The 104902-nt window shown below is 38.8% G+C and overlaps 2 protein-coding genes across 5 annotated transcripts; one reads left to right on the forward strand and one right to left on the reverse strand.

The window, feature by feature from the left end:
• The first annotated feature begins 6848 nt into the window (after positions 1-6848).
• Positions 6849-14871, forward strand: GAL (galanin and GMAP prepropeptide). Its single transcript, XM_015630476.2, has 6 exons — positions 6849-6927; positions 7061-7141; positions 7821-7875; positions 9286-9372; positions 12407-12484; positions 14560-14871. The coding sequence occupies exons 2-6, from the start codon at positions 7061-7063 to the stop codon at positions 14610-14612; spliced, it is 354 nt and encodes a 117-aa protein (XP_015485962.1). The 5' UTR covers positions 6849-6927; the 3' UTR covers positions 14613-14871.
• A 25755-nt stretch (positions 14872-40626) lies between these two features.
• CPT1A (carnitine palmitoyltransferase 1A) lies at positions 40627-104557 on the reverse strand. 4 transcript variants are annotated; one of them, XM_033515405.1, is made up of 21 exons: positions 104456-104557; positions 92275-92527; positions 66075-66154; positions 65779-65933; positions 64635-64774; positions 64060-64231; positions 60879-60980; positions 60037-60174; positions 59079-59156; positions 58304-58411; positions 57376-57463; positions 54892-55087; positions 54175-54363; positions 53067-53172; positions 51576-51692; positions 50541-50705; positions 49689-49823; positions 48464-48616; positions 47294-47398; positions 45289-45381; positions 40627-43796 (listed from the first exon to the last, which is right to left on the reverse strand). In XM_033515405.1, the coding sequence occupies exons 4-21, from the start codon at positions 65917-65919 to the stop codon at positions 43710-43712; spliced, it is 2313 nt and encodes a 770-aa protein (XP_033371296.1). In that variant the 5' UTR covers positions 65920-65933; positions 66075-66154; positions 92275-92527; positions 104456-104557; the 3' UTR covers positions 40627-43709. The 4 variants fall into 4 exon arrangements, with proteins under 4 accessions (XP_033371296.1, XP_033371297.1, XP_015485999.1 ...); XM_033515406.1 differs by lacking the exons at positions 92275-92527; positions 104456-104557 and adding an exon at positions 90456-90608; XM_015630513.2 differs by lacking the exons at positions 92275-92527; positions 104456-104557 and adding an exon at positions 79501-79598.
• Positions 104558-104902: the final 345 nt, after the last annotated feature.

Below are 104902 nucleotides of genomic sequence, written 5' to 3' on the forward strand. Positions count from 1 at the left end.
GATCTCTGATGGAAAAACAACTCATGAGGGCACACAGGAGCCCAGGAGGTTCCTGCAGAGTACTGGTGGTAACATTTTGACACAGGTGGTGGAGGAGCCATGGAGGAGAGGTGTTCTGATGGACCTTGTACTGACAAACAAGGAAGGACTGGCTGGGGAATCATAAGAATCAAAAAATCAAAGAATCACTAGAGTTGGAAATGACCTCCAGGTTCACCAAGTCCGGTCATTAACCATGTGAATGCTGGGGTCAGCCTTGGCTGCAGTGTCATGGAGTACAGGATCCACATGGAGGAAGCCAGCAATGAATAGGATCACAGCCCTTGACTTCAGGAGAGATGCCTTTGGCCTCCTCAAGGATTTACCTGGAGGAATCCCGTGGGTTAGGGATCTAGAAGGTAAGGGCATCTAAGGGAGCTGGTTAATACTCAATTATTCCCGCCTCCATTCTCAAGGCTGGTGTGTCCCTATGAATAAGAAATCACACAAAGCAGAGCAGGAGACCTGCATGGATAAGCAAAGAGCTTCTGGCAAACCCAAAAGGAAGAAGAAAGTTTACAACATGCTGAAAAAGGGACAGGCTGTTTGGGAGGAATATAGGAATATTGTCAGAGTATGAAGAGATGTGATGAGGAATGCTCAGGTCCACTTGGAATTAAACATGGTAAGGGATGTCAAGGATAATAAGGAAGGTATTCCACCCAATTTTCTCTAACCTGTTTTCAAATTACACAGTGAACCTGTAAGATGGAATGGGTTATTTCTTATCATAGGAGAAAAAGACTTACCAGGTGCACTTATAGTAGGATAATGAAGGCTGCATATTATCATCCTGCTAACTCTATTTTGTGCTTTAACAAAATAAAAACCAGTAGTAAACAAGATACAAAAGTGTATTTTGCAGCTGAATATCTATCTTCTAAAATTCTGCCTATTTTTTTTTTTTTTTACACTTCAATGAACTTAATATAAAAATACTTTTGGAAAATATTTGATGTAAGTATTATTCTGTAGTTTCTTTTTGAATTACTGTGAGTGTATTTCATGTCTGAAGTGCCTACTTGTGAGGCTTTTTGTATTATAAGGTTGCAACATACTTGCTAATGAAGCAGCTGCCACTGTGTCCTGTTAAAAAATAAGAGCCATGAAAGCACTGACCTTTTTTTCCTGTGGCTTCTCATTTCAGTACACATAATTTGGTAAAGCACTTATTGTAATTTAGCTCAGGTTGGAACGGACCTCGAAAAATCATCTCTTCTTTAGCACCCTGATCACTTGACTTTAAAATCTCCATGATGGGGACTCCACTAAGGCCCTGGGACATTGGTTGTTTTCACTGTAAAAAATTCCTCTCATACATCAAAATGAAATCTCTCTGAGTACAGCTTGTGCCCTTTGCTTGTTGTCCTCTCCATGTGTGTCCTTGTGAAGAGAGAGCATTCATACTTTTTGTGGCTACCTTTTGGGAACTGGAAAACTATGATGAGATTCCCTTGAGCCTCCTTTTCTACAAAGTGAAAAGACCTAACTCCTCAAGTTTTTCACCACAGAGCAGATTCTCCAGCTCTTTGATCACTTTGTAGCCCTCCTTTGAGCCCTCTCCAGTGTCTTTTTTGAAGGGTGCATACCAGGACTGGGCACAGTACTGCAGGTGTGGCCTGACAGGAGCTGACTAGGCTGGGATGATCTGGACTCCACCTCTGCTATGCTCCATGGATGCAGCCTAGGATCCAGTTTGCCTTCCTTGCTGCAGCAGCACACTGTGGGCTCATCTTGTCCACCAGGATTTCCAGGTCCCGTTTGCCAAAGCTCCTCCTCAGACAGGTGGATCCTGTGCCATCCCAGGGACATAGCCATGCGCTTGTCTTTGTTAAACTTCATACTGTTCTTTCTGTCCCACTCTTCCAGCCTGCCCAGCTCTCTTGTAAGACATCCCTTGTGACATCTTCAATGCACCACCATGTTTGGTGCCACCACCAGATTTGGTGAAGATGATTTCAATCCCATCATCATTTCAATCATCCAGACCCTCGAGGAGGATGTTAAACAGCATGCAGCCCTATAAGGATTGGGTAGGCAGGAATTGCTCCTGAGATCTTGCAGGACCAGAAACTCCCTGCTGTTTGGTAGGTGTGAGCTTCCTCTGAGGCTGATCAAAGGAGGAGGAAGACATTGGTGAGCGAGTAATTTAATGGAAAACTAAGCCAAGAACCAACCTCCTTCAGGTAAGCGTCAGAATTCAGAGTTTAGTAAAGAAGCCTCTGCAACTGTAAGTCCTGAATCAGCCCTTTGAGTCAGAGGTTCCCACGTGGACTCCAAGAGAGTCAGAGAAGCTGAGCTCTAAATGAGCAGGAGCTGAGTGCCAAACTCAGCCCCTTGCAGGACTGAGATATATACAGCTGTGTTTGCTTCTGAGAGAGGCAGTGCCTCTGACCCAACCTTCTCCTTGGCCTACAGAAGAAATAGCTGAAGCACTGGCTCTCCTGGAATTTCAGTGAGCCTTCTGCATATATCCTCTTTGCCCAAATGGAAGTGTTCTGGGAATGCACAGACTAGGAATGACAGTAGGGCATGCAAACTGCATTGATCCACTGCTGTTTGTACCAGAAACACTTGAAAATGGTATTTCTTAGAATATTTCAAATTCTCAGTGCTCTTCTCAGAAACACTGTCATCAGGAGAGCCTCTGGTTCTGACTTCTTTTGGAAATGAAGCTTGTGTCTTTGTGCTGGAAAGAAATCTGTCCATGATAGGTTTGAACCTGGCTTATCTGACCCAAGTTGATACATTATTTGTCTGTAAGGAAGCAGGAATTAAGACAAAGTGTTTTTGTATCATTTCTCAGAATATTATTGATGTCTGTAGTAACTAACTTTCAGATTTTTTCTCTGAAGTGTTTATTCTGTGGTTTCTTTTTTATATATACACAATTAGTCTAAAGATCACAGTGCTTCTTCAACCAAAAATCATTTTAAAAGTACAGGAGATGATCTAACATGGCAATCACAGTTTTGATTCAATGGTATATGTTTGTGAATAATAGCTCTGGTAGCACACTCAATGATGGAATAAGAGGAAATTGTCGGTTGATATCTGTGTAATTCAGAACAGAAAAGCCTTTAATTCAGAAGATATCTATAATATTTAATTCTATTTGATGCTGAGGTGGTAAAATGTGCAACAGATTCACTCAGTGAAAATGGCCTACATTTCAGAGAAATTACGAAATGAGAAGAAAACAATAGCAAAGGGTTTGGAAGGATGAAGGAAATTGCCTTCCCTTATTAATATTTTTTAAAAAAAACAACTAAACAAAACAACCTGTTCTCTGTTCTACCTCCATTAAAGAAGGAAATCATTCTATACAGGGTGAGGGAAAGAATAATCATGAGGATTCTTTAAGACTTAATAGCAAACTACTTAGAAAATGACAGTTGCATATTGAACTTCTGTCATCTTCAGATAAATGCGGACAGCATCATCTTCAACTTATCTCTGCTGAGGTTAACAATGAGCACCTGAGATGCAAATGTTGAGGGCTGGGATAATAGTTTGAGCTGAAAGAGAAGCTTTAAATAACTTTTGGCAGAACCACCAGACTCATTTACCTTAAGAACAGCAATAAGTATTTAGATCAGTGAAGCAATTCTCGGCCTTGATGGCAGCTGGAATGCTTCTTTGCTTCTGGATACTCAGATGTCTCAGTGTCCATACTCTGTTAGGAAGAGATTTGTGCCTTTCCCACTCTGATTTAGCCATAGAAAGTCTTGCATTTGTGTTTTCCACACTCAGTTATAATAAATCTCTCTATTCAGGGTGGAAACATTGATCTCAAAAGTTTAAAATTGTTTCCAATGCAGAAAAGACAGCAACTTAAGTTACTGGTGCCACTGCATTTTAGTGATCACCTGGTAAGTATTGAATAGAATTCAAAATAGACATCTTGACACTTCTGCAACCAATCTTTTCTGGTTAGCTGGACGATGACACTCCTCCAGTAATGATTTACTTTCTGTAATGTCATTGTTTCACCCTCATATATTGGGGACATTTTTTTCTGGCAATTTATTTCCCAAGCCTAGAATTTATTACAATTGCTCATATAATATTAGAGGTTTTGTGTACATATCTGAGAAAAGTCTTAAACAATATGTTTACAGTTGATGTTGTCTGGGAAGCAGGAAAAAACCTCACTCATTTTTTGTGCAGATGGACATCACTGTGACTGCAGGGGTTTCTAATATTTGATTTCAATATTCATTGGTGGGTTGGTGAAAACAACCCTATTAGACAGCTTCAACACAGAAATAGCAGACATGCCTTTTCCTGCTTTATTCATTATCTCTCAGTAATTTCAGCTGTGAAGGGAGCCAACTGCAGACTCCAGGACATTTGAAAATATAACGCAAAATCCACTTTTATTCAGAGTTTTTCCTTCTATACCATATATCCATTCTGTATGGTTTATTCTTTTGCTAATTAAAATTTAAATGATCCATCCTACCTCATCAATTCTATAAAAGAGACATTTTTATAATTAAAGATCTGGTAGAATCTTTAGGATTTACTGTTTGTTCACAAAATTTAATCTCCAATGACAAAAATGCAATAATTTTATTTCCCAGGTCCAATATTTCTATACTGTTATTTATTTAATCCATATTATCATTTCCTTAAAAATTCAAAGCTTTTTGCTCTGACTGCAAACAGTATTCTTCCCTGTTTTTCTTTTAATTATTTTTGAAATGCAGTTACAACCACATCTATAAAATTGCATATACATGCTGCAGTGTGAGACAGCCAATCCTGTCTCTCATGTATCAGTTTAGAGACATCAGAGACAGTTTTGTTATCAATGCTTATTGTTCCACTGACTTGAGTGGATTTTAGATGAGCTTCATTGTGAGTTTATCTGATGATGGACCTCTGGTGCGGATTAGGCATAACCTAACAGCTACTGCAAATTGCATTTAGCCTTTACAATTAACCAGACAATAAATAAATCAATGGAGGAATTAGTACAGTGAAGGGTCTCCTCAATGAAAACAATCTGTGCAGGCACAGAGATGGCCATTAGTCAAGCTAAGCTAGGAAAGGCAAGCTTCAGACTAAAGCTCATTTTTTTTTTCTCTGAGTAGCGAGATTTAAAATTTCTATGGAATAAATGCAAGACTAATGGCATTCTTGAGAAAGAAAACTGTGGGAATGAGAACATCAATTGTAGGGATGACTGATAAAATGATTTAATTGACACTAACATAAAGATAGATTTAGACAAAAAAGTATGATGGGAAAGTGATGGATTTAGCTTTTCAGCATACAAAGCTTTCTTTTGCATCTGGCTCCAGTAGAGATGAAGAGATCATTTCACTCTAATTTGACAGAAAAGTGCAAGTACTGCGGATGAAAAATCAGAATAAAAGCTGCTGGTTCAAAAACGTTTCAAATGCATTTTACAGGAACATCAAAAATAAAATTAGTCAAAGCTCACAGGATTAACACATTTTTGTAATATTTCTTGAATGCAAAATTGGACATATCTTGATATATTCTCTCAGGATTTTTTCAAATAACATAAAAAGAAAACATTTTGTGGTACAATGAAGCTTCATGTTTCAAAATTACTTAGTGGAAGTTAACAGCTGAAAGCTAGGGAATTTCAGTCAAAAGTGCACTTTTGACAAGGTAAAGGAAAACAGCACTTTGCAAAAATTATATTACTATTTTCCATTTCTATCTAATCTGAATTGTGAGGATCATGCAATAGCTGAAAGAACACCTTCAGCAAATGATAAAAAGTATCAAATAAAATCTGCAAAGCTGAGTTTCCCATGTATGTACATCAGCATTTAAGAACTGCATAAAATAAACTTTATCCCAGCAGTTTTTGCTCAGAGACCCAAAGACAAGGTTAGACTATTGGCAAAAGAGAGGAGGAAATAGAAATACAAGACACAGCTCCTGCTTCTAGCTTGGGTTACAAGCATTATGCTACATTAAAGTAAGAAAAAGTTTGCTTTTAAAGTAGTGCATGATTAATGTGTTGTTCAAAAGCTTGCAGAGACCTTTTGGCAGTTTCTGGAAAAAGAGCTGTAAGTATAATTTATGCTGTGCAACCTCTGTGATGTTTTCTCATTGAAAAAGAAATGGATTTGAGGGACTTGCAGTGGACAAACTAATTTGTTGTAGAGAAAGTACAGTTTGGCAGGGGGGAAAATGGAACTAATACTGGAATCTCTGCTCTGTAATTCGGTTTTTCCCATCCCGGTGCCAGCTGTAAGCACAACTAAGATAAGCAAACCGGTGAAACTCCACCGGTTGTAAATGCACGGGCCAGGGCTAGCCTAGTCACTGGAAAGAGCTAAATCCCCGGCTTTTATACATAACCCTGAAAGAAGTGCTGCCTCGATACAGAGCGGCACAAAGTACAGGCTTGTAGCAGCTGCTCTCACTGATGCTGGAGCACGAGTCAAAGGGATTTCAAGGACCGCGAGTGATCCACGGGGAGCTGCAGGGCTCGGAAGCAGAGCAGAGCTGTGTGAAGTCCTCTCTGTCCCCAGAGGCCGTGTCCCCACACGCAGACACGAGTGTAGGGCGCTGCTGAGGGGCGATGTTCATCCCCTTTCCTCGCCCTTGTCCCCCTCGTCCCCCGATCCCGCGGGCACAGGGCAGGGCTGGCAGCTCCCGGCTGCCCGCGCCGTGCTCCCAAGTACCTCTAATTGGATTGCCGCGATTCCTGCCTTTCCCGGAGCGGCGGTGCCGAGGGGGAGATGGCCGGGGGAGGCGGGGGGAGGCGCTGGGCGGCTCTCGGCTCCGCCGCTCCGCAGCCCATAAAGCCGCGGCCGCGCAGGGCGAGCCCGCCGTGGGACCGGCCACGCTGCGGGAGCGCTGCCAGGGACGGACCCGACCGGACCGCCCCAGCTCAAGGTACCCGGCCCCCGGCCCTTCTCCAGCGGGAACTGGGCTGCCCAGCCCCGGCACAGGGGAGCGGCTTCGCCCCCGCTTCCCTCCCCGTGCCCCGGGGCAGGCGATGCGTTCACCCCGGTGCGGTTTCTTCCAGATGCAGAGGTGCACCGGTTTCCTGTTTCTGTCTTTAATCCTTTGTGCCACCCTCTCGGAAACACTCGGGCTGGTTTTCTCAGTAAGTATTCGTGCTTCAGCTAGCGAGGAACCGTGACCCTCCCCACGGATACACGCTGCTCTTAGATATAGGGATTGCAAAGGACACAGCACTCACACCATTTCGGGCTATAAACAGTTTGTTGGGGTTTTTTTTCCTTTTTTATTTTTTTTTTTATTTTTTTTTAAGCTAAGAATTTGGAGATTTTAAATACTAGCTCCATTGTAAAAAAATAATAATAATAATAAAAAAATACTATGACTAAGGATGTCTTGTTGCTAGACCAAAATTGAATGGGTGTCCCACCTGCCTCAGAAAAGATGATGTACATATGGACTTCCTTTATGAAGAGACTGTCATGTAAATCCAAGCAATAAAAAGCAGCATTGCTGTTTGCTAAGGTGACTATCAGGTGGTAATATAAACTTCTAGTACGAAGTGGAAATTTCTGCCTTCCCGGTGTGATGTGCAGTCATCGTTTATGTGGTGTGAAACTGTCAAACCACATGGATGTCAATAGTAACACTATAGACTTAGGGAGGGAGGGGGCAAGAGCTCACCATGAATAATTACTTCAGTATGATTGGAGTAATTTTTAAAATATTTTTCTTGATTTTGAGCCTCCAGAAGACTTTCTGCTAAGAGAATGTCCTTCTGAGTGTAGGTCGTGCAATAACATCCTTGTGTTTTTTTCTTTAAGGCGAAAGACAAAAGGGGTTGGACTTTGAATAGTGCTGGTTATCTACTTGGGCCACGTAAGTGAGGCACTTTTTTTGTTTCATTATTTCAAAATGCAAAAATTGTGTTATTCATTTCTCTGAATATAGCAATTTTTCTAAACCTGCAAGACTGAAGAAGCTCTTTTGGGAAAACACTTGTTCAGATGTTTGTTACATGCCTATCATAGACCTGAGCTGTCTTAGACAACAGCTGCTCTTTTCTAAAGAGGTGTGATGGGAGGCCTTATGTCCAGAAACACATCTGCTCACATTTTGTGCTTCTGAACTGTAATTTTCATATGACAAATACATCACCACCAGAAGTGTTAAAAAAATCTTACAGCATCTTAGATGTCAAGGGCAGAATGACAAAATGTGGCATTTGGCACTTTTCCATGTATTTCAGATTTCACCTTTAAATCTTTTTACAAACTTTCACTACTGGAGTTAATGATACGATTATTTTTTTTTTTTTAATTAAAGCAAAATAAATTGAAACAGTAACTTACAAACTCAAGACTGCTAACAGTTCACTATGTGAAAAATAAATATACAAGATGATCAAAATACAGGAGTACTGGTTTACAGGTGGAGATAACAAATGCAATTTGTAAGTAAAGTAATGCAGAACTAAGCTCAAATATTTGTTCTTTTACCATTAATTCTTGTGAATGTGGTAAAATCCATCACCAATGTTTCTATATTTTCAATGTCTCAGTAACACATAGACAAATACTACACATACTCTGACACTCTTCATTCTTTTTAGCTAACAACAAGGATACAAAAAAAGAAAAAGAAAACAAGTTTAATGCATCTTAAGTGTATTAACTGATTCTGTAAATATCTGGAAGTATAGAAAGCAGATCTAAGCAAATCGGAAAAAATATTGTGGAGAAATGTGCTTGCCAAAGACTCATATTTTGTTTCTAAGACTGGATAATAGGAATCATCCTTTGTGGCAGGTCATATTGGTCAGCTTTTACTGATAAAGGAAATGCCCATTGCAAGGGGGGAGAAGAGGCACCAGGGGCATGTAAGAGAGTTTCTGAAGGTTATTCCTGTAAACTATCTGCAGCTTTCTTTTAAGCACACTCACCAGCAATACTCCCTTAAAGACAGAGGAAAGAGCAGTAAGAACAGCTTCCCAGTCTACATGCAGGTATACCCTTACGTTTTTTCTCTACAACATCTGAATGCAGTAATAGCTTCAGCAAGCATGTAGCACAAGACTGGCTCTGGAATTTTAAAAAATCATAAACACAAATTTAGAGGAAAGGTTATTGTATTTAATAACACATTTACTTCTTGTGATATGTCAAAACTGCCCAGCATGGTATTTTCATTGAAATCCATGCAGAGCAAGGATATAGCATTATAGGAAAGCATATAGGAAAGGTTTTTGCTAAGTCAATTAACTCCTCTGATTTTTAATTTATTTATCAGATGCAGTAGATAACCACAGATCTTTTAATGACAAGCATGGTTTCACTGGTAAACGTGAAATACCGCCTGGTGAGGATATTACAGCAGGTAATGAAAATCTGGAAACCAGCATTTTTTATTTGTTTCTTATGTTAAGTAATTTATTTACTATTGAACTGACTACTTGGATACAAAACTATTTTTGCATTTTAACAGAAATCCTAATAAACATATGAAAGGAAGAAAAATTACATTTGTCCATTCAGTGTGATCTTTGTATGGTCATAGATTACAACATCTAAGTGATTAGGAAAATGTATCATAATTTTGTTGCTTTAAATGTGTAATAGATCATATTTCTTTGAAAAAAAACTTCATTTTTTTTTTCTCTTTTCATATGTTCAAGTGAGTATTTCAGCCACTCCAGAGTTAAATTGTTTTTTTGGCAAAGAAGAGCATCCATAAAGGCATCTTTCAGTAATGCAGGATATGGAAAATACAAAGTTTCAGTATTTCCTATCACTAAGCAAGGTGTATTATCTTCATTAAGAGATTGAGAACCTGGTCACAACTGAAGTCAAAATGCTTAGATGTTGCATGTGTCAGAATTTAATAAATGGGAATGAAAAGGGTGCAGCTTTGTTCTGGATTTGTCATCCAGAAGTGAACCTCTAAAATGTATGTCTAGACTCCTTTTATGTAGAGAATCTGACAATTTTCAGGCTTCATGTTGAACACCTATTTCAGGATAAGGTGCAGAAACTTCTAGAAAAACCTGTTTTATCTCCTGAGGAGAAACTAAACCTGCTGTAGACATCTGAAGTGAGCTGGGATGAATTCATCCTTAGGCTGATGAAAGTGACCACAGTACTTACCCAGTACATTTATCTCTGCACTGATGGGGGCAACACAAAGGTTCTGGAGCCTATTTTAAATTCACCCAGAACAGTGCAAATGTCATTAGCACTAAATAAGTTCATAAATAAAGGACATATGCTTGGTTATAATCTCATACATACAAACTTCATAAAGAGAAGAGAAACAATACATTTCTTATTTGTTTGCACTCTCTGAAGGACTGTCAGTCCAGTTCTGGTACACAGTTAGAGAGTGGTGGTTTCTGTGTGGTATTTTGTTTGGTGCTGTGCTTTGGTTTTGTTTGTTGGTTTTTAAGGGAAAAAAACCCCAACCCTGCTGTCTCAAATACCCTTGTTAATATCTGGCCAGTCAAAAACAATGTAAAATAAGGGATTTGTAATCCAGCAGGAGAGATCACACTGCAGCACGTTGCCATTTGTCCCTATACCAGGTTCCTGATGGGAATATGAACTTAGGGATTTGTGAAACTCTCTTGCTGGGTACTGTTGAGGCTCCACAATTGTAGATAAATCCAACCAAACTTGTTAGAATGAGACTTCAAAATTATACAGCTGCCTCTGCTATGAACTTCATTTTCTTCTGTCACCAAGTGGTTCATGGAAGCTGAAGTTTATTACAGAGTTCCTACCCAAAGGAGATTTAAAAATATATATATATATATATATATATATATATAAAATGCATACAAAATGCATAAGGCAATCAGTATATTATTTTAATTGAAAACAAAGTATTTCCCCTGATTATTTGCAAAAGTCCCTTAAAGATGGCAATATATGCACATATTATTTATTAATGTAAAATAGTTCATGAAAAGGACTGTGCTCTCCTTGGAGGAATGCTGCAAAATGCATAAGCTCTCCAGATAACCCCAAAAAAATTGCAAGCTCTATTAGGGGCTAAACACTAGATCCAGGGAAAAAACCCACAACAAAACTACAAGCATCTATGACCATAATTAGTGAAATCATCAAGTTACAAGATCCTAATGGTTTGTTTACTGAAATCTGTGTTATCCACTATGCAGAATTAAGGTCAATAGCAGAGCAATACATTATTTTCAAGTGACTGAGGAAAAATATTTATCCAATAAATATCACATGGATAACAAATTCTGGGTAAAAATGATAATATCCATAAATAACATCCATATTAATGAAAATATTAATGAAATAATAGCCGTAATAATAACAACAAAAATCCATAACAGGTTAGGTGGGAATAAAAGCTAAGGAAAAATTCAAATAAAAGAGTATTATTAATGCAAATAATAATAATAACATCTTTGTGTGAGTTCAAAGACTGGAAGACAAGATTTTTAGGTGCAAGCCTATTAAATGCATTCTTAAATGCTTATTCCTCTTGTACCAGAAAACTTTGTGTCCCTTGCAACCCTCACCAATGTTTTTAATTTGTGCTCAGTCTGCCTTCTGACCCATCTGATAATGTTTTCAGCAATGAAATAATGTACTGTTGGTTCTGGCACCCACATCTCTGTGCAGAGAATTAAAAATCTTGGAGAAATTACTTACCATTTGTTCTTAATAGAGGGAAGTTCTCTATCCTCCTAAAAACAGCAAGGTGTCCTCCTGAAACCCCCTGCTGATTTTATTTTTTCCTCTCTTTAACAAATGCAGAAAGCATCCTTCCCAAAAGTGCAATAACAAGCACCCATTAGGCCATTGAAATAACATCAAGATTTTCACAGGCTCGAAGATAAGCGTGTTGGATTAGATACCTATGTAAAAAACAGCTTTCTGGACTTAGAAAAACACCCAGGCCTATGTTTTGGGCTACAAACCACTTCTATATCATTTGAAAGCTTATTTGGAATGAAGTCAGACTACATGAATGGACTTTCAACTGTTCTGTAAAGCTGATGAATTTGGTTGCTAAATTTGAAAATTAACCTTTCCCTGCAGGCTCAGGTGGACACAAGGGATAGAGTTGGAAGAGAGGATAACTCTCTAGTACAACAGATCTCATAAAGCCTAGAGAACACAACCATTGAGGTGTCACAGCAGCTGCTATGTAGCAGTGACATACAAAGCTGGTTGATTTTGATTCTGAGAATTGCAGTTACCTACCTCATAGGGGCTTTGCCCTTCCATGAAATGGTTTTCCACCAAGAATTTTAAGGAAAATGGAATTTCATATAGTTTTGGGGTTTTTTTCCCCTCCCCAGGTACTCATAAACTTAGCTGCAGTATCTCCTATGATGTATCTTTGAACCACACTGAGTAACAACCAGCTTGTTTTACAGGGAACCTTGGAAAACCTGTGGCTGATGAAAACATTGTGCGCACAGTAATTGAATTTTTGACTTACTTGCATCTGAAAGGTGAGTGAACACCTTTCAATCTTTCACAATTTCTGGTAGGAAATTCACTGAGGAGATAGGACTATCCCTAAATGTATGTATCTGCTGCAGATCTGAGTTGCAAGACTTGTAACAGCACCTCTGGGATCTCTCACACACACAGGGAGCAGGTGATCCTGAAATATTGCAGCTCAGCAGAGATCTGATGCAGCACAGTTCTGATACCATCCCACCACATGCTGGTGACAAAAGAAACACATCTCCCTCTTTTTGCACGTATTCTACAATAAAGTTGCATGACAAAATTGCAACAACAAGCAGCTGAATGTTGGCCAACAGCTCAGAGTGCACTGAAGCAAAAGCTCTGTGCAGCCTCAGAGTTGTGACAGGATTTGTAATGCTGAGCTTACAGCTGATCCTGCAAGAATTCCAACTTTACTGTGGAATTCAGTGAAGAGGAAATTCATCTGCTTTTGAGTTTTCATCAGTTTTACTTTAAAAAAAATCCCAAACAAACACAATGTTCAGCTTTTAAAAACCTCTTCAGCTATTCCAAAACTGTCTATAAAGTGTATCAATAATACATAGTTACAAAGAAACCAACAGGTAGAAAAAAGTTATTCTACTGCAAATGTTTGAGGATTTTTTTTCTGTCTCAAAAAGTAGGCAATTCAATAAATCAGTAATTTCTATATTCTTACTTTTGTACACAACAAATTCTAAGCAACTTTGTGGCTAGTATATGCTGCAGACCTGAGTGTACATTTGTGTTTGAATTTAATTTCATTTTCTGCATACCTGGGGTGTTTTTACTCATTGTTTTCTGAATTATTTGTATACACCCAAGGAAAACAATTCTCATTACTGAAAATGTGAACCCAGTGTTTAGTGAATGGAATTTGCATTTGATAACAAAACCTCTTTATAGCTCTTTTATAGCCTGAAATAATTCAAATACATATTTAAAGTAGATTATTAGCATATATATTTACTGTGGACAAAGTAGTAGTTTGTTTGTTGTACCGCTGTGAAGAAAGAGCCCAGAACACTCCTCTACTCTGCTAGGAAGTAAAATCAATATTTGGACACAGCAAAAAGGGTGTAAAACAAGGTAAGCTCAAGCACACACCCTCTGCGTAGCCTAAAAGCTGCTAAATCAGACAAGAAAATAAAAAGCATCTCACAGATCTACAAAGTACTTCTTCCCTGGAACAAATGATCTAAAAAGGCTCCCTTCTTAGGATGGCCATGACAAACAATTGTTTTTATTCAGAAAAGGTGGTGGTATTACCATGTCCTCATGAAAAACAAAAAATGAATCTCCAGATCTGGCTTTTCCAGACACAGTTCTTGTATTCTCAGCTTGCAACAGACACAGAATGTTATCACATTATCTCTTAACAATATTTATTGGAAAGGCTAAGTACAAACTCTCACACAAACCCAGAACTGTAAATTAAGCAGGTGAAAACCATATTTTTTAATGATAGAAATCCTTTAACACATTTGCTTGTATGAAACTTTACTACATTAAATACATGGGTTTAGATGTGCTCCTTGGTGGAGGAAGGGGGAAAAACCCCACTCATGTGGCTCAGGTTCAGATAATAGTTATTCAGATTAGATACACATTTTAATCTGCAAGAAAAAGGCAGTATTTTTACTGCTAAGAAGTACCTTGGTAATAACTAGAAGTGGTCTTCATCTCTTTCTCTTGGAAATTATTCCCTCCAGCTTTAAGTGCTTCTCATAACGAGCAACATGTAGGATGGCAGCTGTAATTAGATAATATTAAGTCTTCTGAGATCCTGGGATCCAGCAATATCAATTGACATAATAAAATTAATATAATTGTTGTTCTGTCACTGCTGTTTCTAAAATGTTGAAATTGTATCAGGAAGATATTATTGACATTCAAAAGAAAAAACCCCAGTATTTTATAAATTAAAATATGAAAAGTTCAAAGATATGTTTCTTATCATTGAGAAAAGTATTAAAAAATTACATTACTGAAACTGGATTTCATTACTTAGTTGCTAAGATAAATATGCATACTTATATATGTGTTAATAATCTCTTTTTTTTCCTGTTTGCAGAGATGGGAGCACTTGACAAGCTACCTACACCAGAGGAAATGAACCAGTCTTGAAGAATGCATTTTTATTTTGTTGCAGTGTAGATTTAGACTGAATTCTAAACAAAAGACCAAAATGACCTGAAGTTAAGAAGTATGGTTTGCATTTATCTGATAAATGGTAAACAGCCTTCTGCCCTCTGGTTGGTTTGTTGGATTGTTTTTTGCTTTTTCTTTTCCTTCCCTCCCTCTCCTGCAATGTTACAGTGTATAATTTTGCTTTGGTAAAATTTTTCTGTAGGTAAATGAGAAAATAAAAATAAAGAGCAACTAAGTTGTTTCATTTTAAGATTATGTACATACCAGCACACAGTGCATGCATCATCTACAAAGCCTGAGGTAAATTGTAAGATTATACTGCATCTATACTCTTCATATTACAGCAAAAGAAAACACACATATATATATATATAACATATATATTGGGTAATTTAAATAACAGAAAAATAACAGTGCCTTCTGCCATGCAGAATCATTTTAAGTCACAGATCTGTCTATACTTCTGTGCTTCAAGGAAACATTACTCCCTGTGCATATCTTCACAGACATGAGATAAACTCCTGTTGATAATAAATTTCGTGTTATTTACCTGTGCTACACTGGCCCATTGGCTGGAGCACACCTTGAGGCAATGCAAATTTAAGTGTCCTGTGCAGGTTTACACAAATCTTACGTGTAGGACTCCCATGGCATTGAGAGCACTGGGGCTGCACTCCTAAAGGAAGAAAAGCTCCTGGCTGATGCAAGATCAAAAATATACTTCATGATATGCTTTATTCTGAGTCTAGCAAAGCACTTGGATCCATGTTTAATCCATGCAGAGCAGCTTTGAGGCACTGGACCAGGATGTGAGGTCTGCACACAATAAATGTCAGATCAAGACTGAGGAAAGGTCTGAGAGGACACAGAACCTTAGAAAGGTTTTCATATTCAGATGACTTTCAGCCTCTGCACAGTGCAATGAAATATCATCCTTTCAAAATGCTGATGTGCACTGGAGTGCACAGACTGACAGAAATTTTGCAGACCTTTATTATCTCATCTGTTTTTCACTCTTAGCATAGCAGAATTCTAAAAGCCAAGCCACTGATGTGTGCTTTGCACCCACCCAGCCAACCCACCTTGTCATTCAGGCTGTGCTCTTCCTGTGATAATCACTCAGCCTCTGATCTAATGCCTGATATTTTCACTTTCCAAAGTGTGAAAATACACTTTACATCAGATCCAGTGAGCTTCTGAGCAAACCTTTCACATTATGTTTTACTGGGGTTTTTTTTGGCTTTGAAGAGTAAGGAAAAAAGTATACACTGCTAATACACATGCTGCTAGTTCAACATTATTTGGCAGATGGATGGGCTTCCCAAAGTGTGAAAAAAAGAATAGTGTGAAATTTAACCTCTGTACATTAGTACAGCTCAATAAGCCCAAACTCTCCACTAGTAATGTCCACACTTCTCACATAGCCCTGTAGTAGAGCTCACTAAAATCAAGAGGTTTTCTTTTCATTGACTTCCGTGGACTTTGGTTCATTGACTGTTAAAATCCAGGATCTGTTTGGAGACCTCAGTAGCAAACCATCTCTGGCAATCAACCACCAGCAGAATCTATGGTCAAATAAAAGGAACTTCATTTTAGCATTGAATTTCTTTCATTTTCAAAAAGGATAAGAAATTAGAAATAATTGGACAAAATTAGAAAACAGCAATAACTTTGATCAAATTAGCATACCTTCAGCTCCTTAGAGTTGGAATCTTCCTGTTAGGATTATTAGAATAGTTATTCAGAATTCTGAAATTTGAGATTATTTGAAATAGTGGAAAACTCACAGGAAGATTTACAGCACTGTCTGAACAGGGAGGCTCACAAGGTTTTACATTGTGCTGCACTATTATATGAATATATTATAGAAACCAGATTGTTATAGACTAATTACCAAAAAGCAATCCACATACTTTCATTTAATAATTTCTGCATTCAAACACATATCGATAATATTTTGAGATAGAGACAGGTAAAATTTTCAGCTTGTTTCTTCACCCTTGTAACACCTCTAAGCTTTGCAAATATGGAGGGGGAAAACCACAGTAAGGGACCATTCTTCTGGATCAATTTTGCAATTTCAGGAGCATTATTATTTTAATAATGTTCATTTTATTTAAAGTCTGTCTTAAATCACTTCATCTCAAACATAAGTTCTGCAAATATTCGGAATAACCTCTCCATAAACAACCTCTTGGACAAACACCTGATAAAAATGTCCAATATCCTTTAATTCACAATTTGAAAACATTATGTTTCAATGGGGCAAATGGACAATGAAAGAATGTGGCATTTCAGTAGAAAATAATAATAAAAAAAACCCTTTTCCATCACATTGTATCATCTATTGCTTGTTTGCATATATTCTATTCCACTGTTGTGTAGGATTAGCTCAAACTTATATTTATACTACAGACAAAAGCCAAATTGAAAACCAAAAAACACAAAAGCAGATAAAAAAGGGAAACCTTTCTTGTAATGTTTCCCAGTGATATGAAATTACCCTTCATGCAAATTTAGCTCTGACAATGAACAGAAGGCTTGCATGATGCTGGATGACTGGACAATAAAATGGAAGATGAAATTAAATGCTGATGCAAGCAAATCATGTGCGCAGAGAAAAACAGCTCTAATTTTACATAGGCATACTCATGCTCCAAATTATGCCTGGAAATTTAACTCAGACTCATTGTACACAGTCCTCTAAAAATGTTTTTTTAAACCTCAACAGTGGATAGAAAGACAAGGGCAATTCTAGGAATTCCAATGAAAATATACCATTCCCAATTTCGATACTAACAGCAGTTCTTGGTAGTTCACTGAAGAGAAAAAAAAAAATCACTGTTGGGCCAGAAAACCATAGAGAAAAGTGACAAATATTTTTACAGTTATTTTCATACACAGAGAAACTAAATAGGTGGGAGAGGAAAATCCTAAATGTTGTGCTAAAAGTGCTTTTTCTTGTAACCCAAGATATAATGATGATAAAATTATCAAGTAACACTTTTAAACTCCCTGCCCAGGAAGACCCAGAAGGCTTTTTCTATACATCTCCTGAAGAAATTGTGGCACAGGGCTTTGTGGAAGGCACAGGTTCTGAAACAGTTATATTCATGGAAGAAAGTCTTTCAAGGTCCTAATGTTTAATTAAATTGTTTTCAGACCAAAGTGGGGACGTGAGAGCACAGAGCTATAGAACAACCCTTAGAAGCTGATCCAGGGATTAATTAAACAGGACTCCCTCAGCTGCACAGCGTTTGATGCCAGTTTACAACAGAAACTTGAAAATCACATATATTTGGCTAAAAATTCTGGAGAAATACTGAATTCTGAGCACTACCTATAACAAAAAAACCCTATCATTTTATAGAGTGTTCCACCTACCTTCCAGGTAGTTTCATTAAAACGTGTTTAAATGCAAATCAGCTCAGCATAAAAGGGGGAATTTCTGGTGGCACAGCTGGCACAGAAGAGTCTATTCCAACCAGGATGCCATTAGGGATCTGACAGGATACATGGATTTTCCCACCTGTCTACTCACGTGAAGGTCAGACTGCAACACTACCATAGAAAAATTAGATAGGACTCAGAGTACTGAGGATGTTTGAGGGGGCTTGGTATTGGGGTTGACAGAATCCTCCTGCCAGGTTTAATGTTACCACGGTTCAAAGTACAGCTCTTTTTGCCTGAGGTGATAGGGGAGCTTGGTGTGAGTCTGTTTACAAAAGATTCTGATACATCCCTAAGTGCTCTTTTGTATTTCCAAAGAGATGAGGAGATATGATACGAGACAGCATTTGAAGAAACACATTAATAACTCCCAAAAAAGTATGGCAAAAGTATTTTAAAATTATTTCAGGGTATGTGACACAAAATGGTAGCAAGTTGGAGAAGTATTTTGTAGTTTGTTCAGAATGCAGATTACCTCAGGAGTTTTCTAAGTTTAAAAGGGTTAAAAGAAAGTTTAGACTCTGGCATTATTAGGAGAAAAAATTTTCACCAATTCACAGAGTACATTAATGGTGCAGTACTTCTGTCACTATTTTGTGTTCTATCACTTATTTTTGAATAAATGCAAATAATAATTCTGGTATCTAGTTGTATGAGGACTGAGTGTGACCCAGGCATAGAAAACCTCACTGATCCCTTTAGTACTCAGATCCAGTAGCTGGGTATACAAATACCAAGTTGTTAACATTTTTAGTACCTCAGAGCACTGGACATTTGTCAATGCATGTGCCACACTCAGAACTTCCCAGAGATGAGCTGTGAAAAGCCAGAATTGAACCAAATTTTATCTCCTTGCTTGTAAAGGAGCAAAAACTTTATCAAAAAACTTATTCCTTACAACATTATCAAATTCCCTTGTGATTGTACTTATTCATTTCGATTTTAATTGATCTCCACAGAATTTTTTAAAATTCAGTACATATAAATCATAGAACCTTTCTGGGTGCTAGGAGACATGAGTCTCATACAGAATGTCTGCCTGAGGAGAAATTCTAAAATACCTGCTGCCATTCAGATTGGATTTTTTACAGTTTCTAAAATAAATGTTGCCTATTTATCACTTACCAACACATATATAATTAAAGCAATATGGCATGCTTCTATAATTTCCCCTTCAAAATGTTCACAAGATCATGCATTTCCTTGAAATTATTCCATTCTATTAAAAATAATTTTATTGGAAAATAACTGACCAGATTTATAAATGTTATGGCTATTATTTACATTTATCAATATTAAAGGTAGCATTTCTTGACAAAAACTAAAACTGATGCTCCAATTATTTACATCAATGTAAGTTTCTATGTCATATCTTTAGGAGTACTTTCCTTACTATTTATTCTGATAAGAGTGTAGGGGAATCACACTCTGCTTCCCTAAGATCTTTCTGAAATTTGATAATGTTACCTGATTCTGCTTCAACTTCTGATCTAAAAGGTAGCAGATTTGGGAATCATTAGCTCTCTGATGGTTTTGATATTTATTGCTCTCTGCAGCAATTAAAATCCAACTTAAAGTATTCCCCAAAGGTTTCTGTGAGGATTTGATTTATCTCCTCCGCAAATCAGAGTTTGAGGACACTTGTAGTGAGTATCTGCCTCTAGGGCTCTCCAGGGGCACTCTGGGCTCTGGAACTGAATAGGGCAGTTCTGAAAAATGAAGATTTTAATCTGCTCCCTGCTAGCAGAGCACAGGTGCTGGCTCTGAATCCAGAGAGACCTTTGAAATGAGACATTTGGATTTCCTTCTTCAAATCAAGCAGAATGAACCCAGGCCCTAAGGCTCAGAGAACCAGTAAAAGCAGACAGGAGAAATAACCACGTTTTTACAGCTAAATGTTACATTTTTCTACCACTTTTCAAAACATGGTTTTGCAAATTGTGCCTGCTTGGCTTTCCTGCTGATTACCCACTTAGCCACTGTTTAAAAATAAAGCTCATCAAATACAACATATAAGGGCTAAATCCTGACCTATGAAACAAACTGCAGTGGTACTGTTGACCTTGAAAGTGCATTTACTTATATCAGCTAAGGTTCGACTTTATCCAGTCCAGTGATGTTATTAATTAATTAATTAATTAAAAAATTCATTTTAACAAATCTCAGACCTTACATAGAAAATACAATTTCAGAAATAAAGCCATGGTCACCCTTGTTCCATCAACAATACTCCTCCTTTCCACCTGCTGCAAAGCATGTTGTTCATTAATTCCTACTGTCACTTTGTGCCATCAAGAACATCTACTGATTCTAATTAAAGAATAATTAAAGAAATTATACTCTGTGTATTATTTAGAAGGATCCCTACAGCTGTGAAATTTTATTTATGTAGTTCAAACTATGTAACACTTTTCTCCCCAAAATATTTACATTTTTCTTTGCCATCTAGTCCATTTTTGTTTGCATTCCTTTTGCAGTGCACATTATAGACAGTATTTTATTGTTCACCAGAGCCCTCAAACATCTGTTTAATTAGACATAATAGTTTTGTAATGTTAATCATCATTTTGATATTCTTCTCCTCAATCTAGCTATGTTTTAGCATAAAAAATAGTAATTACCAAAAATTAATATTTGTGATAGTGTTGATAAGCCAGATATTGTTGACTAGATAAAGGGAAGAAGATGTAACTTGGTTTTCCTTCTATCATCTGTAGCAGTTATTAAGCATAAGCATTATTCTTCACCTCAGCCAGACAGAAAGGAGGCTTTCCTTTGTGGGGAAAAGCCCCAGTATTTTTTACCACACTACCTTTTGTGAATTCATTGTGGACTCACATCTGTTAACAGACTTGGGATACATTCTTCAGAAGAATTAAAGCAATAAAGGATTTTAATCCTTTGTTTTCAAGAATGATTTGAGAACTTTGTTTTTGGAGCTGTTATTTTGAGATGCATAAACACACTTGATTGAATCTAGATTCAATCACATTGCAAGGAAGTCAAGTATTAAATTACCAACCAGATTTGAAATTTTAATTATTTATATGTAAAATGAACCATTATTAAAGCAAGAACTTATGTGCTATTAGAAATCCAACTTTACACACATCTTAATCCTAGGATGCCAAAATAAATCCTCTCTTTAGGTGGAAGCATGGAGAACGCTATTAACTCGTGCCACCAAAGTTTTTTCTGTGTTACTATTGGTTTACCTATTTCTCAGAAAAAATGTGATGTTATCCTGCAAACAAAATGAACTCACCAACATCTCAAGGCCAAAAACCTGTCAGGAAGGTGTCCAGGCAGGTCCACAGCAGTGTGGTTGCAGGTTCTGGACCAGCACAGGCCACCCTGTGCTGGCAGCAGCCGCCAGTCAGGTGTGGGCGTGCTGGATGAGGCAGGCATCACCTCAATCTCCTCTGAAATATTATAAGACTTTGGCACCACGATGCTTAAAACTGTGTTAGAAAATTGTGCTAGGGACTTGCAGCACCTTCTGAAAACCTTATCCTTATGCTACCCAGCCTGGGAAAAATTTTCGCAGGACTTTCAGTTCGTGTTTAGGATTAATAATCCCAAAATTACGTAAGAAAGCTGAAGCTATAGCTTGCAGCAAGAAGGTCCTTCCTTTAGAAGATGGAAGGTATGAATTAAAAAATGAACACTGAATATACATACATGTTCTGAAAAGAGCCAGGAAACCCTCTGTGCACAATCTTTCTTCATTACCCAGTATTATGGCACTTCCCTTCTGAGCTCCCTGGTGCCATTTTCCAGCAAAATCACAACCAGAGGGGACAGGTACACTGTATTCCTGGGCTCATTTTCTGTTCTACCAAGCACTTGTTTTGCTGACCATGAACATGGGAATAATTTTTCCTTTTGCTCTTACTAAACCAGTATGTTTCAGGGGAGTTACTATGCCCTGTCTTTGAAACCTTTTGAACTTTTTTTCCTAAAGGTAAAAAAACCACAACTTGCTAAACTTTGGAGAAAACATGGTAAGAGTTTCCAGAAGAAAAGTTTCAGCTATTTGGAAGATCAAGGTTTACAGCTTTCTTTGGTTGTTTTTTTCCTTTGATTTAAAATATTACGTACAAGATGTTAGGGCTGTTTGTTCTTAATGCTTTAGTTCTCCAGTTTTTGTGCATGCAGGTGAAAGCAAAGATGAAGCAGAGAAGGCTGACAATTTAGAAGGCTGCAATATACTCCAGCACTGTTCTTCTGAGTGAAACAGATGGCTTAAATAGCCACAAGGTGGTAATAGTGCTCTTCATGGAAAAGCTCGGGTGAGTTTAGCAGAGCAGGGTTAGCTCTGCAGAGATGTCTGATTTGCTAAGAATGATAATTACAAAGAGCAGAAGTGCTTTTGGAAATGAGGAAGTGAAAACTTGTAGCAGAACACTGCGTGCTGGCTGAGAGAGAAATGCCCTGGCTCAGGGAAATGAGAGAAATGTCCTGTCACACTGACAGTAAACTGTGATTTAAAAAATGTTCCTGCAGAAGCATGACAAACATTAAGAGCATCATGGGAATAAGGGCAGGTGATAAAACCCACAAGAGTATTTCAGTGGCTGTCTGGGTAAATTGCCAAGGTTTTAGTGAGAAATAAAGGGGAAAATACCACTCATAAGTTTTGCATTAGAAATAAGTAAGCTTATAGCTCTTCTGGTTTGAGCTGAGGTGCAGTTGGTTTTGTTCACAGTGGCTAATATGAGGCTGTGTTTTGGATTTCTGCTGAACGAAACAGAATGTAGAGCTGTTTTTGTTATTGCTGAGCAGGACTTACACATTTCAGTACTTAAAAGCACAAGAAAAAATCCTATATATATAAAATACATATTTATATATATATACATTTGTTTTATGTAAGGCAAACCTATTGATTTAGAGAGTAATAAGTTTGGATACTTGGGCTCGTAGACAGTGTATCAGTCCCAGGCATAAACTAATTGTCTGATCATTCACATAAACCAACAGAAACATTGCTGATTTAGAACTGTTCTAAAACATAGCATATATCTGTGGATTCCAAGGAACACCCTAGTGTTAAAGTTACATTAAAAAAAATAAAAAATCCAGACAATGGATGAGTGCTATATTCATGCAGAATAAAGACTATGACACATGCAAAGTGACACTTCAATTTCTGATCACACAGCTCAGCAATTACTATGTGGGCAAGCAATTTCATTACAAGGTTTTACTTACTCTAAGATGATACTTGAAGAACATTATTGCAATGCAATTTAAAATTTATTTCACATCGTTTCACAAAGGAACTGTAATTCTTCTTGTGTCCCACTTAAACTGTGCTAGCTATGGCAGACTTTACAGCACGGTGTTCTACACAGGCTGGAACAAAAGGAAAATTATGAATTTAAATTTTACCATCACTTCTGAGTCCAGACTTTTAAATCATCTTGTGTAAAGTCAAGGCACTATTTCCACAACTAGATACTACCTCCACTAAAAGTTTTAGAATAAGGCTTTTTATCCTTGGCCAAATAAAGGAGAAGGGTTGCATAAATTGCCTATGATGTTTAGATCATTGAATCATGTGAGTGATAGTTCACTCATCTTCTGCTGTCTAATCCATTGTTAGTGAATGCTCCTCATGCTCCCCTCATCAAAAGGACTCAAATTGCTGCCCATTCGTGAGGGAGTTCATTTAGTCTGAAGAAACAGACTTTGCAATGATGTTACTTTTATGCTTGTCATCTCTGCAGAAGGCAGAAAGTCAGTGGGAAAAAAAGTAAATCACACTGCCTTGACCCACAGCAATTTTCTTCTGTATTGGTACAAAGAGATTCTCACTTAAGCAAATAATAGGAGACAGTATTTAGTCTGCTTCATCATAAGGCTTTCCTTTTTTCTCCTCACCTCCTTAAAAAGACCTCACAGATGCTGTTTCTTCTCAATCATATTTTTAAAAAAGTTTTAATTATAATTTTGTAACCTTTTCTTTCTCTTGTGACTTCATTGACCCATTTAAGGATCTCGGTTTTAAGCACTCTAAGGTTTATAATGCCTCTTTCTGTAAAAGAGGTAATGGTGCAGTGGCCTTCAAGTCTGAAAAAAGGGAGAAACCACACAAACAGTGGGGTGTCCAACACTTTATTTGAACTCCTTGACTCCTTCTCAGAACAAGGACCTCCCATTCTCAGGAGGGCCAGCTGCAGCAAGAATAAACAACTTGTAGCTAGGCCAAGGCAGAGTCAGATATTAGGACTGGGAAATGGGCATGCAGAACTGCACAGCATGGATTTACCATAAGGGATGGAACAAAACAAAAATTTCTTAGCCCACCAACTTCAGTCCTTTGCTTTTAGTAACAGTGAGCTCATATAATCCCTTTACTTGTTAATAAGACAGAACTGTCCACATGTTAAGAAATAAAATAATGTTTAGCATAAGTAAGTTTTGAGTAGAACAAGTTACATGGATCTATAATACTGTGTGATTTAGTACATTCTTTGCTTAGCTTTACCTGTTCAGCAGGAGTAGCGTGATTTACTGAAACCTTAGGCTGCTAACTGTGAGATCACACTTAGGTATGTTTTCATATAGGATTAGAGTTAATTTTCTCACTAATTTCCCCACTATCTGGTACAGTGCTGTGTTTTGTCTTTAGTATGAGAAGGAAATTGCCAACACACTCACATTTTGGTTGTTGCTAAGTAATGTTTATCTTGAGTGCAGGTTTTTCTAGTTTCCCATGCTCTACCAGCGAGCAGCTGCACCAAGAAGCACAAACAAGATTAGGAAGCTATAACCATCAGCAGGAGCTGCAACCTGGCAAAACAAGGACAAGGTATGACCTGCCTACATGAACACAGAAAAAAAAATCCAATAAGGTGTTAGAAGACCCCACACCAAAAACTACCAAGAGGTACACACAAAGTGCTTGAAGAGTAGAGGAGAGGTGAACACATGAGTTATAAGGGTAAAATTGCCTTAATTATTTCTTTGTTCTGGGTCCCTCTGCAGAGGCACCCGACTCAAGCAGACCTGCTGCCATACCATGCTATTTATTGAATTATTTATTTTTATAAATCCAGTGCCTGAGATTCTGCTCCTGGGGACCCAGGGCCAAGTCTACAGAAGGAGGAAATGCAAAGGGACTCGGGTCACAGCAGGTAAAGTCTGTGGTGGTCTATGTGAAACTGCACAGGTAGAGGCTTCTCCTTTTACACCAATGTTATTCCTCACTGTGTCTATGCATACTCAAATTAGGCTACCTGGAAAAGGCTAAATCAAACAACAGCTCTGTGGAGTTCATTCAGGATTCAACATTTCTGACAGAGATTAAAGGGGATGTGGGTGCCCTCGGCTCTTTCCTTATAAAAGCATATTCTGTATAGGTAAATGCCACATCTTTCTTCTGTGCAGTGAATACATTGGTATTGTGCCACATTATGTTATTAGAGTTCTTATTGTTCTGAATTGGTCATCCCAATAGAGATGCTGTGAAATAGCTAGTTCACAGAAACCAATTTAAAAAGTTGTGTCTTCCTTTGTCATAACTCATCTGATGTTCCTTCTCTGTTCATCACAGTAACATAATCAACCCCCTTTCAATCCAGCATTAAGAGTATCAAAAGAGAATTAACCTAAAGAAGAATTTATGAGTGGATACTGAGGAAAGAGCCAATTCCATGTATTAATTAGGTTATCATTAGTGTGTGGGATGGATTTAAATGGATTTAAATGAGATTAAAATTTTAATAAATTATCAAAGCTGTGACTGAAATGACCTATGGGAGCTTATTTGGACAAGTTGTTACAGATCACTACAGTTTGCTTAAGAAAAGACAAGAAAGAAAAGAAAAGTTCTTCATTTTCAGCACTTCAGCTAGACAACACTTCTGTGGGAAATTTGGGAGGAAGATATTCCTGTATTTCCCTCACCTTTGATATTTTCTCTGTAGCCAGGCCTGCCAACAGTGAATAAAAATGTAAGCTGCGCTGAGCTTCACTTGTTGCAGTTAAGACGCAGAATGTGATCTCATTCCCACTATTTACAAGTGTTCTATCACTGCACAGAGTGTCACCTTGTACATCAGCACACATCCTTAAAACACATGGGGAATGCCTGACACTTAGTCAACTTCTGTGTTGTGATGTTTTTTTCTTTCAGGTACAGATTATTTCCAGATCTCCGAGGGTCAACTATCGTTAACTACCCTGATACAATGGAGCCTGGCAGATAACCAGGAAAGTAGATTAGGACCTTACACCTAATTTTCAAAAGTAATCTGCACACAAACACTGTTAGACAGGAGTCTGGGAAAGAAAAAGACCACCTGAACTGACATTTATATATTTTATGATCTCCAGCTATTTTACAGGTTAAATATTTGGGCAGTATTTGAATGACAGGAGGGAGAGCCAGCAGATGTGATAGAATGGTAAGAGTACCATTAGCACACAGCTAAACCCTACCTTTTATCCTACATTCCTGCTTGTAGTCAAGCTTTAAAAACACACAAACATTATTAATTACCTGTTCTTTTACCAGGAAACAGAACTATGCACCTTATTGCAGGGTTTAAAACACCAGTTCTGAGGACTTTTAAGGCTACAAAAAAGTAGCAGCCTATTTTTTACTGATACTTAAAGGAATCTCCATGGTTTGCAATCTTCTATTGAGAAGATTCTTATAGTATTATATTCACTGAAAAAAGGCAAGTGCTTGTGAGTAATGATTGAGTGGAATGTGAATTTTGCTGCTGCTTGACAACAGAATGTCACTGAGTAGGCAGCCCCTCTACAAATATCTTTGAAACCAAGACATTTGAATTAATAAGTCACTGGGAGAACAGAGAATGCTACACCTATTTCAGATATTATTCAGGTGGCATTTGCTCTAGAGCCTGTGGACTATATCTGACCTACTGTTGACTTTTAAGATTTATGTACAATATCTCAGGAAAAATGACAAGGAGTGAGTGGTGATCCAGGAGTCACCCCTGTAACACTATATATCCTCTGTTTTTTCAAAAGTTAGCCTCGCCTAAGAAGTTTTATTCTAGATTGGGACATTACTTCAATGATCTTGGAGCAGTTCATCAACTTGAAATTAAAATACTTTGAAGATGTATATATGTTAATCCTGAGGTGAATTTAACCGGCCATGGGATGGTTTCATCAAAGTAGGGTCATCTTTGGAATGGAGGTGTTAATAATGCCATATTCCAGTTGCTTCTTTCTCATTGGAACAGTGAATGCCAGGATAAGGAGTAAATTATTCTTCCACAGCTGTCCCAGGTGTCAGAAAAACTTTATGGAATTGCAGCAAGTTATAATCTTCTCCACACTTTTGAATCATCTGTGCTGGCAGAAAACCAGTGCAGGCCAACAGCAGGTAGCCTAATACCTGTTGCCTTGAACTGGGTGCTGTGTTGGTGGAATAGGAATAGCTTTCCTGAATTGTTTGCTTCTTGCTCTCATTATTACTAGATGGCAGAAGATATGCCTCTGATAATGATGGACAATATTACAAGCTTATTCTGGAGGATTTTTGCTTTTCAAAAGCAATTTCAAAAGAAAAACTCTACGTAATTTCTCAGTATACCAGCTGCATATACACTGCTTTTTATTACATGAAAAGTAAAATACTTTTCTGATGGCATAAGTAGTTCTAACTACATGGGATTATTCACAGTAAAGAGAATCCACTCCTTGGTTTGGTATGCTGACTGAAATCTACAGGATAACAGAGAGAGGTCAGGATTTTTCAAAGTGGTCTGAATTATTCTGTTGCTGCTGCCAGTGCCAATCTGAATTCTCTAAGAACATAATTCACTAAGCACATGTGCTGTTCTCTCTCCAAAATCAGTGGTTCTAAGTAATTCTAAGATTTCGGTTATTTGTTGGAAAAAAACAACCCCCACCAAGTTAGAAGTTTTGCTATTTTTCTGTGTATCTGAAGTAGAGAAGAGGCTGACAATAGTTTAATGCATTTCCCACACCCAAAAGAATAGCAGCGGGATGATGGCAGAAAGAAATCATCAAAATAAGATTTACAGTACAGTATACATACATAAGCTACTTTTAATAAAACAAGGCTTTCCTGATGTTTGCTGCAAACCTCTCCTCACACTGAAAATCAATAATTAAAAAAGTCAACTGAATGTAAATATGTAAAGTGTAAGTTTTTTTAAAGACCAGGAAGTGTTAAATCAATTTGTTCCAGGATGAAACTTCATTTTATCTCATTAAGGTTACATCTGAGAGTTATGAAAGCTCAAGGCTTACTAATATGGCTCATCTTTTCTTCTCTTTACATTATGCATGAGAAGGTATTAAGTAAATTAAAAGCGTATAGCTCTCCACATCCTTTCCAAAATTGTCTGTGGGAAGCACCAGTATTCAAAATATCAGACAAATATGTCTTTGCCATCCTCAGAGAGCTTCCTTCCAAAACCTGTCATATGATGCAACAATATTCATTCAAATCCATGATGATATTTAGCTTCTCTCTGTTCCTGGGCCTATCAGGAGCTAAACTGCTGAAAGGAGTGAGATGTCTCCATGCAAACACTGTCTTTGTGATCACCTGGCACAGCAGATGAAAATTAACTTTTACAACAGTGATCACATGATCTTTAAAAAAAATGCAGCTTTGGATAGCTTCCTGCTGTAGTTGCTGTCCATTGCCCCAGTGCTGGTGGTATGTAACAGAAAAATACAATATTATCTTCCATAGTTTCTCTTCCTGCAAAAAATGGATTTGAAGTTGTTACTCTGATCCCATAAGATTTGTAATTTGTAAGCATTTTAAAAGAGCCCCTCCTTCACACTATTACAAATACAACAGTTGCTAAGATACTTGCATAAAAGGAATTTAGTTTAACCTGACATATTCTCATATTCAGCCCCCAGCCAAACACAAACTGCCCCTCTCTCATGACCTAGGGGTACCCTCTGTCTATGAATTTTGACACTGTGTAATACCTCTGAAGAGATGAATTTTTCAATATTCCTCCTAGAATATTTAGGTTTTAATTACTTATTTACATTTACAGGGGATGGCCTGTCTGTTCTCCCTCTGCTGTCCTATTGAACATTGTATTAAAGAAAATGTGAAATGTCGAGTTTCCCTCAAAGACATAAAGAAAGGTGAAAATCAAAATACAAATCAAATTCTATAGCACACAGTCTAGTTAGAATCTGACCCTAGCATTCAGGAGGTTTGCCATTAAATTAAAAAATTAATACCCATTTATCTTCTGTAAAAATAGAACTGTATGAGTTTCTCTAGAACCACTGGAACCAAGAAAATTGCACTTTGGGATGAAAAAATCTACTTCAAAGACAGACATCTAATACTTTCAAAGTACAGAACACAAACTCATTAATGTATTTCAAATACATTTCTTCCATACTTGTTAAGGCATCTAAATGCAAAAGATCTTTCCCCCTCCCCTTTCCAGACTAAGATTTTATAGCTTCAAACTCTTATTTTGTTTCCATGCTCCTTCCAAATATGAAAACTTCTCCTACGCTGCATCAATAATGTAATTATACCTTAATGTTTCTCTTGTTACAAAGAATTGAAGCATTACACTGCCTTTTACCAGCTTCCTTGCTAGGACACAATACAGAGGGATGTGTTTTTAGCTACAGTAATTACCTTAATTTTGTAGGAACATAAGATTGCTGTGTAATCGGCTATTACTAATGCAATTACTCTGAAGAAATGGCTCACAAAGAGATGTGTCAGGGGTGCTTCTACATCAGCACAGATTGAAGTAATTTAATAATGAGTCACATTTGGTCTCTGAAGTGGGTAATACTGAATGGCAAATATCCACTCTGTAATGGAGATTTATGAAAGCATTATTTTGGCATGTAGTTACAGGACAGCTACTGGGTTTTGCAAATTAACTGTAGACCTCTTCTCTTTCCAAACATATAATTTATGTTCTGCTTGAGACCCCAGCTGGGTTCAGGGTGCCTTTCTGCGAGGTACCCGGTCAGGACCTGGTATTTCTTATTCTTTTAAAAGTCACAGCTTGCCAAAGTAAATGAGGAGACTTTGGGTGAGTTATGGACTCATAAATGACAGACTACAGGAAAACAAGGTGGAGGTAGGGGCCTGTCATCCCTCTTCCAAGAGTCCTCACTTAAGAAGGCTCTTGACAACACGACTGACTTTACTATTCAGCATTCACTCAAATATTTTCCCAAGTCAAAGCCATGGAAATTCTGTGAGTAGCTCAAGAGCAGCCCAGAAGCATGTGACAGTGCAAAAGTGAAAGATCTTTAAAGTCCCTCTTTAGCTGCTTAGCCACACACCATGTAATTTCTGTCTGTAGTGTGCAAATAATTAGTAAATTTTTAAACTTATTAGCACGTCTCAAAAGGCCTGACATGGCTTAAGTAGTTATTGACTGTGATTAAAAAAAAATCATCATAGTGAATAAACAGTATAAAGTATGCCAAAGCAGGCTGCCACACTGCAACAGATGGAATGAAAACCATTTGGGTAAAGATCAATTAGTCACAAGTAGCTCTACAGAATGAGCTAATTTACTATGGCTTTACTGCAGAAGCAGAAACACAGACACACCCAGAGTACCAAACACACAGAACTGTCACTATAACAGGTATAGTAAGCCTTTTCCCCAACTTTTTTTTGCTATTCCTGAAACTGGAGAACATTAACTGAAATCACCTAATCATAGGTTTATGTTTAAAACACAGGTTTATGTTTACTGATGACAGTAGAGTTTTGCCATTCAACAAGAAACAACTGCTCCCCCTAATCGTGCAGCATAATAGAATTAAAGAATATAGTAATTTTATATCAGTACAAAATCCATCACTTTCAGCAATATTAATTAAAAAGGTATTTATACATAAGGCCTGACCTGGCCAGGGTTAACACAACAGGTTGTGAGAAAGAATCAGATTCTGCAGATAACAGAAGCTGGCCAATGTGGGGCTATATTAATATGACAGTAAAAGGAGAAAATGTCTAGATTAAAAATACTGAAAGGGAGTGTCCTGAACTCCCTTTGAGTGAGGAATGAAAAGATTTACTGAGGTCACTAAAAAGAGGCTAAAACCACCAAGGTAGGATGCAACCCCTGGCCCCCACCTCTTCAAACATCAAAAAGAAAAACAAATCCGAAACTAAATACAAAGCCTAATAAAACAGGGAGTATTAAAAGTATAAAATGGGGATGAGCTGTTTATTAGGGAGGGAGAAAAAAGGGCACCTGCTTTACAGGTTTCTGCCTCATCAGAGCGACCTGGAGAGCACAACAAACGTGTGGTTCTGACCATACTCTCAGGGCTCCAAGGCACCAACAGACCCCACAGCCTCCTTCCCCTGTCCTGGGCTTGGCTGCCTGTGCCAGAGGCCAGCTCTGATGGGCATCCCTGCAGCCCCAGGTCAGACCTGTGTAAGAAAGAGCCTGAGGAAGCTTTCTTGGTGGCCTCCTCCCTTCACTCCAGAGCCACACTGAGCTCAGACCTTGCTCCTTCCCAAGCTGCTTCACAGACAGATCTGTGCCTGGTTCCATCCCCTGCTGATCCTCGTTCACTGATTGGAATTCCTGCTTTGGCATCACATTTCCCTCATCCCTGTGGATTCATATGGCAACAAGCAGAGTGTAGACTGATCTTATTACAATAACCAGAGCTCCTCTGCTCTGCTTGCTCCGGTACCCTGCAGTTCATTGGTGTGGAATTCAGGCACACAGGGCTGCAGCCTCAAACCCTTACTCAAAACCTTACTGACCATAAACAACATCTCTGTCCAACTTGAAACAAACCACAGAACACTACCTTCACATTCCTCAAACACTCCCCAGCACTTTCCTATTTCACATATGAATCAAGAGATTAAAACCAGTACCATGCCACAGAAAGCATCAGAATGTTAGAGCATCAACATCAAGTAAGCCTTTAAATTGGCAGAACATTCATGTTGATCTCAATTCTCTCAAAGAGAATAATTAAAAAAAAGAAATCCCTATTTTTATAGTTGAAAATCCCTTCATGATCCAGAAGAGTGACCCATTCAAGTTTAGCATTTAAACAGGTCTATTCAGTCCATCTCCAGGAAGGTGAATACACACTGCCTGCATTTTCCCTCAGCATCTGTTAGTGTTCAGTACCCAGTGGTTCTCAAATGACAATCAGTGAGGTCAAGTATTTTTTTGGGTGCCATGGGTGGTTAGTAAAAGTCCTGAAGTATGAGATTCAGGCAAGGAGGAATGGTATCATCTGCTGTCTTTTGTTTCACAATCCCTTGAATATGCCAATATATATAGACACCCAAACTTTGTACCATGGATTTATTGTCTCCAGGAAATCTGTTTTAATTGCACAATTTTTCAAGTTCCATTTTAAAAAAGTTTAGGCTCCTAGCTCACACTGTCCTCTCTGGAAGAACATTTCAGAACCTTACTCTTTGAACAGTTAAGAAAACTTCCTTCCTTTATATTCTAAATTTAAATGATATGTATCCTTTAACGACTTCTAGTCCTCTTCAACATCGATTCCCTGAATTTAGTTATGAAGAGGAAGCATATATCTTCTCAGACTTAATCTGCCTAGACTAAATCAAACTCCTCTATTCCCTCCATTAAAGACACATATTCCATTCTCTCATTTGTCCCAGGAGACTTTGAGGACTGTGTCTGTTCCAAATCAAGTTTCTTTCTCATGAGCACAGATGACCAGAACTGTACACAGTAAACCAGATGGAGATGTCCCAGCATTTTATAAAACACTACAAACATCTTCCTTCCTCTACTAAAAATATACTTTCCAGTATTTCCTGTCAGAATGTGCTACAATTTTTAATAATTTCTGCATTGAATGGTAAATATTTAATCCCTAATAATATTAAGTATAGTTGACTAAATTTGATGTCACCTGGTCTAATCAAGCAGAGACTAACTTCAAACCTAACTAACAGGGAGGGCAGCCAATAGCAGCTTTCAACTTTAATATAAATATCTCACTGAGTTGTTTTGGTTTTAATTCTTTGTATTATTTATTTTAATTTTTTCCTGTGATTTTCCCCTCTTTATTATTTTCCTACTTCTTTACTAGTCAAAATTCCTACTTTTCTTCCCATCATCATTTGAGCTCATCTGTCTTTTGAACTTAATAGCTTGACACCTTATATTATGGCATTGTTCCCTGCTGTGTGTTCTCAAATAAATGCATATGATGATGAGAGCGTATTACACAAAATTCAGTTTTTCAAGAATTCTAAGTTCATCTTGTAATGTATTTATCTTTTTATATTTCTCCCAGTAATTTAAAATTTTATTTTAAATTTATACTCCTCATTTCTACATTTGATCCATGTTTATGTCACTGGTCCTAACCCTAATTTCTTCTTTACTGATAATGATCCTACTGAAACAGTAAAGGAATTTTAGGAAGTGGATTTCTGTTCTACACTGGGTACCTGCTGCTTCTAACAGATTGCTTCTGAGTTTTTCCTACTTTATCACATGTAAAACTGTGCTCTCACTACATAATTAAACTTCATCAATTCTGCTGAATGGGTGCAGAGAGGGAAAGGTTAAACAAAAAGCCTCTGACTCCATCTGCATGCAACAGTCAGATCCTGCCTCACGTCCTTTAATTACTCTCTGACTTTGGGATACTGTATCTTTTCATTCAACTAAAAAACTTTCTGAAATTAAATTTGGGGTAGAATCCTTCCTTGAAAGAATAAAAATGATAATTCAGTTAATGTATGACTAGTTTTAATCCAATATTCTATAAAGGGAATGAATTACATCCTCACATTTCTTTATGTAAAAATAACACAGAGGCAATGCTCAGCTTTGCTAAAAATAATGTACTTCAAATACTGTAACTAATGGAAAAAACTTTTTTTTTTTTTTAATATACATGAAGCTGATACCAGTGTGTACTGCACATTTTTCTTTTTTCATTTTTTTACCTTACTGGCTTTTAATCACTCCATTTCATGAACTTAGTTGCTGTAACAATTACTTGCAGTAATTACTAACAATTGCAGTTGCAGTTGTTGCAAAAATCTCCATTGGGAAAGCAATCACGGTATTTATGATTAATCATGCAAAATAACAAAAATATTTTAACTGGTTTAAGTTTTGAAATTTAAGTTCTGCTTTTAGGCAGCTTGTTCAGTTTCTACTAAAGAAAAAGGTTTGTTTCTGCGTAATTTAATCACATCCAAATCTAGACACAGAGCTTCTCTCTATCAAATGTACATTTTGTAAAATATACCCAGCCTCTCAAAGAATCAAATCTAATGATTGTGCATATTATTCATGTACAAAAGTATCAGCAAATTTCATTTTAGTATACAGCATTTGCATTCTGCATAGGATTTTCCAAACATGGTTCCAGATTCACTTCTTATTTTTCATGCTATGGATTATATGCAGTCATCTTCAACCCTGTAAGAAATTCTGAGCTTCTGTGACAAAAATCTACATCAGCTGTGGATTTTTCTATCTCAATATCAGATGAATAACTTTAAATGCAAACATACTGTTCTTCTTAGAGCACATGTCTTGTATGTTTGTCTTTTCATCTACACACTGCAATTAGTAACCCTTAAATGTTGATAATTTTTTACTTACAGTTTAAGGCACTGAGATGTTGTGCAGTTAAGTGGTTTCTTGGACTTTGTAGCCCCTAAAACAAAAGATAAGCTATACAGGTTGAAAAAAAAAAAGAGAAGAGACATATATAGAAATACAAGGAAATTAGTCTTGATACAGTAAGTACTGTTTTTATCTTTTTTTTTTTAATTGCTGCTACCTAGCAAGTCTGCCTCTTATTTAAAAATTAAAGGAAATCACTAGTGTTAAAAATAAAGGCTAAACACATGCTAATTAGATTTAGAAACATCTCAATTAAGTAAGATAATGAAATGTTTTTGGGGCAAATGAACTGTGCTATTGCATTGATACTAAGAAACCTGAATTAAAAGAAAAATGTGTAAAATATCCTAACAGAAGAAAATATTCTCCTTTTTTTGGTAAAAATCAATGTGCTTTTGTTCACCCCAACAGAGTCTTAAAAGGGTTCTCAGAAACAGCATAATCTATATAATACCAAATTTAAAGGTTTGCAAGAGAATAAATGTATTTTTCTTACCAAAACCTGTATTTTTAATTCTGGTGTTACTTCTAGCAAATGTTGAAACTAGAAGCCATTATATGCAGAAAGAATACTGAGTGGCAGTTAAACTACTTAAAAAATACACACAATTGTTACTTTCCAATAACACAGCCTTAACAACCCATTTTAAAAAGAGGTAAAGGAATGTATGTTGTACTTAACACAGTGAGATTACAAGATGAATCTTGAACTTGTATTTAATTCCTTCCCATCTAAGGAAAGAAGAAAAAAAAAAAAAAAAAAGAAACCAAAGGACAACTCAAAACCTGAAGAGAATAATCCTGATAAGCTTTCAGTTCCTTATCTTAATTCTTGTACTTGCTGTGAAGATGAGTAGAACAGGAAAAAGCTCAAGCAAATGAAAACTGAAGAACATATTCCAGCCTGCTCTCCCTCAGGTTTTTCTTCCCTAGCATTACAGCAAATAAATGACAATTTGAATTTTAAAGAGGAACATGACCTTTTAACTTGCATGAGTCTGTTTTACCCTTCTGATGGCTTCTGACAAATAAAAGGAAAGAGACTCCACACCTGGAGCATTTGCTGAGAGATGTCCACACTCAGCACCTGCTGCTCTTCAGAGCAACATCTGTGCTTGTATGGTGCTTAATATGAAAAGGCTCTGGGTTTCAGCTTCTATCAAAATAAAAGACCATATAAAATTATAACAGTAAATAATTAAATAAAGCATACAGAAATATTTTGAGGAAGTTCTATTTAGGTATTGCAATACTTATGCACATTAAAACTGAAACTCAAATATTTTGTTGCTGCTTAAATGAAAATGAGCTACTCCATTTAAATAGCAGTAACTCTAGGACCTCAAAACCCAGGGTTTTTTTTTAACAACTTCATGGCGTTTCAAGTTCACTTTATTATCTAAATATTACTGAGACATTCTGAATCTCAAGACTAAGGAAAATCCCATAGCCTGCAAGGCTTCTCCTCATTTATAGAGAAACAGTGTCCCTTGGTGGCAAACGGGGGTAAATGCAAAAGTATTCAGGGGCTTCTGCTAAATGTCATTTATATGGAAACTAATCTATATTAAAACTTCCAATAAGTTTCACATATCCATCACTCTTATGTTCCTGGAGTGCCTAGAAATTTTTAGTTAAAAAATAAAATAATAAGTGGTGGTGTCTCCATTACCTTTGTCTCCTCTGCCCCATTATTGCTTGAGAACACAAACACAAGCAGTTGCAAATTAACAATCTGATATACTACCTGACAGTATATTATCTGGCAAATATATAAATCTGAATCTATATATTTTCAAATTACCTGGAGACAATTTTTGTTTTTATTGAAGATAAAAATGTACCTGATGGGAGATAATTATTTTAGTCTTGATAGTTAGGAATTAGATGAATTAATTTTAGCTTCTGTGTGCCACAACTATTTATATTAACATTTGGGTATTTGGGTACCTACATACAATTGACAGATAACCTGGAATGAATAACTAATTATTAGTTTTAATGTAAAAAACTATAATTCCAAGCATATTAAGATTTTCCTAACAGTACCACCTATCCTATAAAGCTTCATAATCACAGAGTGGAATCTCTCAAACAAACAGATAATTGTGCACTAAGATATTTGCTTTTCACCCTTAATTTTTGGAAGGGCTTATTGAGATCTAAAACTGCAGCTCCTTAACATGCCATTGTAACAGTTCATTTACTCAGTTGTGATTGATAAATCTAGAGTTTTCCTTTGGATAAAGCAATCTTCACATAGCTTTTTGTTGTTGTTGGTTGTTTCCAGCTATTAAATAGAAAGTAACATGTTTTATATATATAAAATAGCAGTATATATATATATATATATATATATGTAGCTGCATAGCTAGATAAAATTTAGATTGTGAGTTCAAGGAATTCTTATTATTCTTCTTATTATTGATATGGCACTTACTAGGTGTGACCTTCCATGCTTAGCATGGTACGAATTAGTCAATTTTCTCTAGCATATAAATTTGCTATCAATTACAGCATATAATTGCCACAGCGTTGGAATGATTTCTATGTGAACATCTGGATTCCTCTGTTCCTCTGCCACACTAGGCAATACTAATAACTCCTAGTCAGACTTGTAAACATTTGTGCTCTGAAGAATTGCTGTCTCAGTAACAATATTGACTGCCACTCTTACCTCAGCCTGGAATATAAAGTTGTAAATCTTAACAGGCGTGCTTTAAAACCTACTTTAAATCCCAAACGAACACAATTGATGTTATAATTTTTCTGCGTAAATCATGTTTTTTAAAGCAAGGATTGTATTCAAGTGTAACACTGTAAATGGTTAATTTAACTGGCAATGGCAGAATGATTTTTGCTTGCATTTCAAGTAAAAATATTCCTAAAGAATGACAGTGAACAGTAACATACTCCACAGTAACAATGGCATTCGGTGTTTTCAACACCAGGAAGCTTCCTCTTATTTCTAAATGGCCCTGAAGAAGTTGGGCAACAGTCACAATCAAGTATGTGAAAAAAAAAAGACTTAATCTTTAATTATATAAATTGGCTGAGGATATTTGGGATTTAGTCTAAGTCAGAAGTAGTCATCTGAAACAGGACTACAAATTCAGCTGTACCATAAATCAGATTGCTCCAAAATGAACAACTGTGTGCTGTGGCATCCCATCACAGATGTGGTGTGACTTGCTGGAAACCAATCTTTCACCTACTTTGCCAATCCAGCAACTCATTAACAGAAATGAAATCTGAGCCAGCAGTGCCAACCCTGTCCTGGGGGGCACCAGGCCCAGCATCACCAGCCAGGCAAGGGAGGGGATTGTCCCACTCTGCTCTGAGCTGGGGCAGCCTCACCTCCAGTGCTGGGGGCAGTTTTGGGTGCCAGAATATAAAAATGACATAAATCTATTAGAGAGTGTCCAAAGGAGGGCCATGAGGATGGTGAAGGATCTGGTGGGAAAGCCCTGTGAGGAGCAGCTGAGGTCACTTGGCCTGTTCAGCCTGGAGAAGAGAGGACTGAGGGGGAGACCTCACTGCAGTCTCCAATTTTCTCCTGAAGTGAAAAGGAGAGCCAAGTACCGATATCTTCTCTCTCGTGACCAGTGTCAGGACCCAAGGGAGTTGAAGTTGTGTCAGTGAGGTTTAAGCTGAGTATTAGAAAAAGCTTTTTCACCTAGAGGTGTTTGGGCATTGGAACAGGCTCCCCAGGGAAGTGGTCACAGCACCAAGCCTGACAAAGCTCAGGAAGTGTTTGGACACTGCTCTCTAGACACAGGGTGGGATTCTTGGGGTGTCTTGTGCAGGGGCAGGAGTTGAACTTGACGATCCTGATGGGTCCCTTCCAACTCAGCATGTTCTAAGACTCTGTGATTAGAGTGTCATCTTCCCAAAAGTCACACTTCTAAGCCTTGCCACTCAATACACACTTTGAACCCTGAAAAGACAACCTGAAAAATCCTGTTGACAAAAATACAATACCTTTCAGAAACACCTTTCATGAAAAGCCCAAATTTCTGTAACTAGTCTTGCACATACATTGGAATTTATATTTGAAAAACTCAAGAATTTTAAGAGAATCATTAAGTTGTAAAGAACATTTCTGCATAGGTAGGGAATGCTGATGTTAGAAGCAGATTTGATTCCCCAGCCCTGTTCCCTTGCATACACTGCACGTGGCAAAAAAGCTCCAGTACTAATTAATCAGCTGCCCAGGGTTATTTGGTGCAGTCCCACTTGGCAGTTCAGGTGGCCTTAGGAGGAGACCCCTTCTTAACTGTGCTGAACTGGAATCAGAATGTGCAAGGGAAAGACAGGAGCCAATTAGACTTGAGCCTTGAGGACCAGAAACAGGCAGGAATTCCAGATGTTATTTTGCCTTGCTCCACAATGTAGGAAATCTGCAGGGAACACTTTTCTTTGCCTCTCTTTTGTGAACAGATCAGATTAGGACAGTGTTTGAAAGCACCTCTTAGCCTCTGGCACTTAGAATTAAAGCCCATTTTAGACAGTTGTATAGATTTTTCCAATTAGCATAAAACTTAGCCTGCATACTTACTGTTTAATCATATACAGCAGCACAAGTCTGAGGTAACACATATCACTGAGGGAATTCTAGTACATAAACTAATGCATGTCTTGTTTATAAAAAAGACGAGTGGTTTAACCAATAACTCCCTTGCAGCATCAATAAAAGATTCTGATGTCACTACAGCATTACATTCTTGTGAAAGAAACATTCTTTTCTAAAAGACTTGCTGGGAGAAACAGTTTGGGTGTTTGGCATCTTCAAAATAAAATCACTCATTCTTAACTCCACCTGGAGATAGGAATGATATGAACACCTGAAGAAAAGCAATTTTTAATTCTAACTATTTTATGTATTTAATGATTCATTCTTAAAAAGCCAAATGACCAAACAAAAAACCTGACTTAGTGATGTTAAAATGGGAAGCTACATGCATTTTCATGACATAACAAGGCATGTAAATGCTGTGGCCCATTCAGCATTACCAGATACTGTCACATATTTTGAATATTATTTCTGTTTTTTCTGTTCAGTATACAGTTCTGGTTCAGATGCATTTGCAACTAAAATAGCATCACACTTAATACCTACATTTGTGTTTTCAAAAATAAACAGAAAATAGAACAAAGACAGAAACCAACTACATCTGGGTTTTCTAGTTTCAAATCAGAATTTATATTGTTTGAACTTGAGAATTTGCCCTCCACCTGTGTGTGCTGTGCTTCCTCCTTATACAGAGAACGGTTTAGGAAGGTAAGCAAGCAACGTAGAAACAACCAATCAGTTTTATTTAATACAATTATTTTTAACCTGATCAGAATTTCGCTCTAATACCTTCAAGAAAAAGGGCAAAGGAAGCAAACATTCATAAATAGTGTGATAAACTGTAAGGATATGAGGAAGTGACCTGGTCAGAAAGATTTTTCTAGATCTCATTTTTAGCTCCTGGTCAGAGACTAACAAACTTTCATTATCTTCAACTTCCAAGGAAGCAACTGTTCCACCTGATCACATTCTCATTATCTGTATGACTGTTCCTTCTGGAGAGAGAATGCCTGAAGTCAGAAACTGAAATGTTTGTGTGACATCACTACAGAAAAAAGGAAAGTGAACACAGTTTGATGGCAGACAAGGGTGAATACATACCTTCAGCTTCTTTTGGGAGATTTAATTCCTTTTAGTTTTAATTGTTCATTAACACATTCCCTATTAACTAGAAGACATGTTGAAATCACTGCTAAAACAAACTGAATTGTTCACTGCTACTGTTCCTAAGTGGATTTAACAGCAATGGTTTCACAGGTCCTGAATTTCAAGAGACTTACAGCAAGGGAGCTGGGAAGAAGATACAAAAGATATTAAACATTCTTCTAAGTAGTGGTAATTGTGAAATTTTATTTCACTTTTTCAAGTCACAGAAGGAAGTAGAAAATAGAGACAAAGTGTTGGATGTAAATAACTGACAACAGATGTAAAGCAACTAAACAAGATTAAAAAAAATCTGCTACCTTAAATTAATACATTTTACATGAGAAAACAATTGGTACAAAGGCTGAATTAGAACCACAATTTTCAAGGTCAGGCACAGACACTTCCCTAGTCCCTCAAAAGTCTCAAGCCTCAAAAGAATATTCAGGTGGAAACGGTATTAATCCTGAACAATGGTACCCTGTAAATGGACTTCATGCTTTCCTAACTTCTGCCATGAAATAGCTGAAAAAATCAATTTGAAAAATGCTGATTCGAGGTATATTCCACCCATTCCACACTGCTATTTAATAAAAAGAAAAAAAATTATTATCATCCAACCTGACTTTTAGCCACCTCCTCATCCCTAAAAGTTTGGTCTCCTGAATCACTAATTGAGAATCAATGATTCAAGGTTTTAGTATCAAATTAGTAGTTTTACTGGAATATGAACATTTAACTTTACAATAAAATACACTGTACTAGAAGGTTCATTCAAATCTAGGTAATTTCAGTTACATTCCTATGGCTTTGAGCAAAAAAAAAGAAAAACCCAAGCAGTTTTACTGTATGTACACAATATTGAACATCGAGATTTAAATTATTTATTAATAACCTACATTCACTGTGGATTTCTAAGATTTACATCCAAAAAGCATATCTTATTTACATGCTGCTGACATCTTAAAGAAAAAGAAATAAAATATCATCTGTTTAGGAACTACATCTATTCCAAAATTTAAAAAGATACATTTAACACCACAAAACATTTTAAACATTTACAATAAAAAACAGCTTTCTGTGCCAATCATACTTACTCTCCAAGAATGCAAAATTGCACTAACTAAAATCAGACTAGAAACACTTAAGACCTGAGAGTCAAATCTAAACCTTTTTTTTTAAAGAAAATCCTGCAAGTTAATATGCCCTTATGTTAATTTACACACAGACTGGTCAGTGGTCAATTAAAAAAAACCAAAACAAAACCAACACCAAAAACAACCTCCAGAAACCCCAGTGCATTATTTCTGCATCTCCAAAAATAGATCACTACAAATTTGTTGCAGTAGCTTGATAAGTGCCAGGCCTGCCAGATGCAGTAAGGCTTATTTCAAAGTGTCCTTTCCCACACACTGTACCCTAATCAAATAATGAGTGTCTTTAATCAGTTCCTGTGAGGACTCCCACATTTATGTAAGCATGCAGTCGCTTAAGTATGCATCTTGGATTTTTCAGGGTTCCCACTCCAAGCATACATACACAGGTGTTTTAATAGCTAAAAAATCAGAGTAAAAATAAAGACAAAGAGAAAGTTAGAAATACTGGCCAGAAACTTTTGAAGTCTAATGAGAAGCTTTATATCCACCCCAAGGGTCTTTCAAACTCAGCAGAGCTTGGGAGCATCATGCACTGTATCAGTAACCATCATGTACCTTATATAAAATAATAATAACAAAAAAAATGTTGGTTGTGCTAACAAGTACACTTTACTGCACTGCAGGATGTAAAAAAGGTACCACACCTATAAAGCCCAGGGCAGAGAAGCATCATGCAAAAATTACTCCATTTGGTAGCAGCCATTTTATTTCTGCACTTGGAAACATCATGTTCCTTTTTGAGTGCAAAAGCTTTCCCCTCCCTACCGGTATCCTCTAGAAACTGCCTGACCAAGAGCATCTCCCAGGAGGGGGCTGAGAAGGCCATGATTTTCTCACTCTGGAGCTATTTCCCATGGCTTTAGCAATTTGCCCTTCTCATGCAGATGGCTGGCACTGCAGTAGTGGTCCTTCCAGGCTGAAAGCAGGCCAACTGCAATCCATCAGCCTACACAGGCAGCCTTGCTTTGCAGACTTTCCACCACGTTGTATCCAACTCAATGAACATTTCCCAGCACCCAGAAACCCGAGTGATACCAATTCCATTCACCAAAGCAAACATGAATATCTGTTAATTCCAAACAAAGTTAGTCCTGCCCTTCCCAAGGACAGACCTTTGCTATTTAAACAATTCATTAGAACTTTAGAGCATTTCATTAGAGCTTCAAACCTGACTGCACTATTGGCAACATATTCACATCTGCTTATGCTGCTTCATCCTATTTTGTAATTTGAAAACCAGGTCTGCATTACTACAGCTTTACCTCTCTTACCACTGAAACAACTGCCAGCATGTGCCTTTTTCCTGGGCTAAGGATCTTTGTTTTTCTAAGGCACTTGCATGAACAAGCACACAGGTCCATTTATTTATACAGAAATAAAATCAACGTCATGAACAGTCTTATAAGCAGTAAGAAAAATGTGATACTTTCCAATGAGGGGACACTTTGTACTATCCAGTGGTTGGGTTTCTTTTTTTTTTTTTTTCCTTCTTTGCAAAAACCATAAAATTTCTACAACTTAGTGTGTTAAGGTAGGTTACAGCAGGGATTTTTTGGTATGTTTTACACAATTTACCTCTAAGAAGAAACCAAGGAAGGCAAATGGCCACAAGTTTGTCACTCATTTACATAAAGCAGCAGATACATTGAAGAATATTCTGCTATTAATACATAGCAAATCTAACTTTTTCTAGTATTTAAGTTGGTGTGTTTTATCCCTTTGATTCTGGAAACAAGTAAATTAATTTAAAGTAAAAAAAAAAAAAAAAGAGAGAGAGAGAAAGTGTATGCAAATTAAGAGAAAACTGCAGAAGTTAGAATATACATGACTTCATGCAATGATACTATGCTTCCTCCCTAGAAACATAGAAAATTTTAAAAGTCATCCTTTGTAGAAATAAGCTCTTCCATACTACTGACAAAAAAAAAAACCCCAAAAACAAACCACAACAAAAAAGACACATTTAATATACTGCTAAGGCTTTAATAGGTGATCAAGAAGGTGATGACTCAGTTTCTTCTCCAGCTACTCTTCGACAAACCTTGCTCTTGTTCCCTGTGCAGAAGAGTTCTCATCCCACCACGAGGACTTTGCTTGGCACCAAGAAAGCAGATCACTTTGTACAGTTTTTACTAAGGTTAAATAAACCCATGATGTCAACCATTGCTTTCTGGATGTTCTTTCCAAAACGATGAGAATCCTTTAAAAACAAACAAACAAAAACCAAATACTTGTACTGTCCATCAACAGTTGTTTTTCAGGCAAAAGGAAAAACTTTCTAATATTTTGTAGTTTTGGAGCTTATGGAATTCAAGCATGTATTTTACCATAGAATGGGAATTTTTATAACAGAAATTTTAACACTATACAGATTAATCCAGGTTCATGCTGTCACTGACCAATGAGTTCTTCATTATGCATTTACTTTCCTACAGTCACAGATGAGATCATATCCTTTTAAAATCAGATGCATGCATAGCTTTCTGCTGCTCTAAAATTGCTGAGTTTTGATACTGCTTTTCCAACAAAATTTTGCAAAAGCTCATTTTCATAAAACAAGGGAATGTTCAGTGAGTGTATGAGTAATGACCAAGAAGTACTGAAAGAGCAGAAAAATTATTTTTGAGTTCCTATCAGAAATGCTGAATCATTTGCCATTGAAAAAAATATTGAAAATGAAAATAATAACTTTCCAAGTGTAAACAAAACAGACACTTGTTCTGTTTATTCTAAGTGCTAGGTGAATGGTACAAGAAAGAAATTCAGATTACAAATGTAAATTATTAGCTGCATTACAGGGATCTACTACAATGACCCTTTTAATATCAAGGCCACACACATAAAATACTGTCTTTTCTGTATGGACTTTTGACTTGATTAATAAATAAAAAGAACAGAGCGAAATTTAAAGTACAAGCTAACAGGTATCTTAAGAACAATTTCAACTATTAAAAAAACAAAGTTGTATTTCCTAATCTTTAAAGATTAACTAGAAGCACCATGATCTCCTGGACAAGGTCAAAAGAGGAAAACTAGGTCAGCTATGTAATCCTGAATGAACTCAGTATATTTAGGAAGGCCATAACAATATAAAGGGCAAGGATTAATTGAACTCAAAGCAGACCTCCACAACAGCAGGATATTCAACATATGACATCTACTATACTCTAATAATGGGTGTTATTTTAATAAATTTTTGATTAGTTATGTTTCTTAAGCACGGATTGTAATTTATGGGTCAGCTTAGTTCAGTATTATTTAAACCAGGAAGGCTTAAATAGATAGCATACATTTTATTTTGTCTTTACAGGTGTAGCCTGAGACAAACCAATAAAAACTGTAATAAGAAAAACCAAGATATGCCCATCTTTCTGTTTAGGGGACACATGTGGTCATTTCACATGAGTTGCAGGGAACTACACATGTGTAAAGATGATCCTGGGCCAAATGTTTTCTTTATGCTTGAAAGCGTAAGTGAAATGGAATATGGTACCCTTGGTTCATGAAACAATTAAATTTATACAACTGGAGTCAAAAAAACTCCAGCAAAACACCATATATTGAGAAAGAAAAATACACCTTGTAACAATAGGTTGGAAGTTCTACTATATATTTTAGACAATGAGTAGAACAACTCTATAAGCACCCAGCAAAAGGGATTTATTAAACTATAGGAAAGGACTGACTCTTACCGTCTCAGAACAAGATATTTTGCTGGAGACATGGAAATGAATGAAATTTTCATCCAAGATCATGTAAGAAACACCATAACCATCATCAGCCACCTAGGGGAAGAAGGAAGAGAAAAACATTTTAAACTTCTTCTTTCTCCTTCATTCTCAGTCAACTTATCCACAATTTAGAAGTTACTACAGGTTTTAAAATCAGTTGCAATTTCCTCAAGTAAAACTTCAGCTTCTACATTTAATACATAATTTCTGAATATTGGCTCCACTTAAGGAATAGTTCATCTGAAGTGCATGGAATAACCATTTGCTGAATATTTTTAATATTTCCCAGCTTTAATAGTTTAAAATAAAATACTTATTCAAACAGCTTCCCTTATCAAGGCCTGGTTCTAAGCAGCTACACAGCTTTGGTGCTTAAGCAGCAAGGAATAAAACAGTTCATTTGTATACCTAAACAATCAGTCTCCTGGGACCATTCTGCAGATGTAAACAAGCACAGTGTAAAAGCCTTGTATTTGCTCCTGCCTCTACAGCAAACATGTGATTCTGAACACCTGTACCATGAGCAGAGGTCTGGTCCAATTTCAACATTAGTAGCAATGACTGTCCCAAATTTCAGTCTGATGTTATATTCAAACTAAGCCTGGTAAACACAGATTATCCTGATGTCACCCCTCTCCATGTCTTTCCTAACTCAAAGGACCACAGCCTTCCATCTCTTTTTCACCACTGCTGTTAAGTGGTCTAACAGTCTTCTCAACTCTTCCCACTGCTACAGAGATAAACTCTAATAAATGCTTAAAAACCCTTCAAAACCAACAAAAAACACATGCATGGAAAGATGATGCTCTGAATCTCTGGGCTAATTAAGCAAACCAAAGCACAGTTTTTGTAAACAAAAAAAAACAAAACAAAACAAAAAAAAACCCCACACAAAACAAAACAAAAAAAAAAAGGAAAAGAGTGCTATAAATTCTTGCAGCTAAAACCCTTTTCTATTGCCTTTTGGGCATTTGGAATGCTGACTTGATAATCTGCTTGAGGAAGCCAGTTTCTCAAGAATGAGCAGTATGGCCATAGCTAGGCCTCCTTGATATTGCAAGTCAAATTCATTTCAACTTCAAAAACTACTGAAAGCTGTATCAGAAACATGAGTAAATAAACAACAACAATTTAATGCACCCCACCTTCCACCCCCCATCTTCCAGCCTGACAAACCAGCTAAAATACACTGGACTTGTCACCCTAACTTCTGGGGGGCAAAGAGCAGTCCTGTGATGCCTCTCATTGTTCCTTCAATAGAAACACTTTCTGAAAACAGATTAATCTAGTATAAGAGCCCCATAAAGGCTGCTTAAGAGGTCTTGTTGACACCAATATTCTTATCAGTGGCCAAGCTTAAATATCAATTAAAAATGGCAGCAAGTAAGCAGCTTGTCAAACCTCTAACAATACACTGGTTTCCTGGAAGTCTACAGAAGTCATAGAACATGACTGTATTTTTGACCTGGCCATTTTTCACACTTAGGAGGGGCAAGCAGAACAATGTGAGCAACTTAATCTGGAGGAATGTATGAACACATTTATCAATCAAGCAGGAAATATAAAGAACAAGTCAAGTGTAAATACTTTTACAAATCCCAACCTTAAAATCTAGTTTAAGTAATAAGGGGACTATTACTGTAATATCAGCCTGATGTACAAAAGATCTGGGCACAGGAAATGTGATAAGAACCCAAATTTCATCAGATTTCTTTGCCATGTAGCCCTGTACCACATTTCATAACTGTATATTTCCTTAATAATAATAATCTATTCTTGTAGTGGGATGATCTTATAGATTTTTCAGAGCACAGCCACATCACAGGAAAGTATTAAACACATGCAATTAAAAGCATGAACTGCACCTTTGATATGCAACAATGAGGGATGGCAGATCTGAAATTTTTTGACAGGTGTCTTGAAAATAAAACTCTTTTTAGTGGGTACTTGTTTTTAGGAAACATACCGGCCCAAACCCTCCACCAGAGGCCAACATTTCCGGGTTCTTCTTCAGATCAATGTGCTGCTGTGGTGTCTGACTTGTTGACAGCCTCCAAGGTTCTGACAAAACCTTTATTAGATATGAAAGAGATGCAAACAAATAGAAAACATTGTTCAAGAACATGCAACTTTCTCAAAAACTAGTCAAGATAACAAGTGCTCTAACAAGTGTAATATTGCTTTATGAATTGTTAGAAAACACTTTATAAAGCAATATTAAGGATAACTCCCATTTCAATGGAATGAAAAATTAAGACGCTTAAATGAAACAGTTACACTTGTCCTGATATGGATACCATTAACATATTAGGAAGTGATGTTAATTCCTCAAAGAGAATAAAATAGAATTTCAATAGAAATGCTACTTCAAACAATATTCTCTGGTCTACAGCCATGTAACTTATACACAAGAGGTCTTGTTTTAACAAGACCATTATTAGCCATATTCAAATCCCAGGAAGATCCTACATGAAGTTAGAAACTTGCACAATCTCTAACAGTACATGTTGAAAATTTGTGGAGACTGTAGAAAGTTGTTTCATTCTTGACTTAGCCACATTTAGGTAAGGAAGCAGAAAAATGTGAGTAGCTTAATTTTGAGGCAAGGTGGAACACATTTTTTTTATTAATCTGAAAAAATGAACAGGTGCAGCATAATTATTTTTATAAAACCCAGCTTTAAAATCTAGTTTAATTAGTAATTTGTCAAAGTAAGAAACAATGATATTAATGTCATAGCCAGCTCCTTTAACTCTTAGTAACTTAAAAGTAATTGAATTGGCCAGTTTCACAAGAAAATTCAAAGAGAAATCACACAGCTTCTGTTGTACTTCCTTGAAAATATGCAAAATGCACAAGCAAAAGTTTTGTTTTCAATACTGACTATATATTTCTTGGAATTCTAAGTAACAAGTATTTTGCTAACAAGTCCACTGAAAGCATTCTTCTAGGTCTATCAATAAATGCATACATAAAGGAAAATGAAACTAACTTAACAATTTATCAGCAGATCTTAACCAGCTGAAATTTTACCTTTTTTCTTAGGAAAATCAGAGTCGTACAAGAGCAGATACCACAAAACACTAAGCCAAGGACTACTTATGGTAATGAAGAGTTATCAATAAAAGCCACCTACTTCCTTGAGGAAAGGAGAATCTACAGCGAGGTACTTGGACACGACATAAAGGCAGAAGAGGTGGCGGTCAATGCCAGCCCCAGTCATGGCAAGGCGATACAAGTGCTGATGTTTGTCAGCTGCCTGCCGAAAGAACTTCAGCGTATTTTCAGTCTAACAAATAAAAAAAGATAAAGAAAACTCAGTTAAGTGAACTGCATTAAGGATGAGGTGCAAAAACTAAGTTACAGCAATGACTCTCAAGCCTTGAGCACTTAAAGGTCAAGTACAAGACAACTGACCTCAAATAATATCCTCCAGCTTTTCAACCTCAGGTATTTAACTTTAGGTATTAGCAAGTGTCAGCTATTACCTGCTGTAAACTGTATAATGAAAACTAATTTGTATTTTAAATGTTATCTAACCCTACAATCAAACACAATTACAACTCAGGTTTACTACAGTATTTATAGTTTCTATTGATACCGGTCTTGAAGAGTTATAGGGAGCAAACCTCAACATGATTTAAAAAAAGCTCTAACCGCCAGAGCTATTTTAGAAGACAAACTGCCAACACTAAATGTACAGAGATCCATTAATGCTGGTCATCAAAATCAACATATAAGACCAACTAATTCCTTCCTGTGAATTACTCTTGTTTCCCTGTCAGAAAGGAAAGCTTAACTGGTATGAAATTAGTTGTTCTATAAATCTACGCTCAAGTTTTACAAATCACAAAAATTTCACAAATAATCAGTTTCCTGAAGTTCAGAAACAGGCAAATAAGAGTATATTTAGTTAAGTTCTGCCTTTCTTTTTTGGTATGGCCCAGAATTTCTGCTTTATTGACAGAAAATGTGGGTAATTACCTTAGGCAGCTCTTCCTTCCTTAAAAAAAAAAGCATCACTCGAAATACTTAAAAACTATTTGGGGATTTACATGGTTGTCTAGTGGTAACTCATGTGCCTTATGAATTATGAGTGAATCATAGGCTGGCTGGGTTGGAAGGGACCTTCTAGATCATCTCATTCCAACCCCCCTGCCATGGGCAAGGACATCTACTGGAACAGGTTGCTCAGAGCTCCATTTGGCCTGGCTTTGAACACTGCCAGCAATGGGGCATCCACAACTTCTCTGGGAAACCTGTTCCAGTGCATCACCACCCACACAGAGAAGAATTTCTTCCTAATACCCAATCCAAACCTACTTTCCCAATTGTGTAAGGCACTAACTCCATGAACTTACACTTTCTGTTGGGTCTTCCATGGCTTGAACAAAACGACAAGATTCAACAGTGCACGAACGAACCGTTTCGGTCCTGCCTTCTCGGAACAAGCGTGTCATGGACGCTTCGTATGTTAAAGAAAACTTTCCCATATCCTTGAAAAAGGGAAAAATATGAACTTTAAGGTTTAGACAGACTTGGCCCCTCTTTGTTAATCAACAGTCCAAGCTAAGCACACAGGCTATGAATCACTCCACAAATTAAGATTTAAGTTTTCAGTAGCCCACCATTAGCCCACTTACCTGAAGATAATAAAGGCAAAAATAAGATTAGCAGCAGGATTTGATAAACACTAATAGAACAACCAGACTAGCAAGGACTACTCCCTGCATTTCATATTCAGTCTTCTTCATTTTATAAGAGAAGCTGAATGTTGCTACACTGATCTTTTCTGACAGCACATTAGAGGAAAGGTGAGCTAACAGAAGAAAATACAAATCGACATTTCTGTTAATCCTCTTAGGTACATCCATGACTACTGCATCATGTGTGACTCTAATCTAAAAGGTAAGTTTAACACTGTTTAGATTATAAACACAGCTACTAGAAGCTTCCTATCTTATTTCTAGTACAAAATGCTTAGGGACAGACCAACTAAGCAGAAGAGAAAAAATTTAGAAATGTATCAATGTGAACCATTGTAGAATTGATTTCCAGCTAGTGATCTGCTTAGGGTTTGCTATCAATTTGCATCGAATGTCTTTAACAACCTTGTACAAGCAATGCAAGATTACACAGTCACATGTTTCAACCACAAACCCATTACACCCAGCTTACTGAGGTTCTGTAAGCCAGCAGCAGTCTGTTCTTACCCGATAGTGAGCAAGCTGCAGTGCGAGCTGCACAAAGGCGTCAGGGCTGGTCTTCACTTTCTTTATTAGTCCTTTCCCAAAAGTATCAAAATAAAATGAATGAAAGTCCACATCATCTGCTAGAGCTACAGCAGTGCTCAGAGACTTCTCAATCACTTCTTGGCACTTAAAAAAACATAAAACCAAACAAACACCTGTATTATACAAACATGCATTCATGGCATTTGAGAAAACTATTGAAAAACTGCAAGTATTTTTAACTGATAAACAGGAAATGCCTTTATGCATGCCAGAAACATCATTACCTAAATAATTTCTCATTAGAGAAAGAAGATATCTTTGCTCAAAAGTTAAAATTCAAAAAGCTAATAATAACATTTTAAGCCAGTTCACATCAGAAAAAAAACCTTTTAAAAAACCCACCAGCATTAAAACTGTTCAGATCAGGTGAATATAAAAGAATGGCCTACAGTTACAGAATGGCAATAATATTGTGGCTTCCATGCTCCCATACATGTTTAATTAAACACATCACCAACCATTAGCTTTTTATTCAAAATTAAAATCTAAAAAGGTGGTGCCAGTTTTTCTAGAAACTGAGGAAAAAAAAAACCTTAGAAAATCAAATTGTTTTAGGCATGTATACAGAGCTATGAACACAAAAAAAAGCTATTCTAAAGGAACTATTAGACAAGAGTATTTGTTTTGACAACAATAATGAAACCTCAGCAAGTAAAAGTTTATTTTAATACAGACACTATTCAAAAGAGGTGGCCACTTATTTTTGACATACTGCCAACCAAGAAAGCTTGTAGTAAAATATTGTCATTTCCCAGTCAGAATTTTTACAGATTGATTTTAAAACCCCCTGACTTTCTAAGTAAACTGAGTAATGGCTACACATGACGTACACAACCTAGAGGATGCACAGGAATTTAAAGCTGATTTATAGGGTTATCAATAATTATATTAATTATTTGACCACTGGAGAAAAGAGAAGTTTCTGCCTCATACCACTAAATCTTATGTACTTACTTCTTCTGGAATTTCCCATTGAAGTTTGGTAGGAATAGGAATATTTGGGTTGGTATCTCCTTTGCAATGTCCATCTACTGAATAGCCCAGTTCAAGATACTCAGTTGCCATCACATTCTGCAAAGAATGATACTTATTCAGAATTGCAACACATGACTTATTGCCACGGAATTAGGATTCATTGTGAAAGAAATATAACCTATTTTCACTACACAGCCAAATAAAATGTACAATCCATTTCCAAAACACAGCTGCAAGTGAAGCCCCCAGTTTTACAAGAAGAATGTGCACCAAACACTTATTCAATCACACTGGTGCATTTTGTTAGATCCTACTTACTTAATAAAAAACCCACCTCAAACTAAGTACAAGTAAGAAACTAAGCTTATGTTTAACTTAGACTTCACAATCTTTGTTCAATTTAGATTCTAGAGAATTTCTTCAAGTTTGTTACTTGTCAAAACTTATTTATCAAGGAATAATTTATTTCAGAGTAAAAATCTTGCAAATCCTTGCTAACAACAGATAACTTTCTAAAAGATTATGTCTTGTTTCAGTCATCTTAACTCTGAGCAGAAAATGTACCAACTAATATTAAGTACAGATATATGAATTAAGCATATAATATAATTCATTAAAGCAAAAAAAAGCATCCCTCTTTCATTGAGATAGTCTACACTGCATTGTCATGTCACTTTCAAATCAGTTTGGCCTTCTTTCTTCCCTGGAATGCAATGAGGCTTTTTTTTTTATTTTTTTCTCATACACATGGAAACACTTCCATAATAAAACTTAGAAATTCCTCGGGGGGACCAGTTAGACTCAATACTATTTGCACAAATACATACAAAATCAAAATTAACTAATGCTTTTGAAATAGTTTTAATTGATTTGAGTCATGTAACTGTTTGTAGGTTTAAGCTTCAAAACAAAAAAGGAAAAAAAATCAAATAAGATTTCAAGAAGTAAACTAAGCACATGATGAACAGACATGGCAAAGTGAATTTACTGCATTCATTGCAAATAAATACAAGCTATAACATCAACAGCATGTCAGTCTGCATCTTAGCAAACAATGCTTAGAAAAGTTAAGCTGTGTACAATTTTTCAAATTTTGAAAGTAAGCATGGGGTTTTACAGCATAAGAAAGCTTAAGAGCTTTAGGAATATGTACATGCAAAAAATACAATGCCATATCCAAGAGGCAAGAATCTGAGGATTTAAAACATTAAAATAGTGTTAGATGGGGAGCTGTATGACTTCTCTGTGAAGACATCTAACCTCACAAAAATGCTGTGTTTCAAAAAACAGCAGCTTCTTAAGCAAGGGTTTGGGATCTTTTTCAAATTCCACAGCTGCTGTAGAGACAGGCCCCTACTCACTCATCAGCAATGTGACTGCAAGGGATTGAAAGTAGCTGCTGGCCTTCAGGGCTGCTTCAAGATTGTATCACATTATCTCCTGCATTAGCTCTTTGTACCAAACACCTACCTCCCACAGGTGTCCAACAATAGGAGCATCTGCCCAGGAGTGCTCTGCATTCAGACCCATTTTGCCATTTCTGAATATTATAAGAGTGAATGTCTTATCAAACCACCTACAAAAGAAATCGAGATTTCTTTATGGTTTTGTACATTTCAAAAGCATTTTTGTATTGTAACTTCCTCTCTCTCTAAAACTGACATTCAAATGCACTAGAACTTTTTCATTTAAGAACATTTAAATTAACAGACAAAAACTTGAACTTCATGAAGTTCAACAAGGCTAACTACAAGGCCCTGCACCTGGGTCAAGACAATGCCCAGTATCAACAGACTGATGGATTAATGGATTCATCTTCTTTGCAGAGAAGGACTTGGGGATGAAAAATTCATCATGAGCTGGCAAGGTGCACTTGCAGCCCAGAAATCCAGTCATGTCCTGGGCTGCTTAAGAGGCAGCCTGGCTAGAAGGGTGAGGGAGGGGATTCCTCCTCCTTACTCCACTCTGGTAAGATCCCACCTAGAGAGCTGTGTCCAGCTCTGGGGTTCTCAGCACAAGAAGAACATGGAACTGTTAGACTGGGTCAGTGGAGAGTCATAAAAATAGCAAGAGTGTTGGAATACTTCCCCTGTGAAGAAAGGGTGAGAGCTGGGCTTGCTGTTCAGTCTGGAGAAGGCTCTGGGAACACCTTCTTGCAGCCTTTCAATATATAAAGAGGGCTTATAAGAAAAGCTGAGAAAGGCTTTTTGTCATGGCTCATAGTGACAGGACACAAGGCAACAGACATAAACTGAAAGGGGGTAAATTTAGATGTGTTATAATGAAGAAATATTTATTACAGTGGGCTGGTGGGACACTGGAACAGATTGTCCAGAGAAGTTGTGGATGCCTTGTCATTGCAAATGTTCAAGGTCAGGTTGGACTGGGCTTTGAGCAATCTGATGTAGTGTAAGTTGTCACTTTCTGTTGCAAAGGGGGTTGGAGATGGAGGTCTGTTCTAACCCAAACCCTTCTGTGATTCTGTGGAATTTATAAACTTAAAAATCATCATTAATTCATATGTATTAGCCAAATTCTAAAAAAAAGGAAGTCATTTTCCACAGTGTCAATACTGCACCTGTCATAACATCTGCCATGTATCAATGATTTTGCATATGCATCCAGTGACCTCACTGGGTCTTCTTTCTTGTACCCCTGCTCGACATCATCCAATGTCACAAAAAATGCTGCTTTTTCAACAGCATCTAGGGACTGTTTGTTCTTTCCATGGCTAAAATAAGCCTGACGAGCCTTAGCCCATGGTACTCTGTAAAAAAGAAAATTTGGTTTATAGCCGGATTACATAAATCTGACAAGGTTTGATTACCTTTAAAATCACTGTGAGACATTCTTCCTACATTTGTGGAATTTGACACAACTACTTTCCTTGCATTTAAACTGTGAGAGCTGTGAAAAGCTCGGAGAATACTTGTACAGTGGAATCCTAAGAACCAATTCAACTCATCTACACACATGTGCAAAACTTCATCCTCAGAAATTCAACATTTCTGTACGTGCAATACCTACAGCATAGATCATCTACATTTAAAATAAAAGTAAGTATCTATTATAAGGAAGAAGACAACAGTAAAAATAATAATCCACATAAAGGACTGCCACTGCAAAATTTTTTAAACTCCACACAATTACAAGCAACTGAAGCACTGTTACACATCATCCATATACAAAATCAGTGACCAAGGTATAAACAACTGCAGATTATTTTAAAATTCAAAAGCAAATCTTCAATGATTTCTAAATACTAAGCTTATTTAAAAAGTAATAACCACCATACCTGTCTCCTGCAGTAAGAGCTGCAAGCTTCTCTTCACCAGGCTGAGGTTCTGAATCATCATCAAGAATTCTCTGTATTTGCTGTTCAATTTCTCGGGGTCTCAACAATCTGCCATCATGGTACAGCCACACTTTGAAGTAACGGCCCTTGTGATACACAACAATGTGTTTGCTGTCTTTCACATGCTGGAGGGTATCTAGAATTGTAATCACTTACGTGAACACAAAGCTGAAGTCTCAAAACACTAATGCACTAAATAATATCAGATGCCTGTTGCATGCACTACGAGTTATTTCAGTACCCCATGTTATTTCATCATAAAGATGCCCACATGAAACAGTCAAATACCCAGATCTGATAATCATTTGCATATATAGCACCACCAGTTTCACTGGTGGCACTGGAGGCCACTATTAAGCAACGAAATCTGTATTTCTGTGTCTGAAAAATGAGCACTAGTTGTGTAGTCTGGTGAAGCAGTTAGCAAAGAACATGCTAGATGAGTATCAGGGTGGTACTTTTAAATCACTTGCATTCAGGTGCTAGACAACTCATGGAGAGTCTAAAGAAACTCAGACTTATACCATCAGCTTTTGTTTACATTTGTCCTGGCAGACGCAGAGTGAATATTCCATATATGGCCAAAATGTATAATGTTATGTGAAGCAGAAAACTAAGTCACATTTTTTTCCTCATTTTGCTATCTATATGGCTTAACTGGGATAAGCCTAAATTTAGTCATGAAAGCACTGTATCAAACCACAGGCGAAGTTGTTCACCCCATAGCATGTCTTCTCAACAATCATGGCTATTTAACAACTGCTCAAGTGACAGGATAACAATGCTCATCAAGATTTTACCACCAATTAATATGAAGACAATTTTTTTCCTTTTTTTCTTTAGGAACTGTAATATACATAAAGTAATTGAAATCAGGGGACAAGGAGTCAAGCTGCTCATAAGAATGTGTGAAAAATGTTTTTGGAACTAACTTAGACATATACAGAGTGATACCATTGCTTTTCATTCAGAAAAACAGCAACAAAGAAAAATGTAAAAAGCCTAATAGGAAATGTGAAGAGCTTAGGAGGAAAATACAGTAACTATTATATTGACTGTAGTTTAGTTTGAAAGACTTTAAACAGGAGAAACTGAGGAGAACCACTAAGATATACAGGATGTATACAGGTGCTAGTTAGAATGAGTCACTTCTACACTTCTGGGCAAAACTCATTTTAGACTGAAAGAAAACCAAATCTGAAGCTAACTGAAAACTGTTTATATCTTTTATTTTATTGACAATAATGGAAGAGGCAAGGGTTGGACTCTCAGTACCTGAAGTATTGCAGTATTCTAAGTAATAGTAGCTCACAGACTAAAGTTGTCCAATAGAGATTCAAAAACCTGCTTGTCTATTTAAGCTTCTGGTTATGACACAAAGTAATGACACCAGGGATGTCCCTTCCTTCACTTCACAGATAAAGCCATCTGAGGCACAGCTGGAAAAAAATTCCTCAACAATCTAGCAAAGGCCAGCAGCAGAACTGAGAGCAAAGTCTTTATCTAACATGTGCACTTACTACTTTATCCACTACATAATGCCACTTCTCCCCCTTATCCATCTCCTTACAGCAAATACCAGCCCTCCAGCAGGGAAGAATGGGCAAGATCCTTGTGTCTGTTCACAAACTCCGTGTTTTGAACTCTGTAGTTCAGTGGGAGTAACAAGTTTGAAGGCAGTTTGAAACATTAGAGTGAGTTACAGGCCTCGTAGAAAGTAAAAAAAACCATCGTGTCTTCAAGTGGCAGCCCATACGTGCATTCCCAATGGAGGTGCCTAAACAATAACTCCTGCTTGTATTTCACTGTGATGCTGCCACAATGTTGGGTAAACATGTAAATCAGTTCTAGGAGGCTTGACATCAGCATATGACATGATCAGAGAAGCCTAGATACACCTTAAGCTTTTGTAGAAAAACACAACAGCACAAATCTCCACTAAAACCTGCTGTGAAGTTCTCAAAAAGTAAGGAAATGAATAGCAATGTTTTCTTCCACCTGCTGATTACAAAGAGTAAGTTCTTCCAGATGCAATCTGACTCTGTTTACAGTGACAAAGCTTAGGAAAAATAAAAAAGGCAATAAAAAAATACCACTTTTAATATTAAGACCTAAAAAATAATTCTGAGCTTGGTAAAATAAAGGTTATTTATAAATTAAAAAACAGGGCAGATATTAACTTGTTTTTTTAAAATAAGGAGGAAAACCACTAAAAAAAGCTTCAAAATCTCCCTAAAATGAAAAGTGTCTAGGCACTCTACATTACATTACATTACAATCCATTACATCCTGAGTCTTGGAACACAGTATTGATGTACACTTGTGCCAGTCAGATCTTTATCTGGAAAATCAGATTTTTAGTAGAAAAGACACCGAGCCCTGAATCCCATCAAGGTGTTTATTCTCCTTGGCTGCCTTGCTTACCTGATTCCTCTCCTGGGATACGGGAAGTATTAAACATCCTTTCCCACTGAGCTGAGCAGAGTGGAACAGTGGATCCCATCAGAAGAATCTGTGAAGCAAATGTACATTAAAATCTAATTTTGTGTATACAACTAGAAAATTAAAAGGTAAAGAAAAAACCCCAAGATCTAGTTAAACAAAGGCTTCAAAATAGTAAGATTTATAACACATTAATGCAGTGTTGATTTTTTTTCCTCCCTGTTCATGGTCTTTCCTTGAATTACATATGGAATACCTCATGCACATTCCAGAAATACCGTTTTTTCCCCTTCTACCAAAAGCTCACCATTCAAGAGGGAAGACTGAAGCTAGCTAGCACCTGAAATCCAAAGAGTACTCCATGGATGGTCTAGATGCAAAACGTGCACATGCAGCATGCATTACCCCTTAATTCATTCTTTTAAGCTATTTATGGCTGTGTAGGAACAAAAGTTCACATTTCTCAGACTTGTAGTTCCATACTATTAATCACATCCCTTCAGTGATCTCAAAATAATCCTACTTAATTGTTTCCACAGTATTTGTTTACTACAATACACAGCCATTGCATAGTACAGAAACTCAAATGGGATTTGCCTATCTTTGCTACCTAGAAATTAGTGCAACACTGAATTCATATCATCATTATAATCTCCCACTGGCTCACTCTTGGTGTCAAGTGGCCTCCAGACCTTTATCCCAACCATCCTGTATTGTATCCATACCATTTTGTATTTTTGACAGTTTGTAGTTTCTGCCCATATACAATTCAAGTGATAGTCAAGATGACTTGGACCACAAAAATTTAGAACAATAAGACATTCCTCTTCTCTCCCATTCTGAAAACTGGCAAGCTTCTCACAGATTGTGCTGGAAAAGGATCAAAAGCCATTTAAACTGATATACATACTGGCTTGATTTCTTGTCTGTCCAGTTTTTTCCGATAGAGCAGGATGGCATGGATAACATTACCAGCTCTAGCTGCCTGCAGGGTTGTGGGACATAAAGAAAGGAAGTCCTGTAATGCAAATAAGAATCATAAGTTAATGATTACTAGGCTACATTAAAAGAAAGATAAACCTGATAGAACTTCTCATCCACGTTCTTTAAAGTTTATTCTGGACAATGTAGAAAAGGCTTTGAAATTTAGTAAGTGTACAAGTGCAGTGAGCTGATAAAACTTTTCTTCAGCAGTCACGATCTCCTTAAACATTTTTAGTCATTTGAGTAGAAAAGACAGTGCTACATAAAACTTGACCCAAGACCATCATATTCCTTTATTTTTTCCTTTTTATTTTTTCAGCCTTTTACAATTTTACTTCCTGTACGTACATTTGCTAATATGAGCACACGCCTCCTTCAGCTGTGCTACCCATGAAGTTTTACATGGAGCTTTGGAAGATTGCTTTTTACAGTAGGGACAAAACTGTTTAGGTCATTGCTGCATGAGTTTGCCAAAGTGGCAGCTGTGCTAGGGTTGTTAAGACAGGTGCACCTGAAGTACTTCAAGCATGTGGCATACTTGAAGGCTCCTGGAGACACCTGCTGCAGGTTATACAAGAAGAAAAACAAAGGTTACATGCTCAGTGACAATGGATTTCTAAGCAGAAAGACACCATGAAGTAAGATGCCTGCCATAAACATTACAGTGCTTGGCATATAAGGTGTTTATAGGATTTACCTACCATTGCAAAATAGTTACTGTTAACCATGATTGGTCCACGTCCTCTAAGGTAGATATATTCTTCCCACCAATCACTGACCTGCAGCAGGAAGGAAAAACAAGAGCAGTAAAATCTCATCATTTCCACAGTTTATGTCTTCTGTGTTAATGGCTCCACAAGACAACATTCCATACAGAAGTGGGAAGGAAACTGCAGGTTTGCCTCCCTACTTAAAAAAGACAATAACCCACACCCCGCTAATTTCTATCAGACTTCAGGGAAAATGGGAAAAAAGGGTGAGAGAACCAAATTAAATTCAGCTGTATCTCTCTGATAAGGTTTCAAAGAAATCATGATCTCCACAAAATATTTAAAATGCATCAGGTCTCCTGAATGCTTTACAGCCTTTATCAGGACAGATGAGGCTACCGGGGTACAGGTATGTTATGTTAAATAACATACCAAGAAGGAATTAACATTATAGTTCTCACTATGACATTGAGGATTGGATTTTTTTTTGTAAGAAAAAAGAAAAAAAGAAAAAAAAGAAAAGATAGACCAACAACTCAATTGATACAGTTCTTTGTTTTTCTTATACATGCCTTAGCTGCTCTATATTAAAAGATTGTTCTAAATCACTCTTCTAAACTACCTGGGTAGCCAAGCCTATTATTGAGTTATAAAGCTAACAAGCAAACAAACTAACCCCAAAAGCAATTTTAAGAGCAAAATTCTCCAGAATAACAAAATGCAAAATAAGGATTCATTTTTTTCAAGTTTAATTCACCTTTGCTCACCACACTGTTTACCAAATCACACAAATTATTTACACAGAAATTCTCATGTAGTTTAAAAAAATATTAATCAGTTTCAATTTCCTTCTTTTACATTTAAGAAATAATGGAATTTAAGCAAAAAAAAAGCACCAGAGAACAAATAACGTAATTTGAACAACTGAGCCTCCTATTTATCTACTCACATAATTAGTGGCCCACCAGGATTTTAGCTTCAAATACCACTGAAGCCTTGGCCCCAAATTAAATGCAAAATCTTTGGCAAGACCCTCCATTCTTTTGAACTGTTCATCATCCATAAGTGGTCGAACTGACTCCAGATACTAGAACACAAGAAAAGAATCAGCATCAGTACAGGAACTAATACATAGCTTCTCACCAGTCCTACATAAAGCACTTTAACAGTAAACAAATATTATCCACTATCAATCCAAAAGGCTGTAAATACCATGTTTTTAAAATAAAGAGTATATGCTCTTCTAAACTTCTGCTGCAAACTTCAAAAGATAAAATATTATTTTAAGACATTTGTCAGCAAAGCACAAGTGGAAGAGGTAACTTCTCTGAAGATTTTACACTCCAAAGAGTAAGACATGCTGCTTCTTTAGTAGCAGACTGATTTTTTTTTCTCCTCTAAAAATCAAACCTTCAGTTTCTGTGACATACTGCCATATTTACACACTTCAATACAAGGTTTTGTGTTATAACACACACATTTAGTAATGCTGTACAACTGGAGAGGATAACAAAAGTAGTGTGCTTCAAAAACCCTGGAAATCACACTTTGTGGCACAGCCTTACGATAGGCATCATGTCATCCTATGTGAATCGCACTGGCTTCAAATTGTCACCAGTTTCACTGGTTTGTCACAGCCTTTATTTTGATTTCCATGAAGAAGTTTGAATCTGTTACACCATATTAATATCACTATGCAGTTTTTCATGAGGCATGGCAAAAAACACCCCAAAAGGCATCTAGATATGGATTCTACAATACTGAAGAAAATAAATTGGTGAATGTACATACCCTGTTAACTGTGTCTTTAACAGCTGGAACTGGCAATCGTGGTAAAGATGTCTGGAAACTGTATAACATGGGCTTACGCCCTGAGAAAAGTTTTACAAGGGCCTGAAGAAGAGCAAAAACAGAATATACACACCAAATGATTAGGTTCAACGAAAGAAAAATGACAGTCTAAATGTGTAATGTACCTCACAGTCCTTCTCACTGGTAAATTATACTGTACTACATTTAGGAAGCTACCATATTTATCACTGTTCCACCAGTAAAAAAAGGCCTTGGGAGAAACTAACTTCCTAAAGGTTAAACAACATGTCAGGGGAAGAGCAAGATAGGCATGGTCATTCCTGACTTCCCAGTCATCAACCTGTCACAGACAATATTGCTGCTTATGTAGGGCACACCTCAATCTCAATATAAATACAGTTACTTACACTTCTTTTCTTCATATATTCCCCTGTGGAAAGATTAAAAAGACCACATCTACTGCCTGACCTTTTACTATATTACATAGTAGATATGAGAAACGTATCTAAATTGTACTTCAAAACACAATCATTATCAAGCCTGTGACTCGGGTACCGTTTCTAGATAACCATAGTAATCTTTCAAAATAATAATTACGCTTTTGTATCATGGTTTAATGTTTTCCAAAGTTACAGCTCAACATCAATAACAGAACTGATGTTATAGGGAGTTAATTCAAGCATGAATCAATCTCAGGTAGTCTACTGCATGATTGGAACATACCAAATTGTGCAAGCATGCCAGTGTTATACTCAGTGCTTGTGTTACAAAAAAACCCCAGCAACGAAACAAAACAGCCAGAGAGAACTTAGCTTCAGATATTACAGAATCTCCTGTTTCCACAGGAGAGCGAAAACAAAAGCAGCTTTTCTGTCCACTATTACTTTTCAATTGCAGCACACACTAAGCTGAAATTCTAGACCATGCAACTTCTAGGCTAGTCATGAAAGGATTTTGACATTGCCACCCTATTTCAGCATGAAAGTCAAGTGAAGTGTTATACCAACAATCCAGTGAAACTTTTACTGTCACAGTGTAATTTCGGTCCAATACACAGGACAGTATATATAAGCCAACAGACAAGATAGAATAAAACAGAGAACGTCATTTCACCACTAAATTCTGAAAACTTCTCCTAACAAAACTGTCAGAATGTAGAGCTTTTGCTGCCTCTCAGCTTCCTGGCTCAGCACAGCTAGAGAAGATAATTTTAGGCAGCACAAAACAGCTAAGAATTGAAAACTATTACTAACAATAAAGATCTCCCTGCAAATGGATGTGTATCAGAGCCATCAGGTGTACATGGGATGCACCACAGTGATCTGCCAAATGAAATCCAGCTGTGCTTCAGGACAAGAAAATTTTGGAAACAAGTGGGAAAGAAAAAGCTCAGCTTTTCATCTGGAAATCTAATTTCATACTTGGAGACAATTTTATTCCAAAACTCTTAAGCCGGAAAAGGCTAAAAGTATTTTAAGAGAGTGACTGCTCAACTGACAAAAACCAGTAAACACATTTCACAGCATTTATCTCTTAAGAAAACTTGTAATAGAGAATTTATAATACCTTGAGACCAACAAAGTGCTCTGACAGAAACACACATTTCATTACAGTTCTCATTTCATATGCAGACACAGCAAATAATGTCATTCTAACATATGTTGCATCTGTTCACACACGATTACCACTTTTTAAATTAATTTTTTAAAACGGTAACTAATATTTGGATTTCTCCCCTAACACTGATACAGGAAATTTGACTTTAGAAGGTGAAATATGCTGATTAAAAGTGTCACTAGACTTCCAACCAGGCTGAAAAATCACTTTGTACTGTGACTGAAATTAGAGTTCAGGTTTTTGATCTGCATGATCATTTGATGAGAAAACAGTATTATAAAAATCTAGAAAGCTAAAGCAGTTGGAGCTGCTTCACTAGTGAAGCCAGACTTCTCTTTTGCTGGGTCTAGTTAAATAGACCTTCATAGTAAGTATAGATGAGACATTGCTGGACATACATACATCTTCAGTATTCTGCATTTTAAAAACATATACAATGCACAACAAAATACATATGCAACATATATGATGGACAAAAATTGATAAATACAATATGCAACAAAGCATGGTAAGTAGCATTACAGTTCATACTGTTTTAAGGTTGGTAAGGCAATATTAAGAGCTTTGAAGTATCTATCTGGTAGGACATGCTGAAAACCAAGGCAGCTACAGCTCCAAGCAATTGACAGAAAGCCTTACCATTCAGAGCCTCTGGACTGTACCAATTTGAGCCATGAGGCTGATACCGCTTCCAGGAGAAACCATCAATTAGAAATTTCATTTGTAACAGACAAACATTAAACTCTATTTAAAAGTGTACACCACTCTGGATACTTGTCCTTGAATATCTCCTACAGTAAATCATGACCTGTGCTTAGTTTAACACACTAATTTTTGAGGCCACAGAGACTAATTTTATCATGGTACAGAAAATAAGCTATTTCTACCACAATACAGGCAGAAGTGAGATGAAACAACCAAGTTCAAGTAGCAAAACCCCACTTCATCTCTTGCACCACTGACACCTACATTTCCTCACTTTATACCTATCATATCCTTTAAGAATCCTTTTCCAAAGCACCATAATCTCACTTTACCCTTATCTGAAAATTGCATAACATGCTACCTACACCTTATACTTCTTCCCCAACTCATTTTGGAGGCATACCAATGAATCAGTTCAAAAGACATTCAACAATATTTTCTTCAAGCAGAAGAATAATTTCATAATGGATGATTAGAAATCCTAATATTACAGCAAAGAATTAGGGGAACACTTTCTCTGAGGATAATATTCTTTGGTGCTGCAGCCAAAGTTCTTTAAGCTGTACTTGCACATAGAGAAAAGGCAGGTATTGAGTCACACAGGACCAAGGCATTGGCAAATCTCAAGTTATTCTTGGAGTGCTTACTTTTCCTTCTAGAAGGCCATGATGAATAATTTCATTACAGCATTAGAAGGATGACAGTAGAAATAGCTACCTAACAGCTTCCTGTCCCATGACACAAAAAAACACAAGAAAAGAATAAAACTACAACATTTTCTTTTAAGGCTTTGAATACTGATCAGTCAGAAGATGAAATGAAACCAACATATCCTTACCATCCAAAACTTGGTGCCAGCAGAAAGTTTGCCATGTTCAGAGAACATCCAACCATGGTAGGAGAGCAGCATTTTCAGGGAGTAGCGCATTGTGACGATAAGGGCAACCCAAAGCCCTGTGCCAAAAAGTACTCCACTCACAATATTCTGTGTTTGGTTTGACATATAGCCACTATTTAAAACAAAAGCCAGCATATGCCAGTTAGTGTCCATTTAAATTCCAAAGAGAAGCTGGTATTGCAAACCTAAGTCTAATAGTAGCAGAGACAGGACTTAGACAAGCCTTATGCCTGCTTATCCTGCTTTCATAAATTCCTTTCCAAAAACCTTTTCATGCAGCAACATCAAAGGCCATAAAAGTTCCCAAATGTGCTTCCCAAATACCCAGAAAACTATGTAGCAATACTGAGACAACAACCTCCCTATTTAATATCCTCATACATCTGTTTATGTGGCTTATCATGTCACAAACGTAGCGTTCCAAAACTGATATATTTCAACAGGAATAGTTTTAAGAGTACCTGCAATAAAACTGATTTCCTTTCAGAGTAACAGTCACCTTTCAGTCTACTTACGTTGTATCAAGTGTTCGGTTGATCCTGGCTATTATTCCTAAGGAAGGATCAATTTTGGCATACATGGTTGACATCACACCCACAACTACAATAAGCCAGCTAGATGGGCTAGCAGGATAAACGCCGGTGATTATTCCGTTCTGGAAAGAAAAGCCTCGACATAATTTTTTCATACCAAAGTGATTGACTTCATATTACCATGGAAAGAAACAAAAATCAACACATTTAAGTCATTTAGTTATATAGAAGTAGTTAAGATTATCCAATATTTTCTTACATGTGATTATCTCAGGACTAGGGAACAGATTTACTTAAGCTACTACAGAAAATTGTAACAAATACATCAACAATGAAAGGAACTTTTACATTCTCTTGTAGACATCATTGATCCTGTGATCTCCAAGTCTTACTAAAAATACTGAAACTAACCAACAACCCTAGAACAAATGACACTTCAATAATTTCAATTTACACTGAGTTAGACCCTCCTACATGAATATATGGCAAAAATATCTTACTGAACAAGACACTGAAAACCAGAATTAACAATTTTATATAATTTAAACAGTTCTTCTCATGGCTTTTTAAGAAAATTTTAGTAAGATTTCTGTTAATATGTTTATGTTTTTGAAACAGATGTTGAAGATATCCTGTAGCTTATGTAGTTTGCTATTCACGAAACAGATATTTAAAATTATAATCCCATGAACAGAACCGTAAATTCATGGCAATCTATTGGCCATCAGAAACAATATTACTTAGCTATAATAAAGAGTGCAACCTTCTACCTCTAAAACATATGACACTAAAGATCACAACTGGTCATATTTTTGACTTCTGCTAAAAGATTACATAATTACATGGTACATTATGAAGAGAAGGAAGTCAGTAAATTTCTACATCTGCTTCATCTTCCTTCCATAGAATAATATATACCCTTTCAGACTTTACAATATCACCCTGTGCCAACTTCCTCAGTACCCCTTGTCTTAAATAAAACCCCCATAAATCTTTCATAATGAGGAACTTTATTTACCATAAAGAAAGAAAAAAAAAAAAATCAGTTGTCCCTGAAGACACTTCAGTAAATTCATAAAACATTAAATAACCCTGAAGTTTGGTAGACTGGACCAGTTTAGCATACCTTGAACCTGATGAACTTCTTCTTCCATGAATAGACACCAGATAGGTAAATCTGTTTGAGTGCCTCATGGCTCATACGCAGGTCAATCCCATCTGGAGTTACGGTAAATTGAAAAGCTACTGCCTGATGAGCTTCCGCCATTTTCAGAGAGAGTTCTGCCAAAAAACAAAGTTTAAAAAGAGTATTTCCTTATTGTCCAAAGGAACTAGGAGCTAGTCCATTTCTAGCAAGATATTTTCTACACCATAATTTTGTCAAAGACGTTTAAGTATAAAAACCTTACATATAGTACTTGCCTTTTCCTTACAGGCTGTGCTCGCACTTTAGGCTGAGTGTCCTGGCAGTTAATTTAAGGCACTTCTTTTAACCAAAACAGCTGCAATGGAAACAAAACACTTATGTAACTTGGGCATTTTGGCAGCATCACAGCTGCATATCACCTGTACATTCAATACATAAAAAAATCAGAGCAGAACAGAAAGAGAAAGCCAAAGCATTTAGAAAAAGCATATTACAGGTACAGAGAATCTTACATTTCAAAGAAGATTCAGAAAATGCTTTATTTGAAACAAAAGGTATCTAAAGTTTTCACCTCAGCTAGAAAAACAATGTGGCTTCTGACCATATCTTCTCCCAAATTTTTTTTCATATTCTAATTTCAGGATGATTACTCAATGCAATAAGAAACTATAGTCCCTGTGGCTCTGTGCTGTGACTGGCAAATAACTGCAAAAATCAAAACTATGCAGAGCTGAGGAAACCAAATCACAACTGTCAGAAAAACTGCCTTCCCAAAGAAATCGGAAATTATGATGAAATTTCACGGAATTGCAGCTCAGTTTAACTGCCCAAACAAATATCAACAACCATGCCAATATGGACAGAAGACAATTATACCAGGCAGCCATAAAAGACTCAAGCAAAAACCACTGGAAGTTAAAACAGAAATGTAAACCCAATGCAGCCCCAAGAATCCCACCATGTGCCTGAGAGCGTTGTGCAAACACCTCTCCAACTCTGTCAGGCCTGGGGCTGCAACCACATCCTTTGGGACCCACTTCCAGTGCTCAACCATCCTCTGAGTGAAGAACCTTTTCCAAATATCCAACCAAAACTTCCTCAACAGAGCTTCAGGCCATTCCCTGGGGTCCTGTCACTGTTCCAGAGAGATGAGATCCGTGCCTGCCCCTCCTCTTCCCCTCATGAGGAAGTTGTAGCTGCAATGAGGTCTCTCCTCAGTCTCTTCTCCAGGCTCAGCAGAGTGAGTGACCTCAGCTGCTCCTTGTATCGTCTCTCCCCCCAGACCCTTCACCACCCTCACAGCTCTCCTCTGGACTCTGTCTAAGAGTTTTATGTTTTATCATATTCTGGCACCCAAAACTGCCCCCAGCACTGGAGGTGAGGCTGCCCCAGCTCAGAGCAGAGTGGGACAATCCCCTCCCTTGCCTGGCTGGTGATGCTGGGCCTGGGGCCCCCCAGGACAGGGTTGGCCCTCCTGGCTGTCAGGGCACTGCTGGCTCAGATCCAACTTCCCATAGTCCAGGACCCCCAGGGCCCCTTGTGTGGCTCTGCTTTCCAGCATCTCCTTCCCCAGCCTGTACACACATCCAGGGCATCACAAATGCAGGATCTGGCACCTATCCTTGTTAAACTTGTTGGTAATTCCATAGCTTTTCTTAGTTTCTGTAACCAGCATTTATACATAAACACCCTGGAAGTTACTCCTATTAAATATTGATTCAGACTAATGCTTTTTGAGCACTTATAGTTAGAAAGTAGATTTTTGCAGACAGACTCTACGTATAACATTGAAATGGTCAAAACTATGTATTCCTGAGGAGACCATCATGATTCCAGTCGGTCACTTGCCCAACTTTATTTATTAGCTTACCAAAACTTTCATGCATAGCCTTAAAAACAATATCCTCCTAGAAGTATGACTAAATGCCAGTGGAATTTATTAGCCCATCTGCAGGTCAGGATTCAAGGGCAAGCTTTAGATTGAAATTTTCACTGGTACAAAACACATCATCAATACCAAGTGTTTTAAGGTTGTACTGGCATTTCTGTGTAAGTAAAATTAAAAAAGAAATACAACTACTTTACTCTTTTTAAGTCCTAAAAGCTAAAATTTACATTTTGTTTGCAAACCTAAAGTTAGTAATTCAATTCTGGTAGACTGCCATCCCCTGTGGAACACCTTGGAAGGACTAACCAGTACAATTTAGGTGGGCACTTCAAAAGCAGTTTATTATGACCAGACTGCTGCTCCTCTAGTCTGTAAATACTCAATCAAAGTCATCCGAAACACAAAGAATGGGTGCCAAGGTCTATGAGTAGACAACCAGGCACTTGGAAATCAGCTCAGGAAATAAATACACAATATAGAAAGAGAAGGAATACTCGACAGAGATGAATGAGGTAAGTGCTGCTGTACATCATCTGTTAAGGTTGCTGACCAACAGGCATGGATTCTTTGCAGTATTTAATGCGCCTGCTCCTGGACCAGCCTACAGTGATCCACCTCTGCAATACAACTACTACTAGTTCCTAATGGTAATTCATGGATCTCGTAAATCCATCAGCCACTGCTCAGGTTTCACTGGGTGAATCAAGGCACCTAAAGACCACAGTATCCTACAGATAGTATGCAATTGATTTATGTGTGTGTAGTGTCTGATTAGAATAACAAAGAAGAACAAATGAGAAGAACACAAACCAGCTTGAAAACCAGTTTCAAAAGCTTTAGCACAAGCCCTGTGTGGCTGAGTAACAACTGCAATTTGTAGTACTAAATGACTCTTGTCACTAACAACTACTTATATGGGCTCTGCTGCAGGCAAGCATGAGGAAGTCAAAGTCAGCTGTCCATTCATTCATTTAAGTCGTTCATCACCAGCTGACAAGACAGCAATAAAACAGGCAGAGGCAGCAGTAACACAGGGTATAACCTGAACTCAACAGGGTTTGCAAAAGAGTTCAAAGTTAAGAATTTATCATATGTTTAGTGGCACTATTAAGACTGGGATGATATAACCCCAAAAAACACCTATCAAGAACTCAACCGTATTAGCATACAGAGAATCAGGCACCTGGTTTTGTCTCAAGGAGGGCAAACAGGTTCTGCTCAGTTACTCACGGAATTTTGTATTCTGCAATGCCAGTGTCTTAAGCACAAGATCAGCTAGTTTCCATTACCCTTCAACTCCCCTGAGACTTCTCAGCCTGGAAATTTGTAATTAACCTCCTCTTTGTCTCTGAATGGAAAGAATTTCAGGAACCCTTTAATTTTTAAGGACATGCTTTTTTTTACTGTACAAGGCACAAAAATATTATAAATAGCATCAAGCATTAACAGTCAACCTGACATTTTAATGAATTAAAATTTAGCATTCTCATAAAAATAAATAAGCTTCATTAAGAAAAATATTCCTTATTCCCAAACGAAAAAAAAAATAAAAAAATTAATCCAGCAAGAATTAATCTTGAATCAAGCAAGCGAGCCCTGAAAACAAATACAGTCCAGTTCTAGGGCTGTGCTGCTAAGACGTGAAACAATAAAACGGCTTGTTTCTTTTCATATTCTTTTCCTTTACTCAAGAAAACCATAAGCCTTTAAAACCGCCCTGAATTATGATGGCGGAATACCAAAGGCTTCCCGAAGTCCGCTTCTTTGAACACTTGTTTTCCTCCTTAAAGGCCAATTTAATCATAAGCCGCGGTGCACTTCCCCTCGCTGCATTCCTGCGCTGCCACGTGCTCGCCAGCAAAGTAGGGGAAAGGGCACAGGCGGAGCCTTGGACTTTTAAACTTGACTTGCCACCGTTCCTGAGGCAGCACCCACATCAATCACTTCAGCAGCACTGCAACAATAGCGTCTTCTAACTGCAGAATTAGGGCTGCAGCATATTTCTGCACAGCATATACTAATTAACCTCGTTCCCAACACAGAGCCATAAACAACAGCTTTTGACTTTCCTAGCAGCTTGGCAGAGACTTACTCAAAGAGGGGAAAAAACAAAACCTCAGCACAATCATTTCTACAACTAATCTGAAATGGCTATTTTCATTCCTTTCAGTGTTCTCTTCTGTTAATGTATCTTGAAGAAAACACACAGTTGTCCCATAAAATTTGGTTTATTGATTGTTTGTGAGTTTTTTTCCTTTTATTTAAACAAGAAAGCCGCCTGTTCCTTGCTCCTATCTGGTTTTATTTAAATTCAAACATGCTGTAACAGTTGCAGATGTTTCTCCTCTTCCTTTTTCATACCTCTGCTTGAGCCAAACTAAACTAAGCACATTTTTTTCCTCATTGTTATAAACAAGCACTGCTAGGCTGGATGTCAGTTTCAAGTCAAGAAAACACATTACACACTAGAAAGCCTATGTGCTGATGGTCTGCAAAACTATGCTGCTACATCTACAATGCAAAAAAGCATCCTCACACTTATTTTTGCAGTTTCAGGCCATTTACACCACAAAGACTGAGGTTTAACTCACAGATCTTATGATTTCAGGTTGCAGACACCAAACAGTCAGTGTTAGGGCATACATGTTCCTACAATCACAGAAGGAGAGAAGGTCTTCAGCTCTTGAAAATCTGGGGCTAAGAGAGGTCCTATGTGCAGGATGCTTCCATTTAAGTCAGGCATGCAAGAAGTTACCAGTGGTTGGCAATGGCTCTCTGAAGCACAGTGAAAGAACTGCCCATGTGCATTTTAAAAAGCAGCAAGCCATGATACAAAAGCTAATTGCATTACAGTACACTGCACAAAACAAGGTATTAACTCTTACTCTTGAAGCAGTTACTCCTGGAAATGCTACTGACTATTAATATTTTTATTTTTCTGTAGATTTTGTACACTTCACATGGATATAGTGATAGTGCTAAAAAGAATAAAGTCACCACCTATACCTCAAAACAAATGCAAATCCTAGGCTTGAAGAGGATGTCACTTGTTTCCTATACATTGCTTGGCTTATGCAACTCACCTCTTTCCCCATTTCCTCTTCCTCTTGAATAGAAAACCCCCTGCCATATCTCCTTGTCAGGGTTCTAAACATCTAACGAAAAGAGGCACACTACTTAAACACAGTTTTCACATTGATAGCTCCTTTTCCTGCAAAGAAAGTTAACAAAGAGGGACACCGAAGAGGTCTCATTAACTTGATTCCCAAACAGTTAAAATCTTGATGAAAGACTTCATTCTATGACTCTCAAGGTACATTGATAGTTTAGTTTGAGCTTCTTCTCACAGGTTTCTGACACCTATTTATAGGTTAGCTTTAATATGCAGGGCATATGACTGTCAGTAACCAAACCAAGCTCACAAAACAATTCTCTCCAATTATTCTACTTGGATAACCAAAATTTGACAGATTCCTACAAAAAGCAATGGCTGGTACCCATAGTTTATCTGAGAACACGCACAGGTACCACCACACACAGCTTTGATTCTCTCAGAGCTCTCAAACAGACATCCTTGGCACCCAAGCCAGAGTGTTGATAGATGGTGGGAAAGCTTGCAGCATTACAGGTATGATGGCAGTTCTGGAATCAGAATTATCTGTATCATGGCATTTCTGAACTCAAAAGTACCAGGAAGCTCTCCTAACTTCTGGCAGCTCCAAGGCAGCACCAATAAAGCAATGAGAAGGACCTTATGACAAAGGCTTTGTCTTCTGTCTCCTGCCAAGTTCCTACCAGGCAAGCTTAGAAGTAAAAAAAAAAAAGCACAACCCAAAACAAAACAAAAACCCCAACGAACCACAGCAAAAACCTGACCCTGAAGAAGTCTTCATTAGTTTCTTAAAATAAACTTACAACTTCAAATTTTAGCATGGCACTCTGATTTCAAATAGCGACTGGTGAGGAGAAAAGTGTGATACTAAACTGTTTAAAATGACATTGTTTAAGGAAGCTTTCAAGACGGGAAGTGGAGAAAAGTATCAGATGAAAGTACATTAAACCAAATTTTAATTAGTAAACATACTTAAAACTATATTCGAATTTCCATTTAAAGACAGACACCTTGAATGAAGAATGGTTTTGTAAAACCAAGCAAGTACCCCAAAGTCTTGGTCTGACCCCAAACCAGTTTATTTAAAAGAGAAAAGCGAGGCGGAGGGAATCTATTTCTATTAACATGCAAATCAGTAAGAGTTACTGTGTGAATGTTAAAAGCAGCTGCAAAGAATTAGAAAATAATTCTGGAGTTCCCAGAAGTTCTCCTGAAGGACTTTAAGTCTGAAGCCTTCTGCAATATTGAAAATATTGCAGAAGTTTTATCCAGTATTTTGCTGTCCACACATCAGCTCTCCCTTCATGAGGTGAGCTTGCTACAGCTTTTAAAAAGAAAACAAGACACCCAAAAGATTTATTTTGTATGTTTAGTGATAACATATTTTGATGCTTTAGGGTAGGTCACTGAATTTTAAGAGTCTAAAGGTAGACTTAATGAAATTAACGTCAGTATTTGAACACTTGAACAGCAGTGTTGTGTTTGTGCTGAGGCAATGACCAAGTATCTTCTCCCATCTGTATAAGCCATTACTATGGAAATTTGCATTTTCTATCTCCCAGAAAGCCAAAACTATAAATGTATTTTGTTTTATACAGGTCACTAAAGAACTTTGTATGCTCAAATCTGTTCATATCAGGTACTAGATCAAAAGAAAGAGAATTCCAAACACTGAGATGTCTAACCAATCTCTTCACACATTATTACATGTTTCACTTGGATTTCTGTTATTGATGGTCCTGCTGGTCCAAGCCTTCAGTACCACCTACACAAAGTATTCACATGAGACTGGCAGCTGACTTTGCCTACAGTGTGCTTGCAATGAAATGATAAACAGTGAAGCACAACAAAGCCAGTGCCAACATCCTCAAATAACTTCCTAGCCTGTTAGCTTATTTCCACAGTTTGCCACCTGCTACAGTTTAATTGACCTATACAGTCATCCCAGAAGTGGATACAAAAAAATAAAACCAATAAAAACACCTACCCACCAGAGAGGGAAAAAAACCCCAAACTGAAACTGCCAATGGACTCACAAGTACAGGGACTGAAACTGGGATACATTAAAGGTTTTCACTGCCATCCAGATGGACCTTGACAGGCTGGAGCAACAGGCAGGCTGAAACCTTGTGAAGTTCAACAAGAAGAGCAAAGTCCAGCACATGGGTAGGACTAACCCCTCACACCTACACACACCAGAGACTGGCTGGCTGGAAAGCAAAGCTCAGCAAGTGGCACACGAGCCAAGGGAGTGCCCTGGCAGCGAAGGCTGCAGAGGATGCTAGCAGAATCCTGGGGGGCACTGGAGGACTGTTGCCACCAGGTTGAGGCAAGTGACTCGGCCTTTCTGGTCAGTGCTGGTGAGGTCCCTTCTCAAAAACTGCCCAGTTCTGGGCTACCCAATGAGAGAAATTAAACTACTGGAGAGAGTCCGGTGAAGAGCTCGTAGGAGGATTAAGAGCTTGAACACTCAAACCTGCAGAGATGCTTTAAGAACTTTAATGTAGGAGTTTTCATAAGACATCTGATGCAAAAAAATAAACTTACAGATCACTAAGGCCTGAACAAGAAATCTTCTGCTTCAATTGCTTTAAATTAACAACATACCTTGAAATTCAAATTGGTATTAGCAGACAAACATTGAAAAGAGCAAGTTTTCTACAACTGACAAAAATATGCTAGTAGTTTGGAGGATAAAAGAAGCTGGACTTTGAAGAATGAACCCTTTAGAAAATGATTCATCTCAGTTTTTCAACATTACTCCAGTAACTTGCCTTAGCTGAAAAGCACCAAAGTGCAAGGTTTTCAAATGCATATTGGTATTTTAAACACCACTGCCTTGCCCAATGAAAGTCTGCCAGTCTTAAGGCAGCAGGTAGCTGACTTTGAGTGCCCTCCCTATACTTTTGCGATGGTGGGAAACCGTAGAAACACCTAATAAAAAAAAATTAGCTTGAAATTCAAGGTTACATGTATGTAAACCTATCTAAAGAAAACATTGATTGCTCCTAACAAATTAAAAATTACTGTATTATCAATAATAAAACAGATGTCCCTTCAGTAAAGTTTATGGAGGTTTCTCATGGGGTTTGCTACAAACACAATAATTTCAGGCACTGAAGTATACACTGTACAGCAGCATCCAGCACTGTCTCAGTAACTCAAAGTCCCCTCCACTCTGGGGTTAGATAGCTGTGGGGAGGCAGTCACTCATACAAATGCCAAAATTCTGCCCTAGTGCAAGAGGATCGGTAAGGCAAGGCAGCTAACCAGGGAATGCCAGAAGGATGCCAAAAATGCTTTCACATGTGTGCATCTGGTGCTCCTTTGATACTTAGCCAAACAAAATTAAAAATAAAGCTACAGAAAAAGCATTCAGTTTCAGAGAAATCTAAACAAACAGCAAATTTGTCTAGAGTTCTAAGCCTTTTAAAGGAAATTCAGGTCTTGTTCTATAGAATGTTCAGTAAACAGTATAAAATATGCAGCTGAAACATTTAAACATATGAACAAAAAGACTGCCCGTTTTCTCATATCTGTTTCTTGGATATTCTCTTAGGTAATGGCACCTTCCCATATACTGCACTTATGCAAAAAGGCATCAAGACACCAAAGCCTCAAAAAGAGCAGCTCATTGAGTTTATACTTAGCTCATGTGACATTCCACAAGGTGTTGACTTCTGAACTTACTATAAAGATTAACCAGACAGTTATTCGCTTGAGAATTTCTATTTCTAAATTGCTTCTTTGCCTACTAACCTTTAATAATGTCTAATCATGCTTCAGCATATAGGATGACACAGATACTCCCTGCTTTCAAGTCTTACCACCAACTCAGCTATCTTACAATGACTAATCATGTTTTACCGACATAAAATCTTTACAAGAAATATGAAGGGAGTGAAGCCAAATCATACCTGTGCAAAAATTAGCTACAAGGATTAAGTTCACCCAAGGCTTTTCAGGTGAACCTAATGACTATGGCATACAAATAAAGCAGAAACCAAGGAGTCACTGTCCTTTAGAAGTTGAATTAACGTAGTACTGATGAAAACAAAATTAACCTGACAGGTGTTCTCATGACATTTTAGTTGGGACAAGTTCTTATATCTGGTTATTGCCAATCATTGGCTCCAGTCCTTCCCACCCTCACCTACACCTGACAGGTGTGGTCTCTTGGAATTGCAAATGTCTTTAAGAATTTCTCACAACGAAGAGATGAACAAATGCTATGGCTCAAGCCAAGGTGGAGAACTGAATACATGTACCTGCCTAGCTACAGCAACACTAGGACCCACAGCCAAACCTCATCCACAGGAGAGAGTTTGAAATCAGAACAGCTAAGAACTCTTCAGTAACTTGCTGTACCGTGGACAGCTTATGTCCTGACCCCAGCACTTTCCCAAGATCACCTGTGGGTGAGTTACATTCACTATCCTCTGCAGATATTTTGTTTGGAATCTTGGGCAAATTTTCTTATTCCCTTCCTAGGTGGTAAACTGGAGCAACAGGTCTATATGGATGGAAAGAGATAATGACAAAGAGGCCAATGAATGTAACATAAACACACCTGAAGAGCTGTCTTCCTTAAAAGCAGGCTCGAGATTTACTTGGCACACACAAACCTTCTATCCCAGAAACTCACTGCCGCTGAGACCCTGAATAAATGAGGACACACCAAGAGGCAGACTCATTCCAATGCTCCTAGCTCCTAACAGACACTACACTACAGCAATGGCAATCACTCAGCTGTGGTTCTCAAACAGAAAGTCAAGAAAAACAGTGTGAGCTTTGATTCACACACAGCTTTCAACTGCTCAGAGGGGCTGGATCAGATTGGAACCATTTCAGAAAAACTGATGCCAATGGAGAAATAGCCACAGACAGCAGTTCTGAAACACTATTTTCCATTACACTGAATGACACTGTTTACACTAAACATGTCCAAGATGGTGAGGAACTATGGAGTGACAGAAAGTTCATGTGCTCCCCACTCAGTTACTTCTGAGAGTTCCAGCAGTGACTGCCAGCTCCTGTGACATGCAAGTTAATTTCAGGGGCAAATTCTGGCTATTCTCCAATGTTAAGCTAAGTATTCAGTTTAAGACATCCAACCAAGTGTTCGTCTGCAGGCTTCAAACTCCCATTGGACTCAACACAGATGCCATCAAGAGTTCTCGGAGAGGTGTTCAGAGAATAGACTGTTTCCACCAGCACTTCAAGGAGAAAAGCCACAGTTAGTAAATTGTCTTCTCACCTGATCTGGAAACAGGCAAAACAGAGACTTGCAAACAATCTGTTAATTAATTACTAGGCTAACCCTAAGGAATATTAATCCCTACAGTTTCTGGATCATATGATCTCTCTCCTCTTCTCATTAGCATGCTCCTGTAGAATGTGATTCCAAAATGTACACTTCAACAAATAAACAACACCCCCCAAAAACCCCAATGAACACAAACCATCAACACTCTCCAAAATCAAAACAGAAACTTTTACAACTGTTGAATTATTTCTCGGGATTTCTTTCTCCTTATACAGGACATATTATATTGTTCCTAGGCCTCTTAGATCATTCTAGGCTCCACTGCAATACATGTTATATTGTCCACATCCCTGCAAGCTACATCCTCTGACCTTCTAGAAATCCAGAATAATCTAAGAGAGAAGCACAGTCTGCTAAAACACTACACAGTTATCATACCATGCAGAAACCTCCCCCACCTCATAAAAACTAGGCTCTAGACCTGGGTATTTCTTTTTAACTGCTATAAAAGACATACCCAGGCATTTAGATTATACAAGTTGAACCCTTCTCTCTCCCTTTGAACTTAATGAGCTTCTGTGCCCTTGCAGTAAACAAGAATTACTATCTTCCCTATGACAACAAATGTTTTTGGAGTGGCAGAACTTTTATGAGACATAAAAGATGTCACATTTTAGGACTTAGGAGATGCTGGAAGATGGACAACAATGTGTGGTGATGACAAATCAAACTGAGTTAACTGCTTTATCAGTATTAAATGACCATTTACTGCACAAGGTTGAAAGACCTCAATGAGGTTCAGGCTCTAAGACTGAAGAACCGGTTCCAAAGATTTGCAAAGATACTTAAATTGACATTCACATTAAAGTAAACCCAGACTTGGAGAAAGAGGGTTCAGCCATTCAGATCGTGGTTTTCCAAACGTGGAGTTCAGGACTATGATACAAGCATGCTGCAAGGCTAAGGCAATAGTTTTGGAATGTTAAAAAAAAATAATACATAGTTTTGGAGTTTTGTTGACTGGCTGGGGCTTTATTTGTGGATTTTTTTCGGGGGTTGGGGGGCTGTTACTCGTTTGTCTTTTTAGTACGGACATTTGCTTAAGTCGCCTTTCTTTTGAGATTTTGGGATTCACCACCGTGCCCACCGCTGCCCGGGGGACAGAGGGGAGGGACACAGGGCCACTCTCGCTGCCCGGGGAGGGACACACGGCCACTCTCGCTGCCCGGGGAGGGACACACGGCCACCCTCGCTGCCCGAGGAGGGACACAGGGCCACTCTCGCTGCCCGGGGAGGGACACAGGGCCACTCTCGCTGCCCGCGGAGGGACACAGGGCCACCCTCGCTGCCCGGGGAGGGACACAGGGCCACCCTCGCTGCCCGGGGAGGGACACAGGGCCACCCTCGCTGCCCGGGGGTGGGCACAGGGCCATGCTCACTGCCCGGGGGATGGACAGAGGGGACTCTCGCTGCTCACGGCCGCCCCGGCCCCAGCCTCCCCCCGCTTCCCAGCGCGGACCGCGGGCAGCCGGGGCCGTCCCCGAGCTGCGGGCGCGCCCCCGCCCCCGGCGCGCCCCCGCCCCCGGCCGGGCGCGCTCACGTGACCGCTCCCGAGAAGTGGGTGAAAGGTCGCGCCGCCGCGGCCCCGCCCCGCGCCGCCCGCGCGTCCCCGGCCGCTCCAGGCCTTTCCACGCGCGCCGGGAAGGCGCTGCCAAACAAAAGTTCCCAGAGAAAAGGACCGCAAGCAATGAAAGAAGCCAAGCGCGTCTCTCAGCGAGCAGGGGGAAGAGGGTGTGCTCGGCTCGGGCAGCTGAGCGATTTCTAGTCCGGTTCTCAGCGCTCAGTTGTTCAAGGTTATGCTTTTCTTGAATAAGGAATAGTGATTTCTTCCTGGAAGAGGCTCTTCAACGAGGGCTGGAACACCGTAAAATTTTAAAAAGCACTCAGATCAACTTAACTTTCAAACTAAATCACGGCTGTGCCAGAGCCCGATACCTATGTAACCACGTGAAGTTAGATTTCCTAGGCTAACAAAGATGGGCACAACACCGCCTGGGCTATTGTAAACTGGCGATCACTAGTTTATATCCATATGCTTACGAGAGGAAAAGAACCTGCTAGTTACTACGGAAGCCCACAACACTCGTTTTAAGTAGAACCCAGTCCTGATGGTCAGAAATCGCATAAAGGACTTAGCAGATCTGGAAACAGAACACGTCAGACACTCGGGAAAACATAATGACACCAGAACGAAGGCATTCGATCTCCATTTTCAGTACAAGCAAGCTACTGCCCTACACACACGTGAAAAGGAAACGAGCAGTTTTCTGTACTGTAATTTCCCTTTAGACTGCAGATTGTCCTCTAAATGCTGACAAACTGCCAGGTTAAGAGGAAGAATGAGACGTTTGTCTTGGTCCTACTTTGCACTTTTCTCTTTCCAAAAAAGGTGCTTCCTGTTACAGTTTCATCAGCACTAGTACACATCCATTACAACTGGAGCACAGCCCAAGTAATATTTTAGGTTCAGTTTTCTGTTTTAAACCAGAGGACATAGCGCAGAGACCAAAACTGTGGGATTATGAGGCGAGAAAATGTAATTCCGCGATGCTGAAAGAATTTTGATCTACCTTTTTACAAGAAGTCTAATTAGCACTGTCATGCAGTAAACCTGTCACACCTCGAACAAGATATTACATTTCCCGTGCTTGTAGTTACAGCAGTTTGTAGTGACTGCGGTTTTTATAGGCTTTGCACACACGCACATATAGATTAGTCTCTCTCTGCCTCTCTCACACACACAATAAATTCATTTCCGCATTTGAAAACCCACCACCGATGCCACGCCGCGTACACACTTCCACAGATGTGAAACTCCTCCCGGTTACGCGACAAGCCCACGAAGCTGCGGGTCACCAGTGTCACCTTTGTTTCGGCGGCGGCACAGATTCAGCGAATCTCCCGGTGTACCTGTGTCACACCGCTCCCCTGCCCCCATCCCCGCCCTTATCTGCAGCGCTAAGGCGCTAGCCCTCAAATCGGGCAAATCGCGAGCACGATGCCAAGGACACCGCGCCTTTCCAGGACTCGCCAGCACCGCGCCCACCACCCTTCCCTGCGATGCCACCCTTTTCTCCGGCAAGGACGAGCCCCGCTCAGGAAACAGCGCCCGGCGCGCTCGCACAAGCACCGCGGAACTTCGCGCTCGACCTAATGGAAACAATAATTAGGCTAAAACCGGACCAAGCGAGCCCGTCCGCCCGTCCCCGATGCTGCCCTTCCTCAGCCCCAAGGAAGGCGGACGGCGGCGCGCTGCGGGAGCGTCCCGGCCGCAGGGGGAGGGGAGCGGCAGCCCGCGGTGAATCAGCCGGACACGGCGGGCACACGGCCGCCGCCCCCTGCCCGAGCCCGGAGCCCGGGCCCCGAGCCGCTCACCTGCAGAGACCGGCGGTGAGCGGGCCCCGTGCCGCGGCGGCCGCTCGGGAAGCAGCGATGGGACAGCGGCCGCTCCCCTGCACGCCCCGCGGAGGCGGAGCGGAGATGGGCGGGGAGGTGCCGGGCAGGGGTGGGGTGGCCTGGGCTGGGCGGTCGGCGGGGAGCCAGGATGCAGGGAGCCAGGATGCAGGGAGCCGGACCCGCGGGGAAGCGTGACCGTGGGGGTGGCGGTCCTGGGGTCGCGACGGGAACCGGCAAATACGGTCCCTGTGGCCTCGCAGCCGTCCGCGGGAAAGAAGCTTCGGGGACTGCGAGGAGAGGATCCGGGGCTGTAAACGAGGCGGGGACAAACGTGCTCCTTGGAGGAGGATTGTTCGTGGGGCACCTGTTTGGTGGCGAAGGGACTGCCAAAGAACGCTGAGATTCGAACCCCCCGGCCCCTCTGTGAGCCCAAGGCAATGGCTCTGCTGGGAGCTTTTCTTCTGGCGAGAATGGGGTCAGATCTTAGAGCAAGTGCAGTTGGGAGTGTGAAGGAGCTTCCAAGCGAAGGCGCAGGACAGCTACAGCTCTCCCTCCCGCTTCGTTTTGCTCGGGAGCCCTGGCTGGAGGGTCTTTCATTTGAGTTTTCTCTTTTGAGCCTGGGTTCTGACTGGCGCGAGGCATTAGATGAGCGATATCCTTACAAGGGAGCGCAAGGGCAGAGCCCCGGTCAGCGTCAGCAAGAGCTTTCAGTCCTGGCCCCTTCCGTGTGGGAGCCCCAGCACGGAGCCAAGTTAGCCCCAACCCCCCCCGGGAAGGACCAGACAACCCACTCTGCTCCAGCAAATACTGGGATTTGAGGGAAGTAAGTACATTCAGTACATCTCAGTAAAAGTGACTACATTCTTCTAAAAGTGCAAGATCTTGAAAGTCATTAGAATGCAACGGTGCCAATCTCAGGGCAGAATGGCAGTCAGTTTGAAAATCACTGGTTTTTGAATTTGTAATGAACTTACCACTTTCAAGAGCTTTGATTTTAGCGTGGTAACAGCTGGAAGAGTTCTCTGCCCCAAAAGGCCTGTCTGCCTACAGTGGTGTCAGTATGGAGCCTCTCTTTCGAACTTCTAAGAGTTGGGATTCCTACGTTTTTCCTTTGTGGGCACACCCACCCAGCCATGCAGTCCTTCCTGCTACAATTTTCAGGATGTGTCTGAAAGCTTCCCAATACACAAACGGGATTAAATCCAGAAACATGGACACTACAGACTAAATCTTTCCCTTACACTGAAGATCATGTGGCTTCAATGAAAAGAAAACCCCACTTCTGGTCAGAATTTTCCCTTCTAGTGTTGTATGTTGTATGCCTAATGATGCAATTATAATGTGTTATTCTTTCAGAAGGAAACCTAAAGCCTAGTAAAAAAGCAAGATGAGGAGAAGGAAAAGCAGAGGCATTTCTATCTAGTAATATCAGCAGGGGGAGAAAGAAAACGAAAGAATAAACCATCAGCTACAGCCATCAGCAGCACACATATCTACATATGTCTGACTAGGATAGGAATAGTGGATAGCAAGGTAAGGCTGACAGTTGCAAGAAGGTAATTGGGTGGGAAAAACAATCTATGTGGTTTTCATTAGGCACAACCTAAAATATCTTCTTAGGCATTTATTTATTATATCTTGCAGATGCATTTACTATCAAGATATTTATATAGAAAGGAAAGAACAAAAAAGAACAAATCTGCCTTCATTCATTCTTTCAGTACCTGTATACATCTCTGGTCCTTGTTTTCATCTACACATGAAATCAGGAAAATATCAGTCAGCTGAGAACATATGTTGATGTTAGTTATTTTGTCCTCCAAATAATTGTGTAAGCTGTCCTGAATTAGGAAGCATCAAGACAGGGTGCTTGCTAAAACATGATTAAGCCCCTTGCAGATAGCCCTAGTAAAGACATGAAAACTATTGCTTTATGTAAAGCTGTGCAACTTAGCTAAACCTGACTTGGCTCTGTTTTGCTGGCAAGTGTAAACATCACAGATAATCCTGCCAGTAATTGCCACTGGTCCTGACACTGACATTTAGGTCAGGCTCTATTCACCCATTAACCCACAGAAGGCAGTTTGGTACTTCTGTAAGAAAAACCTAATCAGAACATTTTGTACCTGTTATTGTGGCAGTATGCACTGCTGAAATGCTCTGTCTCCTCTGGTAACTGTGTTTCTTCAGCTAAGAAGGTGATAAGATACAAGGTGATTCTGACACCCATGGCTGCAACTGCAATTTTCGGCATGCCTGCAGCATGGCCTGTGTTTCTGTAGCAACCTTGCACTGCTCAGCAAAGTTAACTCAATTTTTTTCCCTTTAATTGGCCTATTTTTAATTTCTAAAAAAAATATGACTATGATCAGCACAGACCCCATGTGCTCGGTTCTTTTCGGTAAGACTTCTTTTAATTAATTCTGATCCATGTAATCCAAAGAAATCAAATTAATCAACGACAGGTCATGACAATTTGTGTCTTGTCTGACTGAAATAATATCAGTTTACCACAATGGTTATGTAGTTCTTTACCTAAATATTCAAGATTTTCTGGTTTCTGTGCACGCAGCATGACTTCTTTGTAGCAGCTTTTTCTTACTCAGTGGTACCTACCTTTCATTAATTTTACTTTTGCCTATTTTTAAGACATAGCAAACTATTATACTCTAAGCCTGGATCTAGTCTGGAAGCGTGGCTATCTCCAGTGCAATTTTGTGTTTCTCTGTTTCGGTGTATTTTTTAAAAAGTGCTTCATTTACTCAACTTGCTTATGTCAAGCAGTTTAATATAGATAACAGAATCAGTCTGCTCATTGGAACTGAATTATTCAACACCCTCAGAGCACAAATTTATTGTGTACAGTATCAGTTTCTTGAGCAGATATTTTTCCAATTTGCTTGCTAGTGAAAATACCACTGCAGTTTCATTTTAACAGGGCCAAGACCACTTTGGTTGTTTTTCTTTTCCTTTCATGTTTTCTGCCGTGGCATCTAAAAATGAGGATGTCCATAGCTGAACGTAAACACAGGTAAGTCAATGTTCCATAGTCACTTGATAGCCTGAGTGGCAACAAAGGTGGTAGAAAATGAAATGAAAAACAGCTCAAAAATGTAACTTTGTAACTTTGCATAGAAAGACACGTGTATGCATGTTGGTATGCCAGGAGCCAAGGGTGAGGGCAAAGCAGACAGGACAAGGGCATTTTCCCATGGCATTGAACAAGATGAGCAGGACAGGTCCTCTGGCAGCAAACTGGGTCGAACAGATCATTAGACGAGTCTTCAGCAATGGGGCAAGTCCAAGGCTGTCAAGGTGGAAAACTGCCAGGTGCAAGTCAACTGCAGGAAGGCACTGAGCATGAGTCTGTGCCCTTAAAAACTGCTCCCAAGCTAAGCAGGGAGCCCCACTGGGACCCTGCAGAGCAGATTCTCCCAACAGCTCATTTAAAAACCAGACACCTGCACCCTTTTCTAAGGAGGCCCAGAGGTCTGGCAGCCAAAAGCCTGGGAGAGGTGAAGGAAGAATGTCCTCAGGGCCCTGACAATGTACACATATACATGAGTGCAGTCTCACTAAATGGCCACATTTACCTTTTGTGAGATGATGCAGGAAAAGTATTAATTTATTTGTTCTCCAAATAATTGTGCAAATTGGAAGAACTGCTGACTCCCTGGAGGGCAGAGAGGTTGACAAATTGGACATCGACAAATTAGAGAGATGGTCAATCAATCTCCAGCTGTATGAAGTTTAACAGCATGGATTCTGCACCTGGGACAGGGCAACCCTGGTTATGTGTTTACATTAGGAAATGAGAGGCTGTAGAAAGGGCTCTGAGGGTCCTGGACTATGGGAAGCTGAATCTGAGCCAGCAGTGCTCTGACAGCCAGGAGGGCCAACCCTGTCCTGGGGGGCACCAGGCCCAGCATCACCAGCCAGGCAAGGGAGGGGATTGTCCCACTCTGCTCTGAGCTGGGGCAGCCTCACCTCCAGTGCTGGGGGCAGTTTTGGGTGCCAGAATATAAAAATGACATAAATCTATTAGAGAGTGTCCAAAGGAGGGCCATGAGGATGGTGAAGGATCTGGTGGGAAAGCCTGTGAGGAGCAGCTGAGGTCACTTGGCCTGTTCAGCTGGAGAAGAGAGGACTGAGGGTAGACCTCACTGCAGTCTCCAATTTCCTTGTGAGGGGAAGAGGAGGGGCAGGCAGTGATATCTTCACTCTCTTGACTGGTAACAGGACTCGAGGAAACGGCGTTAAGCTGCAGTGGGGTAAGTTTATGTTAGGAATTTGGAAAAGATTTTTCACCCAGAGGTGTTTGGGCACTAGAACAGGCTCCCCAGGGAAGTGGACAGCACCAAGCCTGACAGAATTCAAGATATGTTTGGACAATGCTCTCAGGTACCTGGTGGGATTCTTGGAGTCTCCTGTACAGGGCCAGGAGTTGGATTTGGTGATCCTAATGGGTCTCTTTCAACTCATCATATATGGTGCTTCTATACAAAATCCAGTGGTTTTGGTCTTTACAAAATCCAGTATCCAGAAGGAACAAGATGTTTTGTCAGGATCAAAATGTTGCAAAACTGTGTAGTGCACATTACTGACCAGTGAAAATAATTTAGTGATTTCATATACCACAAATATTGCCCATGCTTTGCCATATCCTCCTTCTCTTACATGTTCCAGACCAATCCTGTCTCCCAAGCCCTCACTGGTATGAATCAACCATCTCATCCACTGTTGTTCTACGGAGTAACACCAAGCTCTGCCAGCACAGTAATGTCTCAGACTTTGAGCTGGCTTAGTCTCCATTCTTAAATACTTTGTCATAAAGATGCAGTAACAATTCAACAGATCTTTAAGCAGAAGAGAGTGTCTTGCTGTGTCTTGCACTGCTTTTTTTAACCAGAACTAACCACACTGTACTAAGTTGTCAACAGGGTTATCAGACTACCCTGTGATAGTCAGATCTGGCATAGAACATATGGTGTGCATCTGTGACTGCAACAGAAAGATGTTTTGGGAAAATAAATATGCCCTTCTTCTCCTAACCAGGACCCTTTTTAGAACACTTTTAATTTATTCATTTTCTTAAGTGAGACAGGCATTTTGTTTCTAAGGAATGGCAAAATGATCACTCAAAACATGTCACAACTTTTGATGGGAGTTTAAATCCACATAAAAAAAGTGTACAGTGGTCTGTCAAACTAAACAGACTTTGCAATCTGTCTGCAAAGTTCAAGTGCCTTTTAACCACTGAGCAACACATTATTGCTTTAAAAGTTAAATCCTCTCTAATAATTCTCCATGGCCATGGTTATGTCCCCAGTCTCTGGTATTACTATGTTGAACCGCTGAGATAATCTCACCTATTGTAACAATACCTCCAAGGAGATGACTGGGGGAATCATGTGAACACAAGTGCTAACCAATCATTGGGAAGTGGGCAAGTATAGGTCTAATACACTATTGACCAAAATATCCATAAGCAAAGCAGGTACCTAAGTTTTTTAAGGAAAGTTTAAATTTTTAATTAGCTCACCATGAGTAGACCCCAGTAGGATTTCCTAAAAGTGCCTGAGCATCTTTGTCAGAAGAGTGCAAAAGAAATTAAGTGACATCTGCATACTCAATGTTCCAAGCAATTCACTGTCTCTCCATGTTGTATTTAATACATATTGGCCAATAAGACCAGAATGAAAGAACTGCTGTAGCACGCAGAAGAGAGAGTCCTGCTGGCAAAGTCCATAGAGGATCTTCCACTCAGGAAAAGGGGTCAAGAGGCCATTTGGTGGGAACACCCACAGCAAGTGACAGATCTGTATCACATGCAGATTTTTAGATCTCATGGTTTTCATTTCTCTCCTTCTGATATTTCAGTTCTTATCTGTTTCTTTGTGTATTTATGGCTTCAGACTTTGTCCTTCACAGTCACATTAAGTGAGGAATACAGATCTTCTGACACCATCCTGGATGGGAGAAGATGGATGACATGCCAGGTCTAAAGGGTATTACATACATGCCTCATACCATGTGCCTAAGGTTATGTTAATAGTAGCAAAATGGAGCCTGGCCAAGGCTTGAAAAGAAAGTATGTACTTGGAAGTTTTCTATGGTAAGGGAACAAGTCAAAAATACAATACTAAAGGTTACTGTATATTAGAAAAGCCACAGTGAATGTTGCAACCTAATGTTGGTTGTGTTTGTGGCACTCCCTGAACTCTGCAAACCTTTGAGAAAGAAAACTCTGTGGCCTGAAAATACGCATCATCACTTCTAGCAGAGACTAGAGGTGTATTTAGAGATTATTTTGAGCAGTTTGGTTTTCAGATTGGTGGATCTGGGATCTGACAGATACTTTTGGAAAGACACTATGTCTATGTCTATGTTATGTCCAGTCATAAAATATTATTTAAAATAATCTACTGTCAATAGAAAATTTGTAGTGCAGACTAATAGTCACTCTGAAAATGATGGCATAGTTTTCCTTATCAGTTTCAAATGCCAGCCAAAGCTGAAAGCATTTGCATTGCATAACTTTTGTGCTCATGGGGCCACAGATACTTTATGTACTATTTTCTTCTCTTGGATGTAAGCAGAACTGTTCGTTACCCACCTAGATCTGCAAGGACAATAATATTAATTATTTTTGACTATTTGTTTGGTATCTGGTCTACCAATTACAGTAGTTCTCAGATTGGTTTCAGAGGTTGAAGTAGATTGAACTCCAGTTTAGAGATGAAACTTTAAATGAAGGAAGTGAGTTCAATCCCTTGCTACTCTAATTTACAGTCAGAGTATCAGCTGACTTCCTCCTTTAGTTCAAGTTAAGCAGTGGACATGGGACATGGGACATGGGAAGGCTGCACAAAACCTCATCTTGCAGGTGGGGAATAAGGAGGAGAAATGCACAGGATAATACTACATGCTGAGCGGATTAAAGGATTTGAAGTGGACTAAAAGATTTTTTCCTCTTTCCTCATAGTTTTGATGAAATAAAGCCTCCAAGCCTTGCAACACTCACTAGGACTACTGTTGGTTACGTAGTGTTGCTGTGTCACTGTAGCCCAGTGTTTCCCTTCAAACCTCATCATTCATCTCTGCCTGCCTGACTGAAGCACATCCACACATCTTCCTTACTAAGTTTCCTTCTCTCTCAGATATCCCTTCTTTAGTGTGGAGTGCAGCAGCGTGAGGACATACTCTTCCATCCTGCTTAGAGTTTTCTGATTTTTTGTCTCTATATTTCAGAATACCTCCCAGAAAACACAGGAAATTTGAATCACACCAATTCTAACCCTATCCAGCTTCTCTTGGCATCTAGTATCAGAGCTATTTCCAGACTAATCCAGATAAAATATCTGGTATTGAACACCATGGTTACAGCAATCAAACTAAGATCCACAGTACTACTGTTTAAAAACACTGTTCCTCAACCACTCTTTCAGGAAAGGTAAAAGTGTTCTAACTTTAGTCCTGAAAGAGGGCTCATTTTCATTATAATGCCAATCCTAATGTAAAAACTCTCTGTGCTATAGTTTCTCTCAGATCACACCAGAAATTCCCACAAATAAGCTGCAATATGAGCTCAATTCCTTAGACTTTGTTTCAAATGTATAATGCAGAACCAACAGATCTCAAGGCCCTGTAGATTTGCAGTGTAAGCAAGTCTCATCTTCAGTCAAAGCTGAGTGTACACATATGATTAAAATCCACCTTTGTACCTTTTCTGTTGAATTTCCTTATCTTTTTATATTTGCAGCCATAATAAAGCATAATTTATTCGTGATGTGTTTCCTTCTATAGTACTACCAACTCAAGCAAAGCAGAGTGCTGAATGGGTAAGAAGAGGGAAAAATCCTTCAGAAACTGGGGCAGGACATTAGAAAGCATTCCTCCTCTTCTGTTATGTTCTGTTGCCTTTGATGTCCCTGATGACGTGTTGAAACCTCTTACATCATTACCAGGAAGAAATGTGTGGCTTCCAAACCAGGATCTTGGTTACCACTCATGAATGTTTAACTTAGAAACCCAAATCTTCCTTACATCTGCCATGGAATATCTGACTCAAGCAAGATGGGTTTTTACATTTTTTCCCCTTGTCAGAAACCGGCAGTAACACCAAGTCAACATGAAGTCAAAATTGTTTAAAGGCAAAGAATTGGTTCAATAGTTATTTTGGGTGTTGGGTTTTTTGCTCTATAGTTGTCTATAGTTTTTAATATAGTTTTTCAGGTTTTATTTATTAGCCCTGCTACAGCAATTCCCAGAGCAAACAATTTGTCATATTGGTCTTCCTTCCTCACTTAATAGACAAAATGTATTGCCTTTATATTTTTGTAATTTAATATTTCCAGAGAACATTGATGTATTTACATATATGAAAAGCAAAGCAAGTCTGGGAAAGGTGTTTTGTGTTGGGTACAGAAGTAGTGAATTTTGTGGTACACTTCACCTAAATGTGTGCAGGTGAAAGGTTGGCTCGATGGGTAAACAGCTAAGAAGTGCACCGTAATATTTTTCAATTTCTGGAGAAATTGAGTTATTTAGTCACGTTTAATGACCCTGTGTTTATCAAACCATCCCAATGAGTAAAAAAAAAAAACTATTCCAGAAAGCAAACTGTTTGACTAAACTATTTACCAAAATTAAGTTCAGGTCATAGCAAGATGGGCAACAGAAAGTAAACCAAGTGCACAAGTCCTTTACTTCTATTTGGCTGGTCTGTGGAGTGACCCTAAGCATCCAGTGGACTTTGTTCATGTTTGTGACTGAACAGTTCTAGTCCTTGTAATTCTCCTCAGTTCTGTGGTCGTACACAAAGCACAAATTCTTCCTACATGCATCTAAAACACGTGTTGTAACCGCATAAAGAGCTTAGAACAGATAAGTGAAAGTGACTGGAAGCACAGATCATTAACATGTTTCACAAACAAGTTTTTCAGGACGTAAACAATTACAATATGCTTGACTCTGTGGGCTATTTACAAACCTGAAGGCAGGTCAGCTTCCTAGGTAATCCATGTCTGCCAGGCTACTGGTCAAAATACTGTCAAGCCATGGAGTGACTATTGCAAATCCCTGAGCTTTCCCTGCTGGAGCTTCACACTCTCTTTGTGTGTGAGAACAAGCCTAGTTTGCATTTGTGCCTGGAAAGCTAATTAATTCAGCAATCACACAGATGAACTTCTGGATGACTAGAATAACATCTGCAATTTATGGTCAAGGGGAAAAAGGCTAAGATAAAAAAAGGCATGGGTATGTGGAATTATTAAAAACAAAGGCTGAGAAGTTTGTTGTTTTCTGTATAGAAGGCAATATAAAAGAAAATCAACTGGTCAGAGAAGGGACATCTGTTGTGTCTCTCTTTCAAAGACTGTATTTTTTAATGACTTAAAATAAAAAATAGTGGAGAAAATCAATGTTGTGAAACATCACAGAATGCAAGGAAAGAATGCATTCTACCAAAGCTCATGAAAATAATAAGGTGCTATTCCTCAGGATATCTTATGCAGGTCTAGTATTTGTAACAAAGTGAGTATGACTCTGCCAGTGATGGATTTTGTGTGGCTTCTAGGAAGAAAATATAATTTGAATCATGAATTTGATGCAGGCAGATTTTGGTTTCAGAAATAATTGCATGAAAATTGCTTTGGAAATGATGCATGGGGGAAAGTTACGTTCTCTAGAATGAAAGAATTTTAAAAAGGCCCATGTCCCTAAATGTACTTATCTTCATGAATCCTGAATTTAATTCAGGATTTCAAAGTGATCCTCACTTTGAAAACTTGGTGAACTGTGTCACACTAGGTCTTTAGAGTGCAGGTATCAATGCATGTGTTATTGAACAAGCACTTTGTGCGACATGTTCAGTAGAAAATAGGTCATACTGCCGTCATGTGGCTGTTGCTAAAAGTAATAATAAATAAGAGCCTCTGAAAGTGTATGCTTCAGGGTTTAATGCAACATAGCTGCCAAGAAGAGGGGCTCATGCAACACAGACTGTATATTTTTCTCATTGTGAAACTTTTCTTGCCCTTCGAGCAGCTGCTTTCAAGTAGGACTTGACTAGATGACCCACTGACCTTACATTGTCTTAACTTTACCTTTTCCTGGACTCTTTCTATATTTGAGAAGGTATCTTAGCTCATGTTTGGAGACAAGAAGGAAATGATGAATTAAATTTTTTGTCCTATCATTTTGACTCATCTTTTGTTATTTCATCATTTTCTCAGTAACATAGGACTACCTGCATGGAGGTCAATATTCTTCTTAAGTCCCAGAACAAGATGTGTTTAAATAGTTTTGGATTATTGCATTTAAGAAATTAGCTAAACTCAGACTTACTCTGGTTTCATACTTTTTCAGAGTGTACTTCTACAAAGCCCCTTGAAAGCCAAAGGGGTTTGCTTGTTTGTTCATTTTTTATCTTGGTAGAAAGTCCTGCACAATGGTGGCCTCTCACAGATATCTGCAGTTCTCACCCCTCTTATGGGATTTGAGTTGGATATGGCTTCCAGAGATAGAAGTGTGCAGTTTTGCTGGATGTCTTGTGATAATGTACAAACAGCATGAATATTGATGCAAATATGATTAGGCTTTTTGGAGATACCAGCTAGCTTCCCTCACCCCCTTTTATCACTAGCTTTGTCTGGAGGGGATTCTGGCTATATGCATTACTTTTCAGAAGAAATAATAATAATAACAACAACAACAATGCTGCAACAGAAATGAGGTTGGAAAATCTCAATTATTTTCACAGGGTGCACACCTTCATAATTTTTCTTTAGTACCTGGTGATTACATTGATAACAGTGAGCTCATGATTGACCTTTCACTTTGTACCTGCAGCCTTCCAGTGAAAATGTCTCCTGTCAGTGTCATGAGATTCCAGCATTGCATGAAAGGCTATTAGCCACCAAAGTTGTCCTTACCTGGAGTCTCATGTGTAGGATGCTGTCACTTGCCATACTCCTTCCCAGGCGTGTTAAGTAATGGATATTACAGCATGTGCAGCCGCACATGTGTTATGCATATGTCACCGAGGCTGTAGGGTAAATATCAGATACAATATATACCTGACTTTACTGGGAAAATTCAGACATGTTCTCCATTCCTGCCTCTCCCTCACATAGATTCTTGCAGCAGTCAAGAGACAGTAGAGACCTTTGAATCATCCTTTAAAAACAAGTGGTGAGGACAAATAGAGGGAGTCTTTCTCAAACAGCTTGTCATTTCAAAAGAAGGCCACAGTCACAAAAACACTTGGCACCCTTGCCCAAAATGGACTCTTGAACTGGACAAGATACATGGTTTGAGGTTTAGCAACTTATTTATTTCTGTCTCTGTAAATACTGGTGCTAGGACACTATCACCTATGCTGGTGTTTACATTTCAGCCTGCTGACAGAAAAGGTGGACAAGTGTGGCTCAATCACATCTTGTTCAGCAAAATCTCACCACATACCAACCAGTCATGATGGAAGTGGCATAACAACTGATCAAGTTGTTCACACAAATTAAAAGAAAAAGAAAATGAAGCTATGTGCTTGCCTGGGAAAATCACTAGAGAAAGCATCACTGCTGGTGCCACAGGTCTCAGGGGCAGTCCAAGGTGGTACAGATTTTTCTCATGGCCCCAGACCTTGGGCTGCAGTAGTTAATCAGGCCACTGGTGTTTTCATGTACATGGGGAGGTTATGATTTATGCCTCAGAAGGAGAAAGCACAGTTTATTCAGGGGGCTAAAGTAGGAAACCTCTCACTTTAGAAAGGGAGGGTATGGAAAGCCCTGGTAAAGCCAAGGTGTTGTTTTTTAGGCTGAGGAACTGAGTTTAGTGAAAATGTGCCAACATCCAGGCACTTGCCCCAACCTGCCATCATGACAGAGTTTTTCTTACCTCATGGTGGCTCTCTGATATTTAATCCACTAAATCTGATCCCAGATCCTTCTATGAACAGTGGCAACACATCCTCTTCCCTGCAGCTGGAAGATGCCCCACAGGCATTGCAATGACTCTACAGGGCTAGGACAGCAGCCCACATACTTCTCTTACACTTAAAAATTAATTCTTAGACACCTAAAATGAAGTGAAATGGATTCTTTCTCAAATAAGTAATGTTCATGGCCAGACACTGCCTGCCTGCTCCCACTGATGACCACAGTGCAGTTAATTCTGTTTCTTCCAATGTGAGTGAAGTGTTATGCTGTTGGGGTTAGAGCTACAGATTTGGTCTCCTGACTATAATCTGCATTGTGTCTATATAGCAATTGAAATAATGAAACATTTAATTAGAAAAGGAAATGATTCATAACATCAGCTTTAAAGCAAAATATTTACCATAATGAAGCAAGAAAGTTGCAGTGACTCATTTTATCTTCATTTAAATGACAGGGCATCCCAAGAAATATCTGCAATTTGAGGGAGTCTCCTTTGAAATCCAGCCCAGTATACTTATTTCTCTTAGCAAGAGACACAGTGTGGGAATTCTTGGGAGTTTAGGGTGAACTTTCCACATGACACTCCATGAAAGACACTGACTTTCTGGGTGAAGAAACTCTGCTGTAGAAAGATTTACACCACAATGATAACGTAGCCTGCTGAGATCCTGCCTCTGACAGCTGTCTTGACTATGCCAAGTAGCATATTCAAGCAGATCCATGCTCTTGTAGGCTACAGATCATAGTGCACACACAGCCTTAAGAATCATTTCATCATCAGAAACATTCCATCAAAATTGTTGATTGTACTTACTGCACCTGCATCCTGGTGACATTTAAAAAAGCTTAGTCCTGTCTGGCTCTTGGGGCAGGTCCTCTCCACTGTGGTGATGGGATCTTATCAAGGACACAACCAAAATCAGTTGCAAATCCTCCATCTTCCCAAGAGAAGTCCACACTGTGAGGTGTTGAGTCCCTGGCTCCAATCCAGCAAAGCATTCAAATAGTTTACACGTGCATTTTGTGTCAGCGTTCATGTGCTTGGAGATGAACCTGCATTTTGAGGGCTGCAGCAGAGGAGAACAAGTCCTTAACATGCTGGGTGATGCATGCATGGAGCATTAAAGCAAAACATGGTATTTGAACTTCTCACTTTTAAGATTTGCAGGCCTTCCATCTGAGTGATATCCATGCTCAACTACTTTTAGAAGTGATTTTCAGACTAAAGCCTCCTTTTAGGCTCTGCAACATTAGAGAGTGGAACCTGGCCTTTAACTTACAAGACCACCAATCCCACTAACAGGAGTGACAAATAAGACAATTCAAAGAATGTGTATTTTTGGGGCATGTCTGGTATTTGAAATACCTTTCTCTGCTAGATGCCACCATTAGTTATTTTTCAGAAGTAATTTTCACCAATATCCAGGGATAAGAAGAAAAACAGTGAGAAGTACAGAAAAAGCTGCTGTGAGACACACAGACTCAGCTCCAAAGGCAAAAAATGGTGCAAGAATAACATGTAACTGACGACTTATTAAATGAAGGTGTGTTTATGAACTACAGGAACTGGGTAGTTATCTACTTCCTGGAAGTACTTAAGTGTTGCCAGGAACATTTAATTCACTTTAACTGGACAAAGTCAACTATAACACAGACAAATCCTGCAGGTTACAAACAAAGCCTGGCAAGCTTTAAAAGAGGGAAGAGCAAGACTGTGGCATATGCCACAAACCACTAGAGCCAGTCTGAAGCTGTTGTAATTTACTTGCTGCATGTCTGGTGTGTCTTCCCAAGCAGCCCTATCTCCTGGTGCTTTCTATTCAACACCCTTGTCTTAGGAAATGCTGAGTGTTGCTCTCCTTCTCTTTAGCCTTGCAGCTCATTAACTATGCCACTGCCACTGTAGCTAAGCACTCTCCTTCCACAGGAAATAAACCATCAAATTATTTTGCACTCCACAGAACCCACCTCCAAAATGAAAATCTTTCAAGTACTGCTTCCATACAAAAAGTACCAGGACAGAAAGCTGCTGGCTTCTACTTTGTCCCTGTTGCCCATCCACAATGGGCATAAGTGGCTGAGTAACAAACTAAGTGCACTATGGCACAATTTACCCTACCACAACTGCAGCTCCAAAACTGAGCATGTCTGGTGACTGTTAACACACAAAAGGTATCTGGAAGGAAAGCAGTTGCAGGCCTTTAATTTTGCATTGCAGCCCACAAACTACACACCCAATGCTGTGTGCTTTCTTTTCCACCACAATATACCACACTATTAGTTGCTTTCAGCAGATCACAGCACAAAACCTGAAAACATCCAGCATCTGCTACCAAAAAAACCCCCAACAAGGGCCTGGAGAGAAAGCTGTTGCTAGCACTCCTTTCTCTGTAAAGCCTACAAACTGCACTTGAGACACTGGGGCTATATGTGCTTTCTGTGCCTTGTACAGCTGCCTGTGATGTCCTTGCTGAACATAATAGCTGCTTGTGTATGAATGGAAATCCTGGGTTTGACAGGTGTTTGCAGTGTCACTGGTGGCTCTGTTGTCATTGTGTGAGAGCAGGAAGCAGAGCTCTCCAGCTTTTGGTGATGGCATTTGTGGCTGGGTAGATGACAGGGGGGAAGCAGGGTACTGGTGTGAACTGGGAGGAGTTATGCTGATGCCATGTATGGAGGAGAAGGAGTAAAAACAGCAAGATGTGTTGTGTGTTGCAGAGGGGATGAGCCAAAAGATGTGAAAATGTTAGTTCCTTCATTCTCACCCTATATAACATTGGGGCAGGGATAGATAAAGAAGATGTGATTTATTATCCAAGTTAAATGCTCACATAACTGAGAAATTCTGCATAGTTACAGACCCCACAGGAAAAAGCATGGAAGGCTTGATCCTGTTAATGAATGAACCAGATCTTGGAGGAACCTGAGAATGACATCCTGGTCATGGTATTGAATGCTGCTTAAAGACCATCAATCTGAATTTAATACTTCTATATTCCCAGTAAAGAAGGCCTGTTCTGAAGAACATAGGCTGGTGCACGATTTAAGAGCAATAATCCAAATGAAAACCAAATAAATAATGGGCAAGTACTTATTTGACTGTTTTGGATTTAGAAGATACTTTCTTTTGCATTCTGGTGGATAAGCAGAAATCCAGCAATGGAAAGAAAGATGCACAGAGATGAAGAAACAGCTCTGCTCCGTTTGATAACATATTTGCAAAAGAACCAGAACAGTGATTAGGTAACAATAACAACATAATTCCATGCCAATATGTGGATGAAAAAAGGTTGAATGGCAGAAATACTGAGACATTCAAAAAAGACAAAAATTCTGCAGTTTGGTGGATAACTCTGTGTTGGGAGGAACGGGTTAAAGGTGAGGAATATTGTCAGTAGCTCAAGTGACTGTACAGCTGGGAATAATCCTTGATAAAGCAGTGTGAGCAGCAGGCCAGTGAGGCTCTAGCATGGACAAGTTCAACAGTGCCTGTGTGTGCCTCTGCCTGGATGTTGCTTTGGGGATACCCCAGTTAGCAAGACAAAGAAACAGATTTACTCTTTTTAAGAGTTTTGACTCTGAGTTTGTGGTATTATGGTTGGCTGCCTGTGAATCACACACTTGGAATCAACAAATTCTCATAACCACTAGAAAATCAATCTGCCATGCAAATAATCCTAAAACCCCTGTAGGAGTGGCAAAAGAGGGAATAGCTCCAGGGGAACACTAGAAAATAGATTTCTCTGTGTGGTCTAAGTGTTATAAAAATCTGCTAGTTCTGGTTGATACCTTCTCAGGATGCACAGAAGCCTTCCATTGCTGCACCAGCTGAGCCAGAGAGGTTGTTAAAAAATTTAATAAAATAAATAATTCTTAGATTTGTAATTCCAAAGGGTTTATCTTCAGACAATGGACTGCGTTTCATTGAAGAAGTGGTTCAGGGATCGCCAAATTTCCTTTGGTTTAAGGGGCATTTGCACACCCCTTGGAGAAAATAATTTAATGAAAAAGTAGAAAGGTTGAATCAGATTATCAAGACAAATTGTCATATTTTAGGTAGATGTATTATCTGTTGCTTTACTGAGAATCCAGATTACTCCATGTGCTAGAGAGGGAGTAAACCCCTCTGAAATTCTGTATGGCAGAGTGCATCCAATTGATACTGCAGCGACAAAAGGTGATCAAATGCATGTGAAAGATCATGATATGTCAAGAAATTATCTATTATCTCTCTCATGGGTTTCTTCCTCTTTGCATGGTATCTCAACCAGTGGACTCTCCTTCGGATGTGGCTGTCCACAGCTTTCAATCAGGAGACACTGCTTATATCCAGACCTGGAATGATGAACTGCTGGTGGGAAAGAAAATGTTTAGCTCCAGTGTTGGTGATGCCGCTTATGGGCTGCAGGGAGAAACTGAAGGCCACTAACATCTTTCTATCCTGGCTTCTTTTGTGTGGGAACACTTGCCTGACTTTTTCACGTTTGGAAGTGCACTAGTGCCCGGTGAAAAAGCGTCAGGGTTCGTTTAGATTGTTATGCAGATGCATACCACCATCTAGTGGTGTTTTGGAATGGCATCGGGGGAAGGCGAACAGCCAGCTCTTGCTCATCTGCACTTGTCCGTTGCACCCTCTAAACTGTACTGCCAAATCTGAGGCTATGCACTCTCCTTCCCAAAAAAATGTGCCATCTCTTATTTCCACTCTAGGAAAAGCCCAGCTTGCAACTGAAGAACTCCAGCAACCGCTCCCAAAAAGTGGACAACTGCACACAAAAAGTGCCAGGACAGAAAGCTGATACTCTCCTTTCTCCAGGCAGTCTATAAGCTGCATTAGCAACTCTGGAGATATGTGCTTTCCTTCCCATCTAAATATACCATCACATTATTTACTCTCAGCAGACTCCAGCTCAAAAAGTGAAAACATCCAGAGACTGCTCACATACAAAAGTTTCTAGGCCAGAAAGATGTTGCTAGCACCTTTGCCTTGTAGACTGTCAACAGCAACACCAATAATGGAGGCTATGCACTTTCCTTGCCAACTAAATCATCACATATGATCACTCTGGAGAGACACCATCTCCAAACCAGAAAACATCCGGCAATGGCTTCTACACAAAAGCCTGAAGGACAGAAGGCTGTTGCTGGACTTCATTCTGCCCTTCAGCCCATAAATTGCACCACAAACACTGTGGTTATGTGCTCTCCTTCCCACCTATATCTACTGTTGAGAAACTTTCCTGTCTGACCACCCAGCAGCCACTCTGGCAATCGCGCTCCCAGCTCCAGATACTTCAAATGCTGGGATGAAGCCTTATCACAAAGAGTGGCTCCAGTGATCCCATGGGTGCCCCTCCTGATTCCCTTCACTCACACAGTCAGACAAGATTTCCTTACTGGATCAACCCCCCAGTTTCCCATAGCAGAGCCCCAGACAACTGGGCCAAGCATTTGCTCTGGGCAGGGTGGGGACACAGGGAGTGTGGCCTGGTGTGGGGCTGTTGGGGGTTTTACAAGTGGAGGTGGAAGGTCAGCAACAGCTTTCTGTCCTGTCATCTTTACTGTGACAGCAGCCACTGAACACCTACAGTTTTAGACCTGGGCTCCAGAATGAGAGTATGAGGGTGGGAAGGAAGGCATATAATCCCAGTGTTGGTGGGACACTTCAGAAAATATCTCCAGAAACAGTGGACTTTCCCAGCCAACTAAACGTACAATGACACTTTCTAAAACACCACAAGTGTAGCTCCAAACTTGAAAACCTCCAGTGACTGGTCCTACACCAAATTTGCCTGGACAGAAAGTTGTTATTTTGCCTTCACTTCCCTTGCAGACTATAAACTGCATGACCAACACTGGGACTCTGTGCTTTCCTTCCCACCTAAATGCAATATCACAATATTTACTCTCGTCAGAGCTCAGCTCCGAAATTGGTAGTGACCAGGCACTGCCACCATACAAAATTTGTCAGATCTTGCTGGCCTTTACATTCCTACTGTCCCTGTTCCACAGCACCACTAGATGGGGCAATGCACTTGCCTAGCAAACTAAATGTACTCTGGCGCCAAATCAAACCAAATGCAGCTCCAAAATTGAAAATGTCCAGTGACTGCTCCCCACAAAAAAAGGTTCCAGGACAGAGAGCTGTTGCTGGCTCTAGGTCTGAACAGAAAATGATCTGAGGGACGAAGAGTGAACAAAAGTGTAGATGTGAAGAAGGGCACTCAGAGGACCATGGGGTACACGGGATGGCACTAGGTTCTTAAATTCACACAGAAAGGGACACAAAAGGTAAGAGATGAACACATTATAGTATCATTCCCTCCTGCCCCTCAATTCTCTCTACCTCCTGCCCCCCATATCCCGCTTACTTCTCCGAGTTTTGTAACATTTGGTCAGTAGAGATGAAGCCAGGATGTGATGCAGGTGTACAGTCAGTAAGAGCCACGCTGGCCATTGCCCACTAACCCTGTGTAATATGGTACCAGCCTAAAATGTTATTGCAGCAGCACTTAATTTGATAATTCCAGTTCTTAAACCAAATGCTTTCTGTAAAACACAACTGCTATTGCAGGCATGGCCATAGTCTTCTGATTTTCAGGAATGAGACTTTTAAGGCTAAACAGCAAAGGAACTCAACAATGAGCTGAGATTGTGTGGAATAACATGCTGCAAAGAAGCCCACTGGAAAGCAAGATCAGAGCCCTGAAAGCCACCTGTGGTTAGCCTAAAATTGTTGATGTATTCACAACTGTTGCTTTAATTTGTAGTGTATAAAAACCAGTGTCCATAAAAACTACCAAACAGCTGTGATGCTTTCAAAAAATACAATTAAATTTTTATATACCATGTTTCATTCTAACCAATTTACTTATTGTGAAGTTTAGGTAGGGAGCAGCTGAGAGCACTTACTGCACATTAATTGTTACTGGTATATGTAAAACTGTATATCATAGACTGCTTTGAAGAATTAAAACTATGGTTGCATAGATGTGGGCAAAAGTTCTAGAGAAACTTTGCCACAAATAATAATTTGCATTTCAAAATTAATCTACTTCAGCAAATGTTTATACTCTTTCCAGAACTGCTTCTTCCAAATGCAAAGGTTACTTGAAACCACCTTCAAAAGGGTTAGTAGAAGAAAAATTAAACTTACATGCACGAGAAGTTGTAGAAACTGTAGAAAGTGAACTTGGATTTGAAGTGAATATTTACCCTGAAAATTCTTTCAAATAAAAATTATACTCATTCTGCCATGTAACAAAATGAATATCATGTGAGCAATTGCAACTCCCCAATACAGCATAAAGATGAGTGATAAATAATTGCAGTGAAAGCTTTTTTGGCTCAAAAAACTAAATATACCACATATATGGATTGAAGAATGGTAGATGAGATTAATAGGCAAGGAAGGTAGCTGCCTGATAAATAATTCAGAATAGAGTCTTTTAAATTTGTTAACTTGGTTGACTGGACAGATTAAATCTAGACAAATAGAGAGGATTGAATTGTTCATTTTGGATGACATAATGAATTCTAGCATATCTGAGAAATGCAATGGTTTAGGGTACAATAGATCAAAAAACCTTTTTCTTATGAAATGAAAGAAAATTTCTGTGTTACTCCAAAGTATAGGAACCTAACTGGGAAATGTACCTAAACAATTTCTTTTAAAAAGCAGTGAAATTGGGCAGAATTTAATGCTTCCCAATGTAGTACCTCATGACCTATAGAAAAAACATGAAGAAAATAGCCACCCACCCAATCGTTCTCCCCAATTCCCAAGTTTTCAGGATAGTTATAAAAGTTATGTCAGGACTTCCACTCTTTCATAACTTTCCTGACATATCTTTCATAACTATCCTGAAAACTTGAGAGCTGGGGAGACTACGTCAGTGTTTTAGGGTTTTTTTAAACTTTTGGAGTATTTTTCTTACCCTTTGCATTGTGTCTATGTGTCTCTGTTCTTATGATCCATGTGTTTTGTTTCTTTGCCCTGTGGTCCCTTGGCACTTAATTTTTCCATCATCTATATCACAGTTTCTCTCCCATTCTCTACAGTTAGATTAGTTCTCTTCTCATTCAGCTCCTTGTGCCTTGAAAACTACTCCTGCAGTCTTCCCTCCCTAACTAAAAATCATCTCTAATTCTGGAAATCAGATCTTCACAGGGCTGGAACCTGTCTACATTTTTAGGGCAGTATCACCTTTTAAAGGAGTAATTACATTCATGAAATATAAGTAAATGCCTGCATATACAAACCTGCATTTGAGGAACTTAACTTATGTTGTGAGTGTAGCATAATAAACTGGGAAAAACTAGAATTAAGCCTGTTTGTGCAGATATGGTTTGTTCCACTGATTTTGTTGCAGTAAGGTCTGGGATTGCTGGACCACTGTCTCTCCTCACAGGCCTTATGTAATTCATGAGGTGGATATCCATGAGCTGTTGTAGTTTGTCTCCTGACAAGTGTCCAATCTTTCTACAGACTATAAAAAGTTAATTTTCTTAATGAGATCTTCTTCACAGCTCTGTGTCCTTTAATTCCCTTAATAACTTCCTTATCTCCTACATTTAATAATTGCCTTCGGAATGGCCTCTCTGACAGGATACATGAACACTGTGTGGAAGAAAGTGATGACAGTCAGTTCCACAGCAGAGCAGTGCCAACTAAACACAGGGTTGTTTAGTTCTTGTGACAGTCTCTAGTCTTGCTCACCTCTCCCACCTGTCCTATTGACAGCAGTCTCAGTCACTGCACAGCCCTGCTGCAGTTTGATAAAGCTTACCCATGTATTTCTTTAGTGCTTTTGCCTCTGGTCTCCCCAGTCTGTCAATAACCCTGTTTCAGCTTCAGCCTGCCCCTCCCTGTTCACTGTGTACCCAGGCCACCCTCTACTACTCATTCTGCCTTGCCAGTCTCCACTCCCCACTGGGCAGTTCAAAGGTGGCTTGTGGACCAGTGAGGGATGGATAAATTCCAGCACATTGTGACTAAGCAGGTGCTCACTACTGGGAGCCTCTGGCAGTGTCAGCTCCCACGAGATCCTCCAGGACTTGCAAGCCTAAGCCTTTAATCCTTTTCCAGCAGTCATAAAACTCCAGTTTGGTCAAATACTCCCCCAAGCCAGAGAAGGCTTGAGCTGCTGAGGGATTTGAGCAGATAAAATGCTCCTCAGATTCTCATTGCTAGGGCATAGGGAAATGACCTTCTGAAATTCCCTGCTTAGTTGAAACTCTTTTGTTCAGATCACCACAATGGAGCTGGGTAGAATTGCCAAAGCTTGGCATGCACACTAATTGATCTTTGGCAGGAGTGAATAGCAAGAAAGGCTATCTGCAGCAGCAATTGCACTTCTATTTCACTTACACTGAACTATCAATTGCTTAGTTTTTGAAATCTCAGCCCATTTAAACAAAAACAAATCTTCCAAGACAACATTGGAAATAGTAAATTAAAAGTGTTTTCATTCAAGTGCATCATTAAACATACTACTAATGAGGTCGATTATCAGTGCAATATGCACAATAACCATCAAACAAAACTTCTTTACTCTTTAAAAGCAGACCAACCTTCACTACTTCAAGTTACAGGAGTAACAATGTGTTGTGTCTTTCTACATTCTGTCAGAACTCAAACCTCCCTTGGAGCATTCAGGTGGGCCACTTCAAGTAGAAAACCAAAGGAGAGAGCAGAGCTTCCATCCCTCTGGGGATTGGACAGGTTTGCAAAGATGAGCCTGGACTGTGTGTGACTGTGAGGCCAAAGCTTGCAGTGAGAATGGTGTCTGCCTGCCCTGTTTCTGCATACTCCTCCTGCAGTCTCTAAGTGGTCTCTGTGTTTTGCCTTTCTTCAATGCTCAGGAATAGGGATTCCACATTTTTTGTTAAAATCACACAAAAATGCAATGCTTCACGTTTTTAGTTTTATTTCTGAAACACTAACCCTGCATCTGCTATTCTGTAAGATGAAGTACAAGTATTCTCCTCAAAGGCCTGCAGCATCCACAGATGGTTCCTGGGTCATGTTGCATAATTGCAAGCCACTGATATTAAAGTGGGAAAAGGAAATACATTTGGCATCTAGTTTGTACTGTTCACAGCAAAACTGCAGCCAATCACAGATGCTGTGCTCACTCCAGTATGCTGAGAGGATGGATTGTCCAGAAAAAATTAGAATCTATAATGTTTTTGACCAGAAAGAAAAACTGCAATGAAAAATTCACATAAACATATTTCAAGCAAAACTAATTCCTTTCCTTTCTCCTGATTGCAGTCTTCCTTCTTTATTCCCCCAGAGCACATCAAGCTTTGTGTTTGGCCTTTTTCTGCTTTCTATTGTACAGCCTTTTGTACTTAAATTTGTGTGAGATATTTTAAGAGAAAGTATTTCACCTGGAAATAAAAACTTACACATAAAACGGCAAGAAAAAATTTCTGGAAGGTCAAATAAGACAATCTGTGAGAATTTAGAGTTCTGTAATTAAAAGCAGTGATGTGTTCCTAGACTGAAATACCTTGACTCTTAGATGGGAAAGTTCTCAGTCAAAGCCAACTAGCTACACTTTATGGCAGAGAGATAACTTACATTAGTTTATATAATTTTTCATACAATTCCAGCAAGTTCTTTCACTCATTTAATCTAAAATAATGTTAATGTCATCGTAGGGAATACTTTTTCGTTAGATTAGAAAATGAAAAATGTATTACTCTCAACACACATCACTGGACAAAGAGCTTCCAAGTAACCCTGCCAGACAATTATAGCCAAAAAGTACTTAACAAATTAAATTCCAAACTTCTTAGCAGGCTTCTCTCCTCAGCAATGCAGTTACCAGGAAAATGGGTAGAAATATGTATATATTTGCAATAACTTTTGTCTTTTTTTTTTTCTCCCACAGAAAAACACATTTTAACTGTTACTAGTACAAAATCTAGACCTCATATGATATATATACTGCAGCTAACAAACATAATTTGTGACACAAGCACTTTCCCCCCCTAGAATCAAAACACAGGCTTTGTTATTGAATTTTTAACTTTTTAACGGTAACTAGTAATTTCTCTCAGTTTTTATTCTTAAGTAGTTACAGCAATCCAAGACTTGAGGAATTATTGCTTTAGGAGCTTTAAGGATTCTAAATTAATTTTGAATATATTATCTGTAATAATATGTACTATATCACTTGAGTGGGTCAGTTGCAGAACAGTAAATTGCAACAGAAAGGCCATCAAGGATGTGAATGAAAGTAGTCTAAAGAAATCTGAAAATGTTTAGTTATTTTCACATCTCACAGTATCTTACACTTGACCTGTATTTCATAGTTTCTTAGTCCAGTCATCCATTAGTCACTATATAAGTTTCAAATGAATCCAAAACATCTGATTTTAGGCATTGCTTATATGAAATAGAAATTCAAAATGGGTTATGATAGCACTGCAAGTCAAGGGAAGAGCGTCTGTCTAGACAGCGAGTTCAGAGTGCAAAATGATGCAAATAGGCTGGAGGAGATTCCAGAGTAAAATTAATTCAAAGGGCTTGAAATTGTGACAGAATAACTGTAATATGGATCTTGCATCCTACATGGCTTCTGTAAAGTAATTAATACTTCTAATTCCTTTAATTACAACTCCTGAAGGTTTACAGAGGAATTTGTGGTTGCTTTCATGAATCATTCCCATGCTATAAATATCTTCATATGTATGCACATACAGAATTAATGTAATATACTGCATGCTATGTTTTAAACCCTGAGATGCTACTGTGACATTGTAGCAAAGCCAAGAGGCGGGCAGAAGCTCTGGGTCTGACTTTTGAGACCCATACCTTGAGGATGTTTGAATCTCAGATTTCACTCACCTCCTTATTTACAAGGAAAATCAGATGAGCTTGACGTTGGATCAGCTTTATAAGCCCTGCAGACTGAACACACCTGGCTATGTCAGGGTCTGAAGGCTTCTCTGGGGGAGAATGGGAGTGCTGGGAGTGCAGGCTCACAGGCCTTCTGCCAGGGGAAAAAAATAGCTTTAAAATTAAGTTTTAGCTCTACAGGAGCCCAGCTTTAGAGGCTGCTCAAAAAAAGCAGAAGGCTGAATTGATCCCTTTCTGAATCACGCATAGTTTTTTTCTTCTTTTTTCTAATCCTCTGCCAACAGCCTCCAGCCTCCCTTAGGAAAACGAGAATATCTCAACATCCTCAGCTGGATAGATTTAGAGGAGATGAGCAGCCTTGTGGGGCTGGGCATGAATCCAGCCCTGTGTTTCAGGGTCTGCCCTGTGAGCTACTGCCACAGGCCAGTCCAGACCCTTTCCCTGTATCTGTTTCCATACGCAGCCAAGTGAAAAGTTCATGACATTCCTTTTCTAACTACAAGTGTGTTGGATTTCTCCTTGCTCTTCTGTGTGAAAGTAATATGAAAGAAAAGCTGAACTATTTATTCTGCCAATCCACAGGTACAGTGAATAACCTTGAAATAGTCTGTCCATTGGGCTTGGAACTTTGATCTGATTTTGATACATATCTTCTCTGGCAATATATGTACTGTTGTATAAATGAGATGATACATTTCATTCATGGAACAGCATTCATCTGGTCCAGTTTCTGTCTTTGCTTTGGTTTTGGAAAGACTCAGATCATCCTTTTCAAATATTTTATAGCCCCTTGTAGTACTGTTGTGTTTGATGAGCATTTTAAAGGTGCTGACACTGAGACCTCACCTTCACATGCACTCATACCTTTAATATCTCATATAAGAGTAAAGAATTCAGGGAGCTTTGCTGTCTTGTAAATGATGAACTTGATCAAGGTATTATGCCACTGAGGAGGGAAAGATCAACCAAAGCCAAAGGGCCTATGAAAGACTTCAGGGTTTTTTCTAGAGAAAAAGAAAGTGGCAGGTAGAATTTCATACCACCGTACAAGAATGTAAGAGCCAGTACATTCCCTTGTGAATTGTTCTTAAAAGTACAGCTTGATGTGTGTGTGGGAAGATACCTGGCAGGATGATGATGATGAATAGCTGAGGATGGAGGAAGAAACACAGAATTCAGACCTTTCCTGTTCCAGCCTTTTAAGGTGATTTTCCTCTTTTCAACAAGTGCTGGAAAACAAAGAGAAGAAATTAAAAACTGCACAATATTTTTGGCATCAAAAATTTTAACATACTCCACTTTGTATTAGAAAAAAATGTTCCCAAATATAAATGCTGATATATTCTGATTGCCAGAAAATAAAAGCATTAAAATTACCAATATGGGAATGGAAAGGCAAACTTACCCTGTATTTCATCCTATGGGAACAGGGGTGGTGGCTGCAGTGTCCCATATGACAGTTCTTCTAAAGCCAGGGTCTGTCTCTGATGAGGTGTGCCAGAATTACTCCACATTTTTGCAGAAAATATTTTAGAAACTGGCTTTGGGCTCTTACATTAAAATAGCAGTG

Source organism: Parus major, chromosome 5 (genome assembly GCF_001522545.3).
Source record: "Parus major isolate Abel chromosome 5, Parus_major1.1, whole genome shotgun sequence".
NCBI lineage: Eukaryota > Metazoa > Chordata > Aves > Passeriformes > Paridae > Parus > Parus major.

Coding starts and splice junctions, on each gene's coding strand:
- CPT1A (XM_033515405.1), bottom strand. CDS start 65,919: ATGGCGGAAGCTCATCAGGCAGTAGCTTTTCAATTTACCGTAACTCCA. Junction 64,775..65,778: donor AGAAGTTCATCAGGTTCAAG/GTATGCTAAACT, acceptor TTTTCTTTCCAG/AACGGAATAATCACCGGCGT. Junction 60,981..64,059: donor CTGGCACCAAGTTTTGGATG/GTAAGGATATGT, acceptor GCTCTTCTTCAG/GCCCTTGTAAAACTTTTCTC.
- GAL (XM_015630476.2), top strand. CDS start 7,061: ATGCAGAGGTGCACCGGTTTCCTGTTTCTGTCTTTAATCCTTTGTGCC. Junction 7,876..9,285: donor TGGTTATCTACTTGGGCCAC/GTAAGTGAGGCA, acceptor TTTATTTATCAG/ATGCAGTAGATAACCACAGA. Junction 12,485..14,559: donor GACTTACTTGCATCTGAAAG/GTGAGTGAACAC, acceptor TCCTGTTTGCAG/AGATGGGAGCACTTGACAAG.